Below are 143,322 nucleotides of genomic sequence, written 5' to 3' on the forward strand. Positions count from 1 at the left end.
GAAGTTCTCACAAAACAAGTCTGTAGCACATAGTTTTGTAAGACAAAAATGATTTTGTTATGACAGAATTGAATTTTGTACAAAACCACAAGAGTCCCATTCGGCGCCCCGTATATAGACTCTCTGTAGACAAAGTGCGTATACACATACGCAAACATGAAAGACAAGAATACAAAAAAAATCTATAGCACAATAACACAATCAATTTATGATTGTTATTTGTTTTGTAAAGTGATAAGATTATAAACAATGTTGACTGCTGTGTTCCACGTTTTCACATTTTTACCTAATACGTCTGTCTGTTTTGCTTGCATATTGTTGTCAATATGCTGCCATACGCTAGCTATAAAACCAGGTTTCGTGAAAGACTACTTTTTACATAAGGAAATTTCTGTACAAAGTCAGAAAAAACGGCAGTAGTTTTCCATTCGTTTGATGTGTTTGTGCTTATATTTTTTCCATTTGATAAAGGGTTTCCTTTTTGAATTTGAAGGAATTTAAGTCTGAATTTTAAATTGCCAGTAGGTGTCAGGATTTCATATAAATTAATGAAATTTTAAGATCGAGGATGAATTTCAATTTATCATTACATGTAATAAGATATAGAAGTATTAGTAGATCTTTTTAGAAACATATTTATTGAATTCCATCTTTAAAAAGCTGTTTATTTGCGTTATAGAAATCTTAATTTCTAACATTTTTATTGATACGTTATATGACAGGAAACTTGTGCTTTTCTAAATAATTATATCATTTATCCTCGGAATAACCCTACTAGCCCCAGTCATGGTATAAACAGGTCGTTCATTGTATTATTCATGCAGTTGGGTTTTTTTTATGATAAAGTAACATTGTAATTCGACAGTAAAATACATGTTTACGAAAACACTTTCTTGTCTGTTTAAAATGTTCGTATACAGCATGTTCGCATGCTGGGGCCGTGTCAATGAAAGTACACGTATCCTAGAATATATCCTAAGATATGTCTTAGATCCCCCCCCCCCTTGCAATATCTTAATGCACATATTTTCACATATATGTGTGAAGTTTTAGATGTATGTAAAGTAAATATCTTTTACGAAACATTTTTACATATTTTTACTTAAAAGTTTTATTCATCATGTTGAAAATAGTCAGGCTAAAATCATAGTTATTAGTTTTAAAATACAGTATCGTCTGATTTTTAAAAGCATGTATATATATTTTGTGCAATGTGTCTCATAAGCCAAATGATATGGCTGGGTATTGATTGTTCTATGTATGTTTTGATATTGTTGTATGATATGTATGTCAATCAATATGTGACACAATAATAAAATAGATTATTATTATTTTATTATTTTAGAACATTATTTAGGATGGCCTTACAACTTGTCTGAGACATGTCGTAGGAAGTAAAGAAAGCAAGACTAAAACTAAAAAATATATGAGTGGTGTGACCAAGTCAACACATTTTCAACTTAAACAGACCACCCTACCTGCAGGCTAAATCATGACTTTTTGGAAAGAGAAATGTTATACTTTAAATTTTGGCTTGTCGTAGAATCGAAATATGGTGCAATTTTTGAAAAAAATAAGGTCAAAGATTATTCTTTGATATTTTTTTTTCACTAGTGTTAATTTATCTCACAAGAGGTTATAAAAAGTCAGCAAATAATATCTAAATTGTTACTAAACAAGAAATAAATAATGAAATAAACTGTGACACTTCATTTTCAACAACAGTTGAAAAAAAGACAAGCACTAAATGTCCGTTTTGAGGGGAATTAAGACTTGCGATAATAGGAAATTTCAAAACGGAACAACAACCGACTCTCAAATATTTTTTTATACATCACAAGGCAATTAAAACAAAGTTTACAAAATCACACATGGAACTTCGGAAAGTTTAGTTGTAGGGTTATTTTTACAAAAGAAGGGCATGACAATTTTCGAATACCTGACACAAGACATCGTTTTCATCGTCCTCTTCTTCCAATATTGCTCAGTGAGTTGAATAATTTCTACAACCATCAGCCCCTTGGCATCAACAAATATTGGTACGCGCTAAATTCAGTTGCATACACATTTTTGTTTGCAAGCAACCGGCAAATCTTGGTATGGTAAGAAACATATTCCGCCTTTTAAGTTTGATACGGAATCGGGATCCCGTTGGAACCACAACTTCTCAGTATTTGCAAATTTGGTAAAATAGTGAACATATGACACTCAGTAACACTTCAGTACCAGTATCAGATGATTGTATAACGATACGACCTTAAGTTCTATTCGGATTCATTTTATCATCTGCATACATCGAATGCAATAGTACTCTAGTGTCTGCTTCTTCGTGTGTGCTGTATAAGTTAACAGATGTTGAAACGCCGTTAATACTTGAAAAAAAATCCAATCTCTGGATTTTAAAAATACCCTCTTCCTAATACCGCTCGCAATACTCATCAATTAATCTGATCAGTTATTGTTTATTTTCTGCAGTACACAGAAACTGTTTCCGATCTGGAAATGCCATCAATAACTTGATAAACTTTCTGAGCTCCGAATGACAATGTGCGACGGAATCCTCTCACAGATTTGATAGAATTCTTGATATCCTAGCAATCAAAACATCAATCACCGTTTCAGCATTGAAAAAAAACATGTCGACAGAATTTTTGAGGTAGCTGTGTACGATATCATCAAATGTGCTACATTTCTTGACATCCATACTCTGAATAGTTCCCCTGCCATTCGTATCATATGTGCAGTTTGTAATAAATTTGCAAACTTCCTCTTCCAGGAGGTGAATTCTATCAGATTTACAACTCTGAATGGTACCATCATCATGGAACAGAGCTGAATGTATGGGACCAACAGGATATGCCAAAATTCTGTCTACAGTCACATTGTCTCGAACTCTATAGCAACAGCTAAAGCACGACGAAATATCTTTCTGGGTTTATAAGTGCTCTAACAAATAAGGTCACCTGACTTACACTTTAGTTTTGAGGTCTTGGTCATATCATCCGAAGGTCTTTAGAGGCGATCTCAAAATAGGGCTGTAGAAGCCAGGGTTTCAGACTCATTTAAATAGCCTTCCACAACCATCTGGTTGCCCTGTTCAAGAGATTTGAGAAGAAAACCCTGAACATCCTTTGAGGCTTGCACCCCCGTAGAAATATTTATCAATGATTTAGGATGATCGGCAACGTTAAATGGATCGGTCATATGTGAATGCACATGCCCTACCGAATAAGTAACATTCTTCTCGTCTCGTGTCATTGTCGTTAGCTCGTTTAATTTGTGTTCAGTTTCTGCGTCTGTTGTTTATTCCGATATTGGTCTCAATTTTTTCCACCCGACACAAAGGTGGAAATACCGTTTCAGGCAGATTTAACATATCCAATATGTAGGCTGATGTCCACCCGATTAGTAATGAAAAAGTATTGCAATATTGCAGCTACCGTTCAGCCCTAATGATTTGTAACAATTAGTTATACCTCACATGCACGAAGAAACATATTTAAAAAAATGCGAAAGTTGGTGTTAGTTAAAAAGAGTGTATTCTGAATTCTTCAAACAATGGCAACATTTGTTCTTTAAAAACAGAAAAGAACTGTTCAATACCTTCAGTGCTTTTGGATGTTTCATCAAATGAACTCTGACAGCCAAAGAACGCTTTCCATACATTACATTTGGTTCAATATTGTTTAAACGGTTTTTGCATCAGTTGAAGGAGTCTTTGAAGAGCCATGAGATCCTAATACACCAAAGTTAATCATAGAACACCACGAATATACTGTTTGCCGACAAACATCTGATCTACCGTATTATGGGCATAAATTCCTGAGTCAACAAGTAAGTCATAAATCTAAAAATAGGAAAGGCCATGAAATCTCCTAAATCTTATCATGTGTGATTGAAAAACGTCTGGCATGGACCATTTTACTTGTTTGGCAACAGCGAACAAATTGCTGGTCAATTGTTTGTACAACATATTGTTGACCGACACGTTTTTTTTTTCAAATCTAAACATTCTTTCATAGTTGTAAATATTGTTGCCATCTATGACCGGAGCATAGGCTACAAACTAAAATTTAGATTTAACCTCTGATAGCCTTTTGTAAAAGCCGGTCCAAAATGTTATAATTTATTCAGTGACTTCTGAATAAAAAGAGAATCGAATCTAAGTTCTGTCTAGAAAGAAGTAGCAGAAATACACAAGACATGTCAGGTATATCTAGATTTTCCAGGAAACAGGACACAATCTTCCCACAAACACCAGAATAACGAAGAGGTCCATATCATTCTTTTGGCTTGTCGAAGGTAAACATACCATAAAATTGACGGTATTCGAATCATTCAGCGTCAAAGATCTTTCTAGTCCCCGTTTAACCTTGATGGAACTTATGTGGGCGTTTGATGATTGCTTTTGATACTGAAATACAGCTCTAGCCATGGAGTGAAAGGTATTTTTACCATCGATTGTCTCAGCATTTATGTCTATATATCTGCTCCCTCCTGTATTAAACGACCATCTTCTCCAAATAGAGCAATACCATTAGGTATATAGGAAATGTCTTGGATTCTGTCTATTTCAAAATTTACTAAACTAGTCAGATATCTACGTACTTTAAATTTACAAATGTTGATACAACTTCGTTAAAATAATACAGAGTGCGCATTCGTTAAACAAAATGGACAAAATAAAGGATAATAAGGAGGAATTATAGTTTTACAATATGCATAAAGTTTAAACTTAACTCTTTATTAAATGATAAATCATATGCCAAAAGACCAAACAAAAGTTTAAAAAAAAATTAAATTGTTTCTCATGTTGAAATTTGAAAAAAAATCCAAATGTCTTTTTGGCTTTACAACAAAATAGTTTTTAGCCTGCAGTTATACCGGTCCTTTAAAGACTTAAAAAATAAGCACCTTTTTCTTGATTTGTGACCCCACTATATAGACTGGTTTTGACATTTATAGGTCTACTCTATTTCATGATATGTATTTTATCAGGATTAGTTAAAAAAAAATATATATTACTGCGCAGTTTGGTTAGGTGCAAAAACAAATGTTAATGATACTTTTTGGAGGGTCACTATTGATGCCCATTTGAAACGCAATAATTTAAGTAAGTAAAGCACTACACCAAATGACATCGAAAAATGTTCTAGAACACCAACACAATGATATTTTGTTATTAAAAAAAATGTATGCTATAAACGCTCTTTGTTGATATTTAGAAGTATTTTATGGACCTACTTTTTTAGAAATGGAAAATAATGTAACACAATTAAATCTTTAACAAATATTAAAAAATATTGTATTAGTATTTTAATTAGTATAATGTTTCAATTTTGTTTAAGGACATGCACAGCTACCTCTGGTCGTGAGAGGGATTCTTATCACCATGCCTATACAAGGAAATATCACACTTTAAGAACAAACATGTTTTGCACCAAATAGAACGTTCTTCGACAAAAATTTTTTTAGAGGCTCATATGTTGCAAGGTCGAATTTTTACTCTATCAATCAATTTGCTATATATTGCAAAATTAACAAAGCTAATATGAGCTAAGAAACATGTCAACGCTTTTTGAATTTGATCAATATAGAGCGTTTTATATTGAGAAATGGTAAAACATATATCATATAAGTTCACAAATAAGTGTGCTACAACCTAGGTAGACTATCATTTATGAAATGTAGTCTTGACTTTTTATTAGAATTTCTGGTTCTGTTATGAAAGCAGTATTTATATAAATGAATTCAATTAAGGTAGAAAAAGAGACAGAAAAAAAGCAATACAGGAAAAACATTTCAATGTGTTATCTTTTCCTTTAATATGCATTTACTATTTTTTTATTTTGTTTTTGGATCCTCAATGCTCTTCAACTTCGTACTTCTTTGGATTTATAGATATTTTAATATGAGTGTCAATGATCAGTCTTATGTAGACGAAAAGCGCTTCTGGCGTACTTAATTATAATCCTGGTACCTTTGAAAACTAATTATGCTGCATATTAAGCCTCCACCAAGCATCATTTTATATCTGACTAAGGAAAAAAGACTCAAAAAAATATAGAGTATTTTATTTTTATTGCATGTGATGAAGTATGATTAATATAGGAAAATAGTGCCTGTGGATTAAATATTTCACAAATAACTTACATAAGTAAAAGTAAAAACAATCCCACAAATGGAATTAGGAGAAATTCTTTAAAGCATACAATGCACAAGTAAATTGTTTTTGAATTTTAAAATTCAATCCCTTGTTCTAGACAGTCAGATGACATGGAACAATGTAATTGTAAAAAAAATAAGGGGTTGTCAGTGCAACAAATGATTGTTCAGTTTAAAAGGAAACCCCATTTATCGGTGCAGTTGTCAACTCTTTTGTTCAGATGCTTTTATTCGATTTTGCAGATTACCTGCTGCCCGATTTTTAAAACAGCAATTTATAAAGGGCCACAAAAACCACTTGTGTTAAACCATTTAAACAGGAAAACCAACGGTCTAATCTTTTAAAAAAAGAACCTCTTATCATCCACATCAACAACGTACGACAACTACTGAACGTCAGATTCCTGACTTAGGACAAATGCAAATTATTGAAGCGGGTACAAACGTTTTAATGGCACCAAACCTTATCTGAAACAATAGTGCAACACAGAAAGAAACACTATAAATGGCTTAACTCAATCAAAAGACATACTAACACAAGTGGACATACACTGAACTAATACCAGATAGTCTTAAATATGAAGCTTTATTACAACTGCCACATAAGCTTAACATTAACCAAGAAACTAAACGTTGACCAATGAACCATGAAGATGAGAACAAGGTTATATGAACCATGCCAGGCAGACGTGTACATTTTACAATTTCTATCATACAACAAATATAATTGACATATTGCTTATAGTTTAAGAAAAACAGACCAAAACACAAAATCTTAACACCAAGCAATGAACCGTAAAATGAGGTTAAGGTCAAATAAAACCTGCGCGACTGACATATACATCCTAAAATATTTCCATACACAAAATATAGTAGACCTATTGCATATAGTACTAGCAAAAAGACCAAAACTCAAAAACTTAACTTTGACCACTGAGCTATGAAAATGACGTCAAGGTCAGAAGACACCTGCCAGTTAGACATGTACACTTTACAGTCCTTCCATACACCGAATATACTAGACCTATTGCTTATAGTATCTGAGATATGGACTTGACAACCAAAACTTAACCTTGTTCACTGATCCGTGAAATGAGGTCGATGGTCAAGTGAAAACTGTCTGACGGGCAAAAGGATCTTGCAAGGTACACACATACCAAATATAGTTATCCTATCACTTATAATAAGAGAGAATTTAACATAACAAAAAATCTTACATTTTTTTTCAAGTTGTCACTGAACCATGAAAATGAGGTCAAGGAGATTGAACATGTGACTGACAGAAACTTCGGGCGTTTTATATATAAAGTATAAAGCATCCAGGTCTTCTACCTTCTAAAATAACAAGCTTTTAAGAAGTTAGCCAACGCCGCTGTAGCCGCCGGATCACTATTCTTATGTCGAGCTTTCTGCGACAACAGTCTCTGACTCGACAAAAATTGATATATGATACTATGTAAATACAAAATCAATATAATAAGCATAGGGATGAATAATTAAAGTAACAGTATTTTACCGCTTTGATTTGTTCAACAATTTTAAGTCATAATAGCCTATTATGTCAAAATAAAAAACGTTTGAAAAAGCGATTGTTGACTGAAAAACATTAAACTTATACCGTTTGTAAATTTTAACTGTAAACAAATTATGCCCACTAATCAGTAAACTATGTGAAAATGAAATTTTTTTATTTTTAAATGTTGCGCTATATATAGTGATTCTTTCTCATTAGAAAGTTTATGTCCTAATTTCATAAAATTCCATGAACGTTTGACAACGTTATTGGTGTCTATAAAAGCCTTTCACGACAAACTTAATCTTAATGTTAACGATAACGACGACATGATGGAGGATCACCATGTCCCGCTTCCGTGCGACTTTTTTTTTTAATTTTGCAAGCTCGAGGAACCAAGGAACGTTTGGAAATTGTCAATAAAACAAATAGAAACCTGAAATAGGGCAACACGATCCCCTAATAAAACTGGGTGAAAACTCTGATGTACTGGTGTTTACTAAAGGCTTCAAAAATGGTCAACGTTTCACTTTGCAGATCACTTTCTCCAGTTCCACGACAAAAAGTCAACATATTAATATCGATACATTATTATTTGGTTGTCCTTATTTTCATGCATTTTTTTGGTGAAAAGGTAAACTACGAATTTAAAGTGCTAAACAAATATATGTGAAGTTGGTATAATGTGCAGGTTCCCACTAAAACCCATCTTCGCTAGCCAAGGGTTTCGATCCACTCCCGCTCTCTTCACCCTTGGCGGATTGAGATAAAATTTCGGAGACACAAGGTAAGGATTTTTATTGGTTGCAGTCAAAACTCGCTGCATCCAATCAAAATGCGCCTATAACATGATCACGTGCAAGAGAGCGTGAGTGGATCGTAACCCTTGGCTAGCGAAGATGACTAAAACCAAGAAGCCGCTATTTTTGGTGAAGTTTCTTTAAGTGCTAGTTCTTGTATTTCTTTGAAAAATTTACAGGATGTAATAGACGGGTCATATCTTCTTGATTTCTTTACTTTATTCACTCTTTCTTATTTCCTTTCGTTCTATATTGTTGTATTGCGCAAGTAATTTTTCGAATAAACGATTTATATTTATCACCATCTTCTTCTTTAAAAAAGATAATTGACTGGAGATGTCCGACGTCCCTCAGTTGTTCCTTTGTTATTTTCTCCTCCCCAAACTGAACAGGGATAACGCATGGTCCGTCTTCCATTTTATGGGCTAATTGGGTTTGCAATCTATATTTGCTCCAGCAGTCAGTGCGAAAATGAGGAGTGATAAAAAGCAATAACGAGCAACTAGCGTCCATCAGGTTATGAAATGCATCAAATAAATTTGCTCCAGGGGGTATATCTTCTCCAACAGTGGCAATCTTTACATCAGGCAGAGCTACTTTGTCTTTTATCATTTTTATCATATCATCAACATGTTCTTCATCATGTTCTGAATGCAGAACTAAGGTATCGTATGCATATCCATCTGAAATAGAATTCATTAATTAGTTGGATATTAAATCGATTTAATCATTTCGTACATAAGAAAATGCCTGTACCGAGTCAGGAATATGACAGTTGTTGTCCATTCGTTTGATATTTTTGTGCTTTTGATTTTGCCATTTGATTGGGGACTTCTTTTTTTTTAATTTCCTCGGAGTTCAGTATTTTTGTGATTAACCTTTTTATCAAATTTAAAAATACTATCAAGAGAATTGACATTTTATTCAGTTTGGTAGCTAAATATTACCTTACTGGAAATAGGAGAGGAGCATATTGCATACACTATTACGTACGACACAAATGTAGTTTCTTAAATTCAGATTTTTACAGAGATACGATACATTCGCAATATGAGAATTGGCTCAGTGCAATTAAGGCGAACGTCTCTCAAATGTTTTTCCCTAAAGAATGGCATTATATCCCTGATTATCGATATTTTACGAAGTTTTCTTTTGATCTTTATGTATGCGCGGAGTCAAGTGATAAGAAAAAATATCGGTTGAAACTAAGGGCGGTCGGGAACTAAGGGCGCACGTTCTTGTTGTCAATGAAAATAACATTAAAATCATTTATTTGAGGTGTATATTGTTTTTTATTTGTATTTGTATTTATTTCCATGATTTAGTAATGAGATAATCACCTGGTCTAAATGTCTGTTCAGCTCCTGTAGCACCAGTTTTAAGATAAGTTTGTTCTTCACTATCAACTGACCTTTCATCTCTTCTATCGGCAGCTTCTGCACCTTGAATTGCGATTTATAATTTAATTAGTTTGATGTATATAATATAATCATAGTGAAACCTGAAATCAATATACGCTTTACAAAATAAACATATGATATAACTGTATAAACTTACCCCGTAATAAAAGACATTTGCAATTTACGTTTCTTTACTTTTTATATTGTAAAGACTATTCACCTAATGACATACATTCAAAGTATTTTTCTATTTAAAGTTATTAGTAGGCAACGTTGCAATGTTTTAATTCAACGTAATGATTTCACCTGAATAATTCAGTCGTTAAATTCCCTAGGGAGTAAATCTGACACGGAGAGGGATTGAATTATTTTTGAGTTAGTAACGATAAGGATCAATATATTTGGAAGTCTTTGATATTAAGTTCCTACGAAATAGATATCACAAGATATCAAATGATCAATGATCCATGAACATGAGGTTGAGCTCTGTCTTACGAACATGACTTGTACACCTTACTGCAAAGTAAAAAGTTACATATTTGTTTTTCGTTAATTTTTTTGTACAAAATAAGGCTGTTTGTTTTCTCGTTTGATTTGTTTTACATTTGTCATTTTGAAGCCCTTTTATAGCTCACTATGCGGTATGGGCTATGCTCATCGTGAAGGCCGTACGGTGACATATAGTTGTTAATGTCTGTGTTATTTTGCCTCTTGTGGAGAGCTGTCTCATTGGCAATCATACAGCAGCTTCTTTTAATGTAAGAAAGTACTGTTAACCGGGATTTTTTTTCACAATTTAAGTGACTATTCCTTTCGCTAAGGGATAAACTTCGCACATATATGGTAAATTCGTACTTGCTATTAATATAATTGCCTGTATATAAACAATTCACGCATTTAACACGATCGCAAAATAAAATAAAACAAGAATGTGTTCAAAGTACACGGATGCCCCACTCGCACTATCATTTTCCATGTTCAATGGACCATGAAATTGGATAAAAAATGTAATAAGCCATTAAAATTAGAAAGATAATATTATAGGGAACATGTGTACTAAGTTTCAAGTTGATTGGACATCAACTTCATCAAAAACTACCTTGACCAAATACTTTAACCTGAAACATGCACTTTCATTTTCTATGTTCAGTGGACCGTGAAATTGGGGTAAAAAGTTTAATTTGGCTTTAAAATTAAAATAGCATATCATAAGGAACATGTGTACTAAGTTTCAAGTTGATTGGACTTCAACTTCATCAAAAACTACCTTGACCAAAAACTTTAACCTGAAGCGGGACAGACGGACGGATGGACGAACGAACAGATAGACGAACGGACGCACAGACCAGAAAACATAATGCCCCTCTACTATCGTAGGTGGGGCATAACAATACATGGGAAATTTTCGTGGTAAGAGTAATTGAGGGTATCTTATCTTAACGTTGATCAGTGATTCATATAAATGAGGTAAAGGTCAAATGAACCCTGTCAAATTGATACTTTCTACTTTCAATAATTTTAGAAACCATGTAAATAAATGCAACAGTAGTATACCGCTGTTCGAAAGTCATAAATCGATTAAGAAAAAAAAAATCCGAGGAAAACACATCTACTATAAGAGGAAAACAATAAAACAATGGAATTACAGAAATGAACAAAAAACAATCGACAATGCAACACACACAGAAACAATATACTTGGTACTTGATGTTTCCTATTTAAGTAAATGATAAACTAATTTAAAAAAGAAAACTAGTTTTATATTAACAAGATGAAACTATTGTTACACATCTTTCTAAATTTGTTTATTTATAAAGTTATCAATTATCAAAATATCGAGATCCCAACTCCTTCAGTGTATACATTATTTGGGTTCGGTTATCATTTTTAGACGCCTTTAGGTTGAACAATTTTCACTTGTTTTAGTTTTGATACTTCCTTGACTGTCAAATTGTTGGATTTGATCGTCCCTGTTTAGAGAAACCCCAGTCTTTTGACTGCATGAATAGGAAAGAATCACGACCTTTAAGAGAGAGAGAGAAGCAGATGCAAATTAGTTATGTATCTAGTGTTGTCAACAAGAGACTAATCAGGGATTTTGTGATATATGGTACACATTGCAGAGCACGTGAGTGATTGATAAACCTGATAAATGTCTGTAAATTCTATTCTCTTTTAAACATTCGGCATGTCTGTTAACTGCTAGTAGTCTGTTGTTATTCATGTATTATGGTAATTTTGTTTATTTTCTTTGGTTACATCTTCTGACAGCAGACTCAGACTTCTCTCGAATTGAATTTTAATGTGCGTATTGTTATGTGTTTACTTTTCTACATTGGCTAGAGGTATAGGGGGATGGTTGACATCTCACCAACATGTTTAACTCCGCCGCATTTTTGCGCCTGTCCCAAGTCAGGAGCCTCTGGCCTTTGTTAGTCTTGTATTATTTTAATTTGGAAATTAGTATGGCGTTCATTATCACTGAACTATTATATATTTGTTTAGGGACCAGCTGCAGGACGCCTCCGATTGCGGGAATTTCTGGCTACATTGAAGACCTGTTGGTGACCTTCTGCTGTTGTTTGTTTCTCTTTGGCACATTCCCTATTTCCATTCTCGATTTTATTCTTTATTATCACTTTGATAATTGGAGTGCTCATCCAAAAGGGCAAACTGAGTTTTACTTTTATTAGCCCTAGGGACAAGATAATAGAAATTACTTCAAAACCTAAATCATCCATCAGAAATAGGTAATAACAATGTCATCATTGTAACTTGTTTACCTTGACTCCGGGGTTCGGCTTCTGGCAAATACGGCTCTGCATCAGAAGTTAAGTCTGAATTTGTAGTTCCACCTGAAACATAAGAATAATGCATGCAGCATATATTTTTACATGAAATGAATTATGCAAATGTTAAATAGTGTCTACATTTGATCATACTACTTTAATCTTGATTTGAATTTTGTTTTTTAAAGCATTACGGTCATAACTTTTAATTAGACTAAAGTGTAAACTAAATATTTAGTGTATTCATTTAATATGCAATTGTTGTTGCTGAATTTAGGTTATGTTTTTTCAGCACATTTGTGTTGATTTGCTTTCAAGAAAACACTCATTTGTTGTCAATACAAGAGGTAAATGCGGTAATGACATTTAATCTGTTTGATTAAAATATTTCTGACCACAACATGCAATGAAAGATGTATTATACATGTTATAGAAATTCTGACACTATTTATTCGCATAGTGGCATATCCATATTTTGATTTTATAAGATCGATTTGACACCCTTACACTGCCATACCATATGAAAGATCAAAACTCCCACTGAAAGAAAAATCAACATTGCTTTCCTCATTATTTAAACTGTACGCTTGATATATAGTTAATGTTTTGTCAAACACCAGCCCGAAATGCTACACAAGGCACATCCAAACATATAAAGACACACTATAAAAAAATCAATTGAAATGGCTTAACTCAATCAAAAGACTTATTAACTAACACGAGTGAAAATACACTGATATTTGATTTGATTTGACACAATGTAAATACAACATTTAGAAAACAAGGGGTTATAGGTAAAATCATATCAAAATTAAAAACATAACATTAGACAAACTCCATCCAGCCAAATAAAATAGCACACACAGGAACATCAAAATAATTTTAGGTATACATGGACATGATGGAGTTATAAACCTATTACGTTTGTTTGTGTTGCTAACCCACTTTTGTCAAATATATCGAAATTATAAACAATAATCATAAAAATGGGAGGTTTAGATGGTTACAAAACCAGAAAAATGTCTTTACCATGTCAAGAACTCCACCTTGTTCCGTTGCTTGATAAAGTTTGATTTTGTCAATTTTAATTGACCTAGCGCTGTTTTTTTAATCTACCTTGAAGTTCTGCATCTTTATTATACTTTTGTGCACAGGAATGATTGATTTCAATAAAGGAGATATTTGAAGTTTGATAAGCTTTTGACAGTGGTTTACACAGAATTCAAATGTGCACCAGTCTTTTGGAAAAATTACATTTGCGTGGAACTTATCAGTTTTGTTTATGTCATAATAATTTCCAAGAGATGTCCTTTGGAACTATTAATGATTATGGAGAAATTGCAAACTTTGAAGTTGTACACGTCTTTTTATATACAGTTTTCAAACTTTTTTTCGCAGATTTCTAAAGTTTGAAATTAGTAGTTTTAATCTCTGAATGCTATAGAGGATAACTATAGAAAGCAATGATTTGTTGTCTGCTTTCAGATAGGTTTTTCTTGTCGTAGAACACACTGAGGGGTGTCAGGATTGATCAAATGAAAGACCGACCGCAGGGAGGTCTTTCTTTGAGCAATCCTGACACCCCGAGGTGTGTTCTACGACAAGAAAAACCTTAAAATATGCATTATCTGACTTATATACCGTCAAAAAATATTATTTTTATAAGATTTGCAAAATTTAGTATCCTATATTACCGACAACACTATAGTGGGATATTCCTTTCTAATGCGTTCAGGTTTTAATACGCCCTACGGCTCATTTAGAATGTGAAATAAAACTTATTAATAAATCTAGATATAAACATTTTAAAAAATACTATCCATACACAATAAAAATATTACTGTAACTGCATGAAGTAAGACACAAATGTGTTGTTACCATCCGATAACGGTGTATGACAAATACAAGACACATTGTAAGTAATGATCAGTAATTTATTGTACCACTTAGTTTATGGAAAAGGGGGAGGGGTATGTTTTTTTTCTCTATTTGTTATGTAATTTCTATCTCGGAAAAGTGGTTATTTTTTTTTTACAATTTTGATTGAATCGAATGAAAAATTCAGAAAGATTGTCTTTTGAATAGCAATACATTTTATTAACAGATAATCAGGATATGTTAAATACCCTCCGAACCCGACCCTTTTCTGGGATACGTTAATGTTATTCAATAGAATATACGATTATCTTATTAGTTAATCATTTGATAGAGTAAAAGGTATACATAAATTAAAAAAAGTTAAGAACTAACACAAAGACGAATATAAATACAAATGTACATGTACCGGTAGGTCACAGTATGATTTTCTATTCCGCGTTTAATGTCCTGAACATGCATGAAATATTTGCCACTGGACGTTAAGCAAGAAACCAAAAATCAACCAACCTATTCAGTGTGACTCAATAACGTTTTCAAAATCCAACACACGAATATGTTTAATCTGACTTTTTCTTTATGAAAGTCTATATTAAAATTCATCTCACATATATAATAATGTTTCTTTATTGTAGCGATAAATTAACAAAACTTCACGCGTTATTTGTTTCTAAAATTAAAATGCGGGCAATGAAGGTTTTCTTTACATCTATCATCGATTGAACTTTAAAATATAAATTTCCAAATCGGCAACAAAAAACTATCAGACAAAATTTTGTTTGAAGTAAATCATAGATTGCATTTTTATCAAGGAAAATAATGACCTCACACAGGTCATTATTTTATGCCTTTGAGCGTATTTCATTGAAGCATGGTATCGTCCGGGTTGATTCTGAAAAAGAATGACCTGTCGTTCTGAAAGAAAATAACTCCATATAGGTATATAATGCAGATTTATTAAATGCAATTAAATAAGACCATTTCAAACTCTAAAGTTAACAGGCTTTAGTGCTTCTGTATTTTTATTGATAAAATCGTAAAATGATTTCACATTAATGACAATCGCAGTTGGTATTCAAAGATTTTTATTTAGCGTTTTCAATTACTTTTGTATAAAACAAATACCTGGGCATCAGATGACAAATGTGGAAAAAGTAAACTACAAAAATACTGAATTTCAAAGAGATTACTTAATGGAAAGTCCCTAAGCAAATTGCAAAGTAAAAAGCTCAAACGCATCAAATGAATGAACAATAACACAGCCGACACTCGGCTAACCGAGAGATAGGTCGGTTAATCTATATTGAGTATGTGGCTATATCAGCGGTGGGTCTGTTAATCGGTTTGGTTATACGTCTGTTAAGAGTAAAACTTACAATTTAATGTTAAACTCTGTTAAATATACAGATTTGTTGGCACATTATGAGACTCACATCAAAAAAAGAAAAGTGTCTGACAAAATGATATATATCATAGAACATTTTCCACCATTAAAAAAAATGCATAGCCTGTGCAATTTTAAGTAAAACGAAAAGGCGTCGCACAAGTATGTGGTTTTTATGCGTGTACGCATAGCAATATTTTAGATAAAAGGCCATAAACCATTTTTAGATATGATTTAAAGGACACAAAGTAGTACTTTGGTTCTAAAAAATCAATTGTCATTGATAAATATTTCATAATTGTTATATAAGTTGAGCTATACCACATTTTGATGAATATTAGGGGAATACAGTCTGTTAATGGGTTGGACAATTTAAATCGTGTCAGTTAAGAGTGATTTAGCCACGACAATAGTCTTACTACCTTGAGTTTATATTTTCACATTGAAATAATTGAGATGTACTTATGACGAAAACATTACAATACGGTGCAACAGTATCCTTATAGAAATAGCACTTTTAATTTAAAAAAAAAATTTCTGCATTTCATTAAAAGGGCGTGTCACTTCTGACAAATTAGCGTTATATGGACTGATTGGCCGCTCGAATTCGCATGAATTTATTATTTACGCCAAGTAATCAATCAGCCTTATTTTTTGTCTGTTCACAGTCTGTAACATCTATGAATCTGTCATGTGTTGCAATTCAGCTGGTTAAATTCCATGCGTTTTCATTGGAATACTAAGGCTTTTCTACCTCAGGAATATATTACCTAATGCCGGCGTCACACATTGGCGGATAGACCAGCGTGCACCAAACGAACAGAGAAAACTGACAAAGTCGGTATACGTTAGTTGCACGCCATAGGAATGCTTAACAGTCGTTCATAGCGCGTTGCATAAGTTTGAAGTACGTCGAAATATAAAGGTAGCATTGTGAAAGTAAATGGGGAATGTGTCAAAGCGACAACAACCCCACCATAGAACAGGCAACAGACAAAGGCCACCAATGGGTCTTCAATGTATAGATAAACTCCCGCACACGTAGGCGTCCATCAGCTGACCCCTTAAAAATATGCATACTAGTTCAGTGATAATGGACGTCGTAATAAACTCCGAATTGTACACAAGAAACTAAAATTAATCAAAGCGCTGTAAGCACTGTAGGCAGTTAACCAAAAATCAAGGCCAACATAATTATGAAAACTGTGACAATGTTGCTTCAACTTTTTTTTAAAGATTTAAAAGAACAAACATTAAACATTCATATATGATTGTACATTTATGTTCATTTAATGAATAAATCATTAAGGCAAATAATTTATATTTTATCAAGGTTTTCAATAGCAACGCACATGACCACGAATGGTCATGAGTCTTTCATGAGTCAGCAGAGGTACAAATTTGCAATAATTGCAGTTCTTCTAGTTGATCGTACTTGTTCGTATTAGTTGACTGTTAGTAATTCAAAGGAAATTGTTATGCAGCATAAAAACATACAACATACACCAACATACGTTTCTTGAACGCCGGATAAACGCTTAGCCTTAGGTACGCTTCTAGTACGCCCAATACACGCTTAAAGCATATTGGCAGCGTAAATGATTTTCAACACGCCGGAGCTATACGCTGATGTGTGACGCCGATATTAGTTGTATTTCCTCAATGCGTTTCAACTTTGTTTTTGGCCTTTTAAACAATTTTTTTCGATCGTTACTGATGAGTTTTGCGTAGACGAAACGCGTGTCTGGCGTAAATATAAGGCGCAAATATCAAATTTCAATCCTGGTATATATGAGGAGTTTATTTCCGGTATGTATTTTCCTTTGTACCGAGTCATCATTCTCATTTTCTGCCGCCTAAGGAAATGTCTGTACCAAGTTTTAAACCGTGGTTCTAAACAAGAAATAGACATTAGTATGGTTTTTTTTTATATTAGTGTTGGGTGCTGATTTAATGTGTAACAACAAGTCAATTGTATATTCCTGTAAATCACAATAAATGCATAATATTAATCATATTTTTCGAGTAATGATGTATTCCTATGATATCGTAAGTCATTTAGCCGACTCGCAGTCCACAAACGTGCTTGTTTTTCTATCGAGTGACCTCCAAGGTGGTGTAGAGAAAGATTGATGTTGAAAGGTTTGTCTATATTTGTTTGCATTATAATAAAATTGAGAATAGAAATGGGGAATGTGTCAAAGAGACAACAACCCGACCATATAAAATACAACAGCAGAAGGTCACCAACAGGTCTTCAATGTAGTTCCCGCACCCGGAGGTGTAAAAAGAATTGATAAAAAAAAATCAAAACATAACGAAGTTTATCTCTGATTTATGTACTTGTAAACTATGTAAATGACAAAATTGTGCAATTCATATCAATGAAACAGAATCCACATGATATATGCGACCATTCTTTGATGAAATTAATATTATACTTTGATTTTACACTTTTTAAAATCATTTCTATCAATTTTCAGATTCCATTGTCTAAACTTATGTTTCATTGTTCATGTGTTGTTTCCATTTATTCTAGCCACTAATCTTGGCCTATCTCTTTATTCAGATAACACCCCATATAGCAATTAAATTATACTTGTAATGTAATTCATAACTCTTAACAGACCAATTAACAGACCGAGTTTTATACATCCGACCCATTAACAGACCATATTTTTTATCAAAAATTGATTTATGTCACCAAAATACAGTTTTTCGTGTAGATTTTTCTCATATAGATGTTAATATGGTAAATAACCACAATTCCACTCTTTTTTCGATGTTCAAAAGATTGCATGCAAGTAAACTAAACCAACCTGTCATTTTTGTGTACATTTTGTTTGTGTAAAATGTGTATAAATTTACTGATGAGTAACTAGCCTTTTCATTTTATAGATCGTTTATTGAAGCTAGAAAAAAATAAATTACACCACTGGATTCAGTACTCCAAATCATTTTGTCAGACATGAATAGTTTTTATAATATAAATATAATTAAAAAGTTATACAATGAAACATGCTGACCTTGCACTGATTTTCACGATAACACCTTATTAACAGACTTTAGCCAACCCGATTAACAGACCCACCGCCGATATAGCCGCATACTCAATATAGATTAACCGACCTTTCTCTCGGTTAGCCGAGTGTCGGCCGTGAATAATGTATAACAACTTATGTAGAAACCATTGTGTTATAAGATTAATCATTTTAAAAACAAATAACTATGTCAACGGAAAAATCAAAAAAGCATAAAACCAGAGCATATATAAACATAAACGAGAGACAGGAATAAAAATATTGTCATATATTATGACACAATGACGGGTTGTATAATTGCCGAGTCACCTCAAATGAATATAACGAAAAACAGACTAAACAGTAAAATTAGTAATTTACAAAGATAAATAAACGAAGACTATAACACGTTAATTATAAGATAAATAACATCAGTACCTAGAATATTTACTTCAAGACAATCGTGTAATATTTGATAAGTTGGTACGGAATATTTATCAACTCTTGGTATCTTCCGATGATTTTTTTCTGAAAAAAGACGAGACGTTCCTTGACATAAATGGTTTACTTTCTACTCAGACACTTGTTACCTTTTAACAAAGTCTGAGTAGCAGCTGCATGCTCTTGAAAAACCGAATGGGTTGAGAAATCTACAAACCATACGTAGGTGAGAGTGACTCCTATAATAAAAATTTACTTTAATCTCAAATAAGCTCTCTTAGGAACTTGAAGTCAATCTCAATACTTTATTTTATCATTCTATATAAATTTACTATTTTACTTAGACTAGTTCGTGCGAAGTTGACCTCAAATTGATTAGATTTTCATGACAATGTCTAAGAGCTTTTGTGTTTCACTTCTAATATATCCGTTTACACTATCAGCTTTCAACTATTTGATTTTGGGGGTTCCTCGGAAAGAAAAGTCGCTTCAGTCAAATAAGTGAAATTTCATTTTTATGAAACGTTAAATTTGACAAAGATCGCAATTGGCACTTAAAATGTTTCAATGAAAATTCATGTATAAAAAAAACACCAAAAATACCGAACTGCAAGGGAAACAAGACAACAACACAGAGAAAACGTAACAAACAAAAGTGACAGTCAGTTTTAGGATCAGATCAGATTTATTCTTAAAACACAATCCCAGTAGGACTTTAATAAGTTTGTTGTAAGAGAGGGACTAAAGGTACCGAATGGACATTCAAAGTCTTTATCTTACCTTGACTCCCGGGTTCGTCTTCCGGCGATAATGGTACTGCATCAGTAACTACATCCGAATTTGTATTTCGTTCTGTAATGGGAAATGTTTATTAGATAATATTAATTTGTATATCATATATATTTTATTTTTTTAAGATACAAATATTTAAATATTAAATATATTATCAAGTTCTGTCATTTCGGTTTTCTTATACATGTAAATCTGGATTTGAGTTTTGTGTTATATTTTTTTTTTTTGTTAAAACGTTTCTAAATCATAACTTTTGTGTAAATTATTATTGATTGTATATATCTATTGCTTATCGGTTTATGATTTTTGAACAACGGTACTACTGTTGCCTTTATTCAAATATACACATATTGAGACTGCACTGGAGTATTTTTATGTTTACCTTTGAATAATTTGGCTTTTATTTGTTTGTTTGTGAAAGGAAATAAAATTGAGAATGGAAAGGAGGAATGTGTCCAAGAGACAACAACCCGACCATATAACAGACAACAGTAGAAGGTCACCAATAGGTTTTCGATGCAGCGAGAAATTCCCGCACCTGGAGGCGTCCCTCAGCTGGCCCCAAATAAATATATATACTAGTTCAGTGATAATGAACGCCATACTAAACTTCAAATTATACACAAGAAACTAATAAAAATAAAAATAAAACAAGACAAACAAAGGCCAGAGGCTCCTGACTTGGGACAGGCGTAAACATACGGCGGGGTTAAACATGTTTATGAGATTTCAAACCTCCCCCTATACCCCTAGCCAATGTAGAAAAGTAAACGCATAAAATTACGCAACATGGTAGTTAAAGACATTAAAAAATAATTTAAATTTTAACTGAAGAGCAGTCTTCGGTTGTACAAGCAAATGATTGATTTGAATTGACGTAACCATGAATTGATAGTTACGACTATATGTTATGGTAAATGTTCACAGATGTTATCTGCACAGTAAGGCCGTGTTCACACCAAACGCCATGTACAGGAAACATGTTTGTAATTAGTTTAATGTATATTTACACTGGTTTTACATCTATACACCTTGTGTAATTACATAAGATTCATTCAAACTTGTAAACTATATGTCATTTTTAAATGTTCATTACGTAGAACCAAACGCAAATTGATTGGACAACTTTTCTAGCGGTTAGGTAACGACCATTTTACTTCAAAAAAAGGGGGATTGATTTTTACTTGATAAATATTCTGATCCCCAATTTGATATAAAAAAAATTGTAATACATATGATAAAATAAAAAATCTTAATTCAGAGTTTCCCTTTACATTATAAAGTTAAATATTGAAAAAAACAAATTGATTGCTAGCATAACCTTTTTTTAATAAAAACGTTCGTGCAAAACAAAAAGTTCTGACTCAGATTGGATCATGGGAAATAATTGTAGTTTGCGGGTTTTTTTTTCTTTCTCAAAATCGTTATTCTAAACACTATTTTATTTTGAGTATGAAATATAAAGGCAACAGTAGTATGCCTCTGTTCAAAACTCACAAATCGATAGGAAATTACTGGAAAATTGTGGAATTTACTTCTATCAGATACACAATAAGTACATTTTTTATTATCATTCAAATGAATGTTTTCTGTGTATTTTTTAGTTAACGATGAACGTGAAGTGAAAATATATTTTTTAAACGTCGCCGCCATCAGGTTTACATTGGTTACAGAAATTAGTTCCGTTTATCGAAAAATAAATAATGTCAAGTCACTACTAATAAAATGCATATAACTTTCATCTCCTAGTTTCTAATATCAAAGTTTTATCACTAAATCAATCTGGTCACAATAAAATGGTATTTAAGTGGTTTATCCTTACAAAATTTCTTGTTAACTATGTCTTTTTTGTATATTTTCATCATCCTTATCCATTGTGTTATCCATTCACGTAGTTATGATGACTGCAAGATTAATTTTAATGACAGAGGTACTCATGTTATCCCTTTTGAAATCTCTTTTTGTGTATTCTATAACTTTTAGAAGGGATTAATTTGCATATTTTGGAAATAAGATAAAGTGATTTTGAATTTGTAGCAAACTTTATGTCCATTGTAATTTTGACATTAAATTGCAATTGTTTGATAGCTTGAATTCTTCAAAAAAAAGTTTTTTTTTAATCATGAACTTATTATTTACCTCAAAGTTTGTTACCAATCTGCTCTATATTAGATATTCAAAACGTATACTATTATGATGCTTTTATTCGACTATAAATGTAAGCAATAGTGACTATAATGTTGATGCTCGATTTGGTCAGCTATAATTCTATATGAGTGAGATCATCACTATTTATTAACATACATATCGGTACCAGCGTGGTTAAATATTATTTATACGAAAACGATCTCTTCCTGTTTGTGTCGTCAATAATTCATTTTGGCAAATGTCAGATAAAAGAGTAGAGTCTTCTAAATAACTCGTAGTTATCAAAGGTACCAGACTTATAATGCAAGAATGATTTTGGTCCTATAGTCGAATTTTGACCAATTTTTGTTGGCTAGTATAATATCAACCAATCAAGCATAAGATAAGGAGTATACAGATTTGTGGTACATATATTTTCATTGATACATCCTGTTTCTTCTTTTAAAAGATGCATTTTTCGCCCACACAATTAACACAACATCGACCAAATCTTTTAACTTAAAGGTATTTTGACTTACCACGTATTAAGAGTTCAGTCAAGTTTTTTTCTATTCCATCCACACGACCTGGCAATGATTGAAGGTTCGAAACCCCAACTTGTATGATTTGTGCAACTGACTGAAGATTTAAAACTCCAGTTTGTGTATTTTCTGCGACAGACTGAAAATTCAAAACCCCAGCTTGTGTATTTTCTGCGACCGACTGGAGGTTCGAAATCCCAGCGTGTGTGTTTTCTGCGACTGTGTGAAGGTTCAAAACCCCAGCGTGTGTATTTTCTGCGACTGACTGAAGATTTCGCACGTTTTCTGACAGCTCTTTTATATCATGTATAATCTAGATGGTAAATTATGAAAACATTACTATACAAACCTGAAATATATTCTGTCATTAGCAATAAGACTTAAAGATATCAATTTTTTTTGTAAAAATATTTAATTTCGCTTTGTTTTCACTGAAGCCATTTGATCTGAATTTTAAGAACATATAGTGTCATTTCATCATTTTGAAATTCTCTAATTGAAATAATGATAAATATACAACAACAAACATCTTCGAAAAGTCATTAACCTTTTTTTAATCATAAAATATCATTATGTTGCTCTTATCATGATTCCATCGTTTCGTTTCCATTATGTATGTTGAAAAGATATGTACAATAGAATATACCGCTGATTATGACTTTGTCATAGTACATTGTACATGGTGTTTTTTCTGCTGTGACAAATGGTTGCTTTTAATAAAACTTTGCATTATGAACAAAAAAAACTATGTAGGTTTTAAATTCATAAAAAAAACGTTTTGCATGATTCTTAGTGAGAGCGGTAATAAGAAGAGGTAACTGAATGTACATGCAAAAACTTTTTAAAACCTAACAAATGGATATACTCGTAAATAACATATTTTAAACAACGGTTGAAGTGATACAACTACAAAATTTCATTAAATCTACCTCATTCTGTTGAAGCAAAGCTGTAATTACTTGTCTGTATGATTCCTCAGTAAGTGGTTTGATTTTCAGGTCCTTCAATCTTTGGGTAAATTCATGATTAGCCTTTTCCTTCATCTTTTTGTCAACTATACCATGATTTAACAATTCTGGAATCTTCTCCTCAATGATGCACCAATTGTTCTTGAAATCCTCGTTTGACAATTTGCTATGACAAGCATGTCCACGAACTTTATTCCGGACTTCCACCAATGCCTCTATGCTTTGTTTCAAAGGACAACAGATTCGGAGAATCGTATATGTCAACCAATCATCTAGTGATTCCTTATTTAAGATTTTCGCCGAAAAAAGACAAATGCAATGACCAGGGGAGCCCATGTTTATACAAGAAACTGATCCTTGCTTATCAAATAAACTCTCAAACTGTTGTTTGGAGATTTTAAAATCATCGGTACTCAGTTGCTGTCCTGGTGGACAGTAACAGCAAGAGTTTTTGTCAAATAAATGATACAGATTATGCTTATTATCATTCAATAAATCTTCAAAAGACTTGTTCTGATTTGAAAGGCAACTTGGCCAATAAATAAACTCAGGAAACATATTTAAAAACGCGTTTAAAAACGATAAGTCGAATTTCTTTAATTCAATTCCAGGAAGGGCAGTCGAGCAGCAAAAACTTAGTTTCTGTTGTGGATGTATTGTGGATTTGGTATACACAATTTCCATTTGTGCTCTTGTAAGAATAGTTCTATTTCTATAAAGTGGGCTATGTTTGGCACATTTAGAACAGCATTCTTTTGAAAAATAGTGATAAATCTTATGTTGTTGTTTGTTAAATATATCTTCTAGCGAATTTCGAATATTGGCATCAACCACTGTTCGCACTGCATCCTGCACTTCTTCTAATACAGCAGATCCAATTCTTGTTAAGTTATCTTTTTCGTCTCCTTGTTGCTGCATGACGTTTTTTTTGCTAAAAAAAATGAAAAAAAAATGAAAATAATATTATAATGAATATTGAAGGCAAACACTAATGATTTATTAAAGAACTAGTATATCAAGAAGACATGTTCATGTAGAAATATTACAGTTAGGTATTCTACCAAAGTCTTAAACAGTTCATTTGTCGATTTTCGTGTATGGTTTGCCAAAAAAAATAATTATAGACGTTTACGTCGGTGATGTATGTTTAAATTATTATTTTTTAATTCGCCAGCTCAAACAAATGTAAAAATAATTTAATAAATAAAACAACACATAATTAGGAGAATTGTGCCTACAGGTGTAGCAGCCTTTAATTTAACATTCAATATGATTCTTTTAAACTAAAGTCCACTATAAATTCAGGCACACTACCAATTCAATCATACAATAGTAATATACAGTAACACAATCATAAACAATCTACAACAGAGGAAAAGATCATATTAATATAATGTAATATATGCATATACTCCCACTAAAGATAACCATCTCATAAAAGGGTGGGTTGGTGGGTAAACATAATAACGAATGCTGCTACGTTGAACTATATACAAACTTCGCGTCTGACGTACTAAATTATAAACCTGATGCCTTTGATAACTATTTACACCAATGGGTCGATGCCACTGCTGGAAGACATTTCGTCCCCGAGGGTATCACCAGCCCAGTAGTCAACATTTCGGTGTTGACATGAATATCAATAATGTGGTCATTTTTTTTTTATAAATTTCCTGTTTACAAAACATTAAATTTTTCGAAAAACTAAGGATTTTCTCATCCCAGGCATAGATTACCTTAGCCGTATTTGGCACAACTTTTTGGAATTTTGGATACTCAATACTCTTCAACTTTGTACTTGTTTGGCTTTTTAAATATTTTGATATGAGCGTCACTGATGAGTCTTATGTAGACGCCTGCCTGGCGTACTAAATTATAATCCTGGTACCTTTGATAACTATTCGAATAACTTTAGTTTTTTCAAACTTACCCCTAAGTAATACTTTTCACGAAAATCATAAGCGCATATACCCGTAAAAACCGGTATGACGGGTATATGCCATCCAATCAAACACACACGCGTTTAATGTAAACAATCATTTGACCGTTACAACGTCATGTGAAAAGTAAAATCACAAAAATAATGAACTCAGAGGAAAATCAATTTGGAAAGTCCATAATCACATGGCAAAATCAAAACACAAAACGCATCAAAAACGAATGAACAAGAACTGTCATATTCCTGACTTGGTACAGGCATTTTCAAATGTAGAAAATGGTGGATTAAACCTAGCGCTAACCCTCTCACTTTAATAACAGTCTCATCAAATTCCGCTTCATTTACATGATGCGTTAAATAATACCTTTAAAAAATATATAGATTCGGGTGTATTGCTGCCAACAAAATGTTTTGTATTTAAAAAGAAGATCTGTTCATATAGTTGTTAGTGCTTTCAATTGTTGATGTTTTGTTATCGTAAATAAAAGATTATTTAGACAAAGTAAGACTTAGTGCTCGACAAAAATCGTTTGGATATTTGTCAATTTGTTAGAGCGTGTGTTGTTGTGTTTTTGTTTCACATGAGCATATAGTTTGTTTCTTGCTACGCTATTGGTCCGCCAACACAGTCAATGTGCATTACTATGAAACAATAAAGGCGAATTCAAAAATGGTTATAGTTATTTCACATAACTTAATGTCAGCAAGATCCGTAGAAAAGTATATTACGCATACAATTTATAGACGTGTGAGAGAATTAGGTAGATAAGTGTATGGTGGCAAGTTTGAATAACCCGGAAGTTATTAGATTAATATGTGTATGTTCGTTTTAATGCAGACGTTTAAAACATTGAAGTGAAATGTGCATATTTATATTTTACAAATGAAATTTGGTTAAAATATATTTCTATTACAAAACTTTTTCTACCCATTATACACACAGACAAACAAAACAAAAACATTTTAACTCTCTGTTTACATTTATTTGATATAACACATGTGTATTTTGACTTTTTCAAAAATGAGTCAGTTTACTTGAATAATAAGACACTTTTTTCGCTTAATACAATGCCAAAAACCTTTTGAATTTGTGTCTGCAATAAATATATGTAAAAATTATTATAATCTTTACTATGATAATATAACATGTTATAGTGTGTGTAACAAAAATTATCGTACCTTTGGTTAAGGATTCAGTGCAAATATGATGTATACCGGAAATGAGTGTTTTAAATGACTGCGAATGTACTTTAAATAACTTTCTCAAATGTAACCAGGTCACTTAAATCTATAGATAAAAGTAGTAAGTACGTGACCACACTACAGTAATATTGAAATAAGTAATAGTTGGAGTAACGTTATATATGAAAAGTACATTTTGATATTTTTCTTTACTTTATATGTAATTTTTAATATGTTTACCCAATTCTTTATGATTGAATAAAATTTCAATTAAAGGCTTGATTTGGTGCTAAATTAAAAAAAATATATATTAAAACTTTCAAAGCGCTTCACCATGAATTTAACACCCAAATCTATCATTTTCAAATCCAAGAGTGAATAATGACCAAACGAAAAGCCATTTATCTTAATAAATTCATCATCTAGACCAGGCTTAAAATTATGGTAGACGTGCGTTTCGTCTACAAAAGACTCACCAATGACGTCATAAAAACCCAATTAGAGTAATATTTCATTTTCAATAATAATGATTTTTTTTACAGCTATAAGGTTACTTCTGTACCAGACATCAACTAACTCAATCAAAAGTGACATTTGTGAGTTCTAGATAAAAATAAAAGTTGATAAATATATTATTAAACAGTAACTTAATAAAAAAAAGAGTTATGAACTACATTCAGGCATACTCAGAAGGTCTATACTACGATAGTCAATGATAAATAAAAAAAATCTATCAATTTACGTTCATTTTAGTGTTATTCAGTTGAAAATACATTGGAACTAAGATTCAAACAAAGTTTAAGGATACCATTTATATATATATGTAATATGTTGGCATTTGTTTTTGTTTCAGTTCAGTGTTTCTGTTGTTCCATTGATTTCCTATTATAGTTCATATGTTTCTTTCAGTTTAGTTTGTAACTTGGATTTGTTTTCGCTTAATCGCCTTATGACTATTGAAAGCGCTATACTACTGTTGCCTTTATTAATCGAAAAAGTGTTAGAAAGTATGTAATACATTAACATTACGCTTTATAAATTTCATGAGTTTAGATTGCTTTTATAGGTTTACAATCATCAGCAACTCTCAAACATAAACTATTTTAAATACGTAGAATTGTACCTTATGAGTATTATTATCAAAGGGGTCCACAGAGAAAAGACAAACTTCTTATAAGATCACATTTGTCGGGTGAAGTTTGACCTGAGTTTTTCAGATAAATCTTAATTCATTAACTGGTTCTCAATAAGGTCAGTATCGAATCAGGTTAAACGGACGAGGAAGATACCAATATCAAAATTAAAAACTAATAAGTCGAAAATCGAGATCCGTATATCAACGTTGCCTGATTGAATAGAAACTTTTGTTCTTAAACAAAAAGTATTTATCATATAGGTATTTTAGAATAGTCAATACCAAATCACTGACTACAGAGCTGAAAATAATTGAAAACTTATAGTCTATCAGCAGTCTATTGAACCATTACTAGTAAATTTAAATAAAAAATGGACAACAAACTGAACAATATTAAATTTGTGATTTTAAATGTAAAAATAAATATACATTTAAGGAAAAATGATCACTGCTATCAAAGTATTTTCATCAACAGCTGTAGCATCCATACAAATGAATTTATGTTTATCTATTGGTTCAGAATGTGTATTTTCCAATTTTTCAATATGCTATTACATGTTTCCAATTATGGCAAAAACTAAAGGGAATACAGATGTTTTGGTTATTGCATTTAAAATTCTTTATGAATCAATATCACAATTGCATGGTCATACTAAACTAATGACTTTATATGTTTTTGTAGTTTTGTTTTTTATTGCATGACATTGACAGTTTTCCCCTCAAATATGAGTTTTAAACGTTCCAACGGTATAATCTGCATGTGCTTAACCTGCATTTTGTACTATGTTGGTGATTATTCATTCTGGTCGACAACGATAACGCAGACATGTAGGAAAACTAGTTTACGGGAAAGAAATTCTTAGTTCCTAGACTAGAGGAACATGAACCTTTTGATTATGTTTTGAATAATATCTATTCTTGAAATTTTGCTCTGTTCATTTCATCTTCTACCTTTTATTGAAGTTAATTGGTCTTCAAACATATTCGGGTAACTGAATTCCACGAAATTAGGTTTTATTTTATAAGAATAATGATGACTTTCTGACCAATTTTTTAAACTATAACTAAAAATATCACTTCTGATTGATTGTCAATTGATAGCATATGGCAATTCTCCAATGTATTTAAAAAGAGATAAATGTGCATTTATACTGTTTTCTGCGTTTTAGGTGAAACCTCTTGAAATGATAGGCATCTAACCATTTTACAATTTACGATTAACTGGTGTGGTAAGGATTAACTCGATACAAATACATTTGGGAGAAAAAAACAGGATACATCGGATATCTTAGAATTGAAAGACAATGATAATTATTTCTTAGTTTTATACATCCACATGAATCCCATACACGTATCACGATGGAGTTAAAATAAAGAATTATTTCCCAAGTGGACAAGTTCAAACGCAAGTGATAAGTGTGGAATTAAAAAACATGTGTCCAAAAATGATTTTTTACACTTTTTTATTTTCTAATAACATCAAATCATATATTACGTACCATAATAACAAGTGTATGGTTGGACGGGATGTATAAATTCGCTGTGATGTCCGGTCTCAATAGTTATCAAAGGTACCAGGATTATATTTCTAATACGCCAGACGCGCGTTTCGTCCACATAAGACTCATTAGTGACGCTCAGATCAAGACAGTTATAAAGTCAAACAAGTTCAAAGTTGGCGAGCATTGAGAGGCAAAATCTAAAAAGTTGTGCCAAATTCGGCTATGGTAATCTATTCCTGGGACAAAGTGGACGTTAAATACTTTGAACTATGTAGACATATGTTCTTATGCAGAGAGTATCACACTCTCTGTACGTTAGAAACACTTTCATTGGTTCAAAGGGGATCTCTAGTAAATCTTTACTGTCCCTTACAAAAATACAATATTTTTTCAGTGGCAATCAATCATCCGATAATCATCCCGGCCAACTGTGTGTATCGATAAAAACAAAATCTTGATCTGAACATGCGTGAAATAATAACCACTAAATAGAAAATTCTTTCAATCCAGATAAAACTAGATACAACCAGATAAAAAACAAATATGACGTCACTTAATTTTCTAAGATTAAGGGGGATAATTGCACAATAGGTATAATTTATTACATCTAGGCATGCGTCGCAATCGCATAAAGATATCGCATATTAAGGTAGAGTACATTAAGAACATATTCGTGATATTAATAATCGCATCAACTTTATCTAAAAAAAATTCTAAATATGAAAATTACCTCAAAGGATTAGTGTGAATGAATACAAATGATACAAAGCACGCAAAAGCGCCAATATAAATAAAGAAAATATAAGCATATGTTAACAAGTAATAAGTACACAGTGGCTGCATTGGAGATTACCTGCATTGTTGTAAGTATTTTTTTCTTAATTACTACTTATTTCTTATATTACCTTTATCTGTTTATTACTAGAATTAGATTCAAATGAGTTGAATTATTAACTTGCAAGCAAATAATACACCAGTGATTCTTTTTTGAGATTTTTGTGACGAAATGAACCCAAACAGACAGCGAGAGGCGAAAAAAAGTTTCTACATTCAACTTTAATGAATGTTTGAAATAAAAATAAAATATTTTGTTTTCCCTATTGATGTAAGACTGTTGTATCAACAATTCTGGTAGGTCAGTCTTTATTAATTAGAAATGAATACGTTAGTTTTATGTCAATGTTTTGCACACATTTCTTTGTATTGGAGCAGCTTTGGCCATGCAATTTTTTGTATTCGATCGTCACTGATGAGTCTTTTGTAGACAAAACGCGCGTCTGGCTTAAATAGAAAATTTAGTTCCGATATCTATGATGAGTATATTTTTATCATCCATCCTGTTTCAACGCGAAAACCTACGGCCTGATTTAAGCTCAAACAAAAACAAAACATATTTGACTGACAGTAAATTACGACAATCACTGACTTACCGGCTCCTTATTTGGGATAGACGTATACAGAATCTAGTGGGGCTAGACAATTTTGTGAGCTCTTACTGTTATCCTTACCTGGTTTACAAGAGTGTTATAAGAATAATTGTGTTAAATTCAGTCCCGAATAGCTTGCATAATCAGATCCTGCCCAATACACAACCATTAAAAAAGACAAAAGCCAAAAAGCACTAATCATAGATTACTCATACAGATACTGATAGCTTGTTCAAAGCTGATAACAATTGGTAAATAAATATTTTTTTCTAAGATTTAACGAAAGTGGCTACGAAGACGAAGCAAATAAATTAAACATATATGAAAGCCATTAGAGGACTAAGCAAAATTGCTATTTTCCTTTTTCATAAGAATTACTACGTCAATTATTGTCAAAATCGAAATTATAGTAAAACTTGCAGATTATATTAGGCATTAGCAATACACTTAATTAGACAGGGATCCTTATTTCGATCAATAACAAGTTTTTAATTGAAAGTTTTAATTCAGGAGCCTGTAATTCAGTGGTTGTTGTTTGTTTATGTGTTACATATTTGTTTTTCGTTCATTTTTTTACATAAATAAGGCCGTTAGTTTTCTCGTTTGAATTGTTTTACATTGTCTTATCGGGGCCTTTTATAGCTGATTATATGCGGTATGGGCTTTGCTCATTGTTGAAGGTCGTACGGTGACCTATAATTGTTAATGTTTGTGTTATTTTGGTCTTTTGTGGATAGTTGTCTCATTGGCAATCATATCACATCTTCTTTTTTTATATTTTAATTGAAACGCAGATATATCTTTCATATCAACGAATGTATCAAACACATATGTTCACATCTTATCCGGCTTTAATTATTGTGGGATATTATCTCATTTGAATAATCCGCTGTTTCCTTATATCTTTTATCACTGTCCAACCAAATACAAAGTAATTCAAATAGAAAAGTTTAAGGCGGAGAATTGTGTAAGAAAGAAAATTGGTGGTATCTTACATGCGACTTCATGATACATAAAGAGGTTGATATCAAAGAAGTGGTATATTGTGGATTGTTTTTTTAATAATTGATATGAATGCATTAGTATCATGCGTATAATGTCTTTGCACATGAACAATGTATCTTTGGATTAAATCATAAAGAGGTGGTTGGTTGTTTATTATCTGGTATCATCCTTGGTTGCAGCTAAAGCTATGTGCATTACAGTAAGTGATTGAAATAAATTACAACTGCTTTATGGTATTGGATTGTGAGAGGTTCTTTTATTATTAGTATTTATTTAATGGGCAAACATTCATTTGAAAAAAGGCAAAAGATACCAAATGTTCAAACCTATAAGTCGAAAACAAACTGGCAATGCCAATACGATTTTTAAAACTTATTACACATAAGGATCAAGAGGATGAACAAAAGCATTTGGCACCACACAAAACCTACCACAAGAGATAAAAGGGTAACGATACTTATTATTCTGTAGCTGATGCGCATTTCTAAAAATGATTTCTCCGATAAAACAAAAGAAAGACCTAGATTATGGCAAAATCAGACAACGAAATCCGATTAGCAAACGACCCTTAAAAACTATACACACATAAACAAAGGCAAACCACATAGACGGACCACATAGTTCCAAGATAACCGGACTTAGAACTGTGAATCTGGCCTACGAATAAATAAAGACATCAGTAGTAAACAACTGTTAAATAGTCATAATTCGATTAGGCAAAAACATATCCGGATAAAACACCAAAAACCGAGGAAACTCATTTTTTAACACATTTAAACGTTTAATTCCCGTATACAATTACCTTAGTCGTCCAGGTAACAGACTAGGGGTCTCTTTTTACAAAATTAACCATATATCCAGGGGCAATAGAAGGCTAATAAAGTAGTCCACTTAATACCTTGGATTTACTATTAGTTACAAGAATAAATCCACTTAATGTTAGAAGCGTCTGAGGGAAACACATTGACTGTCTGAGGAACTCAATGGAACAACAAAAACACCGAACTACAACACAAGCCAACGCCAACATAATAGAAATATACTGTGGATGACAACTGTAATGTTTTTAATAAGGAAACCTCCCGAATAAGGAGATGCATAGTCACAATAATCTACATAATAATTTGTAACTTTATCGTTTGTCTATGGGGAACAAAAAAATATTTATTGATATCAGTCATCAAAGACTGCTCAAATATAAAGGATGTGAAGATTATACTGTGGTATGCCAAGTACGCTTTCGTTTATAAACCATATGTGAAATATATTGAAACAATATAAAAACTAGATAGGGATTAGCCAGGAATTAGACCAAAGAATTGCATCTTGATATGACTTTCATACATTCATCATGTCCTTAATGAGCAAAATGATTATGGATAAAGGTGTCCAATTTATAGAAATCATATATCTTATTAAATTTTAAGATTGTAAAACACGCAAAATATCAATTTTACTTCTTGTGATATTACATTATATTGCAATTATTACAAGATATGGTAATTAAGCATATCAATCATGTAGTTGGAAATCTATTTATGGAATTAAAATATCTTAAAACACTTGAAAGCTCAAATCAAAAGTATAATATCTATAGTTTCAAACAAAAAGGGATAGTGCTAAGGCATATATGTATAGGATCTCCTTGGTTTTTTTAGAACAAGAATCATTGTGTTTTAGAAGAAAACGTGAGTTTTATTGTATATGAATTTTGTGTAACATTTTATTGTGAATTTATACTATTTCGCAATTTCAGTCTTTAAGGGCAATCGCTTGTTTATAAACACATGATGTTTGTTTTTATGTTTTGTGTAGCTTCGGAAGCCAGTACATAGTTGAAACTTTTATTGTATTTTGGTTCTGCTTGTAAAGAGGTAGCTGAAAGTTTATTAATATAGGACGATGTGATATGAGTGCCAATAAGACAACTCTACCATCCAAGTCATATTTTGTAAAAGTAAACCATTTGTTTGTTAAAACCGTTCAATCGCGTAGTGGAATTAACTATTTGTGAATTCTTATAAATTCTATATAACTTTTGGGCTATTTTAAATCTCGGTCTATTTCTGAAATTTATTCTTACATACTTTTGATTTTTTAACCCTGTATGCTAACATTTTAAAATTGTTTATATGTACATTAAACGGCAATTATATGTGACGTATAAATTTTCTGACGTCAGACACGCGAATCAATGAATGTGTTTGTAGATAGATGTTTTTGTGTTCTGTTAAATTGTTACTTTTAAAATTGTTACACTATGATGACTGCTGTGCCAATATTTTGACTATTTTATTTATTGTGTCTGTCTAGTTAACACATCGTTGTAAATATAACGGAATTTGATAAAACTGTCATCAAAGTGAAAGTGTTAGCGCTATAAAACCAGGTTTGATCCACCATTTTCTACATTTGAAAATGCCTGTACTAAGTCAGAAATTTGACAGTTTTTGTCCATTCGTTATTTATGTGTTTTGTTCTGTAACAAACAGCCTTAGATAGTCTTGTATCTTTTTTTCAATTTTAGTAGGGTGAGGTATATGACGTCCAGTCTAGCTGAATTAATACATATTTTTGTTAAGGAGCTTCTGCAACCCGCCTCTGGGTGCGGGATTTTTTTGTTATGTTGAAGACCCATTGTTTGTCTTTGGGTGTATTTTTTCGTCTTTTGTCGGGTTGTTCATTTTGAAAATTTTCAATTCTAATTTTTATAATAACAACAACAAAAAATTCTAGATAATAAAAAGTATAAATGTATCTGCCTATTTTTAAACATATTAAAAGAATCGTCTTATGCTTATCGATCATATAAATGTTGTTGGCAAAGGAATTCTAGATTTGTGTATGACTTTCATACATAAATCATTACGGATTTCAAAGATTATTTAGGTATGGGTCAAGTTGATCTCATTTCCAATGTTTATATGTCTTTGACATGCCGAAGATCCATTCGATGTCGGTCGTTATGAAAATATGAGTTTAATCAATGTGAGATGATTGATTATGTAAAAGATCAGTACATCAAGCAAGCATTTCTTACCGTAGAATACGAACGCCAAGGCTGTCTTCTGATGTTCATTTTCAATATGTTCGGTGCTTAAAGAATCATATTATGTTCAGCAGTTTTGATATTATGTTCAGCAGTTTTGATATTATGTTCAGACGTTTTGATATTATGTTCCGTGCATTATTATATGCAGTGGAATAATGTTCGGTACTTCTGAGGTTAAATTCAGTGCATGTTTCATTATGTTCAGTAGATTCAATATTATTTGCAGTACATTAGGTATTAATTACCTTACGTGGTCCCGGTTTTCTTATATTCGGCCAATTATTCATTAATGAATAATCCACCGACTATAAAGAAACTGGGACCACGGAAGGTAATACATAATGTACTGCAAATATATAAATATTGAATCAGAAAATAATATAAATATAATACTCAACATAATGCATGAAGCACCGAATAATATTAAATAATCACCACCAGAAGACAAAAGAAGCTATAATATCAGGCAGAACTGTTTATACTGATTTAGTGCAAAATGAAAACCTAATTTAAAAAAAAACAACATTTTTTTATTTAAAGTGTAAACAAATTATATTTTAAATAGATAACCTATCCGGAGCACCTAGCTAATTTCTAATTTTTGTTATGTTTGTGTAGCTCAGGCTTAATTTTCTATGGAGTGTTTTGAGACTGTGTTTATCATTTCATCATTCTTCTTTTTCTGCGTTGACACTGACAGTTTTTTTTTATTTATTGATTGTTGGTTGCCTAACGTCCAGTGGCAAATATTTCATGCATATTCAGGACGAGAACAAGTTCACAATAAATACAATAGGTAGGTTGATACAATAGAGGCCATCTGGGATGATGGTCGGAGAAATTTGGACTGCCACTAGAAAAAAAGGGTATATTGGATAGGGACAGAAATTTTGCCTTGCAACAGGCCACCTACGGACCCCTCAAAGAGTTGTTGCAAGGGTTCTGAACGTGCAAAGAGCGTGGCAATCTCTTTACACGAGGCATCGGATTTAACGTCCCCCTTCTGACCGGACGTGACTGCGAACTTGATACATCCCGCACAGCCAAACGGACGCCCCACTTCAGCAAGCGTTTTACTGCCGGTCGGGAGAAGACCAAGTGACCATATTTCTCTTCCCCAGTCACCCTTGACAGTTTTTCTTCCACTCATTAAGACTAGGTATCTTCTGTCTCTTATTATTGATGAAATTTTTTTTTAAAAACCTGTGATATACTGTTCCCCAATGATGCCCACGCTATCAAAATTCGATTGTCTTTGAGGTTTCTTCATATGATTTGTGTACATCTGCCACTACGAGCCAGTAAATCAATACAATTTTATAAAAACAAAATATATGAAAATAAGAAAATGTGGTATAGTTGCCAATGAGACAACTCTCCACAGGAAACGAAAAGACACAGAAATTAAGAACTACAGATCATCGTACGGCCTTAAACAATAAGCATAGCCCATATCGCATAGACAGCTATTAAAGGCTTCAAAATTACTAATGTTAACCAATTCAAACGAGAAAAATATCGGTCAAAATTATGAACAACATAATGAACTAAATATAAATATATTACACAGCAATAAACGATAACCACTGAATTAAAGGCATTTGTCTTGGAACCAGCACATGCAGACTAAAGAATGAAGCGGGGTAAAACTTATTTTAAGACAGTCCCCCCCCCCCCCACACGCCCTTTCTCCTTTTCGCCTCACTTTGGACAGTGGCGTAACAGTACAACATAAACTCAAACTACAAAAATCGTCAGATGTACACAAATAGAAGTACATCTTACAAAAACACAGAGTGGACGAGGACGGTAACATATATATGAAATTAAGAATGGAAATGGGAAATTTGTCAAAGAGACAACAACCCGACCAAAGAGTAAAAACAGTCGAATGCTTTTAGAGTTTTTAATATTACCCCCTTATTACCTTTCGGACAATGATATTAAGATACGTAATGACCTTGGTGTATATAACATTACGCATTCGTTGGAGCACTACCCATTCCCACCCCTTAAGGTATCGACTACCTTGGACTCAGGTAAAACGTTTTGGAAATTTCGGTTTTTAATGATCTTCAATTTCGTATTTTTAAAATTAGACCTCCTAATTGAATTGATTCGAGCATTATAGCGTAATAAATTATTAGCCTGGTATCTTAAGTGAGATTTTTCGTGAATGAAAAACAAAATATGTTAGGTGCGGAGACAATTTTCACAAAATATATATCTTTATGAAAGTCTAGTCCACTAGAAGTAATACCGACAAAGAAGTGAGCAAAAAAAGCAAGTGGCATATCCTTTCTTTGAAATCCATAAATTTCGCTAAAGGTTTTGTTTGTCTGAAATACAAAATCAAATTAAGGTAAACCATTATGTTTCCGGTCAAAAGGCAAACTTTTGTAAATGTTATCCAGTTTTTTCAGAAGGATGAATTTCTTATTTATCTCTTTCAGATCTAAAAAAGGCGAGACGAGATTTATAATGGCTAGTCAATTACTGGATGTGTTCAATTATTCTTTTGAGTCCGAGGAGCATATTGAACACTCATCAAAAGATGATAAAAATGTGATTGAAGATTCGTCAAAAACCGAAACGAAGTACGAAATTTTTAAAACCGAAGAAAGTGGAAGTCAGATACATAGAAGAACCGAGTCGAAGGATCCAAAGGAGGAAATTAGTGACGAAAAAGGTTTGCCATCTAGTTTTGGCTTGACTTGTAGAACTTGCATTCTTTCAAACTTTTTATAAAGAGCCAGTGTCTAACCTGCTTTGATAATGAATCAAAATAGTTTTACTCAATACATTTACTACTATAATCGCGGATCCAAGTTTTAACATATATTATAGAATTAAGTTAGATTAATCATAATATATTCGTAATATTTTTCTTGACTACGGATCAAATAATTAAACGTCAATAACAAATCTACTAGTCTCATATCCGAATACCATTCTATTATCATCAACGATAATATAAACGCCGGAATAAAGGTAAAGTAGTAAAAAAATAATGTTATGGGATATCTTTCCATGACACAAAATCAGATCTTTCACATCAATATATGCTTTAAACTAACAAGTTTTCTTAACATCTAACAGTTTTAAAAGTGATATATTATAGGAATTATTTTACTTCCTTTTTCCCTTTCAGATCTTGACATTCTGGAAGCGGATAACGTTATCGCTCGTCCGTTCCAGAAGGTGTCTATATCTATTGAGTCCGACAAGCAGTTTGAACTTACAGCAAAAGAAGAGAACAATGTTGTTGCAAAATCCATCGTAGACGAACTGAATTACGATATGGCAAAACTCAAAGAGAGCGACGAGCAAGAAGAGGACAAACCTGATTTTACTGATAGAAGAGAAGCAACTGGCAGTAGAAAAAGATATCATAGTGGTATTCTTTTAATATTTCTGTTCCTCAAAATTGGTGTCTTACTTTCAGTGATCGCTACGCTCAAAACTGCTTATCATACAATCAATAAACTATTAAATAAAAAAATCAAATCAAATCCACAGTGTTGAATATATTTCATGTTCACATGAAAGAAGCCAAATTAATCTGTTTTCTGTATCTTGAATTTTTTTTAAAATCATTTAGTATTTTATTAGAAGAATACAACATAACTTATGTGTTTTCATTACAACTGTATAATTATATTTTTTAAAGGTATAATTATATCTCCTTTTACTTTCTGTTCTAGAAAACAATGAAGATGGTAATATGATTGCCAATCCGTTACAGAATATGTTCAAACTTGTGTCCGATGAGCAATTGAAAAATACCACAAAAGAGGAGAAAACGGTTGTAGCAGAATTTTTGATAGCTGAACTGAATTACAACATGATTAAACTTAAAAAGAGCGACAGTCAGAAAGATAAAAGTATTGAATCGGAGAAAAGGAAGGAGGTTTCAGGTGACAGCTCTGATGGCATTATGTCGGTAAAAAGATACTTGGAAGTTAACTTTCCTAATAATACACCTGTCCTTGAAAATCATAATAAGAACCCGAGTAATAAAGAAGTGTTTGGTGCCAATGGAGAAAACGATAAAAGGGAACCCACTGTCGACTACACATGGTTAAAAAGTTCATCGGTGAATGATATTGCAATGTCACAGTTGGAGAATAAGGCACTACAAAAGGTTATCGGTCAGGTTAAACAGGAGGATTGCAACAAAATATTAGCTCTCTTTAGAAATTCAGTTCAAGACAAGGGCATTCAACAAGCAAATGAACTGCCTTCACTACTGATGGAAAGCGCATTTCAAGTTCTTGAAAAAAAGAGATCTGAAGATGTATTATTAGTTGATTTGTTACCGACTATAATTAGAAATAACAGTGAAGGATCAAATAGTGCTAAGGATGACCATGCAAGTACTTCGGATGATCAACCTACGACAAATGACAAAGACTGATAGTCTTTTATAACAAATAATAAGATAATGTATATAAAAAAGCTTATCGTTTTGACAAAAAGCAAATAAGACTAAAATGCTGGATGCTTAATATATTAAAACGAGATCGCACCTTGTAGAATCTCTGGAAACATAAAGCTTAGCTGATATATTACTGGTAAAATAAATATATACCATGGGAGCCGTGATTAAATTCTGAAACACTAAATTCAATTGTTAGGGTAAAAATAACCTTTCTGTCTTACAAAATAGTTACCCGTCTATTTGGTCATTTATTTAACTGTCGACATGGATGTAAACTCATTTAAAAACGATACTTTTAACAGAATTTTTGAATATTTCTTCATAAATATTACATTGAACGATATGGTCACTTCGGAATTTGAAGAGTGTGCTCTTCATCAAGGTAGTCAAATTAATTTACACATGTGAATGCAGTTATTGTTATTTATTCTGTAATTTGTAAATGTGGATTATCAATCATCGTATTTGTTAATATGATCATATATTGAAAAATATTGTCTGATAAATTATGTAAAAATTTATTTAACATTAAAAAACGTGGATAAATTCATGTGTTATGTTAGGTTAATCTCTTATCACCCATCATCAAATTATTAGAATTATTTGTTTATTAATTGCTTAATATTATTGATACAAATGAACGCTTCGTGTTTTGTTTTTTTATTTTAACGACATCATTTCCAATTGTAATTATAATGCCTCTTTGTGAAAGACATGTTTGTTTCAGATAACGATGCACTTGACTGTGATTCTTTGCTTTTGTGTATGAAAAATATACATAAAAAGTTTCTGTGTGAGCATCAACAAATAAGGGCAGATGAAGACCATTCATGTCTTCTAAGGTCAATCTTGTCTAAGGGTGATTTAGTAGTAATACATAAACTATTCATTTTTTTTATATAAATAAGACCGTTAGTTTTCTCGTTTGAATTGTTTTACATTGTCTTATCGGGGCCTTTTATAGCTGACTATGCGGTATGGGTTTTGCTCATTGTTGAAGGCCGTACGGTGACCTATAATTGTTAATGTCGAAGTCATTTTGGTCTCTTGTGGACAGTTGTCTCATTGGCAATCATACCACATCTTCTTTTTTATATAACTCATATCAATTGGCGTTTGATTCTGAACGTTCGAAAACCAAGATTTAATCCGATCTGCATTTCATTTGCCCCGATTTTTATTTTCATTTGCTACAGGTAAATTACGGACTGGAACAATGTCCACTGGCATAGACAGTGGTTTATTAAAAACTCAGAAAAATTTCCAAGATAACTTCAATAAAACAAACTTTCGCGAGCTATTTAGTTTACTGACTCTTACAAGTAATAGATAACCCAAATAAGTTTAACTTGAATCTTTTGTTAAATTAATGCAAGGAAACTATCATTGAGTAAAAATTTATTCTGATTTTTTTTCTATCTGCAAATTATATCATAACGCTCATTTCCACTTGCAAATTATATTTTAACGCTTATTTCGTGTCATATTTATTTTTAGCTCTTATGACAAGTCAACTATCATTGTCGTTTATAAATACATTCTTCTCCGTATCTATCCTTAATCACATGAAACATTAAAATGATTAAGTGTATCAATGCCACGTTTTGTCTCCCTGTTGGAACTGTTTGCATTAACGACTTTGTATAACACTCAAACGCTTTTTTAAAATCGCCATTATAGAAATAACAATACCCTAATATGTTCAAATGCCTGAAACTATGGAGAGTTCCTTCGCATTCATTCACTGTAGAGTCTAAAGCATCCATGTACATGTAAGCCTCTTGGTCACATTCGGTGCAAATCACGGCTAGGTATAACATATACACTAATGGATGAATCAAGAAAGCTCTCCCAACGGTGCATTCGAATTTCAGAGCATGGGGAACAAGCGATATGTCTGCTCTAGAAAATATTACATCTTGAGCTGTAGAAAGATATCCTTTTTTGTGATCAAAAGGATTTGGAAGTCCTTTCAGTTGAGTTGTAGTACCATTAAAAAAGTGTAATGTCTTGTATTTAGAACAATGACCAGTGTACAGTAGGTTTTGTGACGGCGAATCTAGGATACTCCGAATAATGGAAATCACTTTTTGAGTATTTTGGAGTCTTAGACAGTATGTAGCTAAATATAATTTACCAGATAATGCATCAATATTTTGGTTATCGTCCAGAAACTTCTGTAACTTTTCCAGTTTTTGCTGCTTTACAGTATTATCTTTAACATTAATGATCGTCTCTAAATACGTCAATGCAATTCGAATATTAATAAACATGCGTACAGCTTCAGTGAATCTGTCTTCTATGTCCGTTAACGGTTTGTGATCCTCAAAGCCTACAAAATATTCAGCAAGTAGCTTAAAGTCAGCAAGAACAGTTTCTATATTCACTCCTAAAAAGCCTCGACCCTTATGATAATATTCCAAAGCCAATTTGTATGTTTCAAATTCTGTTGTGATTCTAGAATCCAGTTTTTCTCTGCATAACTGCAGAAAATCATCAACCTTCATTTCACTGTCTAGCCATGGGGATAAAAGGTCAACACCACCGACACACTGCAAAACATGGGCTACAATATCGGCTGAAATATCTTCAATGCATTTGATCATATTTTCTTTAAAAATGTGATTTTCAAATCTATACGAGAACAAATTTTTTCGACGATCAATGTAGTGCTCCAGATAACGTTTTTCTATGCAATGTTTTAGAAATAGAAGACAATTGATGGTGCAACGAAGTAAATATTTTGGTTGCCATAGATGTTGAGGATTATTTTCAGACTGCCAAAGAAGTACAGTTTTCATGTGATATGAGCTCAATTCTTCTGGTGCGATAGGGTGTAGAAATTTCTTCAAAATATTTTTCATCAAAATAAAGCATTGAAGCTGTGTATCATTAAAATTCCATACCAACTCCCTTTCTTGTAACAAAAACGATACTCTCCATTCTAATGACGATGTAGATGACATTTTGTCTCCAACAGCGACTACGTGACATTTCAACTTTGTAATTTTTTCGATAAATTCTGTAGAAGGCCATCCATATTTTCTTTCCCTGGTAATCCACTCTTCGCCATCAATTGGCCATTCGTACAACGATATTCCAAAGGCGAAATCTTGTTCCACTGATGCACCTAGCTTTTCCTTAATAAAGCCGTATATGTCTAAATTAGCTGCAGTGGCACTTGGTCCATGACGGGATGTTTCTGTTGGCGTATCTGCTGTCTTCGTCTTTGTCAGGAAATACATCCAGAAATCAACCATTTTATCACTGGAAAGAAATGTTTTATCCCCTTCGGTCGTTACCAACATATCATCAATAGTCTTTCCATGATCATTAAAAATTGTTTTTATGTTTGGATCAAGTTTTACAGGCATCAATCTAGCAAACCCTGGAAGGCAAACTGAACTGTCTAGAATAAAAACCTGCCCTTCGATATCGTTTGATTGGTCTCTATCCTTACAAGCCGTAATATTTGAAGCAACGATCATTTTGTCGATATCGCTGTCTTTCACGTTCGTTCCTTCAGCCGTACTACCACCAAAGAATCTGCGTATTACTCCTTTATTTCGTGTATAATACAAATACTCTAGTGTAAGCATAGTGTTCTTTTGACCTTTAGTCTTACAAGAAGATGCCATTGTAAAAAATGTTGCGTTAGAGACAACATCCGATACTTTTTCCAACTCAGTGTCATTAATCTGAAATTGAAAATATAAAGTGTTACTGTCTTAAATCTGTTAACCAGACTCCTATTGAATATGCTTGTTATTGCCAACATTCGTTTCGTTTATTTCTATACACTTTGCAGGTGGCCTATTTGTTATTCTTATAGATTATCGTTGATCATCTCAACGAGATTGATTTTCTCGCTTGAGACGGGACGATAAAAGCATTCGAGTTGAGATGACCAATGATAATCTGTTTATCGCTATTTTACCTATAAAGACGTTGTCAGTTTCATGTCAATTTCGTTAGCAACGGCACGCGCTTCCTTAATTTCTAGCGATAATCTTCCATCTCAAGCGTGTATTATGATGTGAAAAATCATCACAAAAAAAAACCAAATGAACAAAATAGCGATAATAGTACCATACTTTCCAACCTCTGACAATAAGAAATCACATGACATGTCAAAAAGCGTGTAAAAACTGTTTACTTGTGGAAAATTATACCTCAGTCACCTCTCGAGATCGTGCTAGCATAATAATGATTGAATTTGGGCAACTGTAGGAACTTAATAATTGGCAATGCAAATCTTAATGTCTACTAATCTATTGGTCAATTCTCGCCTCGATATAGCCTTTTTTTAAATTAGCGTGCATGCGGCGTAAAGCAAACACCAATCAATATTGGTCAATTATAATGATTTGCATGAATTATGACCCAGTTAACGATATACGCTGTCGTTTTCCAATAATGGTTAAGTGAAGACAGTAGGAAGTATAATGCCAATTTAATATTTCCATGCTCTCAAGAAAATTCGATTTGAGGTTGGCTAATATAATCGTTGTCATCGAAAATGTCCTGAATACTTATACTTATAAGTATTTGTTAAAATTGTATCTACTAGTATATCTAATCTCATTTTCTATCAATGAGTCTGTAATTATAGATTATCGTTGATCATCTCAACGAGATTGATTTTCTCGCTTGAGCTGGTACAGCGAAAATGAGAAAAGCAATCGAGTTGAGATGACCAATGATAATCTGTTTATCGCTATTTTACCTATGACGACGTTGTCAATTTCATGTCAATTTCGTTAGCAACGCCACGTGGCCTGCTTAGTTTCTAGCGACAATTTTTCCATCTCAAGCGAGAAGCATGATATGAAAATTATCACAAAAAAAAGATCAAAGGTAAAATGCAAAAAAAATAGCGATAATTGAAAATAATACCGGTTATCTGTGTTTTTTTTGTTCGGGTCCCGTACTGGCTTTGTCTGTACTGTATTCGGGACGTGTTTTGTAGATTAGTTTGTCTTTCAAGTCTCAGTGGTTAAGTTAGAAGTAATGATCATTTCGGTTTTTTTATCTAGCGATTAATTCTTTTGTATTTGTATTTTTCTTCTCTCTTTTTTTTAACATAAAGACAACTGCATTAAACTGTTAATATGAACATCAACAGGACATTTTACCCGGAAAATATGCTATATTGAGTTTAAACACGATTAACAGTCAAATCAAAAAAATTATGTCATAGAACCCTGTTCGTGAACTCCACAGTAAAAATCGTGGAGATTTCTTGTTTTTTAAATCCCAAAATTTTATGGTCATTTCGTCTCTGTTGGAATTTGGTTCAACACCAAAATCTCTGTGTGGTTTGAAGTTCGGGCAATTTTTATCTAGAAAGTTTCTTATCACCCATTTTCTGGTTGGAACATTGCAAAAGATTACTTATTTGAGTTCAATGTTAAATGCAATATTTTTGAATATCAAAAATGAAAGTAACTTTATAAATATGTTTAAATATAACATACCAACGATGAGTCTGATGTTGATTGTGTCATATCTTAGACTTAATCTAAAGCTATAAATGTAGGTTTGTTATCTGCCTGTTTCTTAACGTCATAAGTTTCATATGCTCGAACCGAATAAAGGAAGTAATATTCTTAGTATGTCACGTGGTTTGTTTAAATTTATTATAAATATATGTTAGGATAAAAAAAAAAGTGGACTTTTTTTTATTATTATTTATTTCAAGTAATATTTTTGGCAACCGTTTGCATTTTGTTTTATGTGAAAAATATGTATATGTCTGTTTACTATCATTCATTTTATTATTTTTAATCAGTAATTTCAAGACCTTTATAATTAAAATCAAATGAGTCAGGACCTCCAATAATATTTTCATGATATTCTGAAATATTTAAGGACCTCTGCAATTCGATTTCAGGAAACAGTGGAGGACCTCTATCAATAGTTAGATTAAAATTGTTTTGAATATTTCATGACCTCCACAAACATTAACAAATAATCTGTCAAAGCTTTGTTTAAATAAATAGATCTTTAATATGAGCGTCTCGATTAGGTTTACAAAGTTATGAATAATTTGTTAAAAGTGAAAATTAAAGGTGAAAAATCAAGAATAAGGATTTGATTTTTTTACGATGATTTATACATGTATCTCTTTTAAAAAAAGTAAAATTGTTTAAAAGGGGGCCCATATAGCTTCAACTGAATGAGCTAGTTAATTATTTGTCTATATAATCCGGATTGAAACGTGAGGAATAAAAGGCTGTTGAATGTACAATGGAAGACATTTAGATATAAGAAGAGAAAAAAAATATGCCAAAAAATAAAGAATAGCTAGAGAATGATCGAGAATGATTGGATGATTGAATACAAAGAAGGGAAAATAATGGACAAAATCAATAGAGAATAGAAAAAATGGTATAAAAGGGGTATTCTGAAATTGAATTGTGAAGTAGATCTTGCCGTGTATAGATAACAAGTGCCTTTGCTTTTTTCCTCTGCTCGTTCCTGTTGACCTTTGTTTTGAATACACTTGATCAACACAAATAACGACCAGGTAAAGTCTGCACGTTTATTGTGTTATTTTTAGGATCTGCATAATATTCGAATCACGATATTCCTAATTTTGGAGGTCTTGAACATGTTGAAAAAGGTGTGGAATCCTATAAAATTGGAATTAAATTTAAAAGGTCTTGCAATCGGGAACATATATATTGATTTAGGTATGCTGTTCCCAGTTAATGTATTTAAGGTAGACGGTACGTATACCGCCATCTTAGATTGAACAATCACAGTAAAAAAAACGGTGTCGTTATTTGCCTTCAGTTGATCTGCACATTTGGAGACAGATTTGCAATTAGACTGTTTAATAATGTAAAGAAAACTTGGTAGTTTATTGTATATTTCTAAATATTTAAACAAATATATTTTTTTAGCTCTTAGAATCATTTTTTTCAAAATGAGCCATTCAAGGGGAGATAACTCTTTTAGTAAAAAAAATTATACTAGACTAATAGGGATTTTTTTATTTTTACTTGTAACAAGAAAACAAGTTCGGTGACACCATTTTTTCTTTTTATTTTCTTGAAACATATTACAAAACATATCTTTTCACAAGTTATTTCAAAATTCTATCTCATACGTTATTTTTTATGCATACAAATGTGTTTTTCCATGAACAATCAAACCAAATGTATGCAATTCTTCAACGACTCATAGCTTGAAAAAATAGCACGGTCACCTTTTATTATATTTTTGAAAAGAGCATATTAAAATCTTCATTCTGGCTAAGTATAAGAAAATTCTGTTTCGAAAAATATTTACTTATGATCTACTTTAATATCGCTCGTGTGTATACGGAACTTGACAATTTTTAAATTTCTTTACTTGGAAAAATCAATTATCCGTAGTAAATAAGGATAGTGGATCGTGTCATGGATCATAGATAACAGTTGTATGTGTGCATCACTTTATGTTTAGCCAATATTTACATATTCAAATAGAGTTGTCGTTCATAAAAGTCGTCTTTTGATATTTTCTTGCGTATTAAAATATCTTTTAAATTTAAGTTCATATTAAACACTCATTACTGTTATCAATAATTTACATAATGTAAAATATATAAACATTCTTCGTATATGTTCAGATTAGTATGCATCTGTAGATCTTCAAATAGTATTACGCCATTTATGATTATTTATTAATGATGTACAACCAAGTTCAGTCAACTAAATGCTCTGACCACTTATGTGGTGGATTAAACCTGGTTTTATAGATTCTATTTGAAAATTAAGTCTGCGAAGAAGTAGACTTTACATTTAAACATAATTATCCTGCAAATGGATGTTCAACTATACATTACTATTATACGTCCTCTTTTTTTCCCAAACATTTCTTTAGAGCAATAAGAATCAGCTGAATGTGTGATTACTGAATCGTATTACTACAGTTACTCAAGGGATTTCAAATCGAAAATAAATGCAATTAAAACATGTGTTTTTGTGTCTAATATACAGAATTAATTGCAGGATAAAGACAATAACTGAGACAATAAATGTAATCATAGATGTAATGCCAATATGATGTATTGCAGCCAATGTGAAATCTTTCTATCATATGCCTCAACAGAGGAAAAAAACAACAGCGTAATATATTTTTATATTGAGATTGCGAGATGAAATTTTTTTTTATAAAAAACTTTTAAAAAACATTATCACACTGTTTAGAAATGCCCATAACAATTTTGTAAAGAATAACTAATGTTATGGAAATTCGTTCCGCATTTGTATCATTTGTTATTTTTGCATTTTTAATTATATATTTTCCTGTTTCTGGATAATTGTTTTGTATCCTACACTACCAATAATTTACCCATACTTTTTTGGTACATTTCTACCCTCGTGCATATCAGTACTGTAAGGAAAGACTGAAAACTTATAATGTTATACTTTCAATGAAATCAGTACTGATTTTGTCAGTACTGTTTCAGTACTGATTTTGACAGTACTGTTTCAGTACTGATTTTGACAGTACTGTTTTAGTACTGATTTTGTCAGTACTGTTTTAGTACTGATTTTGTCAGTACTGTTTAAGTACTAATTTTGACAGTACTGTTTTAGTACTGATTTTGACAGTACTGTTTTAGTACTGATTTTGACAGTACTGTTTCAGTACTGATTTTGTCAGTACTGTTTCAGTACTGAATTTGACAGTACTGTTTCAGTACTGATTTTGTCAGTACTGTTTCAGTACTGATGTTGACAGTACTGTTTCCGTCAGTAATGATTCAGTACTGATTTCGTAAGTAGTGGTTCGTTACTAATTTCTTCAGTACTGTTTCATTATAACACTTTAAATCAGACTGTATCTGTATAGATGCCTAGTTGTTTTGAATATTTGGGGTGGGTTAATTGTTCTCTTTGACACTAACCCCATTTCCATTCATTTTCTATATCGTGACATGTTTATAAAGATCACATAAATAGACCGATGGTTAAAGCTACACGTGTATGAAATACTTGCCACTGGCAAACACCAATACTTTGATGATGATGAAATAAATTATCATATTTTCCTTCTTTTTTTTTATTTAGAAACAAATTTCAACTTTGATTGATTATAATAAGACATGTAGTATCAGAAGTCCAGTCAATTAGTGATTACTGGACTTATGGTAGTATATAAAGTAATAAGTAAATTTTGATGTCATACCATTCCCTTCCATAATTGTGCATTCCTTTTATTTTTACATAACACAGAAATGAGGAAAGTTTTAACATCAGAAAATGTATTGTAGCCTAGACCTGTTGGTGACCTTCTGCTGTTGTTTTTTATTTGGTCGGGTTGTTGTCTCTTTGACACATACACCATATCCATTCTCAATTTTATTATTTATAAATTCATTACATTTTCTTTCCTCAGAATGATTAACAGCAATGGAGACAGGAGCAGACATGGGAAAGTTCGATGTGAAAATTGAAGACCTATAAACAAAATGATGTATCAATATGGCACTCATCAGAAAAAAACAACCAACATTTAATCATGAACCATTGAATCCGGAGTTTCGTTCAAGTACCAAAACATTAAAGGTGGATGCTTATAATGAGCTCATATTAGAACTAAAGTGTCCTCTTGAATTACCACTGTATATGTACAAAGATACATCATATCCGGGACTGAATTGGGGAAAAGAGCCAGGAAACTGACATTCAACAAAGCATTCCAAAGAAAAGATGGCATAGGGGGAGAGCAATGAAACATGATACATGCAAAATTAATTGTTTCTTTGATTGTTTTATTTATGAGCTTTAAAAGGTCATAAAATAACCAAGGGGCATGCAAATGACAGAGATTTTTGCCACAAACTTCACATGTTGGTATGACATTGAATGTTTTATTAAATATTAGAAAATGATTATGATAAATAAAAGAAATTCCAGTTATGATTAATAATAAGGTAATCGAGACATTGTTTTGTGTTGATTATAATGCATTGCCTAACATAGTAACATATGACTGCATTAATTACAACATATTTTAAGCAATAGCAAAATACCAAAAAATGAACAGTATTGAAGATTCTAATCTTGTTTGATATAGATATAAATTATGCGCTATTATACAATTGATACTGTAAAATATCAGCCTCGAACCACAGTGTGAATCTTCCTGATGTTGAGTGCGTATTATTTTTATAAACACTGAAAGACAGTCACAATCAAAATCAAGAAGTAAGCAAAGAATCACTAAGCGAAAGGGCATTTACAACAACACATTGAAAAATACATATATATAAAAACAACACGAACTCCATTAAAAACCGGGAGTGAATTCAGGTGCTCCTAATGCGTATTATTTTTATAAACACTGAAAGACAGTCACAACCAAAATCAAGAAGTAAGCAAAGAATCACAAAACAAAAGGGCATTTACAACAACACTTTAAAAAAAAAACATAAAAGACAACACGAACTCCATTAAAAACCGGGAGTGAATTCAGGTGCTCTTAATGGGTAAAATCCGATAAACTGCTAATCTTGCTTCATTTCTGTTGTTTTCTCCTTCGCCTCAATAGTTTTTCGATAGACAAGAGTGAGCTTGATCATTTTCCTTGGTCATGTTCACGTCGCTAAAAAAAATCTGCGCAGCAGGGTGATATAGTCAAAGAGAAAAACGTAACCAGCTAAAAAAGGATAATAATAATATTGCCACAGAATTATCAAACCTATATTTGGATACCAATTGTACTGAGATGCACATTGTAAAAACTTCTCTAATGATAAACACTTAATCAGAGATATCTACAAAAGATACAAAATATGCCACAAATTATTATATAGCATACTTTACTTTACCGATTTTAAAAGTTTTCAGTTCCAAATATTTTTTGAAACAATACACATTCAAGTTAAAAAGATTAACAACACCAAATCTACAAAAACAGTACTGAAAATAACAATACCGAAATAGTACTGTCAACATCAGTACTGAAACAGTACTGACAAAATCAGTACTGAAACAGTACTGACAAAATCAGTACTGAAACAGTACTGTCAAAATCAGTACTAAAACAGTACTGTCAAAATCAGTACTGAAACAGTACTGTCAAAATCAGTACTAAAACAGTACTGTCAAAATCAGTACTGAAACAGTACTGACAAAATCAGTACTGAAACAGTACTGTCAAAATCAGTACTAAAACAGTACTGACAAAATCAGTACTAAAACAGTACTGTCAAAATCAGTACTGAAACAGTACTGTCAAAATCAGTACTAAAACAGTACTGTCAAAATCAGTACTGAAACAGTACTGACAAAATCAGTACTGATTTCATTGAAAGTATAACATTATAAGTTTTTAGTCTTTCCTAACAGTACTGATATGCACGAGGGTAGAAATGTACCAAAAAAGTATGGGTAAATTATTGGTAGTGTACTTTGTTATGTTTTTCACTGAAAGTGTACCATGAGGTGTATTTTCCAGAATTTGCAGAGTAACGCCAGAATGCCTTGTGATAATGTTTGGGAAAGGCATGTGATAATTTTTCTTTTCATATATACTTAGAGAAAATAAACATAATTTTTTACAGTATGATAATAGCATTAAATTAACGTGAATTCCATGTTTTTATGACATGGTGTTTAGCGGGCTGATATGAAAAATTTATCACATGCTTCGATTATTATCAAATGTCTTTCCGTAGCTTTATCACATGGCATTCCTGCGATACTCGGCAAATTGAGATATACACCTCAATGGTACATTTCCAGTGAAAAACATTACAAAGTAAGGTACAAACCATTTATTTGGATACTGGAAAGTATATTGTGTAAAATGAAAAAAAGAAACATTAAACAAATGATATATTTTTGTTAAATTGTATTTATATTAAATCTCATTTTCTATCAATGAGTCTGTATTTGAAAATAATCCTGGTAATCCGCGCTTTTTATTTCAGGTCGTGTACTAACTTTGTGTATTGTATGTGAGACGTGATTAGTAGGTTTGTTTGTCTTTCCTCAGTGGTTTAGTAAGTAGCTATGATGATTAATTCATGCTCTTTTAACAAGCGATTTTTCCTACTGTTTCCTGTATTTCTTCCTTCTCTGCTTTTTTTAACATAAAGACAACAGCATTAAAGACTTATTAAACTGTTGACATGAACAATTATCCACAGGACATTTCCCAAAAAAAATATGCGATATTGAGTTTAAGCACGGTTCACAGTAAAATCAAAATAATCATTGATGTCTTGGAAAACTGTTTGTTTATTCCACAGAAAAGATCGTGAAAAATTATAGAAAAAAAAAACATTTAAAAAATCTCAATATGTTATGGTATCTTTGTCTATATTGAAATTCGAATCGACATCAAAATCATTCAGTTCAAATGACAAGAATTGTTCAATTCGTGTTAAGGTTGAATCCATTTTATCTAGTAAGTTTCTTATCACCCATTTTCTTGTAAGATCATTGCAAAAGATTACTTATCTAAATTAAAGCTAAAATGTAATATTTTTAATAATTGAGAAAATGTTATAAAAGGGGTATCCTGAAATTTAATTGTGAAATAGATCTTGCCGTGGATAGAAACAAGTGCCTGTGCTGTTCCTCACTCGGCTCATTCCTGATGGTCTTTGTTTTGAATCCCGTGGGGGAGGGGGGTTACTTCCTATGTTTTTAGTGGTATGAATGTGCTGCAAAACAGGGTCGCCTTTTCATGCCCTGCTGGTGAGAACATGGCCTTTTTTAAAACACAGTATGTGTCTTCAGCAGGATCGCTTATTAAACTGTTTTATATACAGTCTATAACCTGGGTGCAAAACAGGATCTATTTTATATGGTCTAAAACATATAGGAATCTGTCTAGGACAGGGCCTACATTTACTGAGAGTGTCTAGAACAGAGTATGTTTTTCAATATTTCTGTTTAGAACAGGGTGTTTTTCAATATTTCTGTTTAGAACAGGGTATATTTTTCAATATTTCTGTTTAGAACAGGGTATGTTTTTCAATATTTCTGTTTAGAACAGGGTATGTTTTTCAAAATTTCTGTTTAGAACAGGGTATGTTTTTCAATATTTCTGTCTAGAACAGGGTATGTTTTACAATATTTCTGTCTAGAACAGGGTATGCTTTACAATATTTCTGTCTAGAACAGGGTATGTTTTTCAATATTTCTGTCTAGAACAGGGTATGTTTTTCAATATTTCTGTCTAGAACAGGGTATGTTTTTCAATATTTCTGTCTAGAACAGGCTATGTTTTACAATATTTCTGTCTAGAGCAGGGTATGTTTTACAATATTTCTGTCTAGAACAGGGTATGTTTTTCAATATTTCTGTCTAGAACAGGGTATGTTTTTCAATATTTCTGTCTAGAACAGGCTATGCTTTACAATATTTCTGTCTAGAGCAGGGTATGTTTTACAATATTTCTGTCTAGAACAGGGTATGTTTTTCAATATTTCTGTCTAGAACAGGGTATGTTTTACAATATTTCTGTCTAGAACAGGGTATGTTTTACAATATTTCTGTCTAGAACAGGGTATGTTTTACAATATTTCTGTCTAGAACAGGGTATGCTTTACAATATTTCTGTCTAGAACAGGCTATGTTTTACAATATTTCTGTCTAGAACAGGGTATGTTTTACAATATTTCTGTCTAGAACAGGGTATGTTTTTCAATATTTCTGTCTAGAACAGGGTATGTTTTACAATATTTCTGTCTAGAACAGGGTATGTTTTACAATATTTCTGTCTAGAACAGGGTATGCTTTACAATATTTCTGTCTAGAACAGGGTATGTTTTTCAATATTTCTGTCTAGAACAGGGTATGTTTTACAATATTTCTGTCTAGAACAGGGTATGTTTTACAATATTTCTGTCTAGAACAGGGTATGTTTTACAATATTTCTGTCTAGAACAGGGTATGCTTTACAATATTTCTGTCTAGAACAGGGTATGCTTTACAATATTTCTGTCTAGAACAGGGTATGTTTTACAATATTTCTGTCTAGAACAGGGTATGTTTTACAATATTTCTGTCTAGAACAGGGTATGTTTTTCAATATTTCTGAGGGTATGCTTTACAATATTTCTGTCTAGAACAGGGTATGTTTTTCAATATTTCTGTCTAGAACAGGGTATGCTTTACAATATTTCTGTCTAGAACAGGGTATGTTTTTCAATATTTCTGTCTAGAACAGGGTATGTTTTTCAATATTTCTGTCTAGAACAGGGTATGTTTTTCAATATTTCTGTCTAGAACAGGGTATGTTTTTCAATATTTCTGTCTAGAACAGGGTATGTTTTACAATATTTCTGTCTAGAACAGGCTATGTTTTACAATATTTCTGTCTAGAACAGGCTATGTTTTACAATATTTCTGTCTAGAACAGGGTATGCTTTACAATATTTCTGTCTAGAACAGGGTATGATATACAATATTTCTGTCTAGAACAGGGTATGTTTTACAATATTTCTGTCTAGAACAGGCTATGTTTTACAATATTTCTGTCTAGAACAGGGTATGCTTTACAATATTTCTGTCTAGAACAGGGTATGTTTTTCAATATTTCTGTCTAGAACAGGGTATGTTTTTCAATATTTCTGTCTAGAACAGGGTATGCTTTTCAATATTTCTGTCTAGAACAGGGTAGGTTTTTCAATATTTCTGTCTAGAACAGGGTAGGTTTTTCAATATTTCTGTTTAGAACAGGGTATAATTTGAAAAGTGTTGTCGGCATAGTTATACCAAAAATGACAGTCAGTAACACCCCTCTTCCTACGAGTTTTGAATACTCGACAAACAAATCAGGCTATAACAACCAGGGGTTGAAGTCATAAAACTTTGCTCAGTGCTCAGAGCACAAAAATCATGCTCAAAACATGAAATCCAGCATTTTGATTGGTTGAATTTCGAGTATGAGTACAAAAAACTGACTCAAAAGTTTTATGACTGCAAGGCCAGAGGTATTCTGCACGTTTATTGTGTTAATTCCTAACTGATCTAGATCCTCATATTTTAGGATCTGCATAATATTCGAATCAGGTTATTCTTAAATCTAATTTTGGAGGTCCTGAAAAAGGTGTGGAATCCTATAAAACTATAATTACATTTTGAAGGTCTTGCAATGTAATATAAGTTAGTGTTACTGTATTTAATTTTATATGAGTGTGCGGCAAAACAGGGCCACATTTTCATGTCCTGCTGGTTAGAACATGGTATCCGATTTTTCATGACCGGCTGGTTAGAACAGAGTCGCATTTTCATGCCCTGTTGGCGAGAACATTTGGTTGAGGCAAACAAAAGTAAAAGAACAGAAACGATGGGAAAAATTCAACAATTTTTCATTTGTAAAGGGGCATAAATCTAGAACAGTACATGTGACACCACAAAAATTCCTCAAATTTAATCAGTGTCTTGTGGTAATAAGAATTGTGTATAAGTGTCATAATATTTGGTTGAGGCAAATTTAAGTGTGTACATACAAAAGTACACAAGTAAAATCTAAAAAATATTTCTAAGCATAATTTCCACATCTCTTATACTTATTTCTAGGCCTAGTTTCCATAACTCTTATGCATAGTTCTACGCCTAACTTACCCTATCTCTCCTGCTGATTTCTACGCATTATAACAACATATCTAAAGCTCAATTTGAAATCTAAATTTATGCGGCTAAGCAAGGAATAAGTTTTAGTTTTCTCAGGCTTGAAAAATCTGAAATGATTTTCTTGAATTCTTTTATATTTTGTTACAGATGATGTTACAATTTTTAGAAACTAGGAATTAACTTTTTTTTCAAAACTCTCTAACAAGTCTAGTTGTGTTTTCAGACAATAATTCTAACACATAAGTCTGTATGCTTTTTGTTTAATTTCGACCACAGATGTTTTGCATGTACAAATATTGTACAAATATACACAGCAGTAATATACATTAAATACATGCTCTATACTACATCGAACTATATATATTTATCTAAAATAGACATATTTACATTATATTCTTTTAAAAATGCTCTTGCAAACTTAATGATATTAATACAATATCCCAGGATCATGTATTGCTAACCTATATAATGCTCAAAATGATATTGACCCTATACAAGTTTGAATGGCCTGAAAAATGCAGAAAAACAACTATTAAAGCCCTCCAAATTGAAATACGAACTATTATGCAGAAAGCACTACTGAAACCCCCTACATGTATATTGAAATACAATTTTTTACTTTGAATGCATAAAACTATTGCCCCCCCCCCCAAAAAAAAAAATTAAAAAAAATATTGTCCAGTCACTAGAAAAACAATGAGTCCTCAGACACTGGATCTACCTGACATGTGAACTTTGAACATTAATATATAACAAGATTATTGTGATAGTACAATGACTTTTTTCATCCAAAAACTTCAATAAAAATTTTGAATATATTATAGTTTCAACAAAAATAAGATTTTTTTTTAATCTTCTACTACATCTAAAAAAAAGTATAAATAAAAATGTTTAAAAATTCAATATTTGACAGATTAACAATTCCACTAATGAAGGAGTTAAACCTCACTGAAGAGACACTTAATTATCTTAATTTTCCATGATTTTATGAATTCAACAATATTCATTTAAAAGATGCCATTGTGAATAAAGATGCTATTTTGAATTTCAACATGTGCATAATGAATATGTTGAATACCATTTCCCCACAACTTGCTTTGCTATTGCCAAACAATTTACAGCTTAGTAAACCTGTTCATGTCATCAGTAAGAGATTTTGAGATATTGATATTCCATGATAGATAAATGTAAATAAAGAAAAGATGAGAAAATGTAACTCATAAGGCAGAAAATTAATTGTTTTAACTTCAAAATCAGTTGATATCTAAATCACCTAATGTAGTGGATAAAATAAAATAATATATGGTATAAAAAAATGTGTCCATAGGACACATATGCCCCAACTCCATAATCATTAATGTAGGAGGGATTAGCATATTATGCATATTCATCATGTTTATCATGTTGGTGAAGGACATGGGGTTTGGTTCTTTTACTATGTTCTAACATAAAAAGCCTGGTTTTTGGGGTATTTATAGATCAAATATCTTATCTACTTCCTGGTTGAAAACAACATTTAAATGTTTTGGCTGATGCTTATTCAAGTTATATTGCATCATTCAGACCCCAAAAACTTAATTATCAATTTTTTAATCTGAAAGTACAAAATAGAAATTGGTCGATTTATAACTAGATTTGTGTATGATGGAAGTGTTTAACGACCTTGAGTGGCTATACAGCCTTAGCAGGGTTGGTTTGTGTAAAGTGGTCCTTAAGAGATCTTCACAAATCTGAAATGATTTATTGGAGGTAACTCTAGTTGTCAGGAACAAAAAAGAAGAATGGCACTGTATGCTGCATAACCTTACAGCATATACATTTCAATAATTTGCAAACTAGAAAGTTCTTTTGTCATAATAAAAATTACATGTAAATATAATCCTAATAATTTTATTAGAAGACTAGTTTTCCTGCATTGTTCAGAGTTCACAAAGTGGATTGATGATTATCTTGCCTTGTGAGCAGGACTAATGTACATGTACTTAGACTAAGGAATCAACCAATCAAAATCCTTGATGTGGTGCTTCGAGCACAAATTTTCTACTCAAAGAGTACTGAGTAAAATTTGTGATCAAAGGGCCCTGGATATTAGATCAGGTTAAACAATTTTCATTACAGGTTGGCAAAATATTTCAATGAAAGATCAATGATATAAACCAAAATTTTCAAATTTTATTCCAATGAGTTCATGAATCTTATTTAACTGTTCAAAAACTGGTTTCACTGTTGGCGAATGTCATTTGTGAACTCATAAGTTGCAAGGATTACAAGACTACATTATAATAAGAAATGAATTTCACTGTCACTACCCTGGTGACAAGATCATTAAAGAAAATATGATTATACACTGTATTCATGGTATTCGAACATTTAATCATCTTGTGAAGAAAAATAGAAAGATCAACCAAAAATAATTATATAACACTGCAGTAATGTTAGTTTACAAAAATAAATGCATACATGAGTAACTTGCCCTTTCAGTTCTTTCGTAACAATGAACTTGCATCTTCATTTCATAAATACAAAATATTATAATAATCTTATCAATAATAAAAAAAGTTTATGTGGAAACCACCAATATCTCAACCAGTCAATAAACAAATATATCTTTAGACTAGAAAAAATATTACTGACCCAAAGTTTTTGTTTCTGCACATGCTATCCAACTAATCTATTTTTTTCATTTTTGTGTTAGTTTTTTTTACCAGTTTAAAATGTTTTAATATATGCTTGATCTTTTATTAGAAAAATCATAAAAAGATGATGAACCCACTGCCTTTATGAAAATAATGGTGCAAACATTGGATTTAGTTAACAGTGAACTGTGAAGTACAAATAGTAGTTTGTATACATGTCATGTGCCACCAAAAGAAGAAAATTTTTTGTAGTCATTTTGTAGAATTTACAGAATATCAAATTCCTGATAAAAAGCCCCCAACATTTGCGTGTGATTATTATTATTAAATTTTGTTAACCTAATCTTTCTTTAAAAGGATCAGGCAATTTATGGCAAGTGACCATTTATTTTGTATTGTAATGGTTTATAAATGAAACACATAAATATGGCTTGTGTCAATGACTTTGAACAAAAGGGTTTTAGCTGCCTTCATAAAACAAATTAATGCCATTCATGGACAAACATATAAAAATTCTCTGCTATGACAATATAGTAGAAAATTTATCTTTAAAATCTAACGAGTCTCTTGAGCTCTCATTATCACTGAAGACTTGACTTCTAGTCACTCTTTTTAACGGAGTATTATCAGAATCGGTATAAATATTTTCTACATCTACAAAACCATGGTTAGAATCGGTAAAACTTTTACGTGACGATGGCGAATCTGATCTCATTTTCAATACACGCCTAAAACTTCTAATACTAGCAGGAGAATTCTCCCGACTACTTCTTGTACTGAATGCTTCCCGACTGTCTGAATCGTAACCATTGTCTGTTTTACGACGAGAACTTCTTGTAGCTGGTCCTGGAGAATTTCGATCCAATAAACCATTTTCACCATTTACAATATGTGAAGGTGTACGAGGAGAGCCACGTGCATTTTTGCACCAACCATTATCACTGGGAGTGCTAGCTCGGGATGGAGATATTTCGTTTAATACTCTTGATATAGATCTTCTCCCGTTCACAGGAGACAAACAAATTGGAGAACTGATGTTACTATTCACACAATTTTCTTTCTTTTTTGATCGATCTATCATTCCATTGAGGAAATTATTTCGTAAAACTCGCTTATTTTCTAATAGTCCTTTTTGTACAGTATCTTTAATATAATCTGCAACCACTAATTTTGAACCAAGTATATAATTGTTCAATTCAGCTTTTACTCGGTCAGTAACATTGCCCGCCTTTGAGGATTTAGACAAATTTCTTATTACACTTATTTCTTTTGGTTCATCTTTGATACTTATAGAAGAACTTCTTAATTCACGTGGAGATTTAGAATTTTCATTGGCAAACATATCAGCATCACATGTTTGTCTTCGTGTCCGTAATTCACGTTTTATTGGTGAAACTGATGGATCAAAATCTTCCTCTTCATCAAAAGCTTTGGTTTCTAACGAATCTATTGTTTTTCTTCTTATCCGTTCATGTTTAGAAGTGTCTGCTTTAATCAGACTTATACCTGTAAAAGTTGTACTACGAAGACGGTAATCACCACTTTTTGTCATGTCCACTTCATCAGGGCTCATAATAAAAACATCACAGAAATTTCTCTCCTTCAACTCTTTTTTACGTTTATATCTTTCCTTCTTAGTCTGAACTAACCTATCTGGTTCAATAGTCAGAACATTCCTTAAGTTTTCAGTCACTAACTTTCCAGAAAATCCCAGTTCTGAACCGGCATCACCCGCATCCTTACGCGGTGATAAGGATGATAGTTCAGGAATATAGTCTTGTGTGTCATCATCTTGCAGGAGAAAGTCGGTAAAACTTCTTTCCCTTTTTTCTAAATGCAAGTCCTCGATTTCTTCTTTAATGTCAGGGGATGTTTCATAAGCACTAGGGTCAAAATTATAGTATATATTCTGTTCTGGGTATAATTCCGCTATTTTTTGTGCCTCTCTATCTGAGAGACGCATGTCAACTAATGCGTCATTTAGTCCATGGAATGCTTCTATTCTAGATTTATAGTACTGTTTCTTCATCTTCTCACGTTTACTGACCATATAACACAAATTACGAACCTGTAAAATGAATGAGAGATTGTTAATATTTGCCAATCATAACATGAAAGTATTCATTTCTTCATAAAAGCTAAATAAGTGATGTCCATGAAGTTGGGGCCTCTTCTACAATCATGGATTGTAAAAAAAAACAAAAAAACAGAGATGTTTATAGATCTTAAAAGCCATATTCAAATTCTGAAACGGGACCAGAATTCATTTGTAAAGAGTTTTCATCTAATTTGAAAAAAAATGAAAGATTTTTTTTTTACAATAGCTTAAACACGTACAGAATATTTTTGTATGATTTAAAAAATTCTAACTTGCCCACATAAGCAAAGACAACTCAGATAATTTGATTATATAAAGAAATGTAGAGAAAATTTACCTATCATGTTATGTTACAAGAAAACAAGAACAATGACTCCCATGTTTCTTTTCTGTCGGCACATACACATCTGGTATGAGCTTTTTCTCCTATGTGTTCAAAATGTTATGCTTATATTTTATGTTTAACCCTGGTTAATTCCTACTAAGTGCTCACTTCTCATATCTGATTTCAAAATTCTTGTTTTTTTTTTTTATTTCCTGGTACACAAGTACTTTTACATGTATAATTCTTACAATATTTGAAAATGTCTGTGACACATACCTTTTATTTATATTTTTCAACAAAAACTTTAAAATTATATTTCTGCAAAGGATTGAAAAATTCTACTGGCTTAAACTAAGAAACCCTTATAACTACCAATAATGCTGCAATCAACCTTCCACATGTGAAAGATACACCATAAATGTTTATAGATAAATATTATTTACAAAAATTAGCTCTATAATTGTGATTGATCTATAATTAATCTGCACTTTGTAAAACTCTTTACCCTTTCTAAATCTTGTCGTAGTTGTACAAACATCTTCATTCTGGACAATAAACTATCTTCTTGTTGTTTTTCAAAGAAATCTTCCTCCTCAGTTTTAGGTGTTAATAATGGTGCACCAAACATGGACTAAAAACAATAAAATAAAATTAAATATGTATAAATGTAAATATCAAAAGTTAATTCTGAATAATAATTATGGCATCCATATTCTCCTTTTTATAACCCTTATCAATCAGGTACAAAGAGTGATTAAACAAAATTATTATTGGGTGGTAGAAAACACTGCTCTTCATATTGCTTCAGTTGTATGTATTTTGACAAATGAACAGTTTTTAATCAGTGCTTATTTCAAAGCCAAGGTTCTATCTGTATATTAACATTCTTCTCTCTGTTGGAACTGTTGATACTAAATTTTAATGGAAACAAACTTCTAATTCACCTATAATTTTATTTTCCTTAAGTTTTTATCTGTATAAATTTTACCTACAAAGCACCACATTCAAATTAAATTGTACATGTTTTACATGTCTTCCATTGTTGGTCATTTGAAAGTTATTACCTTAAATAACTATATTAGTTGTTTAGCAGTATATATTTCCTGTAGAATTTCATAATAATCAGAATAAAATTTGTAAAATAATTTTATGTGTTTTGCTCATTGTTGAAGGTAAGAGTGTGACCTATATTTGTTAAATCCTGTGTCATTTGATCTCTTGTGGAGAGTTTCCTTTTTAGCAAAAATAGGACATCTTCTTAATTTAATATTTGTTAAGCATATATATTTTAACATGTCTTTAAAATGTTTCATCAATTTCATCAATTTTACTGTCAGATTTCTGAATTGTGTTATTTTTTTTCATATAACTTAGTTTACCACTGTTGTGTCTTACCTTTCTTTTTAGTTTCCAATATTCATATATACTTTCTATAATGTCTATATCTAACTCTAATGTTCTGGATAGCTCATCTAAATTAATTATACTGTAAAATTCTTCTTGTAGTTTCTTTGTTCTGTAAATAGAAAAAACCCAAAATAAAGCCTTCAAAAAGAAGAGATGTGCTACTTAAGGTAGCACAATACAAAGATTGTATAACTCCACCTCCCAAGTTTTAAAATGCTGTAACTTTCTTAAATGCTTGAAAATTTATAAAAGTGGTAGTTATGGATAGCTAACAGATTACTCTTTCAAATTAATGCAATGTTAGTATTATGCAACAATTATGTAACCAATTATAAAGTTAACTGTGTCTAAAATATTTTTCACCAAATTTCCACTTTCAAATGAAATTAGCTTCTGCATAGGTATCCCTAGAGGGTTGATTTTATTATATGTTGTTTCTATGGCCATTATCTACAAAAGGGTGTCTCAGATTTCAGATAGAATGTATAGAACAAATTTTACACCTAATTCAACATTATCTTCTTTTATGTGGTTAGGATGTTTACACTAATTACAGATTTATGAGAGAATGGAATACCATAGAGACAATCTGAGACACCCTTTTGAAGCCCATGATGTGTTGATTAAGATTTTGTTAAAATTTTCAGTATAGTTAAAGAGATGAAAGAGCTAAATTCATTCAAGCGAACTTACCCAGATTTTGCCATTAATTACATAATGATTGCATAATAAAAATATTGCATTCATTCAAAAGATTAATATTTTATCTATCTATATATATCTCTTTTATTATTTTCTATGCAGTCATAAGAAAGTTACAGCTTTTCAAAGGTTAGTGATTGGAAGTAAAACAATCTTTGTATTGTGCTACCTTAATAATCATTTCAATTTAGATAGACTTTAAATTTTACATTCTAGGGGAGATAACTCCAATCATATTACTTCAAAACTTTGAAAACATCTCCACTTCAACTCTTCTTTCATGATAGTGTGCTACTTTATGGATACTGTTTCAAACAGTTATAATGTTACCAAAATAAACAGACAAGTTTGAAAAACAGCTACATTCACCAAAAAAATATTTAAGTATACTTCACAGAACTTTTTCTTCTGGGAAGTAGTACGTCAGAATTTCTAACAAAGAGAGTGGAAATGATATTATCTTGATCTTTATAGAAAGGTGTTTAAGGTTTTATTTGAATTCAAACTTACTTTTCTGCCCTCATTCTAGCTATTTCTTCATCTGTTAGCCCCTTCCTAGGAGATCCAGGTGGACTTTTCCTGGGAGAATCAGTGTCGGACTCTGATCCTTTCCTATCACGATTTTTACTATGTCTGGGACAGTAACCCTGGAACAATTAATATTTATAATGCTATTTTCTTTTCGTTTGAAGCTATATTATAAGTTTATATGTTTTCTATTTAAGAAATTACTGTAACTAAGAACTTACAACTTAATTATCACACATTCTATCAGAAATTTGTGACTTAAAGGAGAAATAAACAAAATTAACATTTATGAGTCACAATCAGACCTTCAACAAGGACCAAACAGCTTGACTTGAGGCTAGTCAGGCTTCATAAATTCAAAAGCAACAATTTAATGTCTTACTCCAAAGCTCTTTAGAGAGAGTTTGGACTACCACAGAAAGTCATCTCTCTCCCAGTCCTGCAAATTAGATTATCTCCCTTTATAAGTTGGACCATGATAATATTCCTTTGTGCATACTAAATCTGATTTAAAACAGTTTGTTTGGACATTTAGGACAGAGGAAATCTGTAAAAATAATACACCTTCCATTATTTTATTCCTTTTTACACCTCATGTCAATAAAAGTCTCTGTTAAATTAATGTTTTGTACATTCAAAATTACCTTTAATTTCAAGCCTCCATCCAGATCTACATCATCTGTCAGTATAGTTTTCATTTCTAAAGTATTATGATGAGCACATGACACATGAAAGGCAGTTTTACAAGCTTTTACGCAACATTGAATACAGGCTCCTTTCCTCTCTTTACACAGACAACAAATTAAAGCCCATCGACTAGCCTGTAAATATATAATTAATATATTTCATAATATGTTAAGTATTATGAAAACAGAACATGTGATTGTGTGATGAAATTTTTCAAAAATGCAAAAATAATCCTTTCATTTTAGAATCAACAAAGTTTATTTTGAAAAATTTGGTTGTAATGTTTAAAAGTAATTTCTTACTGTTTCTAGTTGTTCTCTACAAGTAAAAATTTGGAAAGTAAATAGCTGATTTGTCCTCTGAACAATGTAATAATATGTTTACTGTTTTCAATGAACATTTGTAATGTAACAACTAAAAGCTAAAAGATCATAATTCTAATGGATTTATATTTTTATGCAAGAATCCGCAGTTGTTTTTTTTTATTAAATAAATTCATATTTCCTGCATCTTTCCTGTCTCAGGATTCCCAACCATTTATTGCCTTTCAAGTGTGTATTCTATATAAGAATATGCCTGTACCATTAGGGACTTTCCATTTTGAATTTTTATCAGAGTTCAGTATTTTTGTGATTTTACTTTTTTTTCTTTCATACTTACAGGTATTTGAGATATTTTAGTAACTGGTTCCATTTTCTCAGCATCCCCTATGCTTACTTCAGGTATCCACAGTGCACAACTTACATGAGCCCATTTAGTTCCACTCCTGTAAATACAAATTAATATCATGATTGAAACAACTATTTAATGTCAGTCTTTGTGAGGTATAGTCTGTTCAACTTTTAACTATATTTACTCAGAGGTAGGGTGCCCATAAAACATAACTCACTACTGCTAAGAAAGGATTACAAGTTTGAACTTTGATATTAACTGGAACCTAGGTAATATTTCTGCATATTTTATTTATATTGAAAGCAATTTTTTATATATTGATTGAATGGAAAAGGAAAAGGAAAAGTAATAGTAAAATTATACCTTGTACTTTTCATTGCGCCACTAGACCTAGGACACAATATACAGGTAGGTTTGATTCCTAGAGCACAAGGTCTGCACAACCAACTACCTTCAGGGATTTTCTGTATACCATAACATGCCTGAAAATATGCATAAATTCATCAATAGAGTAGTTGTTAAATGATTGCAAAATGGGTTTTACATAAAAGTTAAACCATTCAATGGAAAAATTAACTTTAATAGTCTAAATATGGAATTCCAAATATCATTTTTTCACAAAAATTAAAACAGAAGAACAAAACAAATTGAAATGAACAACAAATTTAGTTATCAAAGTCAGCTGATTTTATAGCAAAATTGGCACATATACAACAAAAAATTTCACAATAAGTATGCATAAACAATTATAAAACTTCAGTAGAAAGACAATTTTTCCAAAACAGTTTCATAACACATTGCATAAATCAGCAAAAGTTAAAGGAATCTAATGGACATATTTGTAAAATGTCAACAGACGAAGCGTTCAAGCATAACTGATACCTAATTAACAGAAGGCAGGTGCAAGGAATATGGACAGTTTACAGATTTAAGAATGTCTTCTTTAATGCATGAATAATGTATGACAAAGATTAACTACTTGTGAATTGCTGCTGAAGTTAATGAACTTTCTTCCTTACCTGATGAACACAAATATCACAGCCATCACAAAACACCATCTCATTACATTCTTCACTCTCAGGCTGTAAATTAAATCATAAAATATTTTACAAATAAATATAATTAAAATTTTCTAATCATGACATGCAAGATAAGATTTTATATAACTGAAATTTGAACTTCCTCAGGATGAACATGAATGTGTTGATAGAACATGTGTGCCCTGGTGCTTTGTAGAGAAGCTGCAAATGTCAATTTTCAAGTTTTTGTTTTAATTCATTAATTAAACTCTGTTTACTTTATTCACTGAACTTTGGCTTATTGGTAAATGTCCCATTAATGATAGGATTAAAACCATTTCAAACGCAACTGAAAAGCAAGTTTTGATTATGTTTGCTGAGGAATACACTTAAAAGGTGTGCATTGATTATGTTTGCTGATGAATACACTTAAAGCTGATGAATACACTTAAAAGGTGTGCGAGTAGCATAATCAAAAAGTTCTTAGCTTGGCCAATAAATTTCTACAAGTAAGCACATATCATTAAAGTATCAGATTATGTTGAATGGACTTCTTATAAGTCATTATTTCAGACATCTTATATGTCATTATTTCAGACATCTTATATGTCATTATTTCAGACATCTTATATGTCATTATTTCAGACATCTTATATGTCATTATTTCAGACATCTTATATGTCATTATTTCAGACATCTTATATGCCATTATTTCAGACACCTTATATGTCATTATTTCAGACACCTTATATGTCATTATTTCAGACATCTTATATGTCATTATTTCAGACATCTTAAATGTCATTATTTCAGACATCTTAAATGTCATTATTTCAGACATCTTATATGTCATTATTTCAGACATCTTATATGTCATTATTTCAGACATCTTATATGTCATTATTTCAGACATCTTATATGTCATTATTTCAGACATCTTATATGTCATTATTTCAGACATCTTATATGCCATTATTTCAGACACCTTATATGTCATTATTTCAGACATCTTATATGTCATTATTTCAGACATCTTAAATGTCATTATTTCAGACATCTTAAATGTCATTATTTCATACATCTTATATGTCATTATTTCAGACATCTTATATGTCATTATTTCAGACATCTTATATGTCATTATTTCAGACATCTTAAATGTCATTATTTCAGACATCTTAAATGTCATTATTTCAGACACCTTATATGTCATTATTTCAGACATCTTATATGTCATTATTTCAGACATCTTAAATGTCATTATTTCAGACATCTTATATGTCATTATTTCAGACATCTTAAATGTCATTATTTCAGACATCTTATATGTCATTATTTCAGACATCTTAAATGTCATTATTTCAGACATCTTAAATGTCATTATTTCAGACATCTTAAATGTCATTATTTCAATGAAATACAAAGACAAACATGTATTTAAAGCATATTTTTTTCTCATTTAATTTAATAACATCTACATGTCAAGAGTGAGAAAAAAACACCATCAACTGACACGGTGTATGGCATGAAAGCATTAAGTCTTTAGATGCAAATTTTCTGTGTTCCATTAAAAATGGACAGTTATACAACTTACAGATCTACACACTTCACAGACAATATCTTCATCATATTCTATTCCTAAGCCTTCTTCTGTCTTTTTCTTCTTCTCTGCTTGTTCATAATACTAAAAATATCATTAATAGATTTGTAATGTAATTTAATGAGGTAAACAAAAGATTTCAAACTGTTGTTCCCTGTATGTTGTACTGATAATTCTGAGATTTATAAAATTATTGGTGTAATCTTGAACACATTCAACACTTTTCATGCTGCAGGGCTAGAGCTGTATCATTGAAATACATAATTATTTTACAATTAGACTTTGATAATAAAAAAAACCATTTTTTTTCCCTCTTTGATAGTAAAACATTTTTCCCAGTCATTAAAATTGTATCTTTTGAGAGAACAAAAGAATTAGAACATTTCTGAAAAAGAAGTATATCATAACCTGCAGACCAGTATTTATTGCAAAAAAAACATGTGTTAAATAAAGTTTCAATTCAAAATACCTGGTTTTCTAATCCTTCTATAACTCTTTCCATTATCCATTCATGAATATTTATCAATCCTGCAAAGTATTTTTTATAACATTAAATAATATTATATATAACAATATAATATAAAGAAAATAATATTCGCTATACAACCAGTATTATATTTGCTTGTATAAATTTACAGCTTTGATTGGCATCTATAGATTGTTGAAGATTGCATTTATATAACACTTTTCAGACAATTTCTTCTCAACTACATAGATTTCAAATCATTCAATAATGAGCAAATTTTAACTTTTATATTTTTTTCCACTGTAGATTTTTAACAAGAATGTGCCCAAAGTACACGGATGCCCCAATGACACTATAATTTTCCATGTTCAATGGACGATGAAATTGGGTACAAAATCTAATTTGGCATTAAAATTAGAAAGATCTTACCATATATATATAACTTTATTTCCTCTATTATAGAGATTTGGTGTACATGAAATATATAAATTACAAAATTACAAAAAACAAAGAATTAAAGTCACTGTTTAAAGTTAATATGAGAAAAAATGAGCACTGTTTATAATATCGATAACGGACACATCTTCTATCGATTGTAGAAATCTCTGCAGATTTTTTCAACGTGACGAACACAAGTCTTAGAGAAAAAAGTTAATTCATCGTTTTCTAATTCATATGACGTATTGCAAGAGAGAATTGTTGTTGTGAATTCATGTGCCGAAAGACTGTCCATAAAAACACTGAACTGAATGGGATTAATGTTAATAATGTCTTGCCATAAATCATCTCTTTTGTCTTGAATAAAATCACAGGATACTAGTAAGTGTTCAACGATATTCAGGAAGAACTTTCCACATTTGTCGCAAAGTAAATGTCCATCTTCATAACGTACTATAGAACATAAGTCAATAACATACTTGGCGGAGGCACGAAGTTCGGGAAACTGTTTCGCAATTGTCCATGCTTTATGCGGTTTGATTGCAGAATGAATACGTCTAAACATATAAAAGTCATTATCGCATGAAATTCGGTAAGACCACCATGTTTCTTCACTTGCGTTTATATTCTGATTTACAATAACTGACCAAAGTTTTTTTGATGGGAAAGAACCAGTATTTGCAAAATTGACAATATAATCTGTAATGTTATATTTTTCGGCTGCTTTATAGATGTCAGGTATAAAACCAAGTTGTTCTGGAACACATTTATGTTTGAATTCCATAAGTCTGCTTATCATTATTCGTTTTGGTAACGCAGAAGACTTTAACCTACACAGTCTACCAAAAAATAAAAGTTTACATCTGTTGATAATGCTTTCAACTGAAAACCAACCTAGAAGACTTGTACATTTATCAGAACGGGTTCGTTTTGGAAGTCCTTGAATGATTTTACACACAAATCTGTGAGATCTTTCTAACATCGTAATTTCTGTTTGAGTCAAATTGTTCCATAACTCACAACCATATAGAGCTTTGCTGTAACAAATTTGAAGTATTATCTTGGAACACGTCAAAGGGTTTAAAATTGATGGATGAATTCCAGAATTTAGAACTGAAAGAGCAGTTGATCGCAACACTCTACAAGCATTCAACGTCTGGTCCATTGATCTAAATTTACAGTTCAAAAGAATACCGACATGTTTGGCAGACGTCACGAGTGGTATGATGTCATTATATAAAGTTAGATTGCTTGAAACATTCTTGTTCTTCTTTGAATAATGTAAGACGTTGCTTTTGGTCGGAGAGAACTTGAATGCCCACTTCTCGCTATATGTCTGACACATGTTAATAAGGTGTTGCATTCCTTTTTCTGTTGTTGAGAGTAACGCAATGTCGTCGGCTTGAACAGAGCTGCTTACACTGATATCTAGAAGAACGCATCCCAATTTAGAATCTTCAATGTCACACAAAAGATCGTTTATGTATACTAAATATAACAGAGCTGATAAGACGCCACCTTGGCGAACGCCTCGTTTTAGTTCAAACCAACGAGATAGCCTACCATTGAACAGTACAGAACTACGCATCTCACTGTACATTTCATCTATGAGCAGCCATAAATCACCGGTAACTCCATATTTATGCAGTTTACATAACAATGCATCATGCCATACAGTGTCGAAAGCTTTCGTGCTATCTAAAAGAACAACTATAACATCGCTGTTACGTTCAATGTAATGACGAATCGGTTCTTGTAAGTTAAATGAAGCGTGTATACTTGATAATTCCTTTTGGTATGCCATCTGAGATTGATGTGGAAACTTTATGTGCAAGGAGTCGAATCGAGGATAAAGAGACTTTTCGAATATCTTAGCAATACAACTTGTTAACGATATACCGCGGTACGAATTGGGATCGGTTTTGTTTTTATGTCCACCTTTGAATAACGGTATTATTACACTTGTTTTCCAATCTAGAGGAGTATAACGTGTTTGTATTATCAGGTTGAATAGATTGCATAAGTGTTTTTGCAATGTTTTACCACCATATTTTATATGCTCATATGAAACGTTGTCTAAACCTGTAGATTTGTTGTTACATAAACATTTACAAATGTTGTAAATTTCTTCAAACTCAAATGGGTTGATTGGAACTTTGATTTCCTTCTGCGTTTGTCGTATTTTATTCACCTTAAGTTTTACCAAATTTATGTTTGCTGAGTTTGTTAACTTGCTATCAAACTGAAAAATGGATTCAAAATGGTCCGCCCATGCTTCGCATATTTCGCTTTCGTTTGTATGAGTTACTCCATTTAAATTTAGTTCACGACAAAAAGTTTTCTGTTTACGTCTGCTTTTTAAGACCGACCATACATATCTTTGATCATTGTCGATAGACTCTTCCATTCTGTTGGCAATGTTCATAATATGTTCGTTGTAAGCTTTATCCATTTCATTTCTGAAAGTCCGTTTTGCATGTTTGTAATCAGCAAAGAATTGATCGCTTCTATCGTGAACTTTTCCGTTCAGTATCCATAAACTGCGCTTATTTAGCATTGTTTTGTGTGATAGATCTACGACTTTCGTCCAATAAGGCTTTATATGTTTCACAAATTGCTTATGTGGGAGTGTTTCCTTGTCAGCTTTTTGAATAGCAACTATAATAGTCTTATAGTAGAGCTCGATATCTTCTTTGGTCGCTGGTTGTGAAGGCATTTGAACAGACCATAAAAATTGTGAGACTGCAAATGAATAGTCGTTAACTGAATTCGTTTCTAACGCTTTGGTCCACGATACTTTGTCAGCCATAACACTTTCGTATAAGTTGTCACTATCAGCATGACATTGTTCAATTAGTAAAGTACACGCGATAGGCTTGTGATCAGAAACGTTAAAAATGCTTTCGTCTGGGACAAACACATTGTAAATATCTCGTGTATTTTCGTTATTTGTGACTATGTGGTCTATCCCTGTTTTTGGACCATCCTCATAAGATTGAAATGTACATACCGGACCTTTGGCAAAGTCCTGAACATGTAATGATATACTGTTATTGTCAATAAGGAGACTTTCAAGAAGTTGACTACGACGATCCTGAGTAAACGAATATCGTGGTCCACCAATCTTGCAGTTGAAATCACCAAGAATAAACACCGTCCCATGATTCGAATACGATTTGTATATGTCCATTAAGTATTCAAGTTCATTAACAAATGCTTCGTTGGGTTGTGTAATTGCTGGTAAGTATATAGACAGAAAAAATATGCTAGGTAAATTAGGAAGTTTTAGTTCGATACCACATATCCTATTGCTATCAATGACTAATTCTGTGACATACGGAGATAAAGTTTTAGAGACCATAATCGCAACACCACCACGGGCGCTAAAACTGTATTTTTCAGGGCAGTGTTCATCGGCGCATTTTCCAAATACTAAATAGTTTTGTTTATCGATTGAATTAAGGAAGTGGAATTGTGATTTTCTCAGCCAGTGTTCAGATAAACAAATAACATCAATCTTATTATCATTTAAGAATTCTTGTAGATACGGTACTGCGGACATAATTCCGCGACAGTTCCAACATGCTATGTTTAAAGACATTTATGGATGTTCGGTCTTTGAAGATAGAAAAACTGACCATGGAAGCCATTCTTTTAGAAAAATGCCTTCAGGCCAAAAAGAAGGATCCCGTATTAAGCTTTCACATTGAGCATCGATATTAAGTTGCGCAGAAGCTGTTCGTCGGTTTTGTTTATCAAAATATCTTAAATGTGTTACATTAACACCTCTTGCAGCGAGATATTCACGCATAGATTCTTCACATGAATTGTGTTTGTCGATACCACCTACGTAGAATCTGGATACACGGAGTCTTGTTTTTTTAACAAATCCACGAAAATTGTCAACAGTTGTGGGATTACACATGGAAGTTGGAAAATGCACTTGTATATTTGTATTTTGTTCATTTCCTGATATATTGTTGTTGGTGTTCTTGATTTTATTTTCTATTGAAGTAGACGGAGCTGGATTAACAACATTACTTTGTACATGTATGTCTTTGACTAAAACGGACAAATTCGAAACATCAGAGGATCTGACGTGTTTTGTGTGTGAGTCAACTAGAGAATTGGAATGTTCATTAATGGTATTCCTTTGAATTGGCTTTGTGGACTGACTCAAATCGGATTCAATCACATTGTAATTATCTAATGCTTCAGCTGAAGCTGTAACTTGTTTAGATTTTGATTTTAGAATGTCTGCGTACGATTTTGTAGACTTGTCAAGGACTTTGACATCTTTCTCGGTGTTTATGATACGTTTTCGCAAATCACTAATTGACCTCGTGTGAGAACAACAATCAATATTTACTTTTTTGAGTTCATCGTCAAATTCTTTCAGTTTATCACTCATGATGTTTGTTTTTGTTTTTAGACTGACAACGCCTTGCGCTCGTGTATCACTTAGCTGGTTAATTCTACATGACTCAGATTTCACGCTTGAACGTAGTTCGTTAACGTCTAGTTTTACTGTTTTAAAGTCGTTTTTTATTTTGTTTACATCTGTCGTTAACTGTTGAATGCTGTTTTCGTATTCATCAAGTTTGTTTCGGAAAGTTCCTGAACTTTTTTCAATTTCTAATTTATTTGATTTGCAGATCATTTCCGCTTCGTGTGTAACGACACTCATGTTGTTAACTGTTTTAGCTAGGTTTTCGTTGTTATCTCGTAAGGATGAAATTTGATTCTGAAAGTTCCGTAACCGGTCATTGTTTTTCTGGTTAGCATTGACCAGTTGCTTGTTTTCTCGTACTAATACAGAGACGGTTTTATTCAGATATTCGATTTCCTGAGTGTAGTCGCCTTTCAATGTATTAATTTCTCTTTCTATGCGCACGAGAGTCTCTTTCAGACACAAGTTCTGAGAAAATTCGCTGGAATGTGTTTGGTTATTTTCATCTGCTGTAGATATTTTTCGGGCACTTTGTGTATGCGAACGAGTATTAAGTGTTAATCTTAAATCTTCCGTATATTCTCCGAGTGATGCTAAATAAAGCGCATAGCAATCGCTACCAAGTTTGTTTTCAACTGATTCACCGTTAGGTTTTCTAGGATAAAGACGCTTTTTAAGAGTTGCATTCAGATATGGAAAGTTATGTTGACATTTTGCAATTTCCAGAAGTGCGTAGCGAATGTCGTCAATTTCACAATGTGCGTTTTGGCATTTATCAATTAATTTAGACACAAAGCTGTCTTTAGGTAAGGATAAAAGTTCATCTTGGATAAATTTTATTATCGATTTTGTTATGCTTGTATCGTTGCTTATGTTGCTTGTGTTGGAAGGAACATCTATTATAATGTTTGTTTGTCTTTGTGACGAAAGAAGATCATCAAAAGGATCAAATTGACTATCTATAAAACTCGAGTGAACAAGTAGATCGCTGGGTCTAAGTTCCGTTAGATTATTCATGATATATTAGATATGTTGTGAATCGCTGAAAACAGTTCACAGTGATCTGATTTTGAAAATCAATACATGTTTATGAAGTAATATCTGTTGATGTTTTGAAATTCTTTTTATCAATATGGTGTTGTTGAATGTATGGAATGATCTCACCAAATTCTTGATCTTTGAAGATGTATGAAAACTGTCCTTTTCTAGAATAATAACAAGAGCACATTAACAACACGTCCTTCACTAAGGGACATAATCCAATGCCCCAATGACACTATAATTTTCCATGTTCAATGGACGATGAAATTGGGTACAAAATCTAATTTGGCATTAAAATTAGAAAGATCTTACCATAGGAACATGTGATTTTAGTTTCAATTTGATTGGACTTCAACTTCATCAAAAAATCCCTTGACCAAAAACTTTAACCTGAACTCACACTTTCATTTTCTATGTTAGGTGAACTGTGAAATTGGGGTTAAAAGTCTAATTTGGCTTTAAAATTAGAAAGATCATAAAGAACATGTGTACTAAGTTTCATGCTGATTGGACTTCAGATTCTTCAAAAACTACCTTGACCAAAAACTTAAACCTGAAGCAGGAGATACGGACGAACTATCGTAGGGGGGAAGGGGGCATGAAAAAAGTTATGCTTGAACTAATTGGCGATATCACCAATAAATAAAATTTTCCATCACATGTTTATATTTACCTAATCCTAATCTTTCTGCATTCATACTGTCTAACCAAGACACATCAAGGTCATCAAGATCATACCGTACAACTTGATCTGCTAACTGTTGCATCCCTGTCAGCTCATGGTCACCTTGTTTATAGCTTTCATCTTTACAACTGTGTAATAGTTTTCTAGGCCTGAGATAAGTAAAGTCAAAATCAAACATAATAAAAAGAATGATTAATAATACCAAACAAAAGTTTTATCAGACTGTAAATATTGCGAATTTTTAAGAAAGGACAAACATGCACGATTAAAATTGCAATTTCAGGAAATCTGCATAGAGATTTTTGTATCATCTATATGAATGTGAGTTTATGCTATTGCAATACTCACCTAGTTGCAATATTTGCAATTATCAAAACCTTGCAATAGTTTTTGAATTTTTGAAAATACATTAATAACTTTGGCCTGTCAAAACTTACGTCGCATATATATTCATGCTGTTATGAATGCATAGAATGAATTTAAATGACACACACAAAATATGTTCTGACCAAACTTTGTAACCATAATACAATAGTTCATACAATGCTTCTTTATCAATAGATTTACCACTGAAAACCTTTTATTAGTGTTTTCCCTGATATTCACCAGAAGATTTAGAAGTTATGAAGGTGAATTCTGAGACTCAACAATTTAAGCAATGATGATTCAACAGCAGGGAAAAACGATTTCACAGTCTTAATCTATTATAGATTTGTTCAAGACTACCTTTCTTACCTCTATTACTACTTTTTACTAGAGTACTTACATTTTAAAATCTCCAGTTGTTTTTGCTTTTTCCCCATTCTCCCTGAAAAAAAAAGCAACTTTTATAATCAACATCTAATATAAGAATTAATAATTCATGTATTTATATACATTTTAAAAGTATGTGTGTCATGGTCAATTTGAACAAAATTTTATCCCACGATTTACATTTATTTTTCTAGCATGGTCTATTGCTTCTTGTGTATTATACATTAGTCCCATTTGTTCAAGACTACATGTTTGCAATCTGAATCCAGGCTTATCAGTGATGTATATGGGCCAAAAATAAAATATTGCTTGTTTCCCCAATCCAGACCAACTCGGCAAAAATGGTGCTACTGATAAAATGTTATTGTCACAACTATGTCAAATACTATTTTATTTATTTTTGGATTTTCAGGCTTGCTAGATTGTCCACTAACGTTCAATCTTTTTGGAAAATAAAATCATTTCCCTACTTACCTACCCACACCTGGCTTGACAGGGTGGGGATTGGGGAAACAAACAATATATTAATTTAGGCCTTATGCAATGTTTTGTATAAATCCTGAATATCACAGATGGCTCATTTAAAAGAACATTCAAAGATAGACTGTGTTAATTATATAATTTGCATGCTTAAAATTGAGATAATGACAATGATAGATAGCTGTTTAACAATCAGTTACATTCAAAAACAAGAATGTGTCCCCAGTACTCGGATGCCCCATCTGCACTGTTTAACAATCAGTTTCTTCCAAAAACAAGAACGTGTCCCCAGTACTCGGATGCCCCATCTGCATTGTTTAACAATCAGTTACATCCAAAAACAAGAATGTGTCCCCAGTACTCGGATGCCCTATCTGCACTGTTTAACAATCAGTTACATCCAAAAACAAGAATGTGTCCCCAGTACACGGATGCCCCATCTGCACTATCATTTTCTATGTCCAGTGGACTGTGAAAAAAGGGGGAAAATCTCTAATTTGGCATTAAATTAGAAAGATCATATCATCCGGAACATGTATACTAAGTTTCAGTCTGCATGGTTAGCCACTAGTCCGATGCCCCAGACTAATAAAATTTCATTCTGACTAGTAAGTTTTTTGCAAAACCTTGTTTGAACAAATAAGAAACATGTCAGGGTATTGTTCTTTGGACTAGTAGTTGATCAAGTTTTTGGTGCAGACTGCAGTTTCTGATTAGACTTCAACTTCATTACAAACTACCTCGACCAAGAACTTTAACCTGAAGCGGGTCAAAAAGACGGATAAACGAACGGACACACAGACCAGAAAACATAAAACCCATAAATTGGGCATAAAAAGCATGTTTTAATATGGACAATAAGTTGTTAATGTAATATGTATATTAGCTGGTTTTATACAACACCTCGTGCTGAGATTGATTATTAACATACTTGTTTACAGGGTAGCAGTCTACAGGGAACCATGTTAACAAGACATTTAATTATGATTCTTGCCAAAAGCAGCAAATACCAATTTTTAAATCTTTGGTTTGCCACCTGCTAGGGGCAAACATGATTTGGAGATGTGGTGAGGACTTCAATTACAATTGAAGACTAAATCCGAGAAAGAGATTATGATCAGGTATCAATTGATGAAATATTTTATTTTTTAGACAATGTTACCTGATCTGAGGTTCATGTTTAAGATCTTCATTAACAGGAACTTGAACCCCTTTCTCCCAGTCTTGTTTCCAGGAATCTGTTATATATAGGTACTCTTCTGGGACTAATTGTTCAGAGTCAGCAAGTTTCATAGCACTAATCAAGTCTTTCCTGAACAACTGAAACAAATAAAAAAAAAAAAATCAATGTAAAGATTGTTTTCAGTTGGTTTTTTTTATATTCAATCTTTCACTACATACAGCAATACATTTTAACCCTTTCAACAGTCTCATTATTTATGTAGAATTTTAAACAAAATATATTTCTATCGATCTACAAAAAAAAAAACTTGTTCAAACTTATTACTGCTCTGCCACAACTAGTAAGAACTTATTACTGCTTGGAATAATTATTACTATCGTATATGTCAATATTCTCCACAGTTATTTCATTTAAAATCCTGGAACATTGAAATACCATCTTGTTTCTAAAAAATCATAACATCATATTCATAAAATAATCTATAAGAAAACCAATTCAGATAGAATCAAAAGGCCCTGGGGAACAGTATGTTCCAATGCTGTTGCATAGTTAACAAATTCCAGGCGTTTCAACTTTCAAAGATCTGACAGCTCAAATTTTTCTTTTTACAAATTGCTTTAAATGGGTCAATCTCTCTGTTGTTCTTTTTATAGTCATGAATAGTACTTGGGGAATATTCTTTAAAATTGAGGAAGCAAACAACAGCTATTTTAACTATATTAAGGAAGCTTATCTGTAACACAAATAATTGCAACTGCTTTTAACTGTTTTTTCTGCTGTTGAACTGTACACTTTTGTTTTTAGGCTAATAGTTTTTCACAATTGAACAGTTTTACATTTTTCGTGTCTGGGGCTTTTAAAGTTAACTACAAGATATTGTTGTAAGTCATTGCTGTAAGCTGTAGGGTTGCCTTTAATCTTACATCCACTTTACTGAAACTCTGGTTGTCTTATTGGCAATCATATTCATTTTTTTTTTACTTTACATTTAAAAGTTTTACTAGAACAGATGCATTTTAGGTATAGATCCTCAAATAAATATCATGACACTGGTATCATTATTGGACATTTTTGTAACTGACAAATGCTATACCTCTGCAGGTTTCTGGTGTACGATTGTTGGTGCAGGACTTTTAAGTTGACCTTTACATAGTGAACCTGAAAATATATTATAAACATTTTCAATAATCAACAACACACAGAATTTTAATCATTATTTGCTGACCTTGCTAATTCTAATAACTGCACATTAACTTTATTTTAGTATATTACCAATGCAAAAATTGGTGTAGTTAGTAACTTATGTGTTTTGTATAAAAAAAAAGTTAAAACCACTTTATTTTTTCATTATTGCTTGAATTTCTTTTGTAATAATTTTTTTTTTAAATTTCAATTGCCATTGAAATAAATGAAAACATTAATTTATAAATACACTCTTAAAAAATCTATTAAAAAATATCAATTCCATTTATAAAATTTTAACTTGTCATTTTTCTAACTAATAAAATGTTCAGGTATTTAAAGTTTTTGAAAAAGATACAATATGCAAAGGGAACTAACTGCTAATATTCATCATTGGTTAAAATCATTTCATTAAGGTCGTCAAAATGCTTCATATTTATCTTAAAGCTAATGTTTTACAATTCATTTCTTACCCTTCTATGCTTTATTTTATACAAACTGATAAATTTCTCCCAGTTTAAATAACATAATTGTTCAAGTAAATCATAGACTATGGCCAAAGGGAAGTAACCCATTACTGATATTACTTGTTATAATATATAGCTTTAAAATGTAGATCCCAAAAGTTTTAACAGAGTTATGTTTATATAAAGTTATTTCCTTATAGTGGATGATAAGGACCTCACATTATACTATTCAATATAAAAAGCATTTAACAACAAAGTTCCTTTTTGATATGTGCACCATACCTGATCCTTCGCCTGTAGTAAACACTGATTCATCTTCAACAATGTCTATATCTGTGCATGTCTTTTTTGTAGGCCTTTCTTCATCTACAAAGCAGATCAGACAATGAACATATATTTTACAATTTTTTTTATTGAAGCGTAATTACAAAGTATGGAAACTAGTCAGCTGTTCATTGCGTTCTTTTTGGTTTGAAAAATTGTACACCAAATATTTAAACATATTTGATTTTAATTCTGAACATGTTCTCTGCAAATAATAAAGGAGTCAAACAAAAGGCAGATGATGGAATTAGAAGTTTTTAACCCTAAAGAGGATAAAGAATATGGAACAGACAGTCCAACAAAATTACAAACTGTCTTGTTACTTAAAATCCCTTGAAGGAACAGAAAGTATAAATATAAATATTCCTGAAAGTGTTCAGCACTGGAAGGCCCAGAAGAACATGATGTTTTTGAACTATAATATACATTTTACTTATTCAATTGACTAATCACAAGCTTAGATATAAATGCTTTTTCTGTTTTAAATATATACATTCTTATTCTTATCATTATAATTGCATATCATGATTTATAGATATAGAAAGATGTGGTATGAATGCATGACTAATTGATTCAGGTCACTAAAGTTCACTCAGTCTAAAATAGAGTTACGCACCCTTGAAATTTTGTGCCTTAAAAAATTCCTGGGGAGAACACTGTTCAGTAACAGTTGATATATTGCCTCCGACAATAAGAGAAATCCCTACCTAGTACCCTTAATAAGTTATACAAAGCCAACTGTGTCATTGAATTCATACTAAATATAAGAACTATAGCTTTCACAAACAAACCTGTGACATGGAAACAAAGCAAACTAAAATATAATGATTCTGAGTAAAAGCATATCCAAACAGTTCACCAAAACGAAACACTGTATTTTTCACATTTGTTCTGTTTCCATGGTAACAGCAGCCATCTTGTACTATTATTAAACTTACCAGACATGTCTTCCCGAACTCTCTTGCTTTTATTTGGTGGCATCTTGCTGCAATTTTATCCTCTCCGTATTGAATATTTCTGAAAAAAATATTAATGGACATTTCAAATTTTTGTAAACCTTATTATCTTCTCTTCCACAATTAAACTATAGATACATTATTCATCATTATATGTATCTTTCAACTCACAACAGGCATAAATAGATAGAATACATTAATTATATATATAATTGACAACAAAATGAGAATACAAATGTATCTGGGTCCTAAATAAGGAGCCTCTGGCCTTTGAATTCTTTAATTTCAGTTCATTTATTATTAAAAAAAAAAGTGACTCCTGTACACAGAGGTTGTCCTCAGCTGGCCTCTAAATTGAATCTAAACTAGAATCCAATGAGGAAAATTTGACAAATCACAGTAAAGTTTCAACCAATTTGACACTAGTTGTAGCTGAAAATAACCGTTGAACACCTGACGGTAAAGGACATTACCATCCTGAAGGACAATAAGAGCTATGTCCTATGATTTAGAGATAATTTGGGGAATAGCTGATCATCAGTCATGTAAACAGAACCAATCAGACATAATTGGGAACTAAATATAGTGAAAAAGATTTGAATCTAGGACTTAAACAATCTGTCTTCAGAGGGAGCGTCTTCAAAACTGATCAGAAGGTCACGTAAGAACCCACAGGTGCATTGAGACGATATAAACAATGTAGATTTATGAAATATTTAGGAGCCCAATTTTGAGACGCAGAACACGAAGAACTGTGCAGTTTACATACTAATTGAAGAATACTAAATGTATAAAACAACTTTTTTAGTCGTGACAGGTATACCTGATTCCCAATTTTATCTGTAAAATAGCATTTTTTGGTTGAATTTCACAATTTCAGCAAAAATTGGCGCCATCATGGCGATTTGGATAATTTTGTGTTCACGGGATTTGAGCGAGATAAAACGACAGTTGGATAAAAACTAATGATTTAGTCGAACCGGGAGATAACGCGAAATAATTCCGTGCCGACTAATGAAACCATGGATTTTACTTTACAAATTTTCGGCTTGGTTGGAATTTAATAATTTTAAGTCAATTTTGAATATTATTAAAGAAAGAAAAGAATACAATACAGAATATAAATTCTATATTACTGTGGATTGTAAACTTGGAATTGACAGTAAATGGTAAAATAAATTAGTTGGGGATATTTTTGTTTTCATTATAAATGTATACTGAAAAATCTGGTTGAATCCACCATTTTCTACCTAGTGCCTGTACCACGTCTGGAATGTGATAGTTGTTCTCCATTCGTTTAATGTGTTTGAGCTTCATAATTCCGCCATTTGATAAGCGTGGACTTTCCGGCCTTTTTGAATTTTCCTCGGAGTCAGTCAGACTTTTTGTGAGTTTACTTTATATAAATAAAACATGCAAAGTGAGCCCGACAGCTATATAATATGAAAGTCGACTATTTGGGCATAAGCAAAAATTTTCATTTATAAAACCATATCACAAACTAGTAAACAGCAAATAAAATGGATTATGAGCATATTATGTTTCACTCCGCATAGGCACTTGACTCAGAAAAACATTTGAATCCTATACATACCTTAAATATAAGGAGTCTAAATTGAAAACTACGTTCAAACTTATGATTGCGTTGAATAAAAGCCACAATTTTTATACGTGTGCATGTAAAACAAATGTCGTTGTAGAAGGGTCTAAATACAGCACAAACAATTTTCCAAAAGACCAAAAAAGTGAAAAAGTATATTTAAACAAAACGCATTTGACTCAGTAACAGGTCGAACAACTAATGTTCTCTAACCCTGCTGATTGCCATTGGCGATTGCCAAATAAAATTAATCACAAGATGTATCAAAATGGATCTTAATATAAATTTAATACTAAACAGAAAAAAAATAACTTGTGGCCACGATGTTATGCCCAAACATAAGGTGTCAATATTTTTTCGACCGTCAATAATGGCTCTTCAGTGATGTTAGGGATCGAAACGGTATTAGGAAGGCCATATAAATTGTACCCTCATTTTGAGATAGACTCTTGAATTTTAAGAGTCAATATAGGATGAACGGATCATAAAAACCGGAGGGAAAATATGATACAAGCCCAAACGAAAAAAATATAAACGAGTCTAAATTGAAAACTACGTTCAAACCTATGATTGCGTTGGATAAAAACCGCAATTTTTATACGTGTAAAACAAATTTCGTTGTAGAAGGGTCTAGATACAGAACAAACAACATTTTCCAAAAGACCAAACCTTAAATATTAAGGTATATATAGGAAATGTTTATTTAGGATCTTTAGGACCTTAAATATTAAGGTATATATACGAAATGTATATATAGGTATCGTTTTTTCGAAGACAAGTGCCTTTGCAGATGTGCCGCGGTTAAAACCCACTTCATCGGGGAATTTTCCAAATATATTTTGCCTTTTTTAATGCAAGACCTAGCGCAATCATGATAGCCATATATATGTATTCGAAATGTATAACAATATTTGATAAGGTATGTTTTTGTTTTTTTTCAAAATATATGAAAGGGTGAGATACTGGATAACTCAATTTTCATTGAATGCCCAACCATACCATTCCGGCACTAAGAATGGTGAATAATAAAATGCGATTCGAAAAGACCAAATTTATAATTTTCCAGCCATTTGTCGACATGAATCATTGTATCATCAGGTTACTATATTATATATATGTAACCATAGATTGCATGTGATATAAGATAAGGAGATGTGGTTTGATTGCCATTTAGACAACTATCCACTTAAGTCCAAAAGACATAGATTTAAGCAACTACTAAGTCACCATACGGCATTTAACAATGAGCTATTTAAAATTCATACCGCTAAGCCACTGAAATGAAAATTCAAACCAAACCAACATGTGAAATACTGGTAAGGTAAATAAAACACAAAAAGGTCTACTTTATGACAAATAATAAACGGAAAACAAATATTACAGGAAGCAAGCAACGACAATCACTGTATTACAAGCTTCTGAATTAAAGTAACATATGGCAGGTTGAAACAAACCTTTGATCGCTTCCCTTTTATTAACATGAGATAGTAGTGTAACAGGACTCCGTAAAATCCTTTTGCGCCAATTACTATTTTTCAGGGGCATCATTTGCCCCAAATTTTGTTTTCCAAATGTATTAATTGGAACTCATTTGCGCCAATTTACCTGTACACATATCTTTAATACAAATTTCAATGATTAATATGTATTCTTATTTTTGGCTGAAAAAGTATCATATGTTCGGAGATATTTCACCATGCCTGTAGATGAGCATTTGGAGAGAAATGACTTGAAATGCATTAGACAGTCCATGCATAGAGAGAGAAGAAAACTTATTGCTTTGCTAAATGTCAAATAAAAAATATACCAAAAGCGAAGAAAATAGAAGCTTTTGCTGATAATGTTTTAGCCGCATATGTTGATGACACAGTGCTGCAAGTTTGCTCCCACCGTCCGTATCGGCTAAACTCTATCAACCGCAAGACGTAGCAGTAATGGAGCAGAAGCATTCTTCAGGAATTATCATGAACTGTTTTGTGCATTTCATCCTTCAATGTTTTTTTACAATGAAGTGAAGTTACAAGCTACTAAATACATTAAACTTCGAAGTACCAAAGCAGCAACATTTTCGGTTCCGAGTCCGATCCGAATAAAGGAGAAGGGAAGTCATATTTCTTTTAATTGGCGCACTCGTATGTTTTCTTTTGGCGCAAATGATACCATGTAATTTTAAAACAGGTGGCGCAAACGTGGCATTGGAGAAAAAAAGTTGTGGCGCAAAAGGATGCATTTTTGGCGCAAACGGATCTCTCCCGTAAAAATGGCTTTGCTCACTAGATTGACAGGCAGCAAAATAGAAGATGACAACCCCCCCCCCCCTCCCCCCGAAAAAAAAACAATACCAAAAAAACAACAAACAAATAAAAAACAAAACAAAAAAACATAACTCGCAGAAAGACAGGATTAAGACATTAAATAGTGTTCAAAATAACAACTAATAAATAAATGATCCCGTTTTCCCAGAATAAGATATACAATAATTTTTCTTGTATTATTGTATGATTGATTTCGACTTTATTCAGAAACTATAAGTTAGTGGGTAAAATTCGGTGTAAACTGCATGCATTGAATTTCGTTGCATCAGTGACTTGGCTATTCTTTCAATTCATTTTGCCGATCATGTTGCTCCTCGAGTAGTCAACTATTTATCATACATCCTTTGACTATGACATTGTTTGGTTTATGCGTTCCTGATGGAGTTGAATCCAGTTAATATATCATCGGATTCGGACGAACATCAAAGCCTTAATCTACATACATTTTTTTTGTAAATTGGTGGATACACTGCCAGAGTGCTTCGATATCAACTTTATCTATTCATTCATAAACAACTGCATGTATCAAATTCTCTGTTTTAAATTATTTTATAATAACGTCCAAACTGGTTAAAGGGCAAGGTTGGGTCAAGGTTGATCGTTGATTTGAAGCATTAACTTGTCCAAAATCGTTAAAGGACAAGGTTGATCGTTGATCTGAAGCATTGGCTTGGTTATTCGTTTTTATACGGGCTGTCGTTTTCCATTTGTGCAAGATAAACATTTGTTTTTGACAATTACTATCTTAATTAAATGTGTACGGCTGTACGCGTATCAACCCTTTTAGTCCTAGATCCTACACAATTTGACATTGCCCAAAGCCGGCATCATGCTTTTCTTATACGACTTTTGACATCTTTACGCTAAATTCGTTGGATGTGTACTGGTTTATATTTTTGTCTGCGAAAACATGTTTCACAAGTTCAGTTTTTGTCGTTGGTTGCAGTCATTTTTTTTATTGGTTGTAACTTTTATTAGAACATTGGTTTTCTCTTGATTTTTTCTTCAAATTTATTCATGACGAGACCTTTAGTTGTTTACAATAAGGTATGGGTTTTGCGCACTTTGCCCCTTAGCAATTTGCTTATACTGAGGTCACATTTTCGAATAATTGTCAATTAAAGTTTAAGTTAGATGAATTTAGCTGTTTTCCCCCCTTTTGTTTATATATATTACTACATTGTTATATTTGGTCATATTGCTCTTAACGTTTTTACATATTCATACATCATATAGCTTTCAAATGTTTGGGTTTGAACGTATCTAAATAAAGATCATATAAAAAAAAGAAGATGTGGTATGATTGCTAATGAGACAACTATATATCAACGAAAGACCAAAATTACACAGACATTAACAACTATTGGTCACCGTACGGCCTTCAACAATGAGCAAAGCCCATACCGCATAGTCAGATATAAAAGGCCCCGATAAGACAATGTAAAACAATTCAAACGAGAAAACCAACGGCATCGGTCTAGATTGTGGCTACCACAGAAAAACGATCAGACAAAATTGCCTTCTGTTATGTTTGCTTCAGAAATCCATTACCAACGTTAACAGAATCAGCAAAGGCAAAGATTTTTAAAATTACTAAATTATTAAATGCTCCATCATAAGGAACGTTGCTGGTTTTTCCAAGTGCTACACGGAAAGTTCCAAACTCTTTTTAAATTATTAACATAATTTTTTATCAGAAATCAAAGCCGGGCTTCAAAGTTATTGCGAAACTACCTTTTTTAGATGTGGCGTAAATCAAAAGTAGATATTAAAAAAATCTTTTAGAGTACATACAATCTAAGACTCTTTCATCTTGCAACAGTATAAAACCATGTGTTTCTTCTACACTTTAATCAAGTATTCCCCATTCTAAACTTAAAGACAATCTTCAAGTAAAGGGTCGTTCCTGCTTTGTTTCATAAAAAAAATGACCAACGTGAAATACAAGTATATCGGCTAAGGTAGGATAAATCTATAATAAGTGACATTATCAGGATGCTTGATTTTTAATATACAATATTTTTGTTCCGTTTGGAGGACGTGTTTTCAATAAACAATCGGCATTCCCATGGGAACAAACTGTCTTGCTGACTTGTTCCTATATATTTATATGAGGCTCTCTTCATACAGGAGCTTCTAAAATAAGTTTGCAGTATCCTTTTAATTTCCGCTATATAGATGATGTTCTTTCACCAAATAATTCAAAATTTACCTTTTCATGCGGAGATTGACTTAGTTTGGGAAAGTTTAAAAAGTAACATATAAAACGAAATAACTGAATCCAAGTAAAATTCAAAACCAAATGCTTTATCAGCTGTCTGGCGAGTTAACAAATTGCCGGTGAGCGTGGTCGGAGTTGTATTTAGAGGACGTCACAGCCTGAAGCCATGTATATATTCACTACAGTCACTATATATTTATATATAAATGACTTTAAAAAAAATCATACCTTGAACCTTTGTTTTTCTCTTATATACTCTTATTCATGTATTCTGTATTATATGTCAGTATTCTCAAGTAATTAGATTTTAAGAAGCCAAGTCAATATATGCACTATATATGCTTCACAAGGAATGTGTTTTTTTTATTTTAATTTTCATAAAAAAACATGCCAAATCATAGGAAATCAGTGGCGGATCCAGAAATTTTCATAAGTAGGGGCCCACTGACTGCCGACATAAGAGGGGGCCCGCTCCGTCAGTCACGCAGGGACGTATATAGAGGAATAGGTAACTTCTTAACAATCCTTGTTGCGATAAAAAAAATATGTAGAGAATCATTGGAGAAACCACACTGTACACCTTAAAACTTTAAAAGTTGTTAATGGATTTTAATGAAATAAAGATTTTCTTAAACTTAAATGATTCCTACATTGATAGAATTAATTTGGTTAATAATTTTCATGTCCTTCATGTAATTTGAATTATTTAAGAAAGGAGGGTAATTAATATAAGTCCTTGGTTCACGCTTTAGTGATTTTCCTATATAAGCAACCATTTTTTCCCCAAAAGGGGGAGCACGGGCCCCCTGCCACCCCCACCCCCCTAAATCCGCCTCTGGAAACAGTGGCGTAGCTAGGTCATTTTTACGTGTACGCCCGAACCTCGATAAGGGGCCTGAATGCCCAAGCGGTTCCAGGCAAAACAAATGCTGGACGTTGATAAGCAGGGAATAGCCTCCGGAAGTTTTAGAGTAATAGAGAATGTCATAAAATTCCTGTCATTAAAAACTCACAAATAACAACATTTGTAGATTCAATATACATTTTTTTTATGTTTAATCTATGTGTTTAAACTCTATTTAGAATGAATCTAATGACGGTCAATGGTTTAATTTGGAGTAAACGTCCAAACCATGCAGTTACCTTTAAAAACTATGATTAAAGGGATCCCTGGATTACCTTCAATCATTATCAAAACAGTATGCGTGGTTTTTCATTTAGGATTTTTTTTACTTTATGAAAACAAGATGGATCAATCGCAGAAAAAATTTCTCGACTTCTTCATGTTCTTTGGTAAAATGTTTTCATCTGAAATTGAACCTAGCAAAGCGATGGCTTCTGCATCTGTCAATCTGACGTAGCAACGTAACTAGATCTTACAAGTATTTGAAATCTTGCAATATGTTACTAAACAATGACCAGATTGTCTGACATTAATCATGCAAAAACTAAAAAAGGAACAAAAAAAATGGTTTCTTAAATTAACAGTGAAAAAAAAACTTCAAGGAAATTTAAGTACATTCGATGAAGGTTTAACAAAGTAATTGATATGTAATTAATTTTAACATAACACTGTAAATGCCAAAAAAAAATAATAAATAAACATAATTTGGGAAACTCATCATATATTTATTTCGTCAATATGCTCTGTATACTCGTTTGAGCATAAACAGTTTTTGTCTAGCTACCGTAAAATTTCACAAATGTTTGACAAAGTTATTTATATCTTAAAAACTAAAACAACGCAATGAACCTGCATGTACATAGTTATCATATTGGCACTGTCGACGAAATTTACGATGAAAATAGCTCGCTTTCGCGACATAACTGTCAATGGCTTGACAAAAAATAAAAACTACATATCGAATCTTAGCCGTCATAATGTATTGCTTAAAAAAATAAAAGGAGAGAGAGAGTATAGAATTAACGGTAGATTTAGAATTTGACAGAAATAATATGAAACTAATTTTCGTCACTTTTATTCGCAATTACAAGCCATTGAAGAGAGAATAAGAAGGATCAACTGTTAACCAATTCTTTTATTTTTATTTATACGAAAATATTTTTTAATTTTTTATTCAAGTGTACGCCCGGGCGTTTTGACGTCAACGTAGCTACGCGCATGGGAAATATCACATACAAATATTTTTTACCAGTATTCTCATGTAATTAGATCTTTTAAATTACGCACTCTGCTATTCAAATGATCCTACATAGCTATGGATTTTTCTTTTTTAATCCGTTTAATACTGAATAAATAAAAGTCATTTTTTTTTTATATTTTGAGGCAAAAATGTGTATGATAGATGTCGAAAGCGACCTGAAGTTGACCTCGTATGCATACCTACTTGAGAAGTGGGTGTGTCAGTCAAAATTGCCCGGATGTTAGGCGTGGTAATGGGCAAAACATGGCGACAGACGGGAAGATATCCGACACGGGTAACGGGGAAAATAACACAGAATTCGATTGCTTTGGTAAGAAAATGTTCATTTTATTCATATATAGGAATAATTTCTCTCTCACTTTACGTGTCATTCATTTTCAATTCCGGATACAATGCAGTGGCTGCTGAAACAGAAAGTCAGCTGATTAGCATAAAAACAATCGATATCCAATCTGTCAATAGGAATTTTCCTTTATTTACCGCATTAAACATGTAATATTTCTTCATTTAAATATTTTTAAGTCGAAATGTATTTAATTGCAATTAAATACGATAAAAATTAAATTATCAATTACATATCAGCTGATCCAGGTCCATGCATGTATGTTAACTAGTCGTTTACTTTTTTCGTGAGATATAATTGACCAAAATAAATAAATTGTTATTGAGTTTTGGGAGAATATTTTAAAACGAAATTAATAAGCTGAAAGGAAACAATTTTCCTGGATATTTTAAAAAGAAGATATCATGGTTTAAATATGGTTGGGTTAATTGTTTTGTTGGGGCTATAATATTGTGAGCAAGTCCTAAAAATTGGTAGGCCCCTATAGATACATGTACATGTAGCTATATAAAGCTGACCTTTGTGGCAGCTGTTAGATGACCAAGATAGTTTTTTGTATCATTTACATATACAGTTTTGTGATTTTTTTTCTTTCTCAAAATGAACAATTGTGCAAATTTCTATTAAAGTTGCAACATAATTTCTTAAAAAATGTATTGCAATATGGATACACATGTGTCTAAATCAAATTAGCAAATGCACTATTTGAACTGATTATGGATAGTTCAATTGTGTTATTGGAAAAAAAAATTGAACTAGTTATTAAATTTTCTCATACATGTTCATGATGTTACTCAAATCCCAAATATCTGATAAACATGGTCATGGTGGTAACAGATAATGTATTTATCTAAAATGTGAATTTTTGCTAAGTTTGCAATTATAATAAAAAAAATCAAAATATTCCTAGAAAAAATAAGTCTTTGTGTAACGATATGAAAGGTATATTAAATTGGAATTAAAGAAACTGATAAATAAAACTTCGCAAACAAGTTTGGTTCAAGAAATTGTGAAATATTAAATATATCCCCCAAATTTTATAAATAAGCTTTCAGTCTCCTCATAATTTTGTTTCACATAGGGATTTCATCAAATTTTTGAAAGATACAAAGGGGGTCTCATTGGGGGGTTCTAATCCCGGATCCCGCTTACTGTTTTGACAGATTCCTGTATCCCGCTTATGCAATGTACTTAAGCAACTCCTATTTTTTTGTAATTTCCCAAGTCCTGCTAGACTCTATTTCCCGTTTTTATGCCACAATAATTCAACTTTCACGTGTCACGCTTACTATAAATCAGCAATCCTGCGTCACGCTTAGATCCCAATGAGACCCACTACAAATGTATCTATTATGCAAAAATTCCTTATTGGATAAGTTACAAACAAAATGTTGAGAGTATTTACCAAAAAAAATGGATGTCATTTTTGTTACTCCTCTGACTCCTCTGACTAAGATTAAATGGAGAATAGTTGAGTTCCTCATACTCTAGTCAGAGATTGCTCTGGTGTCTCCAGGAGTCAGAGCAATCTTTAACTACAGATACTGATCATGTTGGGAACTTAGTCAGTGAGTGTTTTAGGTGTTGGTTACAAGATACTGATACAAAATGTACATGTATAAAAATAAGCGACTGCTTTCAAAAACACCAACTTCCAAAAAGGAAAAAGAATTCATGATAAAAATAAGGTCAAACAAACAAAATTTAAATAAAAAAATCTTCATTTTCCAAATGAGATAAGTTTTGAAATGTTCCTAGATTTATGTCCCTTTGAACACATTTGATTTTTGATAATACCTATACAATGTAAATAGATGGAACTTTTTCAGTGAATCACAGGTAAATAAAGACAATAAGTAAACATTATTATAACATATGCAATAAATGTAATAAAAAAATAAAGGCTAACCACAGTTTTATTTTTAGAAACTTGTTTTCCTTGATCCACAAGCAATTTGACAAATGTATGGTTTTATGTCGATACCTTTTGTATTTAAAAAAACAAGTGAAATAATCAACATGAATAAAAGAAGGTAGAAGTTCATGTAATTTTTGTTTTTTCAGGCTTTATTTGTCTTCATTGAAATCTAGGAGAGTATGAAGTGATGTCACAGGCTCTATTTTAAGGAATTCACCAGTCAAATTATTAAAATGTAGAACTTATTCATTGTTTTTTGGGGGCCTTTATAAGGAAATGAATACAAAATTCTTATCAAATAAAAAAATGAAAGATTTTTTTTTTATCTTGGAGGTTTGATAAAAAATTATGACATCATGGACATGATATGAATTTTGTCATGTTTGTACTGATTTGGTTATTCTTATTATTAATTCCAAGTTATTGTAATATCTGTTTAGATTTTTTTTTCAATATGATTAAATTCAAGCAGAAATTCTCCATTCTACTTACTGTTTCAATAACTCGTAAGTGAACAAATGAAATTTTAACCTTCAAATTTTTAAGGTATATTTAACAAGGACAAAACTCCCAATGTTCTGAAAATTTTTGTACAACAGAGAGTATAAGATAATTGATATCAGATCCTTGTTGTAAAGGAATCTTGGAAATAGGTTCTGTATTTAACTATTTGATAATTACTTTCATTGCTTTAGTGACTTAGTTTATATTACACATTACTTGTATGTAACAATATACATGACATTCATTTTTCGCTTTTACAAAAAGCCATATATTGTTACATTTAAAATGCAACATCTCTGGTAATGCGTTAAGATGTAAATACGAAAACATATAACCAAAAACACCTTAGAAATATTGTTAATCTACGCTTTGTCAAAACAATTATCCATATCAATTTATTTAGAAACATTGACCAGGCATGCGCCAGAAAGTAAACATCAGTACATTGATGGTTTTCTGTAAAAAAGGAGGGAAAAAGATTCTTTGCAATGTTAGGACTTAATTTTAATGTAAATAATGTTAATATTAATATGGCATATTTTTACCAGATCTATGAGTCAGCTGTTCAGTCTCCTTGGAGGCTTTAGTTATTATCTATCCCTGATTATTTTAAACATATTTATTTATAGTGGATTGGGAAACAAGTTTTGCAACTTTTATTTTTTCACTTTGCGGGTGTAAGTGCTGCCTTTTAGCGGCATTAGCCTACTCTTTTTTGGAAATCTAGGTGTCTTTAACGTGCAAGAGATTTGGCTCTCTCTTAACACGAGTCAACCATTTATCGTCCTCTTCCCAAGGACTATCATCGTTTTCTCAAGACCAATAACTTGCAACTGGTGTCTAGGGAGAGCCGAAAATTGAGTTCCTGAAATTTTTATCCCGAATGGGAATAGAACCAGGAACTTTTGTGTTAGTAGTCCGATGCACTAACCACTATACCACGGCTCTGATTAATTTGTATTTCCTTGTTGGTTATGGTTTATATTTATTTATTTTGCGAAGGCTATGGGGTAGATTAGCTTACTGTGTTTAATCCTCTCTGCTCTATAAATAATCAATTATATTTTTTATGAGGTTAAGTTGACTTTTATATAATTTTGTTTCAGATGGAGCTGATCAGAGCCTGAGAACTCAAGAAAGGTAAATACATGTATGATTCAATAGTGTTTAATGCAATGAAAAGGGTTCAGTTTTCTTGCTCTTATAATTGATGTGAACAAAAAGTAACTTAAACAGTTGTTGATTCTGCATTACATTTGTCAGCAAATACAATCTGCAATGGAAAACTGTTGGTTAGGAAACTCAGATAAAGGAAAAAAAAGAGTTATATTCAGTGTATTAATATATTTCACCTGAAAAAAATATTAAGAAAAAATAAATCATTGCTTATACATTTGAAATTCACTCAGGGTCCAAAAATTAGGGAAGACATTTAGGCTTGTTTGAAATATATGGGAAAAAAATAATATTGAAAATATATTTTTGAAATTTAACGTACATGTATAAAGTTCCTTAACATCCTTAGCTTAATTCAAGGTTAAAAAAGTATAGAGTACCACCATTTATGTGTAAACCCTTATAAAGATATAAACAAAGGATACTTAGATAAAACTTCATTGCATTTATTGCATACCTAAAATGTAAGTTAAAGGTACCAGTACTTCAGATCTCTCACGGTTAGTAGAGCCATTTTATATGTTATTTCAGGGTTAAAGATAGAAAATGAGGAAGTCTATGACACTTTTTCAATCATTTTATCAAGATAAGAAAAGTTTGAAGAACACTCAATAATCACATATAATAGTTTTTGACACGTAAAGCGATATAAATTGTTACATTTAAATAAGGTAGTCTAACAATTGACTGGTTAAGATATCAATACGATTTAAATATTCGACTACGATAACGGTATAGACTCAAAAGATTAAATTGATAGCGGACAACGTTCAGGTGGTCAGTGTATTTATAGGGAAAAGGTGATATATTTGACTAGACATTTTAATATATATAATTATTGAATATTGATCTTAATTTAAAAAGTGATAAGTAGGGGTTGATTACATTTTCATTTCAAATACTAAAAAAATTGTATCAAAGAAGTTTCATTCCTATCATAATTTGTAAATTCAGAAAGTAATCATTGAACATTGTTTAATAATTTCCTGCAATGATAAAATGATAAAATGAAACTTTTCTTCAAACAAATAGACAGTGGGTTTGAAATAGTAAAATATTTTGAAATGGAAAATTTGACTCCAAAAATGTAAGTGCTTGAAATTTTATTCCTTTTCTACTCCAATTTAATTAGCTTTTAGTTATGTTATGACAACAATTACATGGTAAATTACCTCTAACCAAAACTCAAACCAGCATTGAATAGAAAGACAGACACACTGTTTCAATATAATATTTTTATGCTGTTGATTCATATACATGCATATATTTTTTGAAGGCATTTTTTTGGGATCGAGAAAAATGGTATTTAGATTATACCAGTAAATTCACATAATTGGTATCCTCAAGAATATAATGAATCAACAGTAGTAAATTGATAAATTTTATGAATTAGTGTTTAGAAGCATTCTTAAGAAGTTATTTCATAAAAGAACATAGAGATATGCAACTACAGCAACCTAATAAGACAACAAATGTTAAAACTTGTGGTATAAATGTCAGTGAGAAGGCATTCCAACTACAAAAAAGACTTCAAGAGGGGAAACATAAATCAGAGTTAGAGGGGTTCATACAAACCTCCTCTTGAAAAAAAATAAGCACTGTTAAAGTCAACATTCTGTTTGAATTGTAACTGTTAAAGTGGAGCATGATTGTTTCAACCCCCCTTAAAATTTCTGGCTACGGGTCTGAAGAAAAGAAATAAATAGAATTGAAGGTCATTTTGTTTGTCTATTTCCTTCAAAACCTTGCATCATTGATGAAACTCAGAAATGAAGATTCAATGTTTCTTAATATTAATATTGCTTGCAAAAAAATCATTTTCTGTTTTTCAGTTCCTTGTCAATAAACAGATATAATGAGTTATTTGATGAGTATGAAGCAATTCAGGTCACCATTAAACAAGAATATGATGACAGTTCAGATCAGGTAAGATTACATGTCAAACAAGAGGCTGCTGCTTTCTATTTGAGGTTTAACATCACATATGGTATCCGTCTTCAGCAACTTTAAAAAAAGCTCTCCTCTAAAATCTGTTACCAGTAACTTAAAAAAACCTTCTCCTCTAAAATCTATTAAGGATCGATTGAAACTTGTCTTCTATCCAAACTTTCATCTTTACTCTTTAGGATTATTTAAAACTTAACATACATGTATGTGGCCATAAAAATATTTCTTTTTTATTTTAAATAAAGGGTAATACATGTATAAAATTTGACACATGCAATCTTTCATGTTTCAGTTGTCAGTTTTTGGATAGGTCTTTAATGAAATTCAATTAACGCAGCAGTCGATACATGTTTGTGTGTCAAATCTTGATATTACATAACACCTAACAGAATGTTCAATTCTTCTGTACAACTTTTCAGTCAGTTGAGGCCCAATATAATGGTGTCTAGGTACATCGTTTTAATTCCAAGTATCTGATGATGTAGTTGATCCATCAACAAAATAGATATTACCATAGTTGTAATACCCTTTAGATCTATTCTGTAACCATTATGAAAAGCGTTGTTAAAACTCCAAATTGGACCATTTTTGGGATACGATTGCTGTCAAGCAATCTGTAGACTTTTACCATTGACCCTATGACACACTCCCCCACGTCATTCGTTTTATTCTAAACATTTGGCAACATCTCAGATTCTTATGATTGTCTTGCTTTAAAAGGTAAAAACAAGCAAAACAATTGAACATAAACAACTTTCCTGTAATGTTTTACTGATAATCTTCATGTGTGATATTTTCCTGGACTTATATGCGTGTTTTTAACAATACGGAAAATCAGAATTAAACAGTATTTATATTTAGTGTTTTTATAAATTTAGAAACACGTCAGAGGGAATTCCCAAATTTTGATAACTTGCGAGAGTTCTCTGAAAGCCGATCGATAATTCTATTTCTGTCACAAGAACTGAAGTGGAGTATTTCTATATTTTACCGTTATGAAACTGATATTTGATACTGTACTCTCATAAAGAAATGGAGAACCATTCATCATATCATTTAATAAACGTTCTTGTTCCAAATCGCAAGTCGCGGTTTGTTTATGTATTAAATTCTCCCTCGCCCTGCTCGTCCGAATTTAAAGTATTTCTACTCTAAATTCAATTAGGCTTTAAACAAAACAAACACATAAATAGAGTTAGTTGCTCGCAGTAACATTATTATCTTCTCTTGCGATACAAATTTTATTTCACTCTATAATACAAGTTTCTTCGATACAAACAACATAATATAAATACATGTAATAAACATAGCAGCCATTAATGTGACTAACTTCGTACTATACGACCTAACTGCGAGCACCTTCGATACTAATACATTTAAATGCCAAACTTTATATAGTACCCCACCCGTAGAAACCGCCAAAACTTTTCTCGTGCTTTGTACACGTAACATCAGACTTTATAAATAGTACATACTCCTGCAGAACAAGTTCTAAAACTAGTTACACTAATTCCCATCTATATATAATAACTACAAATACCTAAAGGGAAAACCCCAATTTCAAACGAAATGAAATATATTTAATGTCCATGCGTGGTCTCACTAATTAGAGACAAAAAGAATTGTAGAGACAAAAAGCGTCAAGAAGCGACAAGAAGAATAATATTAGCAACAAGAAACTATTTAGCGACAAGAAAACATTTTTTTTATTTATATTACTTATTCGAAATAAATATTAAAAAAAATATGCAAAAGAAAACAATTTCAACGACAGGAAAGTTAATTTTGATAGGTGGAAAATGAAACTTGTAAATCTAATTCAGTTGCTACATTTATTTACATGATATTTTATAAGGTATCACAGGAAGTATATTTTGTCTTTTTATTTGTTTTTAAAACCATTTTTGTACAATATATAATTAACTTGCAAAATGTATTATTTGTGCATAATTGTCCACAAAATACATACACAAATTGTGAAATACAAATTAAGAATTGAAATCAAACAAGAGGAAAACATAATTAAAATGTGAATATTTTTCATAATTTTATTTAGTGTATTGTCGCATTTAACGATATTTATCATGTTTATGCATATAGATTGAAGATTAAAGGAAACTGATGACAATCTTGAGTTTTCAACAGGTGTTCACTATTCGGTACAATAATTTTATATTTTGGTGCGTGTAATTGATGAAGGTGTTAATGGATGTTATTGTTGCAATAAAACAAAGGACACGCACCTAGTTAATCTCATTTGTTGCTCTTAATTGTGTATTACCTTAGAGTGAAGCCACAGCTAATGTTGGTCCTATCAGGAAAAAATAATTGTACAGTTAGAAAGGAAATAATATTTCATGTTTTTGTTTTATTAAATCCTTCAAAAGGAAGGTGACAAATCTTTGTTTTTATTTTCATTTCATAGCGTTTACATTTCCTTTGCTCTTACACATGTTTAATTTCTACATCTGTCAATATGATAATAAAAAGTACACAATCTCTTCATCGAATTTTTTTTATTTCTTCATCTTTCAATATAATCCTAAAAAATATTTTAATGTATGTGATAACAAAATGTATTCTTGTCGCTAAATAGCTTCTTGTTGCTTTTTAATTTGTCACTTATTATTTTTCTTCTTGTCGCTTCTTGACGCTTTTTTCGCTAATTAGTGAGACCCCACATGCGTGTAGTTTTCCTGATTTCAAGGGGTATCAGATTGAGTGATTCCCCGCTTCATTGATTAATTTGAAACTCATGGGATTCTTTCTATGTCTGTCTGCATAAGGAGGGCTATTGTTGTTACATAATTTTAAATCACATGCATAATTTAAAATTAAAATAAATGTTTCATCGTAAAAATTACCTATAACACCCCTTCAGCAGAAATGGAATCTTCCATGTTATCGTTTCGAGTTGTCTACCTTTTCGAAGTATTCGTCAAGAAGAATTAACTCGTTAATGCCGGTAAACGTCGTATTATATTAAGAACGATCTCAATGTAAACAGAGGAGTGTGTACGGAAAGGAGTCATGCCCTCTGACCCAAAGGAACTTCAAGAATTAAAGAGTAAGAAATGGGGTTCCTCCTAAACTGGTCCGCCGTTCTATATATAGCTTCGCACCGAATTGTTAGTGTAGCGATAAGTGAACACAATAGGGGTCCAGTTTAGGGTTCCGCCTAGAATTACGGTGATAAGATACGGAAGCAAGTTAACTCTTACCACGGCATTGGAACCAAAAAAGTTAACTTGTACTACTGGGAAGTCGTAACATTCAGAAAAATATATAAAAAATATGATGTTTTATGGGTTTCTGTTTGTAAACTTAATAGAAATAAAGTTGAATTACTTGAATTTTACACAGGAGTTAAATGAAAACTTAGACAAAAATAAAGAATGTTTTAAAGCATTAATGTTTTAACTGATCTTTCAAACTAGAACATAGGCGGATCCAGCCCCCCTTTTTTTGTGGAAATAATTTGGTTGATAATAAAGGGAATCATTGAAGCATGACTGGAGCGGGCCCCCTCTTAGGTCAGTCAGCGGGCTCCCCCTTAGGAAAAGTTCTGGATCCGCCACTGTAGAACTTAATCCAGAGGAAAGTTAAAACATTGCTTTAACTGTACCTTATTAAAATTGAACATGTTGAATATATGTTTATATCCAATTTAAGTTAATTAAAGCTGTAATCCATGATCAAAAATTGAATGCTATGTTCACAATTGTTGAAAGCCATGTGCTTTTTTTGCGGGGAAAATGCGGACCCCCTTAACAAGAATCAGTTAAATTTCATTGTTACATTTATTTATAGACTAAAAATTATTTTGGCAATCATTTTGACTAACTGCTAAGATTTAATTATTCATGAAAAATTTTCTTCGGGTGAAACTGTATATACCTTAATTATCTACATCTGCCACAGTATTTTCTATCCAATATACAAGGAACATAAGCTACAAATTGGTCATTGTACTTTCAAATTATATACATTTTACAGACTTGAGAGGTATTGGGTGAAAGTAACGTATATCATGTATATTCATCATTTAACACCATTTGAATGCATTTAAATAAGTTGGTACGATTTAGCAATGGTACGAGTTTGCATTGGTACAAGGTTTTTTTTAATGGTACGAGTTTGCAATGGTACAGGATAACTATAATTCGATAAACACAATAAGTACATGGCTCATACACTTGTAACGGGGATTGGCTATTCTTTAAGTTGAGTGATTATTCAGATTGTTACATTTTGCATGTGCAGTTGAATTAGTTTAGAGAATATTACTATCCAGCTGTACCAAGGTTACCGGCCAAAAATGCTTGAGACTCGCGCATGTTCATGCTTTTTTTGCAACAGTATTCTTGGATCTATTTCTTTCCTCTTTGATCTTTTGAATTTTGGCCAAATCTCATGCATTTGTTTAATGAAAATTTGGCAGAACTGCTATACATGTGTCAAAGAAAACTATGGCAATCGTATCCCTCAGAGCATTCTGCTCTTTGATTCAGTAGTGCAGTGTACAATATCCAAGATTAGGACAAGTACATTTTAATCGTTTAGTTTCAGCAGTTTGATGCATGAACCTCTGCTGTCTTCTATATGTTCACAACAAGCTTCTTGAGGCCTATAGTCATATTGCGTAGTCTCGAAGAAGTTGAGTAAGGACTTATTATTGCTAATTCTGATCCAAGTTCAAACCTTTCCAGTTTAAAAACTTATTGATATATGTCAATCTTTTTACTATGATAGGAATAAGCATCTTTGGACAACTGACTTTGTCCTATTATAGAGGCTATATAACCCATTCTTTTATTCATTTGCTTTGGAATTTTTAACTTCATTTATTTCTGAGTTGATAACTTACATACCAAGTCCAAGTAACCTACAATATAAAAGTTGATGTAAAATTACTTATATGGGAGTATCACAAAAGGTCACTCTGACCTATATTTTATGCTTCATTTATATTCAATTTATCTATCAATAGAATCTTTCTTACAGCCATACAAGCAAAAAGATATAAATATTCATGAAATACAATGTAGAGAATAAGTTTGTCACTTTGAACTGTGTATCGGGTGGCATCATCCGACATACCTATATACCGTTACCTACACCCTAACCTTCCTCGGTTGCCACCTATAACATTAGTTATTAAAACCATTAGAATATTTCTCCTTTAGCCCTGTTTCTTAGTGGATGAGTTCCTGTCTTTACTATATATGATGAATACTTTTAAAATCTTAGCTACAGATAGTTTTTATAGCATTCAACAGGCGTGATGTCATTTTAGACATGCTTATAGTTTGAGACTGAAAATTCTTCATTTTTTTGTTATGCAAATTCTTTTTATGCATCTGAGGGTCACTTAATGTCAGATGTGATATAAAAAAACCCACGACTGGTGAATTTTGTATCTTTTTGATCTTGTTAATTTTGCTGTTGAAATTATGTGAGTTTAAAATCACAAGGTGGAACAAATTTAATCTTAATTTTTACCAGTATTTGCATTACTTCATGGACTCAGAGCCAATCTAAATGTACAATGATATTGTGTATTTGGGCATGCAATAAGTCAAACAAATTTTGATAGCCATTTGCAAGTCTACTACTGTATACACATGCTTCCTTTCAAAGACTGATGGTCTTTTGATCCAGGTAGCTATGTTTCCCAGTTTACATCTAGTCCGTGATTAAGTTAATCCATGGTATTCTGTAAGGATTTGTTTTATCTCTGGGCTGTCGTCTTGTTTATTAAAAAAATAATCTGAAAGTTTCATAGGCCAAAGTTTGATATACTGATGTAAGAACTTGGGCCTTTGAATAAATTTTCCTTGATGTTGAAAATTGACAATTAATTCAAAATTAATTGACCTTCCCAGTGATAATTAAATTAACCTGGTATATCTGTCAAGTTGATTAAAAATTTACCAAACATATTGACTTAGAGAGGATTGAAGTGTTCACATTTGTTAGGTTTAGGCATTAGAATAACAAATGTTTCTTTAGCCTAGATCTTAACCATCGAAATAATAAGGTTACGTAAAGCAAACAGTGGGCCATTTTTTTTTTATAGATATATAGAATTGTTATTTCAGTAATGGATTTCAGATTAGCCATAAAGGAGCAAACATCTTGTTCCTCTTCATAACTAATAGACTTTTTTCTCTGAGTCCTTCTCAAGATTTTTTACAATTATTATTTTCCCACAATAAGTGGAGGCATCATCAAACAAGCCTTAATTTTGAAAAGATGTTAAAAAAATTAGTAATTTGAAAGAAATGAATTTATAAGTGTTAATTTTGTTGTCCTTGAATTATATGCATATTTTGAACATTTTGTCAATCAAGGGGACTAAAAGAACCATCAAGTTTAAATTAAGAACTGAAAAGAAAAAAATGGCTTAAATTTGCTGAGTCAGCATAGTGACCAGAAAAGCTTTTTGAGGGCCGGTGTAGTTTGGGTGTCATGTGTTGACTGACACAAGTTCTATGTTAAATCTTCATTTGACATGAAAACAAACAAAGCTTTTAATGGAGAGAGGTGATTAGGGCTTGTTATGATAGATAGAGATAGTCCCTAAATAAACAACAGGTATCCTCTGTACATTTGCAACTTAACAGATTACAAGTTGATATATATGACTTTCAGATTTTTTTTTTACTTTCTATGAGTGATTTGAGCTAATCTGTGATTTATGAGTATTAGTCTCCCAGTTTACATCACATCTCCTTAATTCGTTTTACAATAGTAATTTTTTTTTACTATGGATACATTTATTTTCATGAATTTTTTAGTTCAAGAATTTGCAAAAGTCAGCCAAAAACCTGACAAAAAAAATGATACTCTTTAAAATTTAATTTGTGGTTCACCAAAATAAGAAAAAAACATATTTCCACTAAATAATAAATAATCCATAGTAATTTTTAAAAGCTGGTGAATTGAATTTGCAAAATAAGAACTTCTACATATAACATATAGGAACAGAATATTGGTAATCTATCAACAAAAAATTTTCTTCTATTTTGTGAAAATTAGAGAGAACCTAAATGACAAGGTTAATGTTAAAAATTATGAACTTTTTGTTTGTTTCTCTCATGTTTAAATATGGTCTTTACATTGTCACATTTGTTATCAAAATTTTTGAATAAAGTTCAATGGGACAAATTAGTCTTGACGGCATTAGTATTATTATGGTTCCCTGAGAACAAAAAAACCAACACAAAGGAGTATGTTCAATAAGGTACTGAAATGGCCCCCTTTTTTAGCGTAAATTTCAAATTCGGATTTATCGACCAATATCACGATAAATTATAGCTAATACATTGACTAGCTAGGATATAAACCATTTTGTTGAAAATTTTACGTTTCAGCGTTTCATTATGACATCACAAGTTGTACTCATATTGATTTTTCACGAAAAAATCAATGAAAATGGGTAAATTTCCGTAGATTATTGGACAGGAAACATAGAGCGCATACGTCGACAACAAAGATCTTTTAAAATAATGTGTGTGAAGACATTTCACATGTCTCATTTGAACCTTAAGCTTGTCGATGCCTGCACTCTATGTTTCCTGGTCCTTTATTTGGTTGAAATATAGCTGATTTTGTCAAATTTCACCAAAATCCCTAATCTTGACCTTTTTGGGATGTAAAAATCAATGTGTTAGAATTAAACTTTGACAAAAACAGTTCTGTTAAACTTTCTATCATGCCTTTAAGGCAACTTAAAACATTTATTGTCTTGTAACTATGAACTTTATAATTGGGGCCAAATATGGCCCTTACGGAACTTACTCCTTTACTTAAGATTTGTTATAACTTCCACGTTCTAATGTATCTTGTTGTGTATAAATAGTCACTATCAAGATTTGTATAATTAGGCCTGAGGACCTTGGGTCTTTATTGTAGGATGGCCCATTTTGGAAATGATTCTATTGACATTGAATCTCATTATATGGTATTTTGATGAGAACAAGTGGGCAGATATATTTGCTTCATTGTAAAATGACCTGTGAGCCTTAATTTCTACACAGATTTGAAGAAAATAAATATCTAAAGTGGTATTATCTTAAATTGCCTTTGTTGAGGAAATGGGTGGTGCTAGAAACAGAATTGTAAGAAATAAAGAAATACAATAAAAAGTAATCATATTTTGTCATCAAAAACTTATTATCGGCCATCAATATATAAAGTCATGATAGATTTGTATGTACAGATTATATAAACAGTTTTATGTCAAGTGGCCACACCCTAACGTCTTGAGGCAAACACACAGTTATTATATTTAATAACGTAAATACACTGAAGTTAATGTGAAGAAAATGTTTTCGTTTTATCTGTTGATAATATATTTATATATATAGTTATTAATATTTGACTCTCTGATATGGGACTTAAAATCTTTTTGTGAAGAGCAAATTTTTTAATTTGGATTATCAGTTAATTGCTTTGTACGTCAGGATAATTTAAGAAAATTGAGCAGGTAGGTTAAGACTTTTAGAATAATCAAATAAATTGCATGCTTTTTATAAAAGTTATGTGAATGTGTTCCATAATCGGCTTAAGCTTGGCTGTTTCAAATTTGAAGTTGGTCAGCATAGTCAGTAGAATTTCTGAACTAATAAATTGTTTATTGCATTACTGGAAAAGGGACAATTACTGCTTTTGAAAATCATAAATTAAGCAAAAGCTGCTAAAAAATGGATTATTATTTGTTTAGGGGCCAGCTGAAGGACACCTCTGGGAGCGGGAGTTTCTAGCTGCATAAAAGACCCATTGGTGGCCTTCGGCTGTTGTCTGCTTTATGGTCGGGTTGTTGTCTGCTCTATGGTCTGGTTGTTGTCTGCTCTATGGTCAAGTTGTTGTCTCTTTGACACATTCCCTATTTCCATTCTCAATTTTATTTATTTTTGAAATCATGAATATATAATCAATGATTGAATAAACACTCATGGCTAATTATAATGCAATGGGTATACTTCACAATGGTTCTCCATATTGTCAAAAGAATGATGAAATAATTGGATCCATAGATTCTTAGGTTATAATAGCATCAATTAGATTAGTTACTAACAGTTTTGGGTCCAAGCTTTATAGTTGAACATTTTCAATTCATTTATGAAAAGGTTTGTCTGCATGGTTATCTGTTAAGATACATGTAGATATGTCCTGATATAGATTATAAATAAATCCTGTTGATTTACTTAGGTTAAGAATTATTAAATTTACTTCTCCCATCAAGCAGTAAATTAAAAAACCCATCTTCCCTAGCCAAAGGTTACAATCCAGTCCCCTACTCTAGTGACAAGTAGGGACTAGATTGTACTATTAGCTAGCAAAGATGTAAAAGCTCTTGCTGGAAAGGGGGTGGGGTGTCTCTAAGGTCATGCAAGATGTATAAAACTGTAGCCAACTCAGGTCAGAATTTTTTTAAGAACCCTTGCAACAACTATCTGAGAGGTTTGAAAGTAATGTAAAGCAAGCAAGCATGCAAAAATCAATTCATTTTGATTTTAAAGGGTCTTTTAAAACTACCTTTCATAATTTTTATGTTGGTTTTAAATTTTGTTGCATGTTATGTTGGGCATCATTTGTCAGTTGAAAAATAAATGCTCCATTACAGAAAGATATGGTTTATTAGTTAAATGACATACATGTACCGGTAATGCAATTGACTTTTTATCAGATATTAATTTATGACTAATATTCAAAATTTTTATAGTAGGAAGAAGATAAACATCAAATTGAAAAATTGTTAAAGGCGCAGGGTTATCCATGTTGAAAATAAAACTCAGATCTGCTTCATTTCAAGACTTAAAATTTTGGCATCCTCCTCAAAGTAAGGTGACATAATAGTTATGGAGATTTAGAATTATGCAATCTTCACAGATCTAGGCCAAGTGTAAGCAGTACTTTTATGTATTGGTTTACATACATGTACACTAATATATAGATGGGATAATAAGTTCATCTCACTGACTATGCAGTATGCTTTTCCTAATTGTTGAAGGCCGTACATTGACCTACTTCAATCATCATTTGGACTTTGTGGTATGATTGCCATTGAGAAAACTTGCGACAAAAGACCGAATGACACAGAAATTTACAACTTTAAGTCAACATACAGCCTTCAACAATGAGCAAAACCCATACCCCATAGTCTGCTATAAAAGGCCATAGCCATTTCATCGTATTTCTTTTTTGAACTGATTAAGAAGTTGGGAAAGTATCAATTTGGTAGTTTTACCGACTAAAGCAGCTTTTAGTCTTTAAAATAATCAGCAATGATGTTTTCAAGTTAATATTTGTGTATTCATTGATTGTCATAATGATATATACGCAGAGCCAAAAACACCTAAACGTTTTTCATCAATAAACTTTCAGAAATCCTTAATTAATATATAAAGAATTATTTAACACCATGAACTTTGTCATCTAAAGATGATGAAGTTATTCTTTCATTCAATAAAAACTAGAATTTTTCCATCAATAAATTATCAGAAATTGGTGATATTTAGACAATAAATCCACACCATGATATTTGTCATATATAGAAGGTGATGCAATTCTTCCATTCAATGACAATGTAGGACACGATGGCAAGTGCATGTACTTACTTAACACAAGGACGTTGCACGATTTTCTTATTGTTGGTAAACTATAAGTGGTGTGAAACGGTAGTTTTAGTAGCCTGTATAAAAAGAAATAACAAGTGTGCTCAAGTGTTCAAAGTACCAGTGCTGGCACATGGCATGATCAAATTTCATTTAGACAGAAGATATTTGTTTGTTTCAGTGCAATTAAGTTTTCAGCACTTGTAAAAGGAACTTTTTTTCCATAAGTAATATTTTAAAGTATTTTGATCATCAACTGTAGATAAAAAAAGATCAGTGACATTAAAAGACGAAATGTTGATCATGTTTTGTCAGCCAATAGTACATTCATTTTTTGTCATGTACTTTCTTTGTCCTAGTTGTAAAATAATATTTTTGATGTTTTATGAATAAAAGGAGGTTTGGCACATACATCAATGAGACAGCATATAAAACTTAAACATTTACCAAGGACATCTAGAGGGCAACATACAGACCACAACAAAAGACAGGTGTCTACAATTTGTCTGCTTTAAAAGTCCGTATAGTCTAAAAAAAAAAACTGAAAATAAATGGAGCATTGATATAGAAAATGTTGGAAATAATCAATGAGACACTCAAATTAAGTACCAAAAAAATATTCTAGAGTACAACAGACAGATGTATGTTCAAATTGACTAGCTCTAAAGCATCCCTAGTCTGTAAAAGTTGACCAGCTCTAAAGCATCCCTAGCCTGTAAAAGTTGACCAGCTCTAAAGCATCCCTTGTCTGTAAAAGTTGACCAGCTCTTAAGCATCCCTAGTCTGTAAAAGTTGACCAGCTCTAAAGCATCCCTAGTCTGTAAAAGTTGACTAGCTCTAAAGCATCCCTAGTCTGTAAAAGTTGACCAGCTCTAAAGTATCCCTAGTCTGTAAAAGTTGACCAGCTCTAAAGCATCCCTAGTCTGTAAAAGTTGACTAGCTCTAAAGCATCCCTAGTCTGTAAAAGTTGACCAGCTCTAAAGCATCCCTAGTCTGTAAAAGTTGACCAGCTCTAAAGCATCCCTAGTCTGTAAAAGTTGACTAGCTCTAAAACATCCCTAGTCTGTAAAAGTTGATCAGCTCTAAAGCATCCCTTGTCTGTTCAAATTGACTAGCTCTAAAGCATCCCTAGTCTGTAAAAGTTGACTAGCTCTAAAGCATCCCTAGTCTGTAAAAGTTGACTAGCTCTAAAGCATCCCTTGTCTGTTCAAATTGACTAGCTCTAAAATATCCCTAGTCTGTTCAATTTGACTAGCTCTAAAGCATCCCTAGTCTGTAAAAGTTGACTAGGTCTAAAGCATCCCTAGTCTGTAAAAGTTGACTAGCTCTAAAGCATCCCTTGTCTGTAAAAGTTGACTTGCTCTAAAGCATCCCTGAGTCTGTAAAAGTTGACTGATTTCCACTATTGGATTGTTGGGTAAAGTCAGGTGACTGTTGGCCTTGTTATCGTACAGTATTTACAACTCCATAATTAGCCACAGATAAACTTTTGGCAAACAAGCGGATTATCTTCATCTGTATTTGGGTATTTATTTTTAGCTTAATTCTAATATAAAATCGGAAACTGATAGGGTTTGGTCCACGGAAGAAGAAATCTTTATTTGATTACTCGTATAAACATAGGAAGGTGTTGGCTATAGATAACAATCAGAAGAAATACTTTCATCTTTTACCTGTTGGAGACATGCGTCAGGGATTCTCGCTTCGCCTAGTACCGTTAACATGGAGGACAGTCACCCAACACTTTTAATGTAAACATTGTCATTTGAACCACCGCTAAGAAACTGCTGTTATTATGATACACCAGTATCGCAGTCCATCATCGCTTAATTATACAAGATTAATTTGTTATCAGATGATGCTAGCTTAAGACTAGTATAGTCAACCTTTGACTCCTGTATGTCTAGGGGCGGGGCGTTATTCCATCTGTCAAATCATCAGAAGCTTTACAAACTATAAACCTTTATGGAGAGGGTGGGGTAAAGATTTTTTATTTTGACTAAATGAAGGTGTGGATCATTTAGTTGTAAGAATTATGACCATGTCATTCAGCGGAATAGATTTACAGAACGGATATCACAAAGAAGGAAATTTAGGATGGAACTTTCCGTATTATTTCAATCCAGGGGTATGTTAGAATTTTGTGGTAATAAGTTTAAGATTGTCAGGAATATATTAGTTTATTCTGTGAGATTTTATGACCAATCTGTATTTATTTAATAACTGAATGTATGTTTTGCAAACCTATTTAATCTTACATGACTGCATCATAAAAATATTCTGAAGCATTGGCTTTGCCTAAACTTCTGCTATAAAACTTTTTCATATGAATCAAGAAACTTGCTGGCTTTCACTTTTTTCTGCTATATATTGCTTCTTTCTAACTTTATAAGTTAACTATCAGTTCTCAGTTTTTCCACTAAAATACTGGGGCCTGAGTATTTTAATTAGATGATGCCTAACTGCAAGAACATTACAAACTACCTGTATTGTTTTCATAGAAACAAGTTCAGTTCAATTAGCAGATTACATTATCTGTGTGGAAGTACCTATTCATGAAAAAACTATTTGACATTTCAATCTTGAACTACTTTATTTAAAAAAAACAGTATATTATGTTGAGAATTCAAAAACTTCACAGAATTTGTGAAGGTGTTGATACTAAGACTTACTTAGAGCTATGAAAACTGCAGATCATGGAAAATCATACATGTATTCTTAAAAGGTGAGTTGGTATTATATTTTGAGTAACCTTAATCAATTTATATACACACATGTTTTTATTCCTTTTTAGTAAACTTTTTCAAAGAATTATAATTGATAAAGTAATCACTTCATTATCATTAAATATTGTTAAAAAAAACATGAAAGATTTGTTTTTAATTGTTTTTCAAAAGTTTGAAACATTTAGTAATATTGTGCTCATGTTTTTCGAGAGTAGAAAATGTTTTTTGAAACCTTGTCAATCTTATGAATAGATTTAGTACTATAACTTGGTTCTATTTTCACAAAAAAAGTTGTCATGGACTCAGTTTATAATGTTCATAATGTTTGGTAGATAAATATGAATTTTATGATAGTGGTCCAGACTTTACCTTTTCCTTGAGTTTCTTCCAAATTTTTGAGTTAGTCCAATGATTGAACAGTAAATCACATGCTACTCGAAGTCATATGTGTTTTACCCAGCTTTTAAATATTTCAGACAATTATCAGTCTATGTCTTTCAATCATTATATATCTTACATAAACATTGAGTTATGATCCAGTATACACAGAGGGATCAATTTCAACAAAGATTAGTTCAATTAATCTTTAATCACTAATCATGAGAAGTTTACTGATAATTTTGTTAATTTATAAAAATTAATTAAAAAAATTAAAAAAATTGATTTAAAAATTTGTAAAAAAATAAAAATAAGTATGGTTTTTATACGCCTGTCTTTTAGAAGGGACGTATTATGGTATACCGTTGTCCGTCTGTCCATCCGTCCGTCTGTCCGTCTGTCGTCCACACTTCAGACAATAACTCAAAAACACTTTCACCAATTTCCATGAAACTTAAATGAATTGTTTATATCTATTGAAGTAAGCTCCCTTTCGTTTTTTTTTAATATCAGATTTTAAGTTTTGGATTTATGGGGCTTTATTCATAAAAAAGGGGGGATTTTCAACACTTCGGACAAGAACTCAAAAAGGCTTTCACCAATGTCCATGAATCTTTGGTGAATTGTTTATATCTATTGATGTAAGCACCCTTTCAATTTTTATAAATTTCAGATTTTAAGTTTTGGATTTATGGGGCTTTATTCATAAAAAAAGGGGATTTTTAACACTTCGGACAATAACTCAAAAAGGCTTTCACCAATGTCCATGAAATTTTGGTGAATTGTTTATATCATTGATGTTAGCTCCCTTTCAATTTTTATAAATTTCAGATTTTACATTTCTGTGTTTTGAATTATTATGCTTAAAAAAAGGGGGGTATTTGACAGGGCTCACACTATTTCTAGTTGATCATATAAATTCATTTAAAGCATAAAAGACAATTTAAAAGAGCAATGGGCGTAGCATGCGCTAAAGCGCAGCCCTTTATTATTTGTTGCTGACTGTAACATATTAAATGCTCTTTAGTTCATTAGTTTGTACAGAATTGAGAACAAGAATTTTCTTATTTGAATTGTTTTACATTTATCCCTTTGGGTCATTTTATAGCTGATTATGTTGTATAAGCCTTGCTCTTTGTTGAAGGCTGTGTGATGTCCTATAGTTGTCAATTTCTGTGTCATTTGGTCTCTTGCGTAGAGTTGTCTCATGGACAATAATTCCACATCTTATTTGTATGTTGACTTTTAAATGCATCATATTGTTAAATCAAAGGTCAGATTTGGATATCTATATTGATAAAGATTATGATTTTACAATTGGTGTGAAATTATTGCAACTGATATATTTTTTTGGTGAATATCAATTTGCTGATTTAACAGTTTGTGATGGGCTGGTAACAATTTACTTCTGTCAGTGCATACAATTGTGTCTTCCTGTACCATGTGCATTTTTAAATGACATATTCATTTTGTATGAAATCTACTTGGAAGTACAGCAGCCAATATAAATTAGAAACAGCATATTTCCTTATTGTTATTTAACTTGAGTCTTTGTTTTTATGGTCTTTGAACAGACATGTAACAATATTATAAGGTTATATAGGTGCATTCCAACTGAATTTTATTGTATCTGAGTGTATATTAGTCTTTGTATATTTGCTAATCCATCAATGACATTAAAAAAAATTATGATACTTAAAAAATAGTTTAACTCTCTTTGACTAATCAATGCTCATCTTATGTTGTAAATGTCATGTAAAACAGATGTTGATGGCAGATGTTGTCTGTTCATTATACTCACAAGTTGTCTAGCTGGACTCCTGCTCATATAGAGTATAGATGTTTGGCTATTTTGAGGTATGATATCTTTCAGTACTTATTTTACAGTTGGGTTGCATTTAATGCATTTGCATTATACCCCCATCTTCTCAAATGATATATAAGTATTTTCTGAACAAGCAAGCTTTAAGACTGACAGTTTTACCAATATAAAGTCTTTATCAAGGAAGTAATCAGTTGTGGATCCATAGGGGAGGGGCATGGGTTAAGTGTTCTTGATTTATAATGATGATAATCTTTAAAATAAAATTGTCTATGTATATATATATATATATGTGTATGTGTTTGCATAAATCCACTTGTTGGTATGTATTCCATTTTCTGGTATCATTAGCCTCTGTTTCAAACACTGCATCTGAGTCTAAGTAATCATGAAAAAAATGAAATCAAAAGTAACAGTCATTTATAAATACATGAAATACAATTATAGCAAAAAACAAGAAAAAGAACAAGCTTATATTTTGTTATCGTTATTTATTGATATTCATCATTTCTTGCAACAGCTAAAGATAATCTAGCATGTTTTTCTGTTGTTAAAAAATAATTGCAATGATAAATGCATACAAACATTTTCAAATTTACAGTATTTAAAAGTGAAGAAGTTATAGATCAGGAAGCAGGCAAAATCTTGTTAGGAAGGATGTATAAATAAATTGCAATAACTTGTAGATACAAAACCAGATTCAAACCTAATAAATCATGATAAACAACCAATGGGGGTGTTACTGTGTTAACCAGACAAGACATACTTATTTTATAAAATAGACAGCACAGGCACTTGTGTCTCAGAATTTCCCCCCCTATATACCTTAATAATATTTTCTGAGACAATTGCTTGTGATAGACAGGTTTCAAAATAAGTCTTTAGTTAGCCAGATTATGGGTGTATATCTAAAATTGAGAAAGGAAATGGGGAATGTGTCAAAGCGACAAGAACCTGATCATAGAGCAGACAAAAAACAACCCTGATACATTGTATCATGGTGCAAAATTATAGTTTTTAATAATTTAGGAGGGGGTCTTTAATCAATTTAACCTTATTTCATGTCAAAGCAGGATAAATACAGGAGACCCCCCCCTTTTATGCATGTCTATGTTTATTTTATAAATAAAATGGTTTACAAAATAAGTCTTTAGTTAACCAGATTTGGTTTACACCCTAGTATCATAGTGCAAAATTATAGCTTTCAATAATTTAGGAGGGTGTCTTTCAACAATTTCATAACCTTATTTCATGTCAAAGCAGGATAAATACAGGATATACTATTACATTAAATGGCATCATAAGAGTGTACCTTATACTTACAAATAAATAAACAAGTCACTATCATTGATACAAAAAATAATCTTCTTTTATTAGAATAATGTTGTATTTAATTCTTTAGCTTAAAGGAAAATATGACAATTTAACGTTAACATAAATCTGTGGCAAGTTGTCCTGTTTTGGGTTTATAAGTTTGACCCTGTATATAAGAAGATTAAATGTAAATTACAAGCAGGACACACCCATTTGGAAAACGCCTTAAGGCGGAAACTAATCTGTACTTATGAAATAATGGTTTGTAACATTGCACAAATAATAACAAAGGATAAATATTATATTGGAGAATGAAATGGTTGCTAAGACTTCAGAAATTGTAAGTTATTTTACTAATTTGTTTAGTCTTCCCTGTCTGATGTCTGCGTTTTATACTCTTTTGATCAGCTACTTGTTATTTAGTACTTTTTATCCCAATTCGTTAGGGAACTATCATGGTATTGACTGCTATTTGACTTTATGTTTTTGTGCCATAAGGTAATTTAAATGCTATCGCATTGACAAAGATACCACATCTTCTAAAATCAGTTTGTTTTCATGAGACAATTAGCAAACTAAGTTCAGAAATGATAACATGTATTTATTATTGCCATTGTAAATCAATAGACAAATTTGCCGGCTTGACAATTTTTATTTTCACAATTTCAAAAATGCAAATAAGGTGATCAGAATTAAAAAAAAACCCAGGAGCTTAGATGTTATGTGGTTCTAAGCCTGTCTCATTTTTCTACTAAAATGTGCAATATTATAATAAAAATGAAGACTTTGGATATACAATGTACTACAGTTTGTATGTAACACTTGTAGAATCTTTGTATTTGAATCTATTGCAAGCTTGCTATAAAAAGTTACTAAGGGGAGATAACAACATTATTTTAGGTTTTGATAATTTTATCTGTGTTCTAAGTGATTTAAAATAATGGACCAAAATTTAAAAACCACTGAAAAGGGTGTCTAAAAAATTATTTTCAGACTCTTAATAGCCTTTTTATGCCCCACCTGCAATAGTAGAGGGCATTATGTTTTCTGGTCTGTGCGTCCGTTAGTTTGTCTGTCTGTCCTTTCGTCATAGTCCCGCTTCAGGTTAAAGTTTTTGGTCAAGGTATTTTTTTGATGAAGTTGAAGTCCAATCAACTTGAAACTCAGTACACATGTACCCTATGATATGATCTTTCTAATTTTAATGCCAAATTAGTGTTTTTACCCCAATTTCACGGTTCACTTAACACAGAAAATGATAGTGCGAGTGGGGCATCCATGTACTGTGGACACATTCTTGTTCCTTGTAATTTACCAAATTTATGACCCAATTAAGGCAGTTTAATACATTCAGTTGAATTACTTTTCCAGAACTCACACATACACCAATATTAAAAAAAAATGATACAAATTATATTTGCAGATACAATGTACATGTAACCTATCTTACTCTTTGCTTCACAGTAGAAAGAACCTGTCACAATGGATAACCTATCACAAGACTAATTTTGCTTGCCATATGATGCTTTCTTCTAACCACTTGATGAAGATTCTGGTATATGACATTTCAAAGCAATCCAAAGTCATTAGCCTCAAAAATACATAGCACTTCTTGACTGGCATACATATTATATAATGAAGATCAGATTTTAGTCAGTGACACTTTGAATATACTTGTATTCAGTCTTATTTTGTCTTCTGGTTTGCTTCTATGCATATAAAAAAGGAAGAAGATCATGGTACAATCCAACAATCTTTATTTTTGCTAGAGTCACTGGGTACCATGTGAAAGTAAACTTTATACTTTCATATTTTAAGCAAGTATTCACACTTTAGATGTGCTGAATTAAACAAAACATTTTAATCAGTTCTATGATGTCCACAAGTTTTTTTCCTAATTTTGCAATTACTTATTAAATCTTATCAGTCGCAACTGGTAATGTCTGGATAATAATTCTAAAATAAAAATCTCATAAACAAATATTTTGAAAGGACATATTTATGATCCGGCCTTATTTGTCAGCATCAAAAGCAGATTAACTTGTCTTTTCCTCAGGATTTTTTTATTGATTGTTTACTTCCAATTTAATCATAATATTGGGGAACATCAATTTCCTTGGACAGCTTCAATCTTCATTATCCAGAAAATTGGATAAAAAGGGGTGTGTCAAGTGGGTGGAACACCATCGATTTTCCTTCCAGTGGGAGTATGGATCAATGCTAGAATGTCTACAGCAGCTGAAAAAATACAAAAAATCTTTAACCTCATTAGAATTTGAGCAATGGATTGTATAAGTGTATGTCATGTCTAGGGTACACATTGAGAGCCTGGAAGGATGTATTACACACCCACGTTCAATGTTTACACACAAAATATAAAATAATATCGTTTCAGTGAAGGGATACTTGATTAACATGAAAATTACATCATTAAATGTTGAAATACGATCAGAAGGTACAGTTTGATCTTTTTTCTTGATTTCTATATTTAACTGTCTTCTTATTACTGTTTTTATTTGTGTGGAAAATATTAGTTCAGTGGTAATCTTTTAAGTGGGCACTGCTGAACAAAGGAATTTTTATAACAATAATACTTATAATCGTAAGTTGATCTTACCAGAAATGCATTCAATGAAATAAAAGGTTGGGAGAGTTAAACATTTAAAAAGAAATGAAATAAATTTAAGAGTGAGGTTATAATAGTTGTGACTTGGCTTTTTCGTTGTTGACATATGTAATTGTTTCCCTTTGTTCAAATATTTCACCGATTTTAAGGATATGAAAGTCCTGTAAGTGTTGTAATATGGTGTACTTATTATTATCTGCAATATTCTTTATTTAGTCTTTTCTTTCTTTTCTCTCTTTCAACTATTCAAAGCATTTTTCTTTCTCAGACAAGATGTTGTGAACTTCAAAGTGGGTATTTAGCTATATTTTAAGCCTATTACTCTTATAAGTTTAATAACAGTGTTCAGTATTGACTGGCTTTCCCATTATCAGATCATTCTTTTTCTTTTCCACTTAGCGCAAGCAACTGTCATTGTTTTAAACTTGTTTGGTGTACAAAAACCCCATCCCCTTTTATGGAAGATAATAAAAAATCTATCAAAATGTGAAATTGTATGAGATAATCCCAGTGTCATTGAAGATGTTTTAAAGCATTTTTTCTTTGCTGAACTACATATTCGGAATCTATTTGTCTCTAGAGTTTAATCTTTAGGTGCAAATGTTGCATCTAGATATGTTATTCACTGCATTTCTTTGGATTCAAGTTAAGAGTTATCTGGTGGATTGAATGACATTTAGTAGAAATCAGAAAAAAAAGTTAAAAAAAAAGTCAAAACATGTTTCCTACACATGTGTGACCAAAGTACAATCTTTTTAGGGTTCCAAAATTACCACTGTACCAATTGGAGATTGAATCTTGCTTAAGTAGATCTGGAGTGTTATATAAATATACTAGGTCCAGGGTAACACTACTATTCTTTAAATTTTAAGAGTTATATAAAAAAAAAAATATTAACAACAAAATAAGCAGATTGAAAAAGTTCAATTAAAAAAAAAAATGTTTTTCAACTTGTACTTCCAAAATGTATATAATTGTAGTGCATTATTTTCTTTGAAATTACCAATTTATCAACATTTATTTATAGCAGATCTTTATATTCCTATTTTGCAGGTAAATACCATGACAGAAGACACATTACCAACTGCTGTAGTTAGCCAAAAACGCCAACATAGTCCCATATATAATAATACAGACCATTCGTCATTTGACAACTCAATCACAGACAATAATTCAATGGAAGAACCTCAGTATAAGTTAATGAAATTAGGGGAAATTATGGACTCGCATGGACAACAAGTGCTGTACAAAGATTCACATATGCCGATTTCTGTGAAATTGGAACCTCCCAGTCCTGAAAGACAACAGGATTATATGTCACAAGTTAATTTTCAAAATGGGTTTGAAATGAGGGATAACGATGTCAATTTATCATCTCCATCACAGATTAAAAATAACTTTCATATAAAATTAGAACCACAGGATGGAGAAGGGAGTTTTTCATCTCCAGATTTAAGTCCTGATTCTCCGATGTCATCTTCTAGTGGTAGTTATCTCCCTGGAGTTCCATCTCCAATCCCATCACAGGTGCTAAAAGATGAGGATTCAAATTCATTTAAAAATGGTGCAGTGAAGGTGGAGGACCAACAAAAACAATTGCAGCTGATTAAACTTAGTCAAATTAGATCAGCATTTAGTAATATTAATCGAAGTAATGATCGACCAAAATCTGTTGGACAGATGTTTGCTTTAAAGAAAAGAATCAAACAGGCCCAGCTGAATGGGGATTCCTCCCTGACAGACAATACAAAAAGATTAGTCAAGATCTTGCCAGCTCCTGGAAAGGTATTTTTTTTTATGATATATGGCATATTTCTATTGAGTCAAAGTTACTAAGCATGCAAAGATACCCGACTGAGACTAGGGCTGTTCCAGAATTGAATATTAAGGGGCGTCAGGTTTGTAGGCTATTAAAATTTGATGGGTGGTAATTATTATTTAAATAAAATGCAGCTTGATTGATTGTACCATATGCCAATAATCAATTAAAATTTATTGCATTGTAGGGTCAAATAAAAAAGGCTCTCCATCCCCTCTCTTTACATTCACTTCTGGAACCTGTGATTTCTTAATCTTTGCATCAAGAAGATATCAAAATTTTCTATGAGAGTGATTTTTTTCTGACGTCTAAGTCTGTGTGAAGTCTTTTCTTCTTCAACCAAGTACTTATTTCATGGAGTTAATTCCCTAACTTGATTCGATATGACTATGATGGCATAAAGATTTATTTTCTTTGTAAGATTTATGACATGTTTTACTATCTTTGAGTCTGAAATGAGCAGATTTGAGTTTTTACCTTGTAAATCAAAATTCTGTCGCTGATAAATTAATCACATATTTATACAGTCAATGACAGTGAGATTTTTGAAAATGATGTTTTCAAATGATTTTAATTACAAATTTTATGCTGAAAGTAATCAATTTGGAGGAAAATGAAGGCTAAGTATATTGAAACGTGTATATTTACACGTGTGTGTGTATATAAGGTGGGTTGCATGATAGACAGATATTAACTAGAAAATAAATGTTAGGGGGTGACGAGACCTTTATTTTCAAAATTACAAAGGTTTAGAGGAAAATTTTACTTACAAATCGAAGTAATGACTTGTAGTTTTATTAACCTTAAGGGATTCTTTGTTCTGCTCATCTTTTAAATGATCATGGGGATAGTAGGCGGTAAAGTAAAATGTGATGCAAAATCACATTGTTAACAAAAAATTGTTACTTATATATATATACATATATGTATAATAAAACATATGTATGTTATATGGGTAAAGAATGGAACCGATCAGTACCATGCCACTAGAGGTAAGACTTGTATTGAATGATTGTTCATAAGTTTACAGTTAAGGAGTCAGCTGAAGCAATCCTCCGGGTGCTGTTTTCTTGCTGTATTGAAGACCCATTGGTGGTCTTCGGCTGTTTTCTGCTCTTTGGTCAGGTTGTTGTTTCTTTGAACTAGTCATTTTCAATTTTCAATTTCCATTTTCAATTTTGTTTGTTATTATAATAGAGTTTGCTTTCCATCTCTTAGAAATATTTTTTATCTCCGGGTTTTTGGTAAAAAATACAATAAGTGATATGATGAGGCACCATTTCATGGCGAACTTTGAAATATTGTGGCACTTACTACAATTAAAAGAAGGGTTACAAGACATTCACAAGTTTTACATTACATTTCTACATGGAATTGTTGCAACTAGATAATTTTAATTTTTATTTACTCTTTGCCTGGTTGTTCTGTGTGCCCGTCTCTCTCTGTCATTCTGGGATGTTAATAATACTTTGTATAATAGTTGCTCACCACCATGCAGAGGTTGGATATTCTGCATGTTAAATCAAGATAAAAATAATAAACCATGTTGTGTCAGGATCAGAACATTTTAATACTTTGAAGGATCTTTATGATACTTGGTATGATTATTGTGGAGTCTGCCAATGTCCAAAACCTGTGAGAGACTCAGTGTCTCAAATAATTTGAAGTTTCTGTATGCAAGGTCATTGCCACATAAATATATAAAGTAATAGTTAATTCAGAAATTGTTGATGCCTTGAAGGATATGAATGATACCTGGTATTATTATTGCTTAGACTCTATATAGAGTATACAACCTTTAAGGGTTCTGGTAGCATCTACCTAAAATGGTTCTTTAAAATTATCGAAGCAATAACCAAAATATTATGCAGTAGGATAAATCACAAATTAGGTTCTAGATTTAGGACAGACATGCTTAGGGCTTTATTTTACTGTTCTTCTTAGTACTCAACCCACCCCAGTTTATTTGGCCATTTATCTGAAGAAATATTTTGTAATTATTTTTGTTATCCACTTTCAATTAAAATTCTGAGTTAAAATCAGTAAGGCCAACGTTCTTCACAAATGACAGAGAGAAAAAAAGAAAGTGTATATATATAATTGATTCTTTCTTTTGTTTTTGCTGGCTAGCTGTAGGAAGCTATAGCTAGAGTACACAGCTGACGTACTGGATTAACACTTTCACTTGGTATTTTTTTCATCAGCTCAGTATGAGACCAGTTCATTAAGGACAGTTTGTGGTTTAATGTCGACTCTCGTCGGTACAAACAACTGATCTTTACAAGTATCATACAATCCTCCTGTTCATTTTCTGCCTCATTTGTCAGATGCTTAAATATCATATCATCAAAATATTAAATATTTATATGCATATTCAAATTTTCACACCTTCACACCTTCCGATGTTTAAATCGGTCAATGTATGTTTAAGTACTTATGGTGTATTTAAATATTATTGTAAGTGTTACATCATTGTACAAAAGATGTTTTTACTTTTGATCCGTGTTTTTTCCTGCCAAAAATTCAATAAGTGCAAAAGTGACTTTTAAAGAACTTACTTGACCTGAGTCAGGAAAAGAAGGCTGAAAGGAAGTCAGACAGTATGTGTTGTTGAATTAAGTGTGTTAGTACATGTACCAAATAAAAGGTGTGAAATAATGATAAAATTTTGTGAATTTAGGAAGAATTGTGTGTCTGCATTATATACATGAATGAATGAACATTGATGTAACATTTCCAATCATTTCGCATCTTCTTATTTTTATTGATTCTGGGGTAAAACTTTACCCTTTACCCATAAAATTCACAAAAATTGGTGCCCCACAAAAGATAAATAATTGACAGTAAATACTATAAATACCTGAATAAATATGATAAAATGTGGAACTATTGTCTTTTCCAATGATTAAAATTGAGAATGGAAATGGGGAATGTGTCAAAGAGACAACAATCTGACCATAGAGCAGACAACAGCAGAAGGTTACCAACAGGTCTTCAATGCAGCGAGAAATTCCAGCACCCGGAGGCGTCCCTCAGCTGGCCCCTAAACAAATATATATACTAGTTCAGTGATAATGAACGCCATACTGAACTCCAAATTGTACACAAGAAACTAAAAGTTTAAAATAATGCAAGACTAACAAACGCCAGAGGCTCCTGACTTGGGACAGGCGCAAATATGTGGCGGGGTCAAACATGTTTGTGAGATCTCAACCCTCCCCTATACCTCTAGCCAATGCATAAAAGTAAATGTATAACAATACGAACATTCAAATTTATTTCAAGAGTAGTCCGAGTCTTTTACAATGAAGTTTACTTTCAAAGTCCAGAAGTTAGGACTGAGATAGTATTGCAAAAAAATGCATTAATGATAACCTGTAGAAAATAAGTTTGAACGGCTTGAAATATTTGTGAAAAATTATTACTATTGAAAAAAACTTCTCCAGAAGTATGTATTACTCCACACTTTTTTAGGGCTAGGAAAAAGTCCTGAATATACTGGTACATGAAATATTTGTAATAATGCAATGTACAATCTTTTCGTCAATACTAAGCACATCTAGTGCCTGTTACAATTCAATTTGTTAGGACAATATGTAGTTTGTTGTTGTCTTTAATTTTACATCTATTTTTTATGTTCACCAAGGTGCATTATGTTTTTGGTCTGTTTGTCCCTTGATTTGTCATGTTTGTTCGATTGTTCAGCTTCAGGTTAAAGTTTTTAGTCAAGTTATTTTTTGATGAAGTTGAAGTCCAATCAATTTGAAACTTCCTTTGATATAATCATTCAAATTTTAATGCCAAATTTGAGTTTTGACCACAATTTCACAGTCCACTAAACATAGAAATAGTGAGAGTTGGGCATCCATTTACTGTAAATTCAGAAATTATTGCAAGGTTTTTATTATTGCGAAAAATGCGACAGAGTTGTAAACGCAATAATTTAAACTCGCATTTTGAAATGTTTATATGAATAAAATAGGATTTTTCTCAAAATCGTAATAATTAAAATTGCATTTAAGTCTAAAATGACAAAATCGCATTAATAAATGCACGCAATAATTTCTGAATTTACAGTACCATGCGCATGGACACATTCTTGGTTTAAGAAGTCATAGGTTGGATGGTTGATGACCAACTAGTCTATTATACTGTCCAATGTATTTGGTTATTCCTGTTCATTACTTTTACTGTGTGGGAAAAAAACGTAGTTCAGAGATTTATACTATCCTAATATATAACACATAAAAAGCCAAACTAATCAAGTGATTAAATGTTAACATTTAAATTCAAAGAGCTTTCAATTCATATAAATGTTTAAATTTACGAACAAGGAAATTTATAAACATTTATTTGTTCATGACAAGGCTCACGTCAGATTAAATTATTGCTTACGTACATGGCCTTGAAAAATTACTTTCCTTGGCCTTAGACCAAAGGGGTGTGACACCTGGCTTGTTTCCCAAGAACAAAGCTAGCACGCCCATTAATAGTTAACCTAGTGTAATCTGATAGGGAGATATGCTACAATAAAGTGTCCTTATCACAGCACTCAATCTAAACCATTGTATTATAGTCCTCAAGACGGCCTGGAAAGTACATATACCGATTATCACAATTTTGTAATGAGATATTCAAACCTCTGCTAGGGATGCACCCCCAGGGCGATGGCTTTTAAAAAGCATTTGTCAGACATTGAATACATTGTTTTGTATAGGCAGGAAATCTATTTTAAAATATATGGTAGAGGCAGAGAGAAGTCCTTTAGTGATTTTATGACAATGCCAATTATGAAATTTTACCGTGAAGGTTTTTGAAAATAATTGCAGGTTGTTGGTAAAAAATTTCACTGTTGGTTTCCTCATATAGATTTAACTTTTTGAGCGAAAAATTCCAAGTCATTTTTAGGCAACACCAGGTAATTGTTGTGTTATTTGGAAAACTGCTTAGTCAAAATTTGTTATCCTTCTCGAGAATGATTTCTTTAGCAGTACTTTGTAGTTCAAGAAGAAAAAAGAAAAAAAAGAAATATAAAAATTTTGTATTTGTATTTTTATGTAACAGATTTTCATCCTTTTTATATTTGAACATATGCAACATTAAAGTTATCTTGTTATTAGAATTCCAGAGGTCAAGGTCATTTGATATAGATATGTATACAGGAAATTAAGTTCCTCAATTGATTTTATGTACCACCCACAAGATATTTCTTTTCCTTCAGGAAATTTGGTGTAGGCAGATATTTGTTGTTCTCTATTTATTTTTTTACAGGTTTTCTGGTCTTGGCTAAAAATATTCAGTGTTTGATAACAAACTATGTTGACCTCTAGATGGGTAACTTTATGTTGTTGGGTTGTTGTCTCACAGGATTACATGAGCTCTTTAGATGAAACTTAAACCGCAGTGGCGGATCCAGGGGGGGGGGGGTGTTCTTGGGGTTGGAACCTCCCTTTTTTTTGGCCGATCAATGCATTTGAATGGGAGCATATAGTTGGAACCCCCCCTTTTTAAAATGGCTGGATCCGCCCCTGAACCACCAAGGTCCTATATTGTATCAAGTACCAAGAAGTGAATGTTGAGAAAAACAGTTATTACTGAATAAAAATGGCCAAAACTTGTTTTTGTTATTTTGAAAACATATCTGAAAGATATATGCATGTTCAACAGTATGTTAGTTTAATCTTGATGTTATTAAATGTTATTCGATATGCATTTATCATGCTTTATCATTTGCTGAAAGACCACATTTAAATTATTGAAAGCTATCATTTTGCATTAACCATATTATCCAGGCCCATAGCCAGGAATTTCCAAAGGGGGTTTGTTGGACTCACAAACTCGACTTTAACAGTCACAATTCGAACAGAACATTGACTCTAACAGTGCTTATTTGTTTTCAAGGGGGGGGGGGGGGGGGGGGGGTCGTCCCAACCCCCTGGCTACGGGTATGTTATCATGGTGTAAATTTAGTTTTCTAATGTTGTGTTTTGTAGACTGTCTATATGTTGTTATCTGTTTGTCGATAGTTTTTTTTGTCAGTTTGTTTTCAACTTTGGTATCGTTCCACCTCTCTTGATTTGATACACCTTATTAGGGTAACACCATGGTGGGAGTATCTAATTCATTGATGCTTTGTGTACATGTTTGGTGATGGTTAATTTCATAATTTTCATTAATTCATCTCTACCTCTGCTAGTACTATTTTTGATATACTACAGCTTTTGTATAGGCAGGAAATCTATTTTAAAATATATGGTAGAGGCAGAGAGAAGTCCTTTAGTGATTTTATGACAATGCCAATTATGAAATTTTACCGTGAAGGTTTTTGAAAATAATTGCAGGTTGTTGGTAAAAAATTTCACTGTTGGTTTCCTCATATAGATTTAACTTTTTGAGCGAAAAATTCCAAGTCATTTTTAGGCAACACCAGGTAATTGTTGTGTTATTTGGAAAACTGCTTAGTCAAAATTTGTTATCCTTCTCGAGAATGATTTCTTTAGCAGTACTTTGTAGTTCAAGAAGAAAAAAGAAAAAAAAGAAATATAAAAATTTTGTATTTGTATTTTTATGTAACAGATTTTCATCCTTTTTATATTTGAACATATGCAACATTAAAGTTATCTTGTTATTAGAATTCCAGAGGTCAAGGTCATTTGATATAGATATGTATACAGGAAATTAAGTTCCTCAATTGATTTTATGTACCACCCACAAGATATTTCTTTTCCTTCAGGAAATTTGGTGTAGGCAGATATTTGTTGTTCTCTATTTATTTTTTTACAGGTTTTCTGGTCTTGGCTAAAAATATTCAGTGTTTGATAACAAACTATGTTGACCTCTAGATGGGTAACTTTATGTTGTTGGGTTGTTGTCTCACAGGATTACATGAGCTCTTTAGATGAAACTTAAACCGCAGTGGCGGATCCAGGGGGGGGGGGGGTGTTCTTGGGGTTGGAACCTCCCTTTTTTTTGGCCGATCAAAGCATTTGAATGGGAGCATATAGTTGGAACCCCCCCTTTTTAAAATGGCTGGATCCGCCCCTGAACCACCAAGGTCCTATATTGTATCAAGTACCAAGAAGTGAATGTTGAGAAAAACAGTTATTACTGAATAAAAATGGCCAAAACTTGTTTTTGTTATTTTGAAAACATATCTGAAAGATATATGCATGTTCAACAGTATGTTAGTTTAATCTTGATGTTATTAAATGTTATTCGATATGCATTTATCATGCTTTATCATTTGCTGAAAGACCACATTTAAATTATTGAAAGCTATCATTTTGCATTAACCATATTATCCAGGCCCATAGCCAGGAATTTCCAAAGGGGGTTTGTTGGACTCACAAACTCGACTTTAACAGTCACAATTCGAACAGAACATTGACTCTAACAGTGCTTATTTGTTTTCAAGGGGGGGGGGGGGGGGGGTCGTCCCAACCCCCTGGCTACGGGTATGTTATCATGGTGTAAATTTAGTTTTCTAATGTTGTGTTTTGTAGACTGTCTATATGTTGTTATCTGTTTGTCGATAGTTTTTTTTGTCAGTTTGTTTTCAACTTTGGTATCGTTCCACCTCTCTTGATTTGATACACCTTATTAGGGTAACACCATGGTGGGAGTATCTAATTCATTGATGCTTTGTGTACATGTTTGGTGATGGTTAATTTCATAATTTTCATTAATTCATCTCTACCTCTGCTAGTACTATTTTTGATATACTACAGCGGCCGATCTAGCCATTTTAAAAGGGGGGGTTCCCAACCCAGAGTAAAGGGGGCATGGGGGGGGGGTCAACTATTATGCTCCCATTCAAATACATTGATTGTCCAAAAAAAAAAGGGGGGTTCCAAGATTGTAAATGCATGTCTGGTTCACAAATCTTAATTAGGGTAGCTAATGATGAGTTGGTTTCATGCTTTTGTAAGAAAAAAAAAATGTTTTGAATTTGTCATCTCTTTCATCTTTTATCTGAGAATGGCCCCTTCAATATTTCAATGTTCTTATGAACTCATGTCATTATAATAATGGATCTCACTTATAACTGAATAACTTGAGGGTGGATATGCAAAGAAATAATGATCATTTAGAAAAAAAGAAAGTGGTTTCAATCAGCTTTACTTAATTGCAATATTCATTCCAAACTTGCATGTTTAACCCCTCCGCATTTTTGCGCCTGTCCCAAGTCAGGAGCCTCTGGTCTTTGTTAGTCTTGTATTATTTTAATTTTAGTTTCTTGTGAACAAATTGGAAATTAGTATGGTGTTTATTATCACTGAACTAGTATATATTTGTTTAGGGGCCAGCTGAAGGACGCCTCTGGGTGCGGGAATTTCTCGTTAAATTGAAGACCTGATGGTGACCTTCTGCTGTTGTTTTTTCTATGGTTGGGTTGTTGTCTCTTTGATACATTCCCCATTTCCATTCTCAATTTTATTGCATATTTTTCTTTACATGTAAATTTATTAATGGATGATTTATTGTATGATTGTGACAATTATCTTATTGTATGTATTCATCTATTGTATCTCCTCAAGTTGTAAAAAACTAAATTTCTTGCAAATATAAAAGTTCAATTGTTCAAATTTTGCTATAATGATTAATTATTGAATAAAAAATTTCCATTTTTTCTATGTTTTAGAAAACATAAAAAGTTCAAAACAGTTATAAAATCAATTTTGTTACTTTACATGATGTTTTTATTTAGATTGATCAAAGACTGTTAAAAATAAGTGAATTATTTACATTGAGGTAATAGTAATGCATCGGTAGACTAATGGATTTTAGCTTTGAAATGTGTTTAAATCATCACATAATAAAAAGCGATATTAAAATCAAAATGAAATTCGTCTGACGTAGTTGACTATCATATTCCTTAAAAGGAAGAAGAAAAAAATATGTATTCATATCGTAAGAGACATTAGCTATGCTTGACATACTTAAATGATCTTTGTCTATGAAAAGGTGTGTCAGGATGAAAACTGCTACACCTACTTAAAATCTATCACTTATGTAGGTAAACGGTTTGCCAAGTCATCCCGATTTAATTGTGTATTTGTATACACATCAGGTTGTTTGGAATAATTTCAGTGAATTGGTCTATTGTTAGACAGTGTTTTGTGTTCAGGGATATATGTTTTTGTGGACTTTTAAAGTGATTGACATAGCGAGAACTAGGGGGTCTGATTTTGAGCTGTTAACTGTATTTAAACACCTAAGTTCAAATTGCTATCAGTATTTATGTCACCTCCTGGGTTGAATCAGGGATAGGTAACCAGGTCCACATTTCCAAAATAAAAACTTTGTATTCAGCCTCACGACTTTAAAGAAGAAAGATAGAGATAAGACATCAGAAGGAATAGTGTGATTGTTTTTATACCACAATTGATTTTTTTTATTCGTCAAATTTATAAATAACTTTTATTGGATTTTGTTTATTTTTACAACTTTATAAATAACTTTGAAATTGGATTGGACGATAAAAAAAGAGGAAATTACAAAAAGAGACGAGTTTCCCAAAAAGGAAGTTATTAAAGGATAATCTGTGACAGTTGTGACTTTTGTTGTAAACGGTTTTTACTTTGTGATTTTTTGGGTGAATTTTCAAACAGACAAAAAATGCATTTAACATATGCAGAGGAGTTGTATCTTCATCACCTTTACGGAAACTCTCATCATATGTCATATATAGGCAATCCTTATGTCTGGGTGAGTACTTAATTAATTAATTTAGTAATTAATTAGGGGAAATTGATTATTAATTAATTAAAAGTTATTAATAATATTGATGTCTAGTTAGTTGAAATAGTTAATATTGAAAGATTTCTTGTGGTTGATGTATTATAAATAGTTGACACATATTATTTGATCTTGAGATATATGTTTGGTTTTTTCTTTGTTATAAAATGATATTTTGCTTCTGTATTTATGATATGACACTTAACTTTCCTTGTTAGTTTTTTGTATGAAGATAACAAGGAATGAAAATAATCTGATAAGATAGCAATTTAATGAAATAAATCCTGAATTATCAGGATTTGCTTTTATCTGAATTGACCAAAAGTGTTTGTTACATGATATCCCTGCATATTACAAATGTCTGATTATAAATAAGTTTTCCATTTATGATTGACACTTGTAATGTGATTTTGATTGATGACATTATTGAGTTGAATGTCTTTCTGAAGTTTTTTTTTATAATTCTTTTCCATACAGACAAAGGAGGGCACACTTGTTTCAACCCCTACCCACCTTAACATGTTACAGCGTCTTTGACTTGATTCAAAGTAATGTAGATTATTTGGTTTGTTTGTTTGTTCTTTTAAGTTGGTGTTTCATTGGACTTAAACAATCCTAGGCATAGGCGGATCCAAGGGGGGGGGGGATTTGGTTGATTATATAGGGAATCACTGAAGCATGACTGGAGCCCCCCCCCCCCTTATGAAAAGTTCTGTATCCCCCACTGCTAGGATACATCATAGCACCCAGTTCTTATTGGTGCAGGGAAGCAAGAGAATCCAAAGAGAATTATTAACCTAGTTCATGGTTCAAACTCACAACTTCTGTGTTGACAGGCTAGACAAATATAGAGCTTGAACTTTCTACTGTTAGAAACCTTATTTTGCCATCTAAGGTTTCCTTTTTAGTTTTGATGTGTTTTGGAGTCTGTGTGTCATTTGTGGATAACTGAAGTTTTCCTAGATTCAAATGATGATAAGAAATTCTTAAACACAAGTAATATGAACTTTGGACAAGCACATGCAGAATGAGGAGGGGTTAATCTTGTTTGAAGACACTAACCCTACCCAAACCTTGGACAGTGGTGAAACAGTACAACATAACAACAAAATATGAAAATCAGTGCTCTACATAGCCCTTAACTCTTAGAATATTAGTTGCATAAACTACAGAAAAAGAATCAATTATCCCAATACTTTGAGGAGGTGATATAAGCAATGGGAAAAAAACAATACGGGCTGGGGTGGGGTGATGTTTGAATGTTACTTTCTTCAAGGCCCAATCATGAATAGAGTTTTTGATAACTTTTCTGTGTGAGATTTCATTTGTTATTGTATTATACTTGTTGTCTGTACTTGATTATTACTGGTAGATTTACAATCAAAAGAGGATAATACACACTTTAATATATATCCTTGTTACAAGTAGGAGTTACGAGGTAAACACACTTAATCGATATAAAGAAAACATGAAACATAAGGAAATTGACGATGTCACTCCCCTTCATTTGGTTTTTTATTTATAAACAATAAGTCAAGAGTATATATTGGTATACCAATAAAAATGAACATGGTTACTCCATTGTAGGAAGTAAAGTGGGCTAGATTTCCTGATTGGTTTAAGATAACCTATATTAAAATATAAAATCAATACTTAAAAAACTAATACTGATAAGACAGAAAAATACAACAATTTGTCAACAATTAAAATCGATAAATCGTTAAAATTACACTTTTGGGACTATAAACTTTAAATCTGCTGACTAATAAACTGAAATTTTGTCAATTTTAACCTTGCGGTATTGATTTGAAATGAAAGCAGGTGTTAAGACTTAGGCAGGTTTCTTAGGCTTTAAGAAGACCAAATTTTGTCTGGATATTGAGAAAGAGATCTGAGGTTAATCAGGTATATAGAGTGAACATGAGATAACATCCAATTCCAACAAAATAATCCAAAAACTTTGAAGAGGAGGTCTGAATAATTTTGTTTGAAAAAGTGAAACATAAAGATAGAAAATGAAGCTTAATATTTAAGACACCAAAAAGGTTTAGTTATTTAAATGTAAGTTGAAAATTGTATGAAAGATTTGAGTAAAGAGAGAGAAATATATTAAAGTAAAAATGATGTATTGCAACATAGAGAATTGACAGTTGACTATCAGAAAGTTTGTTTTAGGTGTGATTTAATTACGATTATTGTCAATGTAAAATTAATAAACTGACTTGTCATATAACATCATACATCTCGTATCTCTTCCTACCACACCTTATGGAAGGATTGAATTTAGAATACTGATGGGCTGTTATATATGATTGATTTGTGGATGATAATTATGATCTAATATGCTAATCACTAATTTATATTTATCATTATGAGCTCTATGTAAACTTGAGGAAAAACAGTTATGAGGCCAGTCAATGTTTATTGTGGCCTAAATTTTCATGTGTATTATGTGAACAAACATGTCGTTTTTTGGGTGTTCGAGGTTAGGGGTGGATGGGGTGAGAAATTCAGAATTAAATATGCTGGCCTCACAGGTAAGAACCATCCTTGAACATTCACTTATTAAATCAAAAAAGTGAAAGTGCATTGAAAATGACAGAATTTCCTGAAGAAAGACCAGGGGTTGAAGTCATAAAACTTTGCTCAGTGCTTGGAGCACAAAAATCATGCTCCAAACATGAAATCCAGAATATTGATTGGTTGATTTTCGAGTATGTGTTCAAAAAACTGACTCGAAAGTTTTATGACCGCAAGGCCAGAAGATAAATCTAATCTTTGCCTTTATAAAGTGTGTCAGCTGGACATTCCTTAATATCTCATAAAAAGATGATTTGTTTCTGATGAACAAAATTATGTCAGACAATGTAAAAAAATCAAACAATGTCTGAATTCATGACAATTTTTTTTACTACAAAAATAACTTGTCTTGTCTAGCTTTTTTCCCCTTGCAACACAAAAGACTAAATCAGCTAGACAATTACTATTACGTTAGTATTTAATGGAAATATTTTTTTTCCAGCCTGTTCAAACAGAGCCAGTAGACTTGTCTGTAAATAAGAAAACGTACGACGCTATGATCTCAGGAACACCACCACTTCATGATTTAGGAGGAACGTCAGGTATGTATACTTTACAGTAGTATCTCACTACGAGGGGGAAAATAGTACATGTATATTGAAACCTACGTTTTGTTTGATAGGTAGGGTTCAGTTAAAAAATCAGTTAAGCATGTTTAGGTGGCCAAGTTGAGGGTTTTAAAAGGCCTGGTTTGGGTAGGGTAGGTTGTAGTGTTAGTACTGGCCCATCCGTTCAGGGTCCCTTGAAGTAAATGACATCAAGTCTGAAGTATGTTGTACATTTCGCTGAACTAGTATACATTATTGTTTTGAGTGTCAACTGAAGCAGCTTTTGGGTGCAGGATGCTCTCACTGCTGTGAAGACCCATTGGCAGCCTTGAGCTTTTCTGCTCTTCAGTTGGGTTGTGGTCTCGGACACGTTCTCTGTTTCTATCTCAATCTATGTATATATCAAAGGCATATTCAAGACTTGCAATGATTTGCAAAATGTAGAAGTAAACTTATTCTTTCATGTAAAGCTTAGCATTTAAATTCCCTTTTCTAATTTTGAAATAGTTTTAATAAAGAGAGACTTATCTATATGAAATACAAAAAAGTCCTCAAACCAATATTATCTTGACCTATTTCTTTCCTCTTTTATTAAAAAAACAAACAAAGGAATCTGTACTTATAGATTTTGAATTGAAGATAGTGTCCTCCTGGCGACCTTCGTATAGTGACAAGCACAATTTCACGATTATTTGTTTGTCAATGTTTTTGTGGTTTGTTTTGAAGTCATAAGTTGTTATCCATTCATCCATGTATGATGTTTTGTTGTAATAGTAATGTTGGGTTAAAAATCCATACACCAGTGGATAATTAAATTACTGATTAACTAATTGATGTTGACAATTAGTAGTTGTAAATTACCTTGTAAATTCATTATGGTATCAAGGCATTATTAGATCCAGACGGAAATGTATTTGTTTGTTTTTGTTTGGGATAAAAGTACACTCATTGAAAAAGGGGAAATAAAATCCCATCAGGAAGCTATAAATAATGGGAAAAGATAAGGTGGTTGGTTTATAAATAGGAAACATGGTCTGAAAACACAGCAAAACTTTCTAGAAAAATTATTTAGTTTCATATAGGCCATTGGGGGAAGTTCATAGGCAAAATCTACAATCTTTTTTGAGATTGACTTTTCCCTGTCTTCTATTTCAACATCTTGAAGACAATAGAAGAGTTTCCAATTCCATTATGAATGAACTGCCTTTTTTGACCAAGGGTCATCAGTTAAAAGCACCCTGTAGGACATTGTGACTTGAAGATATTTACTTTGTGATGTAAAATGTTTCTGAGAAACATCAATTGGAAGATCAAGTGTTGCAAATTGACATACTTTCTTACATATATATGTTCATAGATTAATACAAATACAGACATGCACTTTTGTAAATATATAATCTCGGCTACAAGATATTTAATTATAAAAAAAATCATGTTAAAAATGTTTAAAAAAAGATGAATGAAATAAAAAAATTAAATGTTACGTAATTTTGAAAAAATATGATCGTTAATATATGTCTTATCTTGCCAGGAAGGAAAGTTTGAAATACATATTTCACACATGCAACAATTTGTGTCTGGTTTATCTTTAATGACTTATCATTACATATAGGAAGTTAGGTGTGGAAATGAGGTGTGGCGATGTAGGAGATTATATCATAAATCGTAAAAAAAATGACAAGTTATGATCTATATTTATACCAGCACCTGCTTGTAGGTAATCAGGCTTTTCATTGATTATGTATGTTCTCCTGTTAATTAATTAATAAAGATTTTACTTATTAGGATTACTTATTTAGGGAATATTACAGTAATTTTCATACATTTAATCTCTAGTAAAGATAAAGAACAAATTTTTATTTAGGTTTGTTAGAAGACTTCGTCAAAAACAAAGTTTTGAGTACCCTTAATAGAATATTTCCTCAATCCACTGAAACTTATTTCTATGAGAATATAACATAATGATAATGCATTTAAGTACTTTTATATGAAGACAAAGTACTCCAAGGAAATCAACAAAAAGAAAAACATAATTTTAAAAATCATCATTCACTAGAGAACACAAAATTGATTTTTTTTTAAGAACTTGTACATTGCCTTGTTGAGGAAGGCTGTCATGTTGTAAAGCATTGGATTTCCCACACTTGTACATTGCCTTGTTGAGGAAGGCTGTCATGTTGTAAAGCATTGGATTTCCCACACTTGTACATTGCCTTGTTGAGGAAGGCTGTCATGTTGTAAAGCATTGGATTTCCCACACTTGTACATTGCCTTGTTGAGGAAGGCTGTCATGTTGTAAAGCATTGGATTTCCCACACTTGTACATTGCCTTGTTGAGGAAGGCTGTCATGTTGTAAAGCATTGGATTTCCCACACTTGTACATTGCCTTGTTGAGGAAGGCTGTCATGTTGTAAAGCATTGGATTTCCCACACTTGTACATTGTCGTGTTGAGGTAGGCTGTCATGTTGTAAAGCATTAAATTTCCCACACTTGTACATTGCCTTGTTGAGGAAGGCTGTCATGTTGTTAAGCATTAGATTTCCAACACTTGTACATTGCCTTGTTGAGGAAGGCTGTCATGTTGTAAAGCATTGGATTTCCCACACTTGTACATTGCCTTGTTGAGGAATGCTGTCATATTGTAAAGCATTGGATTTACCACACTTGTACATTGCCTTGTTGAGGAAGGCTGTCATGTTGTAAAGCATTGGATTTCCCACACTTGTACATTGCCTTGTTGAGGAATGCTGGCATGTTGTAAAGCATTAGATTTCCCACACTTGTACATTGCCTTGTTGAGGAATGCTGTCATATTATAAAGCATTGTATTTCCCACACTTGTACATTGCCTTGTTGAGGAAGGCTTTCATGTTGTAAAGCATTGGATTTCCCACACTTGTACATTGCCTTGTTGAGGAAGGCTGTCATGTTGTTAAGCATTAGATTTCCAACACTTGTACATTGCCTTGTTGAGGAAGGCTGTCATGTTGTAAAGCATTGGATTTCCCACACTTGTACATTGCCTTGTTGAGGAAGGCTGTCATATTGTAAAGCATTGGATTTCCCACACTTGTACATTGCCTTGTTGAGGAAGGCTGTCATGTTGTAAAGCATTGGATTTCCCACACTTGTACATTGCCTTGTTGAGGAATGCTGTCATGTTGTAAAGCATTGGATTTTCCACACTTGTACATTGCCTTGTTGAGGAATGCTGTCATATTGTAAAGCATTGGATTTCCCACACTTGTACATTGCCTTGTTGAGGAATGCTGTCATATTGTAAAGCATTGGATTTCCCACACTTGTACATTGCCTTGTTGAGGAAGGCTGTCATGTTGTAAAGCATTGGATTTCCCACACTTGTACATTGCCTTGTTGAGGAAGGCTGTCATGTTGTAAAGCATTGGATTTCACGCAAATTTGAATAAAGTATTAAGAAGACTCTTGAAACTTTTGTCCTCTTTCACATGTAACACCTGTCTCATATTTAACGTGGCCTTTTCCTAACCTAAAAAAGTGCCCTGCTCTCTACTGGCATCATGCCCCTTTCAATATCTAGCTGGAGAACTGTATTAAGTATCTTTTTCTACTACTGGGGTACTTGAATAAAAAGGGTATATATTAGTTGAATAATATATAATTAGCAGAAGCGTCACGTTTTAATTCACAATCATAACATTGAAATTTGTTCTTGATAGTTAGAATTTAAACATATTTTTTCAGTTGGTACATGTATAACACAAACAAATGTGTTTCTTGTTAACAAGTTTTGTCATAAAAATGAGATTTTATGCTTTGTTTATGTGAATCTTCCTTAATACACACCCTTTATGAACACACCCATCACTTAAATGTTTTGATATTAATCTTGATCTGTCAGGTGTTTGTTATGATCATAATTATGATATACTTGTCAAATAGGATCGTAGGAATCTAGATATAGTAGACAGTTATCTTCTTTTTGAAATACTAAACTGGCTTAACATGTAGACATGCAACATTTAATCATAAAAAGATACCAGCTTTATGGCATCTGACATATTTTTATGATATAAAATTTCCCAAAACTTAATATTAAATCGTCAAAATGTGAAGGTTTTATGAAATTATTTTGGGGCTGAGTCATTTTATGCGGTCAAATATAGTGTAGCCATCTTCAGAGTTAAATTTGTAATTTTTTGCTGATCAGAAAAAATGTTAGGTTTAAAGATGTTAATCAATTAAACAGGCCAACACATCCTATAGATAGGTTGTAGCTAAAGTTATTTCCCTTGTCAACCCTTTGTGAGATGGAAATAATTGATTTACTTATTTGACTTAGCAAATTGAAAAATGCAGTACGAAAAAATCAGACTAAAGATCTGTACTTGATCTTTGTGATGAATCAAGTTCAACTAAAGCTAAAAGAAATAAAAAATGTTCTAAAAACAACTTTTTTTTCTATATAGCTATCATTCAGTTTAACAAGTTAAATTTGGCTGAGTTACGACAGAGTTTGTGCTTGCAGAAACTCCAACATTGCGAAAAAAAAAAGGAGGTAAAAACAGACCCAGTTAATTCAGCTGTAACCTGTATCTATTGTATAAGTGGATTGACTGTAAAGGAGAATTTTCAATGCAATTTGAACTATTCCCTCATAACAAGCTACTTATCAACTAATCAAACAGAATTATTACAAGGGTTCTTCCAAGTACTGGGAAATTGATACTGTTCTGTCTTCAGATTTTGCAACCATTGAAATGTTTTCTTTAAGTATGTAATTAGTTATTTCTGTTTATTTCAGATTTAGATGAATCTCCAACAGTAACATTAGAAACAGTAAATAAAATAGGCTCAGCTGCATTGTTATCTCTACAAAGGATAAAAGCAGCTTCAGAGTAAGTAAAATGAACTTTATATGGTCAAAGAAAGATAACTCTTATAATGTTAAAGGTTAATTTTTATGATATATGCATTTTTAACATTCATAACTTTTCTTTATGAATTTTATCAAATTCCACATATTCAATAAAGCATATGGCTATACTTTATTGTACTATTTTCTTCCAGTTAGAATTGAGTGAGATGTGTTTGTATCTAAGTCTTCTGATTAAACTAATGGACTGAGATGATATGTGTATTTGTAATTAACTTTTTCAAGTGGTGAAAACTATTTTAACTCAGAAATGTTTTTGTTAGCATTATCATTAGAATAAGTAGGTATGGTATGTTGAACCTGAAGCCCAAAATTATATTATACGGTGTTTATATATCTCAACTTGTACGATTCGCTCGTGTATGTAACAATGTTTTAGATTTTAACGAGAGAAATTTATGTATTACTGAAAAATTATTACACCAGGGTTTTCGATATCACAAACTAGTCAAAACATTTACTAAATTTTATCATCGGTATAAAGACATCATTCGTAAATATAGCTCAACATGCAGACTTTTTATACGTTCAGGTATTTCACATCCAATTTTTTATGGAAATATTCTTTATAAAGCACAAAGGTGTCAGTATTCACCTCATAAACTTACAAAACCTTTGAATAGACTTATTAAGAAGGGATATAATTACGATACTGTTGTCAAGTCATTAAAGATTGCATATTTTGGCGTTAATATTGAGTCACTGATAAGGTCTTTGCGTCGGAACTAAACACATTTATTCTAAAAACAGTTGTTGGCATGACACGGGTTATGTTCTTCTCATATATGTTATGATGGTATGATACTAAACCCCTTACGGGAAGGATTGTGCCTGATGTTCATATGATGAAATCATAATCTTTCAGTCAGTTTAATTGAAGTCTGGAGCTGGCATGTCAGTTAACTGCTAGTAGTCTGTTGTTATTTATATATTATTGTCATTTTGTTTATTTTCTTTGGTTACATCTTCTGACATCAGACTCGGACTTCTCTTGAACTGAATTTTAATGTGCGTATTGTTATGCTTTTACTTTTCTACACTGGTTAGAGGTATAGGGGGAGGGTTGAGATCTCACAAACATGTTTAACCCCGCCGCATTTTTGCGCCTGTCCCAAGTCAGGAGCCTCTGGCCTTTGTTAGTCTTGTATTATTTAAATTTTAGTTTCTTGTGTACAATTTGGAAATTAGTATGGCGTTCATTATCACTGAACTAGTATATATTTGTTTAGGGGCCAGCTGAAGGACGCCTCCGGGTGCGGGAATTTCTCGCTACATTGAAGACCTGTTGGTGACCTTCTGCTGTTGTGTTTTTTTATTTTGGTCGGGTTGTTGTCTCTTTGACACATTCCCCATTTCCATTCTCAATTTTATTATATATATTTTATTTACTTTTTCAGTAAATTTAAGTCGCTAGATACATGTAACAACAACACAGCACCATCACCTCAGCCAATCACAAATCCCTATCATTTATCCCCTGTGCCAAATTGTGACCCCTTTATTGATAGAGAGAAGAAGAGGCGTGTTCATCGATGTGATTTTGATGGCTGTAATAAAGTATATACAAAAAGTTCCCACCTAAAAGCTCATAGACGAACACATACAGGTATGTCATTATATTAGAATCTCATCAATTCCATTACCAGAATTGTTTTTACTATACACTGAGTTTTTTATGTGCTTTACACATTTAAAAGGCAAGCTTAAGGCCCTGAATCCTCAAAAAAATATTTTTTTATAAGGTAGGTTGTAATAATGTTAGCCAGTGAATTAAGAAAAGTGAGAAGAAAATTTGATTTTCTCACTGTGTTGAAGACTCATTGGTGGTGGCCTTCTGCTGTTTTTTTGCTCTTTAGTTGGGTTGTTGTCTCTTTGGCACATTCCCCATCTCCATTCTGAATTTTATGAAGCAAAAATGTCATTGAATACAAGGAAGTTACCTATTTATAAAAGAACTTTAATTTCTGTGCTTCATATTGATAACGATACATGAGGGTGCTTGATTTACTGGAACGCTTAGACCTTGTAGCAAGGTCAAATTGTTCCTAAGTTTCCACTCAAAAATTGGGCAGCAACACCATTCCAAATTGTCACATGACTCTTATTTCTAGTTGACAAACACTCAAAGCACTATTGCTGAGTCAGCACTCCTGACAAATTCTCTTTATTCTTTAATATGTAAAGTCATGAATCTTTGAATGAATGGATTTTTTAAACCACTATATCGTATTATATCAGGGTAGCAATTTTAGTCCCATAAATTTGTTGGTGCTTGTACATTGATACTGTAATTGTAAAATAAGAAATAAAAATTCTTTCTAATGACCTCATAAAACTTTTGGACAAAACACTGTCATTGAGTGCCCGTCAGTGGAGGTATAAAATTTTACTCTCTTTATCATTTTAATTTTGTATTCTATGTACCAGGCTGTGTATTTTAGAAAATGAAAATTAAGACCCTGTAATTACATACTTCAATATTCACTTTATGAATTAAAGGGATATAAAGTTAAAAGGTAGATAGATGTCTTTTTCCTGAAATGTGAGACAACATTACTCATTAAATTTTTTGTGAGGTATTGTTATGAAAATGAAGATATTTGCCACTGAAAACAAGATTTTTTTTATAAAAGATCTTTTGTAATTCAAAATCTGATATTTTCATTGACGCATGGAGATATATGTTTGAAAGAGGAAGAATGAATGAAAAATGTCTGAAAAGTTTTTTGAACTATAAAAAAGTTATGTTTTTTGGAAGAAATGACATCATCTTATTTTGCCTCTTTTAAAAGAAGCTTTATAGTACAATTTAAAAACCCATTTGATAAATAACAAGGCTGGATTTTGAATAAAAAAAATCGATTATTATACTGCATTTTTATGCAAAAAAAAATTCCTACATTGTAAATTTTCAGATTCATTTATAATGAGATATTCAATATACAGTATATACCTATATCCCTAAGGGTTGTCTATTAAGGAAATTATTATATTTATTACTATTGTTTAATAATAAATACTCTTAAATCATTGCAAACTAGATTTAAATATCCCATTTCTGAAATTAATCTACTTTCCTGGTAAATTGATACCTCCCCCAAGTAGAAAATTCCAATTTATAAATTTAAATGTCATTTAAATAAACATTTAGTAATTGGGTGCCTGTTATATATTTTTCGGTATTGTCACACCCATATGTAAAATTATGTTATCTGTCTATCAGCTAGACCCCTGTACTGTTTCCTTACAAAACGAAAAAAACATATTTTTTTTGGTATTGAAGAATGCGGAAAATTTCCTTCCTACTATAGCAATGAAAAATAAATTAAAGAAAATATTATTCATAATGTTTGAACCTAGTTTTAAGATAAAAATTAATTAAGTTTGAGGAAAAAACATTATCTTTTAATAGAAACAATGTGTTACAGGGTAAATTTAAATTAGTTATTGACAGTTTTTAAGGACATAATATAATAATAAGAAGATGTGCTATGATTGCCAATGAGACAATGTTTGGTTTTTAATTATTATGTGGTTGATTCAAAAAATAGATTTTTTTTTTTAAATTCCATATTTTTTTATTGTTTTAGGTGAAAAACCTTATGTATGTAATTGGGAAGGGTGTACTTGGAGATTTGCAAGATCTGACGAATTAACACGGCATTACAGAAAACATACAGGAGACAAACCATTTAAATGTAACGTGTGTGAACGGGCATTCTCACGCTCAGACCATCTGTCGCTACACATGAAGAGGCATTGAGGTAACTATCTACAGTAATATGTAAAGTTTGAACCATGTTTATGCTGTTTTGCAACAAGTAATGAACAGTTACATTCAGAAGGGTCCATTGATGTGTATATGGATAAATAGAGATGTGATGTAGGCATCAATGGGACAGAAAACTATGACACAAAAAAAACCAAAAGAAATTCAAAAGTCAACTTACAGCCTTCCACTCCAGACAAATGTCTGCATATTGTCAAACTCCAAATAAAGCTTTATAGTCTTAGATATTCCTTGTTGGTGAGAGTTAAGTGCCAGTCTGCCTAAGAATCAGGCAGTGGTGAAAACATGACCAAAAAACCCCACCCAATTTGACATTGATTTCAGTTCATAAAATGTAGTTATGCACAAAAATAACATTTATTTCCATTATCTGTTCTGGTAATAGAAGATACAATTTGGTTGAAATGCACTAGAAATTAACGAATAAGGGGAGATAACTCTGTAATTTGCTATAATTTGCTATCATTTTAACCAATTTTCTAACCAAGTTATTTGATATTACCAGACACACACAAACGAAAGACCAATTATTTTTAACTCAGGACGATGGTTACTATTAAATAGCATGATTAGCTCGGTGGTTTTTTTCTGATAATGTTTTGATTTTTCCCTAAATTGCCTGATTCTTACAAAGACTGGCACTTAAAACTGTTTTGTGATTGCTGAAGTACAAAAGCAATTGAAGGTTTTGCATGATTTTTTTTGAAAATATCTCCTCTGCTTTTTTATGAAAAAAAAATGTTTTTGTTCTTAGAATGATACATTCAGTTAATCATATCTCAAGTGTGTTATGAAGGAAATAAATGTTTCTAGAAACATGTATGTTTCACATATAATGCACTTTTGGAAAAGGTTCAAAGTCTAAAATTGTCTGTTCACATCACCTCCATACACTGACAGAACTCAGAGACCACCACTCCTTGGGATGACTTAGTACAAACAGATAAAATGTTAACTGGTGTATTCCCTGTGTCAGTATAACAAACAACAAAAAAGTGTCAAATCAAACAATAGTACCTTTTTCACTCAGTGACAGTGCAATTTGTGTGTCTTTAAAAAAAAGAGATAAAAATTATAATTTATGAATGATAACTGTTGTTCAAAGAGTACATAGTATTAGGTTTACATGTAACCGGTACATATTGTTAGTATATTTCGGTACTTTGTACTGTAAATCGGTAAACTCATTGTTACTCAGCTATTTGATACAATTTTGTTTCGCTTCAGTGATTTTATTTAAAATTCAGGAATTAAAGTTGTTTGTTCGGATGAAGTCACTTCCCATTGTATTGAAAAACAAATATGTTTACTTTAAATTTCCAAGATATTGATAGGAAAATCCTAATCCATTTAGAATTTAAAAAAAAAATTCCCAGTGGTTGAGGATTGTAGAGAATTACAATTTTCCAAGTGGGTGCAGATTGTAAAGAATATCCATCATTGAATATGAGTCTACAGACATGATAGATTATCTTATAACATTACTTTTACGCAGCAACCATTTGATTTTCAAGGAATTTTTTTCTTGACAACCTTTTTTTTTCGCCTTTGGTGGAAGACAATCTATTTTTTTGGCGACAAGTCTAAACAACTTTTTTCTTTCAATTTTAGCATTACATATAGTGGCAGCTGAGGGTGAATCAAACATTTTTTTTTCTCAGGGTCAAAAACAAATTATTTTTTTCTCCAAAAACTGGAAACAACTTTTTTTCCAAAAAAATCCATAGCCATAACCCCCCCCCCCCCCGAAAATCAAATGGTTGCTGCCTTAATAGATTTCAAATCTAGCTACAAAATTTCATGAATGTCATTAATCATTCTTGATGTTTCTTCATGTTTTTCTTTTCTTTTCAGATCCAGGCAATGGTTAATTTGAATTGTTCTTGTCAAACAAGAATACCTATTTTTTCCTGTTAGCTGTATGAGGTGACATTACTTCACTGATGCTACAGATTTTTCCTGTTAGCTGTATGAGGTGACATTACTTCACTGATGCTACAGATTTTTCCTGTTAGCCATATGGTGTTGATATTACTTCACTGAAGCTGCAGAAGACAAAATGTGCAATGTTCCAGGCCCTGATTATGTATTGATACATAGACCCAACAATTTATATTTGTATCATTAAAAAAACCTATTTACCTAGATGTCAGGGCTACTACTGTTATTGGTGCATTACCATTTTATGTTCATCAGAGACATGGTTTACATACTTTCAGATACAAATGTTTATACAAGTATTTAAAGTCATGTGGACAGAATGTGTTGTCACATGTTGATCATGTGACTCATATTGTTAGAGCAGGTTTCTATATCAGAATATTAACCATATAAAATATTGGATTGGTAATTTTATATTGTTTGATATTTAGCCTTTATACGCTAATCATGTTTAATGAAGTTATAATTATTTCTTGCAAATTGCATATGAAGTTAGTTATTTTACAATATGTTCAGTTTTCTAATAGTATTAAACTTATATTTAACTTCAATTTAAAAAAAATTAAAGTTGTGCTAAGAAAGACCACAGCACAAAGATCACATTATTTTCATATGCTTTTTTTTATATAAATTCCAGCTATTTCATAATTGACATTTCAATTTTTACAATTTCTTGGAATATAGGTCACAATATTGCTATGCTTACATCGCAGTTAGTACATGTACATGCCAGCTTGCATGCTTTGGCTAAAGCTGTGATATATTTTTCAGATCTCAACGATAATCAAAGTTTGATGCAATGAATTTTTTTAAAAAGCAAAATTACTTTTTGTTTCATGTGTATTTTTATTCTGAAGCATATGTCTTCCTAGTGAAAATATTCACAAATTTAGTTTGGCTTCAATTTCGAATATTTTATACACAAGTTTATATTTTTGAGAACATGTTACAATAATATTACAGATTTCACAAAGACTACAAGAGTGGAATATTTCACAAAAAAGATTTTGCTTTATTGTTGAATTGTTTTGTTATGCTTTTATTTTTTACACATTAGCAATAAAGTTTAACCGGTACATATATGTATATATATATGTGTATTATTCACTGCTGAATACCTGATACACAACACAAAGAATTTTTTAAACAAGATTTTGAAAGTTATTACTTATTTGTTATATTGTTATTGATGAGTAGTTGTTGTAAGTTGTTAAAAAACTGACTGTTATTTGAAAAAAATTGTATTGATATAGATTTTTTTTGTGTTTCCATGACATTTGTAAATAAGATTTGTGCTAAACATAAATCTGACTGCCAGTTTTCATGTTGTGAGAGTTTAAAAAGAGTTTAGTGTCAGTATCTCATGATCATTAGAATTTGGGCCTCACCCAATAGAACTAGATTTTTGGATTTTTTTGTAAAAAAAGAATGTTAGGTGTCTGTCTGATACTTTGATTCTGATTCCTAAAGAAGTAAAAGCCCTTCCCTCCTATAAATCAGTAACAATTTAGCATTTTTTCAATGCAATGATAATAAAGTTTTTATAATCCTTAACGTCACATTCTTTAGTACATTTGAAATAGACCCATTGAGAATTTGAATATCAGCTCTTTTTCAGTCATCTGGGAAAATCCAAAAAATAAAAATAAATTTTGAAAAACATAATACCTAATTAATTGTCTAGGAGAAAATTCTTGTAATCAACGGAATTATTTCAATCATTTATTGTAAAGAACTTTTTGCTTTAATCTTACAAATTAATCTCCAATAAAGCTTTTTTTTAGTGAAAATCCTGAAGAGAATTTGAGAACTTAAGATTTTTTTATACATTGTACAAGAAAATCTATTTTGAAATAATATAGGGATTGTTCACAAATAATTGTATATTAACATGATTTAGTGGGTCAAAGTTGTATCAATAAAAAAATGTTTATTTTGAAGTTCAGCCTTAAAATATGACTACAGTTTGTAACACACCAAGATTATTAGTTATGGTGGTATAAAATAAAGAGTGCTCTCCCCTATTCATACACAAACAAAACAGTCCTATTTAGAAATTCTACGAACTAATAGTTTTTATTTTTTCAAACTGCTGAATACTAGCAATACATTTTTTTTTTGAAATGCTGCATTATTTGTTGAGCAAAAGTATTGTAAATTCAGAAATAAATGCGTAAAAATGAGACAGGCTAATAATCAAAGTAATTAAACTCTCATTTTGAAATTTTTTATATGAATTAACCATGATTTTTATCAAAATCGCAAAAATTAAAATCGCATTTCAGTCTAAAATGACAATATCCTAATAATAAATGCACGCAATAATTTCAGAATTTACAGTATTTAATCCTTTTGAAAATACTGATATGCTTATTATAATTGTTTAATATAAACTTTATATCAATGATACACTTATAAAAACAGATTTTCAAAAATCAATTAAAAAAATGGGGGTCGGGTAGGGTTGAAAGGTGTCTTGTGATAAAGGATCAATTGTAAAATCTGAATGATATGTCTCAATCTGTTATTTTCTTGCCATTTTGCATATTTGTGATATAATGAGTATTTTTGAAAAACTGAAGAGTTAAAAAACAATGAAAAATGTACTAATTTGTTATCAAGTTTGGTAGATCAGTGGATTGCAAGATTTTTAAAAACAATAAGGTAATATTGGAAGTTGTTTGAATGGGGAAATAAAACGGAACCAGGAAAAACTGTAATTTCAAAGTAAGGAGATTTGAATGCTATTTTAATTGGTATTTGAAATTAGGCAATGAAAAAAGCTTTCATATTTCAAGAAATCAAGTAATATTTACTTAGGGATCATGTAAATGATGAATTTATCTGTTAATGTTCCCCCTAAGAAACATTATAGTGCATGATTCAAAGTTTTACAAATGTTAGCAAGATAGTGGAAAATGTTGGCAATTATCTTAAACAGGTTTACAATTATATAATTAGTGCTTTGTAAAACTGGTAAGAAATACTATTTCTTGCTTGGTAAACTTTTGTACGTAACCAAGCTCAGATGAGTTTTGATATTAACTGTGAGACTGGAACATAATCATGCTTTCTTATTGCATTTTGTTTGATTACTTATCAAGAGAATATGGACTGTGTTTGTCTGATTTATTAATTTACAGATAGTGGCATTTTAACAAAGTGTGGATTTGCATTGGGGGGTAAAGGGGGGGGGGGGTATGCATAGCCAAAGATGCATGCCCTGACAACACACCTAGTTTTACTTTTGTAGTTCATGCAATTTTCTCAGTTTTTGTTTTGTATCTTTACAATGAATTCTTGTATCTTTTTTTTTTATGAATTCTTGAAACTTACTGTAAATATATTTTATTTAAGAAATTGTTATATATATGGATATATATATAGCTACAAGTGTAAAGACATAAATACAAAATATACAAAAGATTTAATAATTAGGATTAGAAAGTACAGTGCTCTTATATAAATCCATCTCCCCAAATTCGAAAATAAAATTACAAGCTATGAATACATGCTGAGATTTGATAGTTGTTTCAATACTTTTGGCTCTAATTCATAGTATCATCTGGATATGTATTCAGTATGAGTAGACCCAAATTTTGGGGTAAAATATCGAATAGCAAACAAAAAACATCATTTTAGTTACATATTTCAGATAAACACAGTACATATTCTCTTGGTGTTTATAGTGTGCCAATGATGTGAGAATGATTTATCATTTTGTAGTAGAATTTATTTATTTAAGAATATTTTGTGCAATGTTGTGGATATGTTCTCAGAACTATACATGTCTATAAAAAATAAAGTAATATAAAATATATAAGTTTTATTTCTATATTATAAAAGGGAGGATATGGATTGCTAATGAGACAACTCTTCACAAGGTTTTATATACTATGGAATGCCAACAAAATTAAGACAAAAAAGTGTTTACAACCGCAATGTCACACTAGTTTATACATCCTTTTATGATTCTATCAATGGTTTGTTGATTTCCATATACTGGTTATTTCCCCCCCCCCCCCCCCCCCCCCTCTGTTTTTTAGTGTTTAAAACAATTTTTTAACTTCATCAGCTATAACACAGGGGCCAAATGTTATAGCCATATTGGTGGAGAAAGCTGGAGTGCCTCAATGTTATCACTGACCTTTTAAAGCACATCCTTTACCTCAATGAGCAGGCAAACAAATAATGTAAAACGTGAAATCACAAAAATACTGAACTCAGATGAAAATTCAAAACAGAAAGTGCCTTATCAAATGGTAAAATCAAATGATAAAACACATCAAACAAATGGACAACTGTCATATTCCTGACTTGGTACAGGCATTTTCAAATGTAGAAAATGGTTGACTAAACCTGGTTTTATAAAATGTCACAAATAGGGGAACAAGAACAAGACTAACCCAATCAAAAATTGGGGGTGATTTCTGGTGCGCTGGAATGGTGAGCAGATCCTGCTTCACATGTAGCACCTCTCATGTTGCTCATGTTATTACAAAGCCAGTAAATAGTCTTAGTTCAGTAGGTCACTTTATATGTAGTTATGACAAAGTGTAAGTAAGATTAAATGACCTACCGACTGTTTATAGTATCTGAGAACCAGACCTAACAATGAAAACTTAAAATTGACCAATGAAACATGAAGATTAGGTGATGGTAAGATGAACCCTGGTAGACAGACCTTCCAATCAATCGACACTCATACTATGGTTTACCTTTTGTTTAAATTATCTAAGAAATGAATGAACCCTGCCAGAGAGACCTGTACATCTTGCAACCTCTAAAACAATTAAATTTACCTTTTGCTAAGATAAACCATGCTAGACTGACATGTAGATCCGATTATTCCATATACCAAATTCAGTGGACAATTGTATATAGTATCTAAGATACAGTCTGGACCACATAATATTAACCTTGATTGATAAAACAAGTGATCAAGGTCAAGTAAACTCAGCATGCCAAACATGCAGATCTTACAATAATTAGGTCTTTCCACTTTTCTGTTGAACGACCTATTGTATCTGTTCTGATTATTATTAAAACAAAATTTCAGACAAATTTTGTTCTTGCGATAAATGTTTGTTTCGCAATATGGCGCTTAAATATTTCTCATATTGT

At 31.8% G+C, this 143,322-nt stretch overlaps 5 protein-coding genes across 12 annotated transcripts; 2 read left to right on the forward strand and 3 right to left on the reverse strand.

Annotated features, from left to right (window-relative positions):
- Positions 1-6,369: 6,369 nt before the first annotated feature.
- LOC134695712 (uncharacterized) lies at positions 6,370-27,000 on the reverse strand. The gene is made up of 7 exons (XM_063557081.1): positions 26,935-27,000; positions 23,778-24,747; positions 22,846-23,161; positions 20,168-20,239; positions 12,662-12,733; positions 9,819-9,920; positions 6,370-9,161 (listed from the first exon to the last, which is right to left on the reverse strand). The coding sequence occupies exons 2-7, from the start codon at positions 24,732-24,734 to the stop codon at positions 8,701-8,703; spliced, it is 1,980 nt and encodes a 659-aa protein (XP_063413151.1). The 5' UTR covers positions 24,735-24,747; positions 26,935-27,000; the 3' UTR covers positions 6,370-8,700.
- Positions 27,001-37,521: 10,521 nt separating this feature from the next.
- LOC134696509 (uncharacterized) lies at positions 37,522-39,958 on the forward strand. Its single transcript, XM_063558344.1, has 3 exons — positions 37,522-37,747; positions 38,210-38,455; positions 38,763-39,958. Exons 1-3 carry the CDS (start codon positions 37,540-37,542, stop codon positions 39,473-39,475), a joined length of 1,167 nt encoding a protein of 388 aa, XP_063414414.1. The 5' UTR covers positions 37,522-37,539; the 3' UTR covers positions 39,476-39,958.
- Positions 39,959-40,885: 927 nt separating this feature from the next.
- Positions 40,886-45,082, reverse strand: LOC134696799 (uncharacterized). The gene is made up of 2 exons (XM_063558745.1): positions 44,977-45,082; positions 40,886-43,197 (listed from the first exon to the last, which is right to left on the reverse strand). Exons 1-2 carry the CDS (start codon positions 45,004-45,006, stop codon positions 41,017-41,019), a joined length of 2,211 nt encoding a protein of 736 aa, XP_063414815.1. The 5' UTR covers positions 45,007-45,082; the 3' UTR covers positions 40,886-41,016.
- Positions 45,083-55,333: 10,251 nt separating this feature from the next.
- On the reverse strand, positions 55,334-80,136 carry LOC134696872 (protein Jade-1-like). Its single transcript, XM_063558830.1, has 17 exons — positions 80,012-80,136; positions 79,171-79,249; positions 78,191-78,274; positions 77,353-77,417; positions 76,239-76,396; positions 74,610-74,651; positions 73,832-73,992; positions 67,233-67,291; positions 66,758-66,847; positions 65,164-65,226; positions 64,508-64,626; positions 64,133-64,238; positions 63,430-63,606; positions 62,768-62,904; positions 61,544-61,664; positions 60,654-60,779; positions 55,334-59,793 (listed from the first exon to the last, which is right to left on the reverse strand). Exons 2-17 carry the CDS (start codon positions 79,211-79,213, stop codon positions 58,246-58,248), a joined length of 3,099 nt encoding a protein of 1,032 aa, XP_063414900.1. The 5' UTR covers positions 79,214-79,249; positions 80,012-80,136; the 3' UTR covers positions 55,334-58,245.
- A 7,538-nt stretch (positions 80,137-87,674) lies between these two features.
- On the forward strand, positions 87,675-142,016 carry LOC134696016 (Krueppel-like factor 6). Of its 8 annotated transcripts, XR_010102885.1 has the most exons (10): positions 87,675-87,799; positions 91,361-91,394; positions 93,263-93,356; positions 113,919-114,650; positions 127,445-127,544; positions 132,336-132,429; positions 133,865-134,073; positions 136,058-136,231; positions 138,112-138,183; positions 138,233-142,016. XR_010102885.1 is itself a non-coding variant. In XM_063557548.1 (9 exons), the coding sequence occupies exons 1-8, from the start codon at positions 87,733-87,735 to the stop codon at positions 136,228-136,230; spliced, it is 1,503 nt and encodes a 500-aa protein (XP_063413618.1). In that variant the 5' UTR covers positions 87,675-87,732; the 3' UTR covers position 136,231; positions 138,112-142,016. The 8 variants fall into 8 exon arrangements, 7 of the variants coding, with proteins under 7 accessions (XP_063413618.1, XP_063413619.1, XP_063413624.1 ...); XM_063557548.1 differs by having other exon boundaries at positions 138,112-142,016; XM_063557549.1 differs by lacking the exons at positions 87,675-87,799; positions 91,361-91,394; positions 93,263-93,356 and adding an exon at positions 105,934-106,127 and having other exon boundaries at positions 138,112-142,016.
- Positions 142,017-143,322: the final 1,306 nt, after the last annotated feature.

The sequence above is a fragment of the Mytilus trossulus genome, chromosome 14 (assembly GCF_036588685.1).
Source record: "Mytilus trossulus isolate FHL-02 chromosome 14, PNRI_Mtr1.1.1.hap1, whole genome shotgun sequence".
Lineage (NCBI taxonomy): Eukaryota > Metazoa > Mollusca > Bivalvia > Mytilida > Mytilidae > Mytilus > Mytilus trossulus.

What these genes read in the sequence shown, in the direction of transcription:
- LOC134696016 (XM_063557548.1), top strand. Translation starts at nt 87,733, where the DNA reads ATGGCGACAGACGGGAAGATATCCGACACGGGTAACGGGGAAAATAAC. An exon ending in CACAGAATTCGATTGCTTTG is followed by an intron (nt 87,800 to 91,360) that starts GTAAGAAAATGT and finishes ATTTTGTTTCAG; the next exon opens with ATGGAGCTGATCAGAGCCTG. An exon ending in TCATAGACGAACACATACAG is followed by an intron (nt 134,074 to 136,057) that starts GTATGTCATTAT and finishes TTATTGTTTTAG; the next exon opens with GTGAAAAACCTTATGTATGT.
- LOC134696509 (XM_063558344.1), top strand. Translation starts at nt 37,540, where the DNA reads ATGGCTAGTCAATTACTGGATGTGTTCAATTATTCTTTTGAGTCCGAG. An exon ending in GGAAATTAGTGACGAAAAAG is followed by an intron (nt 37,748 to 38,209) that starts GTTTGCCATCTA and finishes TTTCCCTTTCAG; the next exon opens with ATCTTGACATTCTGGAAGCG. An exon ending in TAGAAAAAGATATCATAGTG is followed by an intron (nt 38,456 to 38,762) that starts GTATTCTTTTAA and finishes TTTCTGTTCTAG; the next exon opens with AAAACAATGAAGATGGTAAT.
- LOC134696799 (XM_063558745.1), bottom strand. Translation starts at nt 45,006, where the DNA reads ATGACACAATCAACATCAGACTCATCGTTG. An exon ending in CAACATCAGACTCATCGTTG is followed by an intron (nt 43,198 to 44,976) that starts GTATGTTATATT and finishes TTTCAATTTCAG; the next exon opens with ATTAATGACACTGAGTTGGA.
- LOC134695712 (XM_063557081.1), bottom strand. Translation starts at nt 24,734, where the DNA reads ATGCAGCAACAAGGAGACGAAAAAGATAACTTAACAAGAATTGGATCT. An exon ending in GACTGAACTCTTAATACGTG is followed by an intron (nt 20,240 to 22,845) that starts GTAAGTCAAAAT and finishes TTCCCATTACAG; the next exon opens with AACGAAATACAAATTCGGAT. An exon ending in TGAACAGACATTTAGACCAG is followed by an intron (nt 9,162 to 9,818) that starts GTGATTATCTCA and finishes ATTCTATTTCAG; the next exon opens with ATGGATATGCATACGATACC.
- LOC134696872 (XM_063558830.1), bottom strand. Translation starts at nt 79,213, where the DNA reads ATGCCACCAAATAAAAGCAAGAGAGTTCGGGAAGACATGTCTG. An exon ending in TCTGTGAAGTGTGTAGATCT is followed by an intron (nt 65,227 to 66,757) that starts GTAAGTTGTATA and finishes TTTAATTTACAG; the next exon opens with CCTGAGAGTGAAGAATGTAA. An exon ending in ATTGGAAACTAAAAAGAAAG is followed by an intron (nt 60,780 to 61,543) that starts GTAAGACACAAC and finishes TATTGTTTTTAG; the next exon opens with TCCATGTTTGGTGCACCATT.